This window comes from Symphodus melops (genome assembly GCF_947650265.1).
Source record: "Symphodus melops genome assembly, chromosome: 17".
Classification (NCBI taxonomy): domain Eukaryota; kingdom Metazoa; phylum Chordata; class Actinopteri; order Labriformes; family Labridae; genus Symphodus; species Symphodus melops.
Window position 1 is genome coordinate 9,755,361 of NC_136707.1, and position 144,179 is coordinate 9,899,539.

The 144,179-nt window shown below is 39.2% G+C and overlaps 1 protein-coding gene across 1 annotated transcript; it reads right to left on the reverse strand.

The window, feature by feature from the left end:
* Window positions 1–19,185: 19,185 nt before the first annotated feature.
* Window positions 19,186–97,065, reverse strand: hs3st4 (heparan sulfate (glucosamine) 3-O-sulfotransferase 4). Its single transcript, XM_079366370.1, has 2 exons — window positions 95,433–97,065; window positions 19,186–22,729 (listed from the first exon to the last, which is right to left on the reverse strand). The coding sequence occupies exons 1-2, from the start codon at window positions 96,029–96,031 to the stop codon at window positions 22,075–22,077; spliced, it is 1,254 nt and encodes a 417-aa protein (XP_079222496.1). The 5' UTR covers window positions 96,032–97,065; the 3' UTR covers window positions 19,186–22,074.
* Between the last annotated feature and the right edge of the window lie 47,114 nt (window positions 97,066–144,179).

Here is a 144,179-nt window from a genome sequence, read left to right on the forward strand (position 1 = left end):
TGTTATGTAGAAAGAAACAGCTTCACTGAGTGGTCGGGGCTCTCTCTTCCACTGTGGTGGCAGGACCAACGGTTGGACAGGAACAAGTTCAGTGGAGACTGTAAACACAAGTAATATGTTTTTGACTTTGTGATACATTGACAAGCTGAAGAAAGAGCTGTCCCTTCAATGTGAACCCAGAGCAGCGATCACTATCTCCAAAGGGAGTTTAACTTAAATCTCTTACAAAGTAATCACTCCTGATATATCAACATACAGTATTTGATTCATAATGTTGCATATTATACTTTCAACTTGCATTATTTATTTTGGGTACCATAGGGAGCAATGCAGCACACTGCAAATACAGCAGGGACATATAATAATTTTATAAATCCCGATTTACAAGCCAATACTCGCCTTTTTCATATACAGGAGACACAGCGGCACATCAGCATTCATTTGAAATCATGCTCATTCATTTACAGTCCAATTTCCATTCTCCTTTCAGACCTGGCTGGCTTTCCACTAACTCCTGAGAGAATGATGTGCCTTTGTAGCTGCTAAAAGCTCCACTGTGTTCACTAGCCAGTCCCCGACTTTGTCCGTCTGCTGTTTGCTGATGGACAGTTTTTTTTTTTTTATAAAGACAAAAAAGCATCTTCTGTCTCATTCTGAAATGATACTGATGAAAGCAATGAGACTTAACTAAAACAGTTAAGTTGCAGATTATGACACTAAAACGAGCCCAGAGACAGCTCTCAGGTGTTGGGCTTTAAGAAAACAACAAAAGCAGTCCACTGAGCAGAGAGGATCTGCCTCCTCGTGTGAGGATTACATCTGCCTTTGAAACTACACACACTTTTTTCTTTTTATTAATATTCCTTTTACACAGTATATGAAACTTGTTTTTAAAGCAGCTTTCATAACTCTAGCCAATAATGTGCCTGAAAGAACTGAGCAAATGGTTCCTAAACTTTTTTCCAAGCCCCAAACTGATTTTTCAAACCAGCTCTCTGAAGACAAACAACTCTCCTAAAATGTATAATGTCTTTTTTTTTTTTTTTTTTTTAATAGATTAATACTTTTTGCCCTGCAATAAGCTGTGTGACTAGTTCGGCTCTTTGTTGTCTCATCATGTCTTAAGATCACTAAGTCTGAGATACAGCTCTTAGTTGGTTTTGAATGTCCAGCTTTGATCTGCATTTTGTCTTGATTGAGGCAACTGCAGAAAGAAATATTGTACACAAATAGGAGGTGGCAAAAAAAAAAGGAGTGTGACTCTCAGCGCCAGCTGAAGCCAAGGGGTGAGACATGACAAGACAGATGTTCACGTCTATGTTAGTTGTAAAGTCTGGTGCAGATTCATTGTTAGCCGTTTGTTTACCTGGCAGTCTTTGTATAAGCCATTCTTTGCTGGCACTTCGGAATAGTGTGCTTTACTTTTATTTAGCCTTTTGGGCCACTCCCTGGGCCCAACTTTAGGAATCACTGTGCTGAACTTTCATTGAAGGGGCTTGGATTTTCATTAAATGGTGAACTGAACAAATACTTTTGAAAGCCATTAGCATGAATGTTAGCCTTGTTCACGAGATTTGAGACTTTCTTTATTGTCATTCCTATTTCAACTTCACAGTGCAGCTAAGAACAAAATGTTGTTGCATTGGCTCGTTGTCGTGCAGGATAAAAAAGCAGCATCAAGTATTTACATGAGGAATGTAGTATGACTACATGTGTTTTTCAAATGTGTACTAGAATGTTGTTTAGTGAATGAAAGCTCTTTTCTTAGGACAAAATGTCTTGAAAAAAAAAATGTATGCGTTAGGTTATGTTATGTTAATAACATATGAACATCAGGTTACAGGCCACAATAATTCTAGTGCGATATCCCTCTAGAGCTCTGCCTAACCTATCTGACTCTCCTTCTCAGCCGCCTTGGCAATGTGTTTAGTTTTTTTTTTTTTTTCTCGCCTTTATGTTAATGAAGCATCTGTTTTTAATGTAAATGTTGTTTTCTTGAAGCCCAACACCTGAGAGCTGTTTAACAACTGAAACCACCTCTGGGCAGGTGTGTCAAACAGCCTGCAACATGAAAAATGATTATGATGTATATTTTGTTGATCCATATTCTAATTTACAATGCACATATCTTCCATCTTTCCTGTATATAATCCATCCTTAAAGGATGTTAACCCAATGGATTTAAATATCATATAGTTAATGGTTAATGGCATTGAGCTTTTACGTCCAAGGATTTATTAAACGACAAAGGCAAAACAAACTTAATATCAAAAAGACAAAGTCCAGCAGTTTAATCGGAAGCCACAAGGAAACACGCAAAACATCGAACACTGACAATCCACAATGAACTAACACAGAGGGAGGGAAACAGGGAGTTTTTTTTTATACCGCAGGTCAAAGGTCACATACCCATTCAAACACTGAATGGGTATGGCAGAGGTTGCTATAAATTGACTCAGAGGTAATTATTCATTAATGTAATTCATACATGCATGCAGAGATGGTGATAAATGTGTTTCTCTCTTCACACACTTTACTTTAATATTGCCTCTGCTAAGGTCAGGGGTAACATCTTTCATGCTTAGGCATCTTATGCTGCAATCATTTTTGCCCAACTTTGTCTGTCTTTGGTCTGACAAAATAGATTTATTTTCCTTGTTTTAAACTTTCCGAACATCCATAGTCATGTTTCCTCTTATTATACAAGACAGGTATGAAAGAAATGAATCCTAAGTTTAGTTGCAGAAGCCTGTTTTTCATCCTCCCTGTCCCTGCCAAGAGAAGATAACTCTTCCACTGTGAATTTCATATCATACTTACATGAAGTCCTGACAGCACAATCTGAGTAAAAAAAAAATAAAAAAAGTTTCGCACAACCACCAATTAAAATCTGTCTTTGTTTATCTGTGCCCGCTGTGTCTCAGGAAGACACTGAAAATAGATTTTTGCTTCAGGTGATTCAGAACTGTCCAAACCAGTCCTCACCCGCAGATTATTTTTTTTTTCCCTTCTGCCTGAAATCCCACTCGAGGTTTGGTCCTGTGCCTCGGCCTGGCAGAGTTTCTTGCAACACAGCAACATTCATATTTTAACGGCTGAATATGAATTATGCACAATAAGCAGTGAGAAGGAATTTAATGATGCCTCCCTTGTACAGTCTGCCTCAACAAACGAAGAGTGATTCCCCCTGTCTTAGCTGCGGGGCTGCAGGTGCTGATTTGAACAAATCTTTGACCTCAGCCTGCTTTCTGCTTCAGGTTTGCAGTCAGCGCACAGGTTTCTGAGGAGGGAGAGGAGAATGAGGCTACCTCACCCTGTCAGAATATTGATCCACTCTGACATCTAATGTAATGATTCTTTGTCACTAAAGAAATGACCGGACAGTCTGAATTTGGGTCCTATCACCAGTGACTTTTAATTAAGACTCCTCTGTCGTCCCCTCCTGACCTCGTCATCTATATCACACGGCAGCCAATGAGAGACGATCTTACTGTCAGCCCGAGAGCGAACACTTCTCGCACAGAAATTGGATGAGTTATCCTCTGTCGCTCAGTATAACCTTGATTTGTGTGGCAGATAAAAACCCTCTGCCTCGAGATCAAATATTATTTTGTAACAGCAGTATAAACAGATTCTTGTATTCACAGAGCGGTTCCTTGAAAAGCAGCTCTGCAATCACGTCTCTCAGCCTCACAAACAACAGACGGACTGTTTTGGGCTTCCTTCACAAACATTTGATTTTAGCTCCTGGACAAATTTCAACATTTAAACATTCATGTTCACTCAAACATGTTTGGGGTGCTTATCAGAGACACAGGAACGGTGTGCTGGAACAGGAAAGATGCTTCATTAGACACTCTTTTGACAATTCCCTCTTCTTGTGTGACTTAAACTGTTTCTATTCCATTTACACTTATTAACATCAAACCGTTATATTTAGTAGCAGCTGAATAATTGAGAGATGTGTGTTCTCATTGTGAGACGGATGAACATTTATATTTAATGTTACATTGAACGCAACAACCACGCAGCCTTTATGCCGTCTTTCTATCCTTCTTAAAATGTTTTCCTTCTATCATGGTATGCCCCATCTTTTGCCGTTGTTAGTTTGGACGGCTGAATTGAAACAGGATCCAAGGGGAAAATAATGAGAGGTTTCCATGCACCAATAAGTCACAGGAATGAGTTGTATTGGTAACCAGTGCGATTTGGCCTCTATTGGGCGCAACTTTAATAAGTCCCACACTTCATCATTTCCACTTTAATCAGAGACAACTTTAATTATCACCAAAGAGCCAGTACATAAACAATGACTCAACCCACAAAACAACATTTTATTAGGATTTAAATAAAAAGTTAATAGGCATACGTTGGGGTAAACAATCTTCTTCTTTTCCCTGTCTCCTTCTTTTCCTTCATCTCCTCCTTCATCTTCCTGTCCTTCATCTGTCCTCCTCCTCCTTGTCCTCCCCCTCCTTCTCCACCTCCTCCTCATGTCCAAATGCATTTCTTTTTTTATTTGTTTCAACTTTAACAAGAACTGATGTGTTTCCTGCAATAGGCAATGGAGAAATAGGATTTTTTTTTTTTTTTTTTAAAGTATTCCCTCCTTTTCACCCATCAGTTTTTCATTCTGAGGTTAATATGTAATGAGAACATGTCTCTGGGACATCAACAGGTGGCACACACCTTGCCATGATGATATTTTTGCACAAGCCGTTATGAATGTAGAACAAGCATTTTGATGACTTAAACGGAAATCGCCAACAGCAAGCAGCAGGAAATGGGCGTCTGAAGGAGAAGTCATTCGTTTGATTCTTGGCCAAATTGAATTAATGTAAAATTAGAAGCTTCTGTCTTTGAGTCAGTCCTTAGAATAGAACGGTGAAACACCTGCTGACCTGTTTGTGTACCTGTGGTGACCATTAATTACTGGATCGTGACTCAGAGAGATAATATTGTGATTATTAATCATACCCAAAACTGTGAAAACGACATCAAATCCTTCATGTTGCATTTTATCTTTGAATTTTGTGGACGAAGACGTGATGTCAGGCTGAGGACACTGTTGTCCTCAGGCAGCCTTGGCCTTAATGCTTTTTTTCTTGGCCATTTAAAAAAACAAACAAACAAAAAAAACAGGTCAGAAATAAAAGACATTTTAGGTGTAATGTTGAAGTCTTCTTCATTTTTCAGTAGCTGAAATGGTTTTCAAAGTGTCTTAGGTTGTCCGTGCATGGCCCCCGGGCTTCCATTTGATTCAAGTCACAACATTGTGAATGCCTTTGGACGTTCAGTCATAGTGCTGAGCTATATTCAGTTCACTGCAGGCTGACTTTCTCTAAATGAATTTAGGTTCAATTTAGGAGCACACTGGGCTTGCTGTGCGTCTGGTTTGCATATCAGTGAAACAACAAGAAAGGTTTTTTTTTTTTTTACGCTCTGAATGAGGATTTTTTTAGCCGGCTAGCCTGCACATAACAAATCCCCTCCTTCTGCAACAGATCAATGGCTCAGACTCTGAAAGCTATGCATCTAAATTATAATTGGGAGGTACACACATACTGTAGTTTTACTGTGCAAAACAGCCCAGCCACATATTTCTGTAGCAAATGAATCTTCCTCAGTAGAGTTTCTACCAGTTATGCATCACAAAAACTCAAACTCATTCCTCCACGATGAATCCCATTTTGCTGTGTCTATTTAGACCCTTACGGGATGCAGTTATTTCACTTCTTCTGCACAGTGTTTCTCATACTACTATCTGCTGTCAATTCCCTATTCAATTATATGATAAGCCTTTTATATTACTGTTCAATTGAAAGAAAAAAAGTTATTTTTTTTGTGCAATTTTTATTTCCTCATGAAAGGTAGAATCAATATTTTTTTGGTGCAACATCTCGGTGGAAAAATGGATCCTCTTTTTCGTTTTTCATTTATAATATGAGTCTCTGAGAGCTGGCTTCTCCGATAAAATACACAAATTGGCTCTTCCAGCTAACAGGAGACGGTCTTCTTATTTGTTCGAGACATTAACATATCGCTTGTTGTTTGACAGCCTGGACAGCAGGCTGGGAATTCCTGCACACAGCGGTGTAATCCCAGGAAGGTTCATTACACTAAACCTGCTCAAACCTCACATTCTCAAGGGGATAGGTCTTAGAAATCCACATAAACGCACGCAAACACACAACAGCTCGACATTCTGTATTTCTTTTTGCATCTTTTTTTCCCTTCTTTCTCTCATTGTCATGACATTAACATCATCATGCATTTACTAATATAACCCAACATGTGACTAATGATGTTTTCATGCACAGACCCTATATTGCTCTGCAGCTTTGGTCAGCACTGTTTTGCTCAGGAGTTGGATCGCTTGAGGCCAGAACCTGACATAACTTTTGAGTCCTGCATCATTTATGCATTGTCAACATCAGGATGCATCGGTTGCAGCAGACTCAGTCCACTGAACAAACATATTGACGTTTCAACCCATTGAAAGATTCATTCTAAGCGATTGTTTGCTTCACATCGTTCCGATGAGAACAGATTTCTATTTAAAGTTCAGGTTGAAATCAACATCAGCTGACACTGAAAGCAAAGGAATTAACTCAAGAGGGTAAAGTAATGTTTGCCACAGGAAGGGAAGAAAAATATGTCCAAGAACCCAAAATAACACGGCGCATTGTGCACATAAACACATCTCTGCATGGTCAAGTAAGAACAGCATGTTGTGCTGACACAAGAAGATTTCAGCTTTTGTGCTTGTGTTTTTATGTTTTAAAGCAACACTTGTGAAAAACATTTTTTGTATAAAAGGTCATTTTTAACAGTTCTTTACTTCAACAGGCTCTTCTACTGTAGATTCAAAGTGCAGACAAGAATTTGAGTTTGTCACGCAAAGTCCTCTTACATTCCGTATTACTGAGATGCAGCTTAAACGTTGTGTACGGAATGAAATCAGGGAAAATTAACATCAACACACTGAACAGCTTGTGCACAATGTAATGTACTTGTCATTTCTCACAGGACACTGTGCACTACGTAGTTCCTTTAAAAATATCAAATGGTGAATAACATCCTATGTAGTAGTGTATTTAAGGAAAGGGGAAGAAGTTATGCAGGATAACTGACATATGTAAAGGCTGTGTCAAGTTAAACTGGCATGCAACCACTAATTAAAATGCAAGGACTGAAGGCTGGCAGTGTTAGCATTGCTAACATTAGCCTAACTCGGCAAACCCATTTGACAGCGTATACCCGCAGGCGATGTGACACAGTGCTTAGCCCTGTTAAATAAATTTAGCTAAAGTCTAAATCTAAAAGAGGTTTTATGAGTTAAATCTTGCGACTTTTGGAAATGATAGTTTGATATGCCTTCAAGAATAAAGCACTGAGGTTTTTTTGTTGTGTTATTTTTTTTCCATGTTAACCATGTTACCTTGATGTTAGTCTAGAAAGTAGATATTAGACATAGATTTTGGGGGTATGATTTGTGTTCAAATGCTACACTCAGACATGTGTGCACACACTACTTATTGGCCCCCACCCTTAAGCCAAAAAATATTGGACACACCCCTGTCTTTCATTTTTATGTCAATCATGACCAAGTTTTCTATTGTAGATTTGGAAAACGTAAGGGTCAATATAAAATAAAAAGGTGAGGAAGATAAAAAAAAAAAGACAGCAGTCCTTTTGCAGAGATGATCAGGTTTGTCATTTTGAAAGACCCAATTTAATAAGCTGGTCTTCAAATCTTTGACTTAAATGAATGCAATTATTGCACAAATTATGACGCATAACAAGTCCCAGAGTAAGGAGGAGAGATACTTTAATTGAAAGTTATTGCTGCAGCCGTCTGATCTAAAAAATGCACGTTTCAGAAAAACGCTGTCTGCATCCCTCGCAGCAAAATATCATGAATTTGCTCTTATTTGCATTCAGGCGTGTGATGCTGTTCATCTTCCTAAGATTTATGCCTGCCACATGCAGGGTCAAGCGTACTCCTTCAAACTTTATCTGCAGGCTGACAGAGGCAGTATGGTTGCAGGAGCGGATAGGAAATCATTTGCTAACATTTAGAGGGGGGGAAATTTATGTTGACAAGAAACGTAAACCTTTGTCATAACTGAGTAGACAAGTGAACAATCAAACATGATGAAAAGGTGCAGCGTCCCTGAGCATCCTCTCTTGTTAGGCTTGGAACAAGAGCTTAAATCCGGAAAAGACCAAATATATCAACAGCCATTATATGATTAAAGCATTGCATTATTACATAAAGGATAACAAATTTAAAGTTGAAACATGGTGTTAAATTCATATTGTATCATAAGTGTTTGTTAAGAAGCTGAATGCTGTATAGGTTGGGTTGCTTTCCTTAGTCTGCATCATGGGCTTCTGTACCTGCATCCTGAAGTAAAAAGTTCAGGTTTAGGGTGCATTGGGTGTGTTATGACCTTGTTAGCTAAATTCAGAGAGAGGTCTGTCATGAAAAGTTGTTTTGCTTTCTTGCTGGTTATCAAGTTTTTTCTTGTTTTGCAGGCCTAGACTAGACTCTTCTCCTCTGTTAGCCCCGGTGGTCGAACAGACTACCTAACTCAATTAGATTTGCAGAGTCCCTTTCCACCTTTAAAAAAAAAAAAAAAAAAGCTAAAGAACCAGCTCTTTAATGAAGACCCACTCACTTAAAGATAGACTGATTGACAGTGATGATTTGGATTTTGACGTCGATGGTTTTGTTGCTAAAGACAACTCTCAAGAACAGCTTGAAAGACGTTGTGCTTTGCCCCTGTGAGTGACCTGTCAGCACCTGTGTGTCCGATCAGAATTAAATCTGTTTGTTTAAACTTGTTGACATTGTTTTCTGATTTTCTTGCTTGTGTGGTAGCCTACTTACTCCCTGATGTACGACACATTGGATCAAAGCCAAATGAAGAGTTGTCCTACAGACAATGCACTCAACCCGTGAAGAACGGTTGCACAAGGTCAAACATAATCTATATGGCGTTCTTTTAAAAAGACATTTCAACAAAGAACCATCGCCATTAATGTTACTAAAGCCTAGTTCACACGGCAGGATAATTACGCCGATTTTAGCCCAGATTCTCCCCTTCCGATAATCTTAAGGACGCCCCGATCATCATAAAATAATCTTATAAGATCATCCTGCCGTGTGTGGTGTGTTCAGACTGCTCTCGTCTGGTCGGAAGAACGTCGGGACCGCTCCGATCTCAAATCGGGGATATTCAACATGTTGGATTGTTTTGGCCCGATCTCTCATCATGTGTGGTGTCCCCCGAGGGGAAAACGAGCATGAGCCTGTTGAATGTGACGCGTAGCCAATCAGAAAGCGAGGTGACGTAGTAGCGAAAATACCGGGAGCAAAACAACTACTCACCTCCATGTCAACATGTAGCAAGTACAGCTCATGCTCCCGTAGTCTCCGCTCCTTTGACCGACGCCTCTTTTTAAAACGTTTTTAACACGTTTTTTGTTTTTCAGTTAAAAACACAGTAAAACGATCCCTATTACATCCTCTTCGTCCGTTTGTTGACTCTGGAAACACGTTTAATCTCGAGAGGTTTTGCGAGATTTCCCGTCTGATCGGGGGACGTTCGCGAGTGAAATCGGTTCGTGTGTGGTGTGTTGATGTTGCCGTGTGGCCGCACACCACACACTGTACGACCGAAACTGTAAAACCTCCGATTATTTATCGCCATGTGTGTGGTCTCTACAGTTTGGGAAATCGGCCGACAATTTTAAAATCCTGCCGTGTGAACCGGCCTTAAGGGTGAATATAAATTAGAACGTATGGAACTCTGGGACTAACTTTGGCAACATTCAAACACCACCTCAATGATTCGATCCATCTCCTTTACAACACTCCAATCTAAAAACTGAATCATGCCTGAATCCTGTATCAATGACAACATTTAAATTGAAAAACGTTTTGTATTTTTGCAATACTGCAAAGACACTCGGAAAATGAATGCACACACTTGTGACACTACTCCCTTGCATGAAATAGCCTCATTAGTGGCAGACAATGGGCCACTGGGTGTTGATTCCCTGAAGTGTGAAAGTTTCTGCCTCTCTTTAGTCTCGCTGTAAAACTACATACTCACTACCTTTTCTTCTACCTACGCAGAGTTTTTCTTCCTCCACACAAACACTGTTTGAACAGTTCACTTCATTTGGATTCTAACGGAGAAATACAGTATTTTTCTTCTCAAAAAAGTACACATTTAACAGGTTTTTTGTGTGCACCATATTAGCCTCACCATTCTGAGGACTTCAATTTTATGCATCTTTTTCCCCAGTAAAACTCTGTTTGCTGCAGGATTTACTGGACTTCTGTTGTCGCTGTCTTTCAGAGCAGTCAGTAAAAAAAAAGAATGAGTGCTATATTCTGCTGTGGAAGCACATAAACTAAGCTGAGGCTCTTGTGAGGAGTACAGAGAGCAAAAAAAAAACAAAAAACTGTAAAAATAAAGAACCCCTTCACTCAACAAAGAGCCCAACGTAAATGTAGGTTTCTTTTTTTATAGTGTGTGGTGTGTTGTCAGGGACAGACACAAGCGATGGTAGTCGACAGGATAAAAGTTATACTTTAGTGACTCTTGCAACTGTAATTACAGTCACTTTAAAAATCACTCAAAAGCCATGCTGTTTTCTTCTAGAGAAGGGGTGTCAACAAATGTCAGTTATAGTTCAGTTTGACAGAACTTAAATGTCATTTTAAGACTGAACAAACCTTTATTGGATTACTACAGATATGGTCAAAAGGAGGTTTGTTGAAGAATCTTTTTAAAACAGAAATAAGGTCCATCTTAACTGGTAGAGCAGGTGCAAACTTATGAAAAAATACATTATTCTGGTCTTTTAAGAGGCTCATGGCTGAAGTCAGCTGCTCCTCCTCTTCATTCCCAGTCATCCTGACTTTCAATACCATGACAATCATACTTTACAGAGAAGCTGTAAGTTCTGCCCACGTTGGAACTATCTTAGCTGGTGCAACACCTTAAATATGAGTCTGTCAACATGGTCCTAAAATTGGAAATTACTTTAAATCTAGGCTGCGTTTGGCTAAGTGTAATCCAATTTAATGATGGTTAAAGTATCCTGGTTGTCCAAAATATTTATCAGAGATAATAATTATTGTGATTCTGGAGTACACTTTTATTGTTGTCAAGGATCTTGAAACCATTTTTTATTTTTTATTTGACAGGCTCAACTCCAGGCTGCATGGTGGTGCAGTGGTTAGTGCTGTTTCCTCACAGTGAAAAGCTTCCTAGTTTGAATCTAGTTAGATGGTTTGGACATGGCTAAGGAGCCATCCAAAGACATGCTTGCATGTAAGTGCACGTGAGTGTGTCTGATTGTCTGCCCTATGATTGACTGTCGACCAGTCCATGGCTTCTTGCACAATGACAACTGGAATCAGCTTCAACCCCCTTTGACCCTGAACAGGAAAAGTGGTATAAACAATGTATGGATGGATAGATAAAACTTCATCATATCTTAAAGGATGAAAATATTATCACAATTCTGCATTTTACAGTGCAGTGATTCAGCAGTTTATGTGCAAAATATTTTTTTAAAAATTTAATTTTTTTGGCCTACTCAGAACATTTTGGTCCTGTATTTGACCATGAATCCTGATCCAGATCCTCTGCTCAGGATATTCAAAATTGAGCGAATTATATTCCAAAGTTTTCAGCACTTTGGAGGAAGTAGTCAATCCTACCTTCTCAGCCCATCCGGTCGAGGCAGATGGCTGTTTTTCAACACGTCTGTTTCTGCCTTTTCAAAGAAACTTCTATTCTTGGCAAGTTTGTGAAGTGGTTGCTTATTGGTTGATTTTTGAAGACTGTTCCCCAAGGCCAATCGTTCTAATTGTTTTCAGTGAGGAAAGAACATTTGCTGGAGATAAAGCGCTGCTCCAGCATCTTTTTCCTCAACACTCAGTATTTTTTTGTAAGGCCACTCCGAACACTTCAAGTTTATAATCTTTCAACCTTAAAGAAAGGCTGTTCTCCAACGGTATAATACTCCCTGCTACCTATGGAGCACACAACCAGTGCTTTTAAACGCTAGCTGGACATGGGCCTTAAACCATAGTCTACCCATATCCGGTATTCAGAGCATTTAAATATAAATGAACATTTTCAAAAGAACTAAACTCAGATTTCAAAGTTTTTTCAAACCCTAACTGATCACAAGTCATGCCCGTTGTGTCGGTGCATTCAGTCTGAGGTGGACTGGAAACAGTGACCATGTGCTGTACAGTTTCCCTTGATTGCCCGATGCATAATTAAGTATTCAGAGCATGATAATTGTCCTCAAAAAACATGCATGACTACACAAAACAACACAAATAATCCCCTTGTCACTTCTGGGATGAAAACAAACTGTGCATGTGTGTGTGTGTGGTGAGAGATTAGAGCAGCTCTGGTGGTGGTTGTATTAATCGATCATTTGGGTGTAAGATGTCAGACGGACATCATGAAGGACCTCTAACGTCGGGCGCCTATTAATTGTTTTGTTTATGTGGCTCCAATCACAACATACCACACCTCTCCCCACAGAAAATTAATGATTACTGGCAAAAGGTTAATATCCACTCAGCTGAAAATGCATCAACAGTGAATTAATGAGATCATTACCTGCATGGATTGATCACAAAATTAGTCTTCTGTCAGAGCAGGACTTTCTGGGATGTGGAGGTATTGATTTGAAAAATAATGTGTTGGTGAAGTCCTTGACCAGATGGCCTGTGCGAAAGGAATACCCTCTATTTGAGGACTTTCCAATGAAAAAAAAGAGAAAAAAAACAAAATACTTATATATAATGTGAAATAGTAAGTTGGAAAACAGGAGCTTTACTTAAAAGTATTTAGATGATCCCAAAATTAGAAATGTCTCATTTTCACAAATCAGAAAAGAAACGTCTTTTATTCAACAATCTAAAAGTTGTATCATTAGCTCATGTTTTTTTTTTTTTTTTTTTTTTTTAAATTCTTGCACTGGCCTGTTTTCGCAGTCTTGAGGAGCAAAACTACCAGCAGGTCCCCACGGTAATTTCAGGAATGATTCATGCGCATGAAATATGTCTCTGCAGAAAATCGGACCGGGTTATTAATTGGCAGGGAGTCAGACGGTACTTACGGAGGACTCCAGAGATAAGCTGATTCATGTATCAATTCGTCATTTGAACAGCACTTCTAAGTTAACCAGTCAATCTGAATGTGCATCAGAAATGAAATGTGTTATTAGAGCCAGACTTTGGCTCGATTGTGCCTTAGACTTTTTCAGATTTTTTTTTTAAATGTAAAACCGAATGCATGCAAGAGCGGCAGCTGGTCAGATTCATTTTTCTATCATGAGACTAATCAGCATCCATAAAACTCTCAAACAGATCACTTGTGTCTGACTGTTCAAACCTACAAGCAGGGCTTCTTTTTCTTTCAGTTAATTTTTAATTTTTATATTTGCAACATTACAGAGTTTGTTTTTCATTTTGACAACTTTCTTTTTTCAGTGAAATATGAAGTTTTTAGTATTAGCGACAGAGGTATCAGACCAGCACATACAGAGCCTAAGTATAGGTCCAGTATTAAAGCCCCCCCCCCCAAAAAAAAAAAAAGAAAAAAGAAAATGGTTAAGCGAAAAACAGCAATGGTTACACTCAGAAATAGGGCACAGTTGTTTCTGTTCGCATAATAAATGGTTATTAATAGTGGGTCTTTGAAGGTTACTGGGTTGTTGTGTGTATTATAAGCAACACATTTGGGTTGTGTGTACAAATGGGTTGGTTGGAGTTCATTCCCAGCAGAACAACTGGTCGAGTTATTTTCACCCAAATGGTGGTTCATTCCTGTAACTTCTGTATCTGCATCCTGTATCTTTTGTTGACTAACTGGTTTCTGGAACCTTCTCTTACTGCTAGCGGATAGCACAAGACATGTGGGGCAGAATCATACAATGAGTTAATATTGATATCTTATTGTCATGCATAATCTAAAGCTCATTGCAATGGGGGGTTTTAGAGAGGCCCCGCTTTTGAGAGTATACTGTCTGTTCCCAGCAGCACAGTGAAGGCCAATTAACATTAATAGGACATTGATGTGGGGAAATTAAATTCTCAACTATAATTATTGTATTAGTATCCAACAAATATCTATGTATTTTAGTGCAGCAGTAATTTTAAATAAATCTTTAATATAGCTAAACTGTGTGAATCACAAGACAACTAGTGCATTGAATCAAATTCCAATTCAAAATCATAAATACATAATATAAATTGACAAATAAAAGTTACTTTGTAAACCCCGTTATCAACCTTTTATTAAACTGTGTTATTACTAATAGTCTGTGTGTGGTCACTGCTTCAATATTTTGTTACGTCTTTTAAATATTTAAATGTACCTTCATTGTAGTTCAAGCAGAGATCTAGAGATGTCGGTTCCCCTGCCTGCTGCAGCTCATCCTATTGTGAGTATTTATGTAAATGATGTAACAGAGCACAGACGCTCTGGCAGAGTAGCAGCTGAGCTGTGGCAGTAGCACTCTGTGATGGGGAGCAGGTCTGCTCCTCACTATCCAGAATAAAGAGCTGTTAAGAAAAGGAAGTCTGATGTGTCAAAAGGTGAATTAATTTTTTAAGGGTTTAAAATTTAAAAGCTAAAAAACCCCCAGAAAAGGTCAGACAGGTCGTGTTAAAGTTTCAGTGTGCATATCGGACTCTGTCTTTTAGTGAAATTGAGCTGGCATGTTGAAACTCGATGTTCCTTCTCACAGTCGGGAAAGGAAACTAAAGAGACACCAGTTTCTCTCCTGGTACTTTTTTTTTTAAATTCTTAAAATTGACTGGCTGCATCTCGGTGCATCTTTGAAAAAAATGAAACATGGCATTTTGTTTTTCGATGTTTATTTTGTTTGTTTCACCACTCTGGTTTTGGCCGTATGCCTGTAATACTGCATTCTGCTTCTGTCTCTTGTAGATTTCATTTCTACTTTTGTTTTTATGCTTCAAAATCTCTCATCTTTGTCTGACACCTCATTCTAATATTACATCTGGTTTATCCGAGGATTTGTTTCGTTTATCTTTACAACTATGAATGAGTCACTTATGCAAATGTTTCCCTTTTTTTCCAGTATTCACCAAATGTCTGCCGAGATCCTCATTTCTGAGATGAAATGTCATTTATTTCTTGACAGTTTTTTTTTCCCCCCCACAAACAACACAGCTCATCGTAAAACCACTGATCACAGTCCGTTTGTTTATGCACACATGCGTCACACTGTTAATGCTGCATTTGGTGTCAGTCTTAGTAGCAGCTTCAGAATGGACTATTTTGCGACATTGCTGTTTACTTGTTTGTCCTCTGGCTTGGATTTTCCAACAGCACAGCTCATAAATATAACTCACTGTCCTTCAGCCAACTCAGAAGTCTCTGACTATGTTCATTAACACCGAGGCTTGGCTTCTGGATAAGAATCCAAATGCATCCAAGTATGACGTAAGCTTCTGCTGGCCTGCTTATAAAGGCTGCAGAGGGTTCATCATTATCCGAATTAACCAAAATATGTATATGTTTCGAAAAAAGTTCCCAGTGTTTCTTTTCCTTCAGTGTCTTCACACAAGACCTTGACAAATTAGACACCACTGCCCTTGTTCTTCCACTCTGATATGACGGCTCTTGATTCAAGGTGACACAGGACCACTTCATAGAGCTTTCCAGCCAGCGGAGAGGGGAGCTGGGCGTCATGACAAACCCCTGTTCTGGCCTGCAGCCGAAAACACTCAACTCTGCTCCTCAAGGCCTGGTGTCCTTCAGGTCTCTGATCCTCCCTCTGATTCTCCTTGATAGTTAATGCGCCTCACAAGGAGCCAATGAGATGCAGAACAGGTGTTGCCGGGTAACTATTAGGGGAGGGATCAAACGTCTGCAGGACACTGGAGAACCAACCTGATATGCACAGGGGGCTGGAGAAAAAGACATGTTTAATGTTTCCCTACAAAGATCGGGGGGGGGGGGATGAAATATAACTTGTCTTTTTTCAGGTCTCCCAGTTTTTACATTCTGACATATTGATCACTATTGAGTAGTGTAGGCTGTGCTTGACATGGTGAACAAAGGTTTGGACAGCAGTTTGAAAATTCAGCTGGCTCATCTTGCTACTCAGTGTGGAGAAAGCTTTAAAGAAGGAGCAAACTAAAATCCATCAGAAGAACTAGATATCAAAGAACAAATAATGCTCCTTTCCTTTAATGTTTCTTGCTGTATGATTGTTTGTATGGTTGAAGTTTAAGGGTATTCCTTGTGTGTGTCCTCTTTTTTGAATAAATGTCCGGCCAGCTTTACTCTGCCAAGTGGGACGCTGCCTCCCAAAGAAAAGGTGATTATCACATAGCTCCTTGATGTCTTTGTCTTGATGTCAGTAAATAAGTGTAAATTAAAGGCTTCGCCGATCCCATGTGAATGTGCCGCACCAAACACTTACGTTGAGGGTTGATTCCCAAATTTCAACAGTCTCCAGTCATACTGGAACTGGGTTTATGATAGCTAAATATAAAGTATGTTGTGTGATAAGTTGGGGACAGCAGAAGCTCAATCCACAAGGACTTGATCTGGGAACCAGAGAGTTGCAGGCTTAAAGTCCTGGTTCAAAATAACACATGGAAGTAGTTCTGGGAGCTGAAGAGGTGCCAGGGCACTTTCTGGTGAGGTGCCCTTGAGCAAAGCACCAAACCCCCAGCTGCTCTGAAGCGCTTCCTGCTTAGCTTTGTTTAGCAGCCCCACTCTGACATCTCCTCACTAATGCATGTCCACAGGTCCCGTTTGTGAATGTGTGGGATTCGGGCCTATGTGTGTGAGAAGCATGTCACTAAATGTCAGAGTGTAAAACCAGAATTTCCCTCAGGGATTGATAAAGTATATGAAACAAAAAAAATCAAGTTGGACTCCTTAGAGCTGACAAAAAGTCATTAGAACAGTCATTTGACAGTCCTACTTTGTCCAACCACTATTCTGCCTAGCCACCCTCTGAGCTATCCTGGGATGCAACCTTATCTAGCACAACATACTTAGCAAAGCAGCTTAGTAAAAAAACAAAAAAACAAAACATAACTCCAAGGACACCCAGGTTGACATAACTTGTGCTGATAACTTGGCAAATTATTCATACTTTTTTCTCTGCCTTGATTCTCTTCTAAATCCATTACCATAAAAAAGTTTCATGTGCCCCTAACCAAGAACTTGAGGTTGAAGTAATCACTGTATTGGTTGAGGAGAGTAATGTTTGTAATGTAATTGACACATAGGACAGTTGTACGTGATGTAATTGTTCCTTTTTGCCAAAGTGAAAAGAAAGTAAAGGTTTCCTAAGATAATGACAACTCTATCATGCATGAACATTTTCTACAAATTCACATTTTGCGTTATTACCTCTGTTTGTTTGTGTGTGTGTGTGTGTGTGTGTGTGTGTGTGTGTGTGGTTGAACGAGTTGTTGTTGTTTTGAGCATTATAAAACATGAGGGGTAAGGGGATAGACTTCTGGGTTAATACTATTCAGCTGCGACTGGATTACTGCAAATTATCACAGCACAGTGTGAGCGGCCGATGTGATTTCCATGCTGATTTCATTAAACATACATTAATTATGAATGCCTCATTTATTGGTCTACATTATCAACAGGTTTATCTTTCACTGATTACTGTTTAATTGGTGATTAGATGATGACTTGACTGTGAGCGCAGATGCTGGCTTCTTCTTTTTCATTTTTGTTTTGAAATTATCTTTGCTCGAGCGGACCTTTAAACACAGTGAATGCAGAGCAGCTCATTAATTAACACAACACAGAAAAGTGGATTCATAATAAACAACACAAGAAAGTAAAAAAAAAAAAGGAAGTGCTAATAATAAGTGTGCTAGACTTGGTTTTGTTTCATTTGTATTAATGAGCTGACCTGTACTTTTGGCTGTCAAATTTTCATTTTAACCTTCTTTTTCAGCAGTTTCTCTTCAAGTTTTTAACTGACACTGTTTTGTGTACTCAGATTTTGGAGCTGGAGTTTTAAAAGATGATATTGCACACAAGATTTTAGTTTATGTAAAGGACTCCACTCAGGTTTGTAAACCACCCCAACACGAGAGAGATGAGAAATGGTTTGGCGGATAGATTCATGAAATTGTGCTTTTTCCTCTCCTGAGGTGGTTGGTGAGGAAGTTCCTGATTCAGGAAGCTGCAGCAGATGAAAGGATTTTGCCATGTGTCAGCCCTGGTCTTTGAGGCATTAACTGTTGATAGGAGGAAGCAGGACACGTTTTGGGTTCAAGACAACACCTGGATGTTTTTGAGATAGAGAACATTTTGCCATATATGGGAACAAAGAACGTCTTTCAGAACAAACAGAGCAGATACATGTTATTATGTTTGGGTCATGAACCTTAATATGTTCAGTCACCGATGTACAGATTTTCCATTTAGACTACTGGATGCATTGTCCTAATTTTCTGTCACTGCTTTCATCCTTTCTTAAACCTGAAAACAAAGAAATCCAGAAGCCAAATGTGAGTGTATGGAAAAAAGATGTTGGTGCATGGAGCAGCTTTTCAATAAGTGACTGAACGATTTTGAGAACATTTCCACGCAGAACAGTTTCAATACAGTAAGATGAGTGATTTATTTTGGGATTAAAAAGATTAGAGTGATGGGAGATTTGTCAGTTTCATTTTATATTCAGATTCCTTATTTTTTTTGTTTTACAGAAATTGCTGTTGAAGGAAAAAAAAACAACTGAATATCAATGACCCCTAAAAGAAGTGTACTCTATTAATTGATTACTTACTTCTTTTTATGATATAATTTTAAGACATATATATTAAGTATTGTTGAAATACATTGTTTCTTTTATACACACACACACACACACACACACACACACACACACACACACACACACACACACACACATACACATACACATACACACACACACATATATATATATATATAAGTCCCAAAAAGTAAAGTAAGATATGAAGTAAGATTTTTTTTTTACTTTGTTGGGACTTCAGGGGCTCTGTCCTGTTACTTTAAGTCAATAAGCTTGCTTTGTGCAAGCCTTCCTTTGTAAATGCTTATGGTTACTCTTAAATCTATTTGTCTTCGTCAGACGTTTTATTTATTCCCCTTTATATTGCACATCTCTGTACTATTATACTGTACAGACTCTATTCAGGCACTTCCATGACTCCATAGTCAGGAGATATAAAGAGGACATTTAGAGACTCTTTCAGAGTACATTTCTATATAAAGTTGACACCGTATGTGCACTTTTTTTGTGATCCTTCAGTGAAAAACCAGTTAACCGGTCTTAATGGAGACTTAACTCCCTCTGCAATCATTTATGTTTCTATAGTCCTAGCTTTCACTTTTCAAACTGAGTTGGATGTTTGCTGTATCTTTTGAGCGGTGTTAATTATAGATCATATAAGAGACGACTGAATGCAACACTTTGAACTCCCTCTCAAAAATCAGATTATAGTCCTTTACCAACTGCTACTCTGACTGCAGCTCACTTTGAGGTACATCCAGGAAGCTTTATTTTCACGCCGTGTATTACTGTTTCAACTCCTTGCCAAATTGTCATTAATGACTGACAAATATGGATTTATTTTTTTATTTTGAAGCGGTGGTTCTTCAGCAGTGACAGCTTGATGAGGCGGCGATGCTCGTTCATCATCTTCTTTACTTGATGCGAAAACCACACGACGAAACGTGACCCACAGTGGGAGTAACACATGAAGGACAGCTTAGCATGTCTTTCATGCATCGTAAGTCTCAGGAGAAATATCACAGACACAACCCTGCCTGTACCAAAACAAGCAAGAGAACGGTGCAGTATGTTTCTGTTAATGAGAGGTTGGATCCATGTTTTGACACCGGAGAGGAATTCCCTCACGTGTGTGATCCTGGATATGTAAATGACATCAGGTTGCATATTATAGACGGGAAACCAAGTCCTCATGTGCCTAAGAACTCTGTCGGTTGCCTTTTCAGGATTTCTTTGAGCAGCTCTACGCTGAGTAGGAGGGACTGTCTGGTTTGAAGGCCGGCTTATACGTGTTCTTATACTTGAGCCTAACAAATATGAATTAAAAAAAGATGAGAAACATCGCTTAAACTTGTGATTAGCAAGTCTTCGTGCATCTTTTGTTAAACAGCCTCTCACTGGAGAATAGCAGAGGCGCTTTCAGACAAGACAGGAAGCTGAAAGGTAAAAGTGTAGAGAGATTGTCAGGAAAACCCCAACCGATGACTGCACAGAAAACGCCTCAGCAGTGAAAGTAGTGACGGGGAGAGTGAGACTCTGAGGTAAGTGTTGAGGCTTGGCGCTACAAAGGGCAGTATAGTGCTTACTTTGATTGAATCAATGGCTCTGTGTAAGTAGCTGCTGGTGCCGGGCCTCCCCAGGGTGACAGAGAGGTCTGCAGAGAGTGGAACAATCCAGCCATCCATGGCCAGAGAACAGGGAGGATTAACAGAGCAATGCATCATAGCTGTAGCAAGCAGTGATGTGGAGCAGACTGTATTTATTGACTCATTGACTGTATTGATTGTCTCAATTGATGAAAAAGTCCAGAGACAACAGACAGACGCACAGCGAGTTATGCAGAATGAAAAATAATAGAGAAAATATGATGTTGTAAAGGAGCATTGCACAGCAAAACAAAACAACCCTGTTGTTTTCCACAAAAGCACCCACCAGTTAAACCAAAAGTGTGTGTTTGTAAACCTCTGGTTACAGAACATTTCCCTGGCAAAAAAACAAACAAAAAGTCATCTCATTCAAGTTAAGTACATACAGTAATGGCTTTGTAATTTACCTGGGCATGTATGTAGCTTTTTTTCCTTCACAGTAAATTCTCTCTGACATTGACGTTGCTTCAGCAGCAGCGGTTTATTTAACACGCCATTAATCTCCAACGACAGAAGACCGCGTGGCAGCAGATGTTGGTTAACAAACTTCTGCTCAGTCCTGCATTGTTGTTCTTCACCCTCATTGACATGTATTACTGCAAGGAGGGGGGGAGGAGGGGTTGCCAGGCAAACAGTCAAGGACTGGAAGAGCCAACAGATTTTTTTTTTTTTTTTTTTTTTCAGGAGGCCACAGGAAATTGTTTTTGTCAAGATGCAGGATTGTTTTGATCCACAACTAACCCTTGATATTTGTAGAACACGGATTCATTTGTCAAATTATGCCAAAACCACTGATACTGCAGCACATCTGAGTGCATGGTCATCAGTATGCTAATGTGCAGCTATGCAGCGAAACAATCCAATTATTGACTGATGGCCACTGTACATCAGCTCCCTTATTGAATATGTGTGCAATTAATGAGTGCAGAGCAACCAGAACACTGACACTGAGGAAATTAACACTTTGGTAAACTCAGACTGACAAAACAGAAAAGGATTGTCTCCACTCACAAACGGAAGGATGAGCACATGTCAAAGGATTACTGGACTGTGTGTCTATGATTTTCTCTCTCTTCTAAAGCAGCAGGACAGTGTGAAATGATATAATACAGAGCTCTTCATGGCCTCAGCCATTGAAATAGAATATCTTTTTTGTTCTGGGTGCTGGTAAGTGGGCGTGAGGGCAACAAACTGCAGGAAAGTAAAGGGAGAAGAAACAGGCAGAGTTTGCCCTTAGGGCTCATGAGGTAAGGACACTTAACTCATCGCATGCATTGCCATAGTCGACAGGATTTTTATATCAGCTCTATGCTTTAAAAACAAAATGAATAAATCATCTCCTTTTCACAAATATAAATATATTTTATGTTTGGTATGTACAATATGATTTGCCATCGTCAACCACATTAGTATTGAAGGGAGAGAAAAAGCATGTCAGTAAACTCTTGCTAATGGATACAGACACTGCAAAGACGGCCATGATTGATTGGCGTGCTCGAGCACTCCCTCTGTAGAAGGGGCGAGACAATAGTTTTATTTTGAAGGCTGGTGGTGTGGCTAAAGCCGTTGCCATGCCGCAGTCTGCTTAGTCCTGAGCGCTGCGAGATTCACTGTCCTCCTCCAGCTCCCATTCAAAGTTCTGGCCGGTCATTTGGTAGAACATCATGTTAAAGGGTTTGTAGAACTTGTGCAGCCGCCGAATCACGTCTGGGTCGATTTTAGGGTGAGTTCTCCCTTTTGATTTACCGAGGCACCTGGGAGTGCTGCTGTCCTCCGGCTTCTTCAAACACGGAAATCCTTTAGTCTTATTGAAGTAAAAGTGTTTGTCTGTGACAATCCTTTTAAGGCCCAAGAAGTCCTGGACTTTGGCCATCTCGCCCGCCGGGTCCACGATGAGCCTCTCGCCACTGACAAAGTGCATTTGGGAAAGAGGGAAATACTGCATCCAGCTCTCTAAGTGGAGCGCATATATTCCAATACGTAACGCGCTCCATGAGGCGTCAATAAGACCCAGCGTCCGGTTCTTGAAAGCCAGAATCTCAAAGGTGGGGATCTCGGGCTTCTTAGACAAAGTCTGTGTGTAGTCTGAAATGGCTCTGGTGACAGGATTACGCACCACAATAATAAGCTTGATGTCCCTGGCCATGGTGTGGATGCGCTTTGGGGCATGGTTAGTCACAAAGTAGCTGGGTGTCTTCTCCATGGTGATCTGCCCCTCCAGCGTTGAAGGCATCAGGTCTCTGGGAACACAAACAGGAAAAGAGGGAGAGGGGGGGAAAAAAAAATCAGCTCAGCATGGTTTTATCCTGCACACCTCTTGCAGTGCAAATGAAATACCCAAGGACACAGTGCAAGCAAATTTGGTACATTTATTAAGCAGTACATTATTTGAAATTACAAGTGAAAATAGCTGTTATTATCACCGGACATTATGTTGCAAGGAGAAACATACAGCTAATTACACCCGCGGAGTAATATTCAAGAGATAAAAGAAAGGAGATGAAACGGCAGGCAAAGCAAGTATGCTCATTGCTTAATTGACTCCATCTGTGTTACTCCAGGAGCTGTTTTGGAACTTTAATAATGAGTGCGCTGCATATCATTAATACCGGGGTGCCTGGGGTATTGTTTTGTCATACATTTATTATGCATGCATGGCTCACACTCGGTGCAGGCGGTTTTATTTCTTATGCACACACACTTCCAATGCAATGGCAGCTCTTTTCTTCTTCTTCTTGTCCCTGAACAATGTGTAAGGTTAGGGGCTGTCCATTGAAGGCAGCCATAATTCATTATAAGATTTAATGTGATAATTTGTAGTACAATAGAAATTCCCCACCCCACCCCACCTGAGAAATGTATTAGCCAGCTATTTGCCATTACCACAAATATGCTTGTGAGAATGAGTTGTCGGATGTGACAGTGCAGAGGCAACTATATCACACGCACAGAGACGGGGCTGGTTTTTACAGTTTCTATTTTCATATCAATAATAAAGCATAGCATTGCGCCTTGAGCAAATCCTTATCAAATGTTTACACTGATGCTCTTTCCAATCCATGCTGTTTTCTTTGTTTGTAGGCTATGTGATTCAGTGCTAAATTGGTACATTAAATCCTCTCTGAGACACACCGTGTATTTAACTACTTACGAATAGCTGCACAATATAATGTAAAGTGAAACGGAATCCAAGCTCACGCACTGTTTTTTTTATTTATTTATTTTTTTCCTGTTAACTCTGGAATTAACGTATAAACAGCTGGCCAAAATCCAAATTATTCCCATGTAGGGACTCCCAGATTTAGTGCACAAGCTTTCTCCATTATTCTGATTTAAAACCTATTTCCTTCCTTCCTCCCTTCCCTGCTATATTTTTTTTTCCATCAGGCTGCTCCCCAAACCTACAGTTGTAACGATATAGTCACATCAATCATTTGCATCTTGGACATATTCTAAATTAACTGTTCTCTGGCTAAGAATCCAATTTACTCTGCAAAACATAAGAGCTGTTATGCACATATCGACCACCCTCACACACAGCCATGCACCCATGGATACCAGGCCTGAAAGTCTCACAAGTGGCCTGGTAATTGCATCTCAGTAACAGTATTGCCTTCCTGATGGGTAATTTCCCTCTGGATTATGTTTTTCTCTTGACAGAATAGAACTGTGGTTACTTCTGGGCCTGTAATAGGATATTAAACATATCTACAGATAACACAGTGAGTACAAAGAGTATTAGTTTCCATTGCACATCATCTTTTTGAACTCTTCTTCTATTTGAGTAATAAACCACTAAAAAAGGTTTTCTTAAGTCAAGTCAACTCCAAAGAAAAGTTGCTGGTTTGACGGTCTGAAACAATCATGTATGTAAAAAAAACCCCCAAAAAAACCCCAACTCAAATACACCACAGCAAATCACCTTGGAACATCCTGTTTGGACATGAGCTGCAGCTTCTCTTGTAATGTGCTGTGCATCTTTGGAGCATATCCAATTGACAGGACAGATGCACGATGTTCAAGGTAACCTTAACATAAGAAGCCATTGTCCCAATTTGGCTCAATGCTAATCATCCTACACTTAATTGGAAAAACAATGGAAACTGCACAAGCCAACTGCTTTGTTATGTTTCAGAGGCTTCGCTCTCATCGGAAATCAGTCATGGATCATGTACGTCTAAAGTGTCAGCGGGACGGAAATCAAAATACTGATAAACAAGCTAATTTCACTGTCCGTGGCGAACGACTCTTCTGGCCTTGCAGTGTTGTGGAACTGGAGTAAACAAGAGCAAACTGTTAACTTAAGCTTTTTTTTTTTTTTGGTCTCTGCATCAGCTGCACAGCTCCACACAGGTCATTCAGGTGGGTAGCTAAATGAAATCCATAGTGCTAAAGAGGCCCTGCGAACCATCTGCTGTTTACTGCCTCACACTGAGGACATTCAACTTGACATTCACTTTCTTGCATTGCAACACATGTCCAAAGCTTTATTTGAGTAGAAAACATACGTAAGGAGAAAATATGCCTTGTTCAGGAGAGTTCTCTTTTCAGAAGTAGTCGACAGAATGTCTGCAAAAGTATTTCCTTTGTTGCAGTGAGAGCTAAATGCAAACAAGCAATACAAGAAAGACTTAAGCTGCAGAGTGCCAATACTTAACTTTACCTGAACCATCAAAATTCTTAAAGGTGCGCACAAAATCAGTCCATTAAATGTAGCAAAACTATTATCCGAGTCAGACAGATGAAAAGAAAAGGAGAAAATCAACCTTTAAAACGACATTCCTCCAGTTGTACTGAAGTCATGTACCTTACTTAGGAAGGAAATTTCATTTCACACCCACTCCACATAAAAATTCTCATCCACACCATGTCCAGTGCTCTCTTAAAAGGTGGATGCATCATTCAGAACGTGCAGCGCACCAAATCACGGCGAATCTTTGTGTTTGTTAAGACAGAAGCTAATCTCCGTGGATAATCACAACTCTTCATGCTTAAACGCCCACTGTTAAAGTGCTCTGGAACATGCCCAGCCTCCATGTTGCATTATGCCCCCTCAAAGCAGAAGAGAAGATATTTTGAGATATGATGAGGAGAGGGATCATCCTAATTTACATTGCAGATACTAATAGGTCCAAGTTCTCCCTAATAAAGTCTGGCAGAGAAAATAAAAGCCCCCCCAGAAGTCGCTCATTTGAATTGATCCCTGCACTGCTGCGGAGTATCAATCCGCCTGAGCTTCCTCCATGTCATGTCAAATACAATCAATTATTCTAAAAGGAGTTCACTCATAATAAGCTTCGGAATCCTTGGAGAGAGCATGTTGGAGATGGTGTCAGGGGTGCTGTGATTCTGTTAACGGTTCCTAATACAATGCGATATATTGACATATGAAGGTGTGAATAAGAAAAATATGCCTTTTTTTTTTTGTCAACATTGTCCTTGTGAGTCATTGTCTTTTGCAGAAGAAACATACATTCACTCAGGTTTCATAAAATTAGTAACAAAAGATTAACGCTGCAGTCATTCTTATATACAAGCATTCTCCCGTAAAGCTGTTAGGACATATTTCCAGCGCCTTCACTGTCACAGTGCACTGATAATGGAATGGATGACAAAAGGTAATTGTATTGAGTTGTTTCTCTGAGTGTCACTGCAAATATCAATCGAGGGTGTAAGCGGCTATTCATCAACAACAGTCAGTCAAGACCTTTGGAAGTGAGAGATACTGTGGTCAGTTTGCAATGAATAATCCTGGGATTTCACTCTGAGTGACATGTTTGTGATCACAGCAGCACAAAGAACAAAGAAGAAATGGTTTACTAAGAAATGGAGAAAGATATACAAAAAAGAATGGTCAAATGAGTCATTCTTCACTCAACAAATGGATGCGTACATGTTTGGCACACATAAACAACAAGCCCACAGGCCACAGCAAAGGGTCTTGCAGGGTCTGTTTTGGAGTGGGAGGCATTGTGTTTCCACGGTTAAGGTGCAAAACAAATACAGAGTATACTGACATTCTCAGCGATCGGATCAGGCTCCAGTAAAGGTAGAAGGTTTGTTTTTCTGTTTTCTCTCACTGAATCTGACCTTCAGACCTGAGTCCAGGGAGGGATCCTATGGGTCAGTATTCCCTGACACTAAACTGTGTCTCCATATGCGTTATGGCAACATGTCCGCATTCTAAACTTGTCCATTAAAGCACCTCTTTATGGCCTGCGCTTCATTTTATGTCTACCTGGCTACGACTGTAGCTTGGCATATGCAGAGATTGCTGTCTTCTAGCTTCAAGACATATTAAATGTCCATTAAGACAAAGTGAAATATACCATTGAGTTGTGGTTTTAAGTAGACAATAGCTGGTTACATTTTTCAAGTCAATTGTGCTGACAAACATCAACTCAACATGAATATAACATAACAGCTGTCTCAGTTTTGTTATGTTGAGCTAGGGGTTGAATAATTACTGATGCATTGAGACTGGTTACCAATAGATGTTGGGTAATTAATGCAGTGAGTATCCAATGTGGGTTTTTTTTATTCTTATTTCTATCTAATTGGGTTAGACCATGTTGATCATACAATATACAATATACATTATACAATACAATATAAAAACATTGAATAGTTAGCATCAATACTAATTCAAATCCATAGTGCCAAGAAAACAGAACATTAAAAAGTAAAACATATCAAGCTTAAGTAGAAAAGGCTTCTACTTCAGGCAACCTTTGCATTGAAAATAATGATATTTGAAGTCTAAACAACTGATCATCCTAACCTCACATTTATTTGCTCGGATCTGTTGAGTTTTCGTGATAACTTAAAATGTGATGGCAGAAAGAATAATGAGTAAAGACGGACCTTCTGCTTCACATTTGACTCAGTGGGTCTTAGACCAAGCAGCTGTTTTCAGTCACTTGGGCCTATGCTGTGTCTAAATATTCATCCACCTTCTGTGGTTTGTGATATCTTTCATGAAGATATTCTGATGTTTTTAACTTGTTTTATTTATTTTTTCATTTAGAGAATTATGAAAAACTGATGGTCTTTGACTAAATGCTTAAACACTAAAACTGTAAGAGAATGGCACTGATTAGTCTTATGAAGTGGCCTGGAGCAGAAAAAACTATTTAAATAGATATATTGGTCCATATATGGAGTTGCATTTGAGAAATGGCCACCGAGGCCAACTTGCCCTTTTTGCCAACTACTCAAACTACACTAAATATAATTGTACGCTTATTATCTCTTCTGTTTGCTACATACTGTTGTCTGCTCTCTACCAACTCCAGTTCATCAAGGTATCACAAAGTTCATCCTCACACCTACACACCTACCCTGTTCAGATTTCTCCTTAATTAAATTAACAGCAGGATTTAAGCCACATGATATATTATCATTGTTTGTCTCTCGTGGGACAAGTTCTACTGTCAAGCAAACCCTGCCAGCAGAATGGAGACAGAAAGACTAATTTGAACACAACTCAGCCTAGCCACTCTTAAAAAAAAAAACTCTTTATACTCGTATTCATGCAGGAATGTGGGTTTCAGCAGAATATTTGAGGACAGAAGTGACAGCTGGTCCTGATCAAAACCTTATTCCCCACTCTCTTCCCGAGATCCCCTAAAGACCGTCCCACTTCCAACAGTGGGCGAGCCAGGTACCTCTTCTCCCCACATCACCAGACTGCAGCGCTAAGATCTGAAGCTGTGTTCAGACGCCCTTTGGACATAAAACATCATGAAATAAAAAAGCACCGCGATGAGGGGGAAACTGTGGGGATGTTTGGAGTGCTATACCACCCGGCATCATTAGTCCATAACAGTGAATATGAGCTGGAGAGTTTGTCTATTTTTAACTGATTTAAAGTCAAGGGAGAAAATGGAAGCAATCTCATCTTAAAATCAAAGCCTCAAAGGAGGATATTGCTTCTTTTTTTTTTTTTTCAGCTTCAGATGAGTTAAGGCCTTACATTTAAACAAAATGTGGTTTTCTCTTCACAAACCTAGAAATAAATATAAAGTGTTACATTAAACCCAAAATAAAATCCTTACATAATGTCTCATCTGTTCTCTTATAAAACAACAGCAGTCAGAAACTCTTCTAAAAGAAGATTTTTGTTCTTTTCTTGTTTTGTTTTTTTCCTCCTTTGGATGAGCTGATGAGAGCACTTGAGGCTACGCTCGTTCAATTTGATCACAATTGCCCTCAATATTCCAGTATTGATGTTGCCACTGCAAACAACAAGCAGTCTAAACACACACACAGGAGAAAATGGGCCTCTGTCAGTGTCATTTATGCACAAAGTTGGAGTGCATTGAAAGAAACAGAGCAAACCGTTGTGGAGTTTAGCTAATACATCAGAGATATTGAAGACTAATAAACACACTTCTTTTTTAGCTAACTTAAATGACCTGTCTTAATTGCATAAGTGAAAACCGTAGGACTAAAAGGGTTGACTTTGACATTAATGAAACGTCACATGTTCCTTTTATCTGTGCATCTCTCATAAGTGTTCTCTTACAGCCGGCTGAATAAAAGGCTTTAGCAGAAAAAGTCCAAAAACGGCCGTCTGTAATTGGAAGTCACACCTGAGTACATCAGAGTCAAAGGCTAAAATTTACATCCTAGAAATGTTGCAGATCCAGCTCAGTTAAGCAGAACCAATTAATATGACAGTTTGAACATGATAGATTTCTGCACCTCATAAAGAAGAGGGAAAAAATCCTATCATTCCAGTGAAGTTTAAGGCAGATAAAAGTCTGCACTGTCTGACCGCTGCATGTGAAGCAAATACTGCTCATTCAAGCTTATTCACTAAACATCACATATTCACGAGATTTGATAAGGTGTACTTGTCTTAAACGGGCTTGTCTGAGGTTACTAAAAGCCTGACAGAATGTGTAGCATTATTTATTTATTTTTTTCCCAATGAGAGCAATTCAGACATTTTACATTATTTAATTTTCAATCACACATGGTGTATGGAGCCTGCAGAACTGAGAAGATGACATGATTGAGGGACATCAATTCCCATGTACATAAACACATTGCTATGGAAGATACAAACTGTATTCTTTTAGAGCAAAGCCACGTGGCAGAAGTTTATATCAGAACCAAACAGATTAAAAAGGTCATTAGTGACACCAAATTAAGAACTCTTCTGTCCTTGAGTTTATCGTTCTTGATGGAGCACACAAACCATTGTTCTTTAATACTAAATGTGATTTATTAATGCCTGATTCTTCCACTGTGTAACTCGGTGTAAAAAGGAGGCGTTGTAAGAGAGAAAGTCTGTCTTTTCTTCCCCTGTTTTATACCCAAGAGGTTATTTTTTGGCAGCACTATCAGTTAAGTACCTAAGCATGAACCTTTTGGAGGAAATTACCTATCACAGCCACTTTTTTTTTTTTTTTCTTTCATTTTTTCCCAATTCATTACGGAGCTGTAGGTCAGTGTGACACAAGAAAGAAGGGGACGTGCACAAACTCTTCCCACCCTATATGAAGCATTAGTGCACATCTCCAGCAACACCGACAGAACATGAATGAGAGAAACCAGCAGTTTTCTTCTTCGGAGGTTTAAGGTTACTAACAAAATGTCAGGTTGAACATCACAGCAAAATGACGGCAGGCCAATGTGTTACGTCTGCCATTTCTCATAGCCCATAAATTGGCGATGTGTGCCATGAAACTGCTGGAAAATGTCAGTGACAAGCTCTCCCAGAGAACTGCAGTGTATTACAGCTAAGTCTACGTATTGTATTGCACCATGTGTGAAATGCAGATATTGCTATTTGTTTCTATTGCTTTTGTAATTCGGACTGCAATCCTCAGTCATACAAGGTACTGAGCAAGTGTACCTCCAATAGAGAACATGTCTCCTCCCAGGATTATCTCCAAAAATAAAAACTAATACTGGACCATTGGAAAGACAAATACATCAGCCCAGCTGGACCACTCTCACACTAACCAGAGAGATTGTGTAGAAATCTTAAAAGCACTCAAGACACTAAACTTAACTCATCATGATGGAGAATAGGGACCAAGAAAGAAGGAACAACTTAAACAGTGAAGGCTACGAAATTCAGCTAAAGTCCCAAGTTACACTATTACTGTAACTCAGCTCATGGATATTCGTTTCCAAACGACCCCTCATTTGTTACCACCCACCATAAGGCAGATTTATATGGGGATAACAACCACACACTGACCCAATAAAAAAAGCATCATACTAAAGTCAAAACAAAGGGGTTTTGTTATCAACAGACAGACTTAAATTAAATCATTGAAGGATGAACTAAATCAGTGAAACGCAACATCACAAAACCCAACTGAGAGGTACAGCAGCCCCAACTCCAAAAGCCTTTCTCCATCTCAACACTGGGCTTTTAAACACTGAGGCCAGGTGTGCCTCGTTGTACAATCAATAGCTTCCCCTGGGCTGAAGACAACGGAAGGGGAGGAGGGACAAACAGCACAGGGAAAATACAGCCGTAATGTTTCTGAAATGTATTTGCTAAGAATCATTTCAACCTAGCTTAAGTTTGACTTACATCCATTCTTTTACACTCCAATAAGGCAGAAAATGATTACTCATCACATTTTTTGTTGTTCATGTATTAGTTACACTTGGCTGGATTCGCTTTGCAAGAAAAAAAAAAAAAAGATTTGTAGATCTCCTAATTCATCGACTTTCTTTCTGCTAAAACATTGCACATCAACCTTTTACGATGAATCTAAACTGGGTTATTCATTCACTGCGCTTTGATTTTGATGCAAAAAAAAGTCAAATTAAAGCAAGCAAGATGATATACTTTAATGGGACTTTTTTTTATCAGGCTTATTACCAAAAACTGCCCCCTTAAAAAGAATTATAGTATTATTAATAATATTGATGGAGAAGTTAATAAAAAATAACTTTGAAGCATTTTTCTTTGCAGGGTATTATCAAGCTCAGTTGGATATTCCAAGGGAGATAAACATGTGGGAGTCATACTTTAAACTGAATTAGAAGATGATGAAGATCCATTTTTTTATTTACAGCCCTTAAATATCAGCAATGTCACAATCAGCAAACAATAGTTGATAATAACTCATACTGGACTTCATTATCTTCAACCATGAATTAAAACGTATACACAACCCCGCCTGCCTTCAGCTTTATGTCAGAGTCCCTCACCGTTCAACCTCAGATTTATTAAATATCTAGTCTTAACATGGATGTGCATTAGAACTCCTTTATTCCTCTGCGAGAGAATTGTGTAAAGTTCTTCTCTGGCAGAGGAAGAAAAAAAGTCTTGCATGATCCAGTAATGATGTGTGTTAGCTCGTTGTCATGCATCCATTAAGGCTGTTAATACGAAAAGGCTGAATCTACCTGCTCAGAAATTGGCTATTTTAACGTCTTTGTGCTAAATTGAATGATTGGATTGATTAACTGATGCAGCAGTGGAGTAATAGCCGAATAAAAATCTCCTCCGCGGTAGCGCCACTGATGCTTTGTGACCCCTGTTTGACCCTTTGGTTATAACGGTCACACACGCAGCAGCACGCTGACGTGGAGTATCAGTACGGATGGGTATTGATCCTGCTATTTAAACAGTAGCACAACTTGAAGGGATTTAAAATGAGTCCTGAAAAGCAAAACGTGCTTAAAGTGTTTGGTCAGCATTTACAGCTGCGACTGGCGAGCAAATAAATGTGACAAACAGAAATGATGTTCTCTCTTTTTCTAGTGGGTTATAGTGAAAGCCTGCTGGTGTGTGTGACTTAGATCGTTTCAGACGATCCCACGTAGTATTGATGAGCCTGAGCAAACAGCGTATTTCAATTTAAACATGATGTGAATCACATAGGAGAAGCTACAGTACAGCACACTGATACTGTCAGAAAGCTGTCAGACTTTTCCTGGGCACTGAAGGCATGTATTAATCTTTTAAAATATCATAGCTCCCAGGGTTATTATATATTTATTTAAATGTATCTCCCACATACAGTATGGAGATGTGTCATACTTTGGTCTTGCATTTCGAGAGCCACATACTTGCTTCAAAAAGACAAAAACAGAAAAAAGGGCGGGGAGAAAGTGTGCCTTTGTGTGCGTGATTTACGGTTACCTTTCTCTGCCTTTGCACGGAAAAATCTTTGACACGTGTCTTCCACAAAATGCAGCGTGTTGTTTGCCGCAGAGGTAAATACCCATCAAACCCTGTAGCATGAGTAAAATCATTTTCGGCTGCTGTAGCAGGTCATCTGGGCAGTATGCACTGTAAAATATTGATGTTGACTGTAGCCATGAAAAGAGATATATAGATAGATGTGAGGTACAGGAACTCGAAAAATGGGGAAAGCAAAACATGACGGACATTCAGGGGGGGGGGGGGGGGGGGGAGCTTGGTTACCAGTGTTGATTTAGAATTAAGGAGCATCTTTAATTCAGCATCAGATAATGTTTCTGGACACCAACAGATATCTTTCTTTCTTTCTTTCTTTTTTTTTTGGCTCGTTCTGATAAATTAGCAAAGAGCAAATGACATAATGATGGGCAGTCAGCATCCTTCTGCAGAAATACCCCTTAATTTCAACATGGAGCATCCAGATGAATAATATTTATCTCCCTGCCTTTTGGATGTTGTGCATTCATAAAGCTGTGAGCTGTCCTGAAGCCATCCGATGGGAGTAAGTTGCTTCCTGCATGCGATGCTCATAAACTCTCCCTTCAATGTTTCAATTCTGCAAGCCAAAAACATCTGTTTGACACAGGAAATACACCTGAACACAAAACATGCATGGAGTTATTCGTTAAGTTCAGTACTTTAAGTACTTGTAGAAGTGTGTGCACTGGATATTTACATCAGCGGGGTGTTACCAGACTGCATTTTTTTTAAATCTCTAAACTTTCACCCACATGTTCACACAAACATCTGGAGTGTCATTTGCAGAAAAAAAGGGATTGATTTTTTTCTGGTAATCTCCTTTCCAACTAGTTTCCATCATTGACAAAAGCACTTATGAACCGTTAAAACCTTTAACCTCATCTTGGCTTGTTGGAGCTGTTCATTGATTGTGCAGAGATTGGTGCTGAAAAACACTAAGTGCTATTATCAACTACACACACTTGAACACACAAGCAAAACAGTCTGGAAATGCTAAATGTGTCTCAAAATAATCCTTCTCATGTCTGCGTTTCTCACATTTGAAATACTTAATAACAGTTAACATGTTAATGTTGTAAAAGCTGACATAAGGATGCAAACAGATGAGAGGCAAACTCACGTCCAAGATAATAACTTCATCAATTAGAGCTCTGTGTGTAGGTGTGTGTGGCAAACCCTGCGAAAAGAGAATGTCTGGCGCTGTTGTACGGCTACAAAAGAACATTTAGACTTAAATTAAGATTGAAACGTAAACATCAGTAAATAGGCTTGTTGTCAAATACATCACAAATACAGAGATGTTTCAAAAGCATGTTCCTTTACGTGCCTGTGATCTAAAAAAACGTGTTGAGATTAAAGGCAGGCAGCAATGTTTGTGCCGTAACATCTGGATGCATGGGAAAAAAATGCTGCTAAGAATGTTATAATCATGCAGACAAGGCCTAAGCTGCTCCATTACGGGCTAAGCTGACCTATCAGTGGGGATTTTTGCTTAATCCAAATTGTGCTTTAGCTGGCGGAGATTGCTCAATTCAGACAGTTGGTGTGAGAGGAAAAAGGAAGTGTTCACCTGCCATGCAAGTTGCTTTCATGTAGAAGATATTTATCTAATGTATGTGCATTACAGCTGAGCCTTTTCTGAAGTATTTCCATGCACGGTATTCCATTTGCTCAACATATAAATGCCAGCTATGACCAGTTCACTGTGCCTTAAGCGTACCTTGGCACAAGCTTAATAACCCCAGCTGCCTCACTTGCATCATACTCAAATGTGCTGAGTGACAGTTATATTTACAGCTGCAGACAGGGGAACAAACTGAAAAGGTTCTTTAATGTAAGATTGACTGAGTTCAATTGTAGATGACTGTTGTCTCTTGGCTGGCATAAGGCTCCTTTTAAGGTGATTAGGGTGTCATTTAGGGGAATGCACAAGCTGTTTTTTGGGCATCCTTAGAATCTTGTTTGTCTTCGGGGAGTTTTATTTTTTAATGTTACTTCTTCGCAAAGGGGGCAGCCACTAGGTTAGAGCTGTTTTATTTCCAAAAGCTGGTGTGACTGCAACTAATATCAGCAGCTCATACTGTGTAAGGCAGGCTGACACCACACTGGGGAAATTAATTTGCCACAGTCATATAATGGTTGGTTATTTAATCACTGTTAGATTTAATCTCACACCTTAATCTCATTGGGTTGCTTCTTCTCCTGGAGTTTCATACCTGAAAGGATTAGACACAAAGTTTGCTATGAAGAGGATGAAATCCTGTGTTATGAGTGAGCTGTTGGTTAGGAATCATAAAAATGGCGACTACAAAACCCCACCCTTAAAAGTCTCCCTTTTATCATGTATATTTCATACTAGCAGTATCAAAGCAAAGCAGGCCCTTTCCGGCTTTCACAGAGTCAAGACTTAAAGCAACCACACGTGACGAAATCATGATTTGATCTGGATCAGTCATATCGAGTTTATCATCTAATCCAGGCGCCTCATTTACCCTTATTTTTCCTTTTTTTTTTACTTTAACTCTTGTGTTTGTTAAAGAGAAATGTTTAACCTCAGACTTGTTGGCCTTGGCTTATTCTCTGTGAAGAATTTATAAAAGAACATGTTTCATTGGCAGTACACTGATCAACCCCCAACACCTTTATCTCCTAACTGTGTGAGTGTATGTGTGTTAATGTTTGTATAGTGTGCATGCGTGCGTGAATTTGTCTTTCTGCACCTGCTTTTCCCGCACAAGGTTGCATCATTGTTTCATTTCAAGCACCTATACACCTCTCTGTTCCCACATTCCCACACATTTTACACTCTGTCTTGCACGAAGCACTCTAACCCATGTGCAAATTGGAGACGGGGCATAAAAAAATAAATACTGTAGCATTGCCTGTATGATTACAATATATGAAGTTGGTGTAACGATTCGTAGCGCAGGGGGCCTGAGAAAATTATTTTTGAAGAGAGAGAAGCTTTGGAAGAACATGAAGAGGAAGAGATTTCAGAATATCACATTTCTGACAATTGGTTTTGAAGAATAGGATGAGACCGACCATCAGCGAGCGCCCAAAAATCCAGTGAGCTGCGAGCCACTGGACCAAACTGTGAGCAGCCATCTTCAGGATTTTCGCCGTAGAAGCCATCCACAGCACCATGCCGTCCACAGTCAGTCTTTTGTTTGTTTTTTTTAGTTTTTTTTACAAGCTCCAGTACCATGAATGTAGTAAAACTAGGATAAATATCGAAGATATTTGCTTCAAAAATGGAGCCAGCTTAGAACATAGGTTTTAAGGCTGATGAAGTGCTGGCCAAGTACTGAAGCTTCCTTGTCTCCCATAAGGGGACCCACAAGCGGATCGACTAGAGAGGAGGTGGTAGCGGGAGATAGCTCACTCCAATGTTTGAATTTGAACAGCTATACCAATTTTAACTATGTCAGAGAAGCATGTTTTCCCTTTAATGAAACCAATCCTTTGTCTGTTTTTGTAAACGGTTAAAGGGGACTTGAGTCTGTAATGCAGTTCATAAATTAAACTAATAGCTTACATAACTTCAATGGAGACAAGTGTAGAGGCGTCATGACCAAACAAAGTAAAATCAAGTCGGTGATTACAGGAAACATTTGGTGAGATGGGCACAGGTCTCCATTTCTCTCCTTAGTCTGACTCACAGCTAGTTATCATGGAAGATAATTAAGGTGAATGAGGCCCCACATTAGTTTGAGTATGACGGGGTAAAGTCATATATTCATTTCTTTTGAACAAATAACAAACGTGTTTGGGTCTCCGGATTAAAAACATGCATCAACGTGTAAAGGTTTAAAGCACAGAAGATTGTACAACACAACCCTGCATTTATCCACCAATAAGAAATCACTTGACAACAGTGGCAAGGAAAACAATCCTTTAAACTAGCAGAAACCTTGAGAGAGCCACTTGCTTGACAGAAAGCCGCTTGCTGTGATTGGATAGGCTGACAAAGTTGGATAGAAAGAGAGATATAAAAAAGAAAACACCCAGGAACAACAACAACTTTGAGTGAACTCTGTAGAACCTCTAACCTGCTTATTGGGGCTGTTCCGCATTATTTCTGCCGCTTACAGCCCCCGAACAAACACAATGATATTATTTATCGTGGAGAAGATGGACAGACAACACCTCGGCTGTGAAATGGCTGTTGCAAGTCATTGAACGTTTCGCTGGTTTTTAATACTCAAGATGGGAGGAGATAGGAGGATGTAATACTTGAATGGATCTGGGTATAGCCCTCAGCCTTTTGAGCAGCTTGTTTGAGCACTTCCTGTAAAGCCCCCGTACACACCCTTAATCTCCCCAGCAGAGGTAGCTTGACACAGCAAGTGAATCTGCCATAAACACACAGATCACAAATGCGGGATAATGTCTCCGAGATAACATGTATAATCCAAGCTGCCAAAGGGAGAGATTAAAGAGAAATGTGTCAAATGTTTAAAGATAGAATACAACCAAATATTAAACTGTAATCTCTAAAGCTCATTCCCCCCCCCCTTTTGTTAATTCATTTCCTGGACTATACTCGGAGCGTAGGGAAGATCAATAGAAGTCATTTGAAAAGTAAGGATGTCAGAACCGTATAGAAACGTTTTCAATAAACCACTTTTTAAAAATAATCCCCCTGAAACCTACATTTAAGAGCTACATTTCGATTTCCCATTTTAGTCTACATTGCAGAACAAACCACTTTATAAATGTGTTCGATGAAAACTATTAATCAGTTCGAAGGATACATTTCTTGTTGCATGAATGTGAAAATAAACTTTTTCATTTAAGGGGACATATTGTAAAAATTTCACTTTTACAAGGTTTTTGATGACATGTAACCTGAGTTTCTATCAACCCACACGATTTGAAATAAATCCATTGAGTCCGTTTTTTGTGGTCTGCAGAAGTCTGACCAAACAGAGAAAATTGCTCTATTTCAAATGTTCTCAGTTTGTGACACCATGAGTTGGATTCTGGGAGAAAAAAAATCCCCTCCCCTGGTATCTCCACCCTTGGACTCCACCTTGGTCTCTTTATTGCATTTAAAGAGAAACACACACCAAAATGGAGCGTTCTTGGAGAGCTGGGTCAAAACACCTGGTGCTTGATTTTGTTTGGACCAAAGCACAGCAAAAATGTTTCATTTAGGGCACAGGTTTGAAAAGGGTAATAATGTACTATCTATAAAGATTATTTACATATTTTATTCAGCTGGTTTACTGTAAACAAATACATTTGGTCAAAGCTGATTGGCCACCAATAAATCTGCTGTAGATCTAGGTTTCAAGTTTTCTGTGCCAGTGTGGTTGATGTGTGGTCCCTTTATCAATTTGTATTCTCAATTACCTGGCACACAGAAAAAAAAAAAAAAAAAAAAAATCTGTTCTTGCAATTACTTTGACATTTTCAGTATCCTCTGATGTTGTTTCTCATTCTCTGTGCTATTTTTAAGTCGGAAAACAATGCCTGCTATGTAAATATTTGTGAGTGTGTTACAGGGATTTAACATGCATAATAACATGCTTCCGTGGGTATGACTGGAAATGCTTTTGGTATTCTGAATACAAAACTATTGGAGAGCAGGGCATGTTAGGGGGGGTAAAATAAAAAAATAAAAATAAAAATAAAAAAATAAATAGCCAATCATTGGCTCCTTAGCAGGAGCAGTCACACTTGATTGCTCCCACAAAGTGCTTGGAGCATTATGATTTTATTTTATTTTTTTCTGTGACAGCGAGACAGAGAAATAAAACTAAAAAAAACAAGCACTGGGTTTCCTGTGATGCTTTGTGTGAAAACTGCACTGATAGATGACACTTTTTGTGGTCCGGAGGATAGCGTGTGCTTTGTGCCACGCAAGACAATTTACTGGCACAGTTGGCTCAGAAATGGCTTAGCACATTTGGACCTTCAGCATGTGTGTATCACCCTTACCTGCACAGTTAGAGGCAGTGGACTGTGAAAGTTTAACAGCTTATAAAAACTTGAATCAAAGGGCCAAAAAGTTTGATGCTTCTGTATCTGAAAACCATTCCCTCCTGGTAAACATGATGCTTTGACAATAACAGCAGCTGCATTAACTGCAAGTATTTGGTTTTCAATGATGTATCCCGACATGTTCCACAGAGCTATTGGATGATTTGCGTGCATCTCTTTTTTTTTTCCATTTACTTTTCAACAAAGGATAAAACATCATTTTGGAAGTTTTTCTGGTTCTACTTGGCTTCAAATGTGACATCCATCACTACTAAAGCTGTGCCACAGCTTGGGTGTTTGTTTGGCCCGCATCTTTGCCAAAGAAAACTTGCTGACTGGATAATGCAGTGAGGGACACACTGTGCACCAGTACCTCACTGGCTTATCAACTGATAGATTAATATTTGCAAAGCAATCTGTGGACTCACCATTCCTGTTGTTCTTGTACCAAGTTTATCCATTCAATTGTTTGTTAACAGTTTATTTCTCTATTGTCCTTGTATTTTAGATTAGTTACTGGATCCAAAAGGGAATAGTTTTGATTTAATTTTCAGAACATACATTATAAGGCTACTTGATTAACACCTTTTCAATTACGAAGCTGATGAAACCGCATACTTGGCAGGTGTGTGTTCATGTTCTGTGATGCAAACACTGCTGACCAAGATATTCCCTTATCAATGAGCAACACTTAAAGCAGGTACACACGCAGCGCAGAGGATAAACAAGTTACAGCAAATTATCCATATGGGCCGAGTGCCGTGTTTTAATTACTTGTGAAACCTGCTCGTGTATCTCTTGCTGTCTGCTTTTCACATCAGTATTCAATTAAGCGCTGTGATCAGATGATTTGGCAGAGTAAACTGCATTGCGGGCTTTTTCGTGCTTCTCTTGCCTGTAACACGAGGATCTTACACAGAAGCTACATTACATAGACATGCTTTTTTCCCCCCATCTTTATCTGATGAGTATGCGGCAACTTGTGCCGACATTTAAAGGAATCTCATTTTCAAAGCAGAGTCATGCTTTTGGAGACAGTCATTTTTTTTTTTTTTTTTTTTTTTTTTTAAATAAAGCGAAACTGGAATTTAAATTGCCATCTAAACGCAGAGTTCAGGGTTCCTTGTGAGGTCTGTGTCACTTTCCATCATTAACTACCGGCTTTTATCATCCAAGAGAGAGAAACTCTTTGTTGTATACACCAGAGAAGCCGACCAGCCCTTGAACTCTCCGTGTTACGCTGCAGTGGGTGTGGACGCCTCCTCTAATACTCCGGTCATTTGAAGAATGTAATTTCGCTATCAATCCGTCCTCGTAAACCCAGCAGGGTGTGCAAAGTTATACAACAAATTAATTGCCTAATGACTCTTGCACATACAAGTGATATATATTCTCATGATTGAAGTCAAAGAACAGAGGACTTCTGAAAAGGTTGTACTTCAGTGAAGAGCTGACAAATGCAGTGAACGAGACGCTTTACGAGTCCTTTAGTAGCAGCCCTATTTCAATCTCGTAATGGTTGTTCAGATACCATTCAGTACCACACGCAGTTGGATGTAGCCACCATTGTGTCTATTGGTACATCACAGAACTCTTGAGTTTCCATACATGCATCCACAACTCAAGTCTTTTCTTTGGGTTGTAGTCCCTCCCACCAGAGATGCGTGGAAGAAAATTAAGCAATGGAGAGAGAAGATAGATTCTGTGTTATAAAAAACAAACAAAACAAAAAAAACACAGAAGAACAACCAGTGCTGTTTATTGTACTGGAAATGACTGTCTTAGGTTTAAAATTTCAGAGAAGAAAATAAATCACATTAGAATAAACTATCACTAATCATCAATAATAACCAGCCTTACATGAAGACTCAAATTCTCAACAGCATGACATTTATTAGAAAAAAATCTGAGCATAAGGATACATTATTTCTCAAATAATAATGAATGGTGTTTGTGATGCTTTCATTTTAGTGAAATCAACAGATGTTATGTTTGATGGTGAATCGTGAAGTAATGCACTCCATTATATTATTATATTATTATTATATATTCCTAAATTTCCTGAGGGAGTCATCCCAAAGGATCAATAAAGTTTAGTCTAAGTCTAAGTCTATATTGATTTTCTGGAATTAGTGCTTAATATTTTGTTGTTGATTCACATGTCAAATTATTCTCAAACATCTCAAACATATTCTATAAACATCATTGATGAGACACGACACGCAGCAATCGGCAGCATCTAGTTTTTAGAGCAGGAAGTGACCAAGTTTGGATGACAGGTTTATTGTATGTGGAGATACTCCCTGCTGGGTATTAGTAAGATTGCAGATTGAGGTAACATTTGTATGGGCTTTACTTTTACATTCAAAATGGTCAAACATTCATCTCCATTATATGGTTTATGTTTACAATGGGACTCCATGTTTTCTTCAATAAGAATTACTTTTGAGAAAAAAAAAAAACACTCATAGCACCAGCAACGCCAGAAATGTCTTGAAGCCTAAAAATATTGTTATGTAAAAAAGAATACAAATCTATAATCTGCTGTCAGGAGGACAACTCATACTACATCCGTGTTTATCACTGTGAAGCTAATACATGCCTGCATATAAATGAAGTCATTAATACAAAACCAAGGAAAATATTTCAATTAAAGTTAGAAAACATAAATAAAGGAAAATTAAAAGAAAAACGCCAAGAACTGATGGTGGAATTTGCCCAAATTCATTGAAAAAAAAAGAAAAAAAACATCAAACTTCTTTTTGGTAAATGTTTTTGGTCCCCCCTAGTCCCCCCCCAAAAAAGTGAAAAGGGTATTTGCTTGAACGTCACCTCACTCGGACTTGGTGTGGAAAAAATACTATGGGGTCTAGCAGGGGTTTCTACGGGGTCTCTCTGCAAATGATTTTCAGGAGTTATTTGCAAATATAAAAGCCCTATACTATATGACAAGTTTTTCCCAATAATGAAAAGGACGTTTGCAGGCAATATTGTGCATCGGTATCCTAAAAACAAAAACTAAGTGCTACCATGCCACCATCTGATCAGCTAGACTGGAAACCACAGAATCCTTGACCTGCACTCCGTACAACATCTTTGGTTTGACATTGATCCTCTGACTGTAAGCCTGACCTTATCGCCAAACATCATCCACAGCATTTTTGTGGATGATTGGAAGAAAATCCCAGCAGCTAGGTCTCACAATATTGTACCATAAGCTTTTATATAGCAGCAAATTAACGCCTAGACATCTGGTATAAAGGACAGAAAAAGAACAATGCAACATATTTCTGTTCGATGTTCTTCACACCATTGTTTTGCAAAACAAAATTTGGTCCATTTAGGGAGAATTGGATTCACAGTGCGATCATTTTTTGTCAGTTCCTGCTGTTTTTTTCTGAGCAGATGTTGTTTTAATTAATATCATTACACACTGCAGTCATCTTTCACACAACAAGGATTAATGCTTCACGCTTTAAACAGGAAATTTCAAACAGTTGGCCTCTGCCACCACTTGTGTCTCGAAGAAATTCAAAAACCAAGAGTGTTTTTCAACAAGGATAATCTCAGATGAACTCAAAGTGGGGGTACAGAGTTATTAATGCTTTTAATGGACAGTTTTTATATCGCAGCGTAGCAGTTAAAAGCCTGTCGGAAAGAATTTTCTCCTCAATTAATCCTGTGCTTAGTCGATCACGTGATCACATTTAAAATGTACGTTGTCAAGTCAACACCACTAATCTTTACAGGCCGAGCTGAATGTCGTGAGCACAACCTTCGGCAATTTGCATGATTCATGTCAGTATTCTCACAGTGCAGACGCGTGCAGTGTGTTGCTATTTTTTCCCCCTCCCTGCTTGTAACGAGCAGCTTGCTTTTTTTTTTTGGGGGGGGGGGGGGGTGTGTGCCAGAGGAGAATTTCAGGGCACATTATGAGAAACAATATTATCACGAGGTCCACCTGATGATTGCCTCATTATAAATAGCCTTCACATTGACTTTTACCTCAGCAAGACAGAAGGCTATTAAATGATGCTTTATTCTCCTTCTGGATGTTCATTATTTCCCGCAGCTGAGGATGTTGACGTCTCAAACACAAAGCCTTGAAGTGACCAGCCTAAGGCCTGTCACAGGGAGTTAAGATAAGCCTCATATGCATTCAGCTTATTTCTGTTTAAATTTCATTTGAGGGAGAATTATGCGGTACAATCAGGATGGAATCATATCTGCAAGTAATTGTTTTACTTTTGCACATTGCATTTCTTACTGACCTTGTCTGTCACAAAAAAAGAAGGATTATACATTCATAAGTAGATGCTTCAGACATTTTTCACTCACTTATCCAGTCTGAAAGAAAGACTTTCACAATTGAAAAAAGATACGCATCAAGTCTCCTTCCAACCGCCTTGTACTCATTGATGACTTAATGTGCAGCTCAGGACAAGCAAATAACATCTCATGACCACATCTTCAGACATTTCTGATCGAGCCTGTAATTATTTACGTTCTTTAAGTGCTGCGATGCTGGAGAAAGTGTTCAGTTTGACTTACTTTACTGAGAGAGGCTGCACAAAAATGCAATTGGGTTTGTTTTCCCTTCATCACAGTCGGAATCTTTATATATTTCAAGGGGCTCACACCCAAGAAGTCTTTCTAGGGTTTTGAGCTGGGTTAAAAGCACACTGCAAATACTGCAGGTAATTTAAATGACTAATAAGTGTTTGTGTTTAACTCTAAAGGTTAATTTTGTAATCTTAGACTAGCTTTTTTTAAATGTCCCCTGCTGCCGACATGCTTTTAATCAAATCAGATACTTATTATCCTGATATAATTAGTAATTAGCATCATAGTGTAACCATGGTGTGTCCCTGTTATTCTCAAAAATGTTCAGAGCAGTGTAAGGGAGCAGCACAGGAATGTCATAGCACCTGTTAAGGTAAAGTTTTTGGTATTTATTTTAAAATGTTTGCACATGTGCACACGGTATTGAAAATATATCATGTATAGAATAAAGAATAACTAACCATGATTATTTAGTGGATTCCTGAACAAGTAAAGCTGTGTGTTTTCTGTGTTTGCTTACAGTCACTTGCCTACAAAACTTTCTGATTTAATAAAACGTCATTTATTTTTGATTTAAGCTCCTGGAGTAATCAGAAACAAGCTGCTCTGATGATTTGCTTTCATTGGCGCAAACAACGACGCGAGCCGGATTTTTGGTGTTTCTCTGGCTACTGCTAAAGCTAATTTGCCAGCTAAGTTTAAGTTTAATAAGCCAGCTGTGTGTATTTTTGCTAAGCTAGGATTGGACGATAACTATGTAGGGGTGGAGTCAATATCCGATAAAGGAAAAATTACTGCTGTCATTCAATTACCTTAAACAAACTATACTCACTTTCGTCCACCATATTAAGATGTTTCAAACTCTCCTCAAGGTACCTTTCATCTGCAGAACGAGTCTTTTGATGATATGACACTCCTTATTGCCATATTTCAAGAACGTATTTCTTGGCCCAAGACAATCCTCCACCTCCGCTGTGAGCTAGATGACAGAGTGTCCCGCCTGGCTGTCATCTGACTTGACCGTGACAGAGAAGCACATGGCTGCGGGCTGCATACATATTCCTCCGCGCCCAATCTGCCTGTGACACTGACACTCTGTCTCTGCTGGAATGAGCTGTGTTCAGCCCTGAAAGCCTGCAATAGAACCAGTTTTGATTTTGTTCTGAATACCTGTCAGGACACATCATTGTTGTTTCTTTTGGGAATTTCAACAAAAGCCGCAACACAAACGTACTGTAAACTCTCACAGCAGAGCCTCCTTGGATTAAAGACTCCTATAAAAGATTGTTTCGTCATAAAACGTTTCCTTTTTAACTAGCATCACATTTTGTTTGCCTGTATTTCAAACTGAAATTTAAAAAACTATTCAATGACACTAAGCCAGACTTTGCCAAGTGTATTGGATATCATGAATAAAGTTGTTCTAGTGACCTCCAATTTTGATTTGAATTTCATTTATCATCTGCCAAGACCATCACTATCGTTGGCAAGGAAGAAGTAGAAAGCTCGCTGTCACTGTTTTGTTTCAATTAACATAAGCTGTCCTAAATATGCTGAACACTAGTCTTCTTCAATATCCCCCGGGGGACAATGCTTTCAATAATTAACAGCTGTGCTGACACTTAAATCTGTAGCGTTGCTCTGCTTTCATTATCTGTGTCAAAATCATTTAGCTGTGTCATCACCACTGAGAACAAACAGGAAATTGTAAACGTTTAACCATATTGACGTGGCCTGTGTCATTGGAAAACAAATAATTTCAAATCTGAGGTTACCCCTGTAACTGTACAGTAACGTCACACTATGAATAAATCCTTACTCTTTTTTTGGAGATAGGTCTTCTCCGATGCCCAACTTAGCTGAAAATGATTTTATTTACCGGTACTTGAATTTTCACTCAGTGCACCAAGCCAAACTGAACAAGGTTATGGCTGCATTAAGTCTTATGATGGCATGTGAAATGCTCCACAATTGATATGGGCAACACAAACAAAAAGCAAAGAAAAACTACATTTATTTATGAAATGAAATAAGGAAATCTTTTCAATTCTAGGTATGACGTACGCTACCCCCATGTGTACGCTAAGCTGATGCACTCTAGGTGGGCTGTCAGAACAATGAGGTTGCCTGGAAACCAGAAGACTCGTCAAGGAGGTTTTGTCAAGTACTCTAAATACTCCACAAATAAACTCCTGGTCATTTTAACACTTCTTTTCTGATTTTCAGATTAAGCAGATTTCCTGAAATAACCATGGATGTTTTAAACATAAGATAGAATTGTTATCTAACATCTTATCGGGAAGAATGATGGCCCACCAAACAAAAACTGAGGGAACTTCTGGAACCAACACATGACAATATTTTATTTTCAGAGCTAATAGCCTTGGCCTTTATCTGGTGTTCTCCATGCATCTTTTGTCCACTTAAAGCACCCTCCAGACCAAGGTCACTGCTGTTGTACTTATCAAACAGCCGCATCTCGCACAGTCTAAGAGTCATATATCCTCTTTCATTAACGCCACAGCTCAAGCTCACTCTGCTCAAGCTAAGTGTTGTGCACATTTCTACCTTGTTATTTCAGCGGATTGACTGAACATGTCACAGATTCTCATATTCATTAGAACGTCAGCGCTGCCTGATCAACAGACTGAGCATTTCTATAGGGAATAGCTCTCTTCACATAAAGAGATGAAATAGCCTTCCTGTTCTGCATAACAATTACAAATCCAAGGGTATTTTTAAATCTGTCAAGGCACGGTAAGAAGATGATGGTTAGAGAGGAGGACAAATGCTTACGTTTCTTTCTCGCAGCCATGTTTTAGCAGATTGTCGCTCAGCCTCTCTGGTAAAGACCTACATCCACCGAGGAAATAAATCGGTCATTGTTTTGGAAAAGGTTATCCTACATTTCCATCCTCCCCTACTCTTGCGTGAACTACTTGTTGTACTTAAACCTTGAATACATTCTGTCTAAATGGCTGTCATTCCTTCACACTAGAGCTATTTCATAGGCTGCACAAAGGAGATGGCGAGGCTATTACCCACGTAGGCAGAAGTGTTTTGATAGCTGTCTTGATAGGGCCGTCCTGTGGAATCTTGTGAATAAAAATCTGAAGAAAAACGTCAGTCAAAGGAGTTAAATGTCATCTCAAATACAATGTGGAACAGTCCCATAAAACTTCATCCCACGCCAATTAAAGATAAATATGCCAGGAAAGTGATACAGGAGATGTTGGGTTATCAGGTTACTTCCATTTCCAAGCAATTAGTTGTTCAGTCAGTCAGAGTTCTGTGAGTGTGAGGAACTCTGCAGACCTGGCACATGACATCAGTTAGCTCAAATCAAAGCCTCTGACCTTTGTAGCCTCAAAGATTGTTGAGTCTTTTCAGTATGGGGCTCCCTATAATCATAGCATGTACACATCACACAGAGGGCACATCCTGTGACCGCTTAGCCACGATTCTGTGCCCTTCATTTTGTCCAACACGTGATCTTTATAAGGAAGACAAACAAAGAAATTGTGCAACCTTTGAAATCTTTTTCTTCTCCCATTAAAGTAGACCGCTGGTTCCAATTATGTTACTTCTCTTGTCTTCCAGCATTGAAACCAAAAAAAAAAAAAAAAAACCTTGACAGAAGCAGAGAAAAAAATGAAATTTCAAATGTACGCACTTGAACAGAGCGCTGACGTGTTATCAGGGATCGTACCATGAGCCAGGCAGCCCTGTAATCAATGAATCTGTGCTCAGGATTTCAAATTCATTGCAAATGAGGACGCAGTAAATATGACTTATACACTTTTTACAATGTAGCAGGACCAATATAACATGTGCCCTCAGTTCCTCTTATGCACACTACTGAATTAATAAATAAAACATATTTACACTTCTTTGAAATTTTGATTCTAGCTGCAGAGAATCTTTGTTCATTTTATTTAAGGAGACTGATAAAAAAAATGATAATAAATTAAAGCTTCTTTTATAAAAAATACTGATCTCATTGATTTATTAAGCACTTTCAAAGATGGAAAGTACTAAATAAAGTCAGAACAAAGAAAAAAGGTGATTGAAATAAAAATCTGTTTGTCAGTAATCCCCCGATGGTAGCGGGAAAGCTAAGCTATCGTAATGGCTTAAACTGAATATATACTGGCTCTATCAGAACTAAACAGACAATATTTGACTTTGCAAATGTTAGGGTTTATAGATTGTTTACAAAGGAAGTCATCAATATTTAAATGAGGTGTTGTTATTGATTGGTCTGATGCAGCAAGGATTCAGTTGACAGTTGTGCTGCAATGCACTAATGTACACAACTAGGATTTGTATCTATTCCGTTACCACGTTTTTTCCTCAGCTTCCATTCTGTGTGAGTACCTTAACGGAATCATCATTGCTACAAATGATTTGGCGATGCAGGTGTGAATATTTCATAAAGATTTGTCTTTGCATTGGTTCTTAAAAGAAGGACGTACTTTCAGATCTGAGATCCTCCAACGCATATTGGGTTTAAAAATCAGTGTTTCACCATGCAACACTGAGCTTATTTACTATAAAAGATACAACTCAACACACAATGCAACAGAGAGCTCCACTCTGGAGCAGTCAACACAGCAGATTTTGAATTATTGATGGCTTTTGTCAGTTCTGTAAGACAGTCATCTCACTCTGCCTGGAGCTATTGTACACAGGTTAATCATCGCCACATTAAAAGCCAGATTTGCATATAAAAATATGGATACATTTGTATTATGGGAGGCTATACATACAGCATACAAGCAAAGATTGCACTCTGGAGAAGAAGAAAAAAAAAAAAAAAAAGAGCCGGAAACAAACAATATCATTAAAAATTGATGTTTGTCTTCTCTTCCAAAACAACGCATTTGACCAAATAATGGTTTGTTCACATGAGCGATAGAGACACAAAGACCAGCGCTATTCAAGCAAAACATTGCAGCCCCTTTGAGAGAGTATGATCGCAGGGAAATATCTTAAACATTACGCTTACACCCAGCAGGGGGGCAATACGGTAGCAGGAGTGCTTGGGGAAACTTGCAGGCACACAGGATCATCTGCAGATGTATTTTGATTTTTTTTTTTTTTCTTGTGACGTATTGAGCTCTTTGATGTTTTATACTGACGTCCAAGCCTGAACTAAGAGCATCACTGAGCTGTTAGACGTGCACTTTTGTTTGATAGGCCTACTCCATTTCCTTCTGAGTCCACTAATTGGTGTAAGTGAATAAGCTGCCATAGAAGTGACACTAATAGATGTGAATGTATTGATTTTTCCATTACTGTGATGACAGTAAAAAGTGTGAATATTTGTGGGAGATCTGCTCACACACAAGCTGCAGAATAAGACTAAACTTGAGACACTTCTGCCTTTAATTTACACCATGTCTTTCTGCAGTTTAGCTAGTTAAAGTGTAATACTCCTGGGGTTAGAAGTTAGGTTTATCATTTCTGATCCTCTTTGCAACTAAGGTGATTTTGGCATTTTTTCTTTGTAAGAAGTGTAGATCACACTTTAATTTGGGAAGAGTGCCACAGGGCTTATTTACTACTCTCATCCATCACGCTGTTGTCAAAAGCACTTTTAAACTCTTATCACATCTTCTGGTAGAAATTAAAGCGCACTGCAAAATGAAAAATGTGCCTTGCAGCAATGATAGAGGGCGAGTGAATACACAACACTGACATGTCTACTGACAAGTGTGCCCATGTTTAAAAAAAGAGATGCAATATATGTCAATATCCTTTATATATATATACAAAAAATCTGCTCCAAACCTCTTATCAACCAAGACCTGGCTGAGGGATAAAGTTTGCACCTTCCGCTGTGTGGTTACCATAGTAACAATAAGAAAAGATCATACCAGGGCCATCTGTTTACTGGAAGAAAAAAAAAAAACCTGAACCAAAAGAAAGAAAGAAAAAAACATCCATATACACGCGTTGTATCTCCATGACAGATAAAGGCAGGGAAATGCTCTTTAAAAAGGTATGAATTAATGAGATGATGCATTAGTGAATTTAATTTCAAGGATCCTTAAGGTGTGTTGATATAGTACAATGTATCTAAACATATTCGACATATTAAAAATGTAAACATAAAGCATAGAATCAACTCTTGTCAAGCTTTATTCACAAATTCTTCACTTTTGATGCCACACGTTCTTCATCACTCTACCGAATGACGCTGTCAATCATATGGATGTAAATATGAAGAAAAAAAAAAAAAACATCTTCACATTGGATGACAAGAGGGTGAAAGACAGAACGTTTTCTGCATTAGTTCAGTTCTTTTTCAACAAGAGACCTCTCTCTCTTTGATGAATTTCAACTGCAGTGGGTTTGGCTGCTGTATGTTAAGTGTTGTGCTTTGCCGTTTCAACTCGAAACATAACAAAAGGATTGTATAAGACACACTATTAAAACCTACTGTATTTTTCACATTGAAAAAAGAGCGCTGTGTTTTTACCAATATAGTATTACAAAATGCTAACTTACGTAAGTAAGTGCATCCGCCACAAGCAAATGCATAGGCAGCTCGACCTGTAGTCACAGACCGTCACAACTTTCATCTTGGGCGGTATCGAAACTGCATGTTGTGGACTTCGCTAAACACAACAGAAATCGTCAAATCGGTAAAGTGTTGTAGTCAAAACCAGACAGACCAAGACAAGCTTGACACTAAAGTGCAACGAGACCAAGTTAAGATCAAGACCAAGGCAGGGCGAGACCGAGACAAGAAAATACATATCACTGAAAGTAATCATCTTGTGTGCAACAGGCATGTCACTCACTAAACCGTAACACCAGGAAGGTTAGGGCTGTAACCAGGGGATGAAAATCGAACTCTGAATACATTGAAGTTATTTGTTCTCATAGAGAGAGGCGTTTTCATTCTAATCACAGTAATGATGTGGAAAATAGCCTGTCAGTGTGGACTTGACTGGTCTTGATTTGAAATCCAGAGTCCGCCCAGTCTGAGACCGAGACATGGCTTAGTTAAATTAAAAAAAGCTTTAGATTCTGAGACAAGGCCTTCAAAAAGTATTCTTTTACTACAGCACTACGCAGGTAGACAGTTTAAACCTTTTCTCGCACTGGTAAAACCTTACAAAGCAGACTGCATCTTACCAAATTAATTCATTGAAAGAAATAAAATACACACACACATTATTATATGTGTGTGTATTTTGGCAGAAATGTGTTGATGGCAGAAATGACTAATTGCACTTCAGTAACAGTTTACACCGATAAATCTTACAACTATATTCAAAAATGCATTTAATGATTTTGGAGCAAAGCCAGCAGACATTTTGAAGTACTCTGAGAGATTTCATATGCATTAAGCAAAAGTACCCAGCTAAGTTATCCTGTCGATAACGAGTAAATCAATGTGATGGATTTCTTGTTTAATTTCTGGAACATCAACAGAGAACATTCATTTGTTAGACTTAGAGACATATCAAACCTATAGCCTCAAGCTAATTTGCTGTGCGTGTCTCTACATTTTCCTTAATTGCTAGCTGCTGCTTAAATGCTAACACTATCAACGTTTTCAGCCAACATTAATGAGCAATAGTTAGAGAGAGAGAAAGAGAGAGAAAGAGAGACAGCTTTTAATGGATCGTTGTGGAGCTGTAAACCTTCATGAGCTTATTTATGAGCATGGCTATGAAGGATAATGTACATAAAGTGATGTATTTACATTTTCTCAGGGAAAGGTTTTATTTCAAAGGCCTAAAGGGAAACGCTATCATTTCCTCCAAAGTTGTGCTATTATGGAAATAATCTTCTCTCACTATAAAAGAAATGAGTGTGTCATGCAGACAAGTCATGAATTAATGGCTTACCCTTTTGGGCCAAAATCACCGCTTATAATGTGAGTGTTTTATTAATCGTTCATATAATTTTGGTCTAGACAGATAGCAGGAGACGTATTACAAACAGACTTTCGCATTTCTAGGTTTGGTCTGACAATCTCATGTCTTATTTTCAGGGCACTGCGAAACAGTTTATAGGATTCGAGGTCTTGCCAGTGATACATAACCCTTAAAAGATTAGCGGAGACAGATTAAAACGGGGCTGTATCATTACACATTCAAAATCTGGATATATATATTTATTTTTATTTTTTTTGAGCAGCACTGAGCTGTGTGCTCCCTTATAATCCTTTTAAACCTCACAAATTCAGGGGAATTTGTGAAACTAATGCCACGCTTGACCGCTTTGATATGCCAGTGCTTCTTTCGCACTGCAGTGTAGCGAACACAGCCGGTTATGACATCTAAATCACAGTTTTGTCAGCACACATGTGGGAGACAGTCAGGTTTAGTGTTCAGCTACAACTGGAAAATAATCCGGGGGGGGGGGGGGAGGTAGTTTGCAGTTTGCAGTTTGCAGAAAGTCCACGCCTTTAACAGGAGAAAGTACATAATTGAAGAATGAAACAGAGAATGATCAGTAGTGCAAATGAATAACAGCTAAACAGACCTACTAACTTGGCTTGCAAAGTGTGCTCAAACCATATAAGGTATGACCAAATGTATCCTGGGAAAAACAAAGCGGATGTGATTTCATGCCAGATAAGTAAAATTAGCAATTAGCAGAATACAGCATGCCAAGAGACAACCTCATGATTTCTAAATGTCTTATGATGGAAATCCTAAATAAGCCATGAGCTATTTACTGTGATGTTCTGTCTGCTTGGCTTCAAACCGGCCCCTGAAGGCAGTCCGAGACAGAAAATATGCATGAATATACCATCTCTAATTTACATGGCTGATGTCAAACATCCCAGATAAGCCCGAGATACACTGTCTTTCCATACTGCAAAAATAATGGTGTCTTTATGTGTCTATTAGTTTTACTTCTAGGTGACAAAGAAAGACTGTAAAAATAGACACAGTGATCAAAGGCTCATGTGGGACTGGTTGAGAAGTAAAAGAATTCATCAGGAGCAGTCAGAGAAAAGTGGGTCTGCCGCTCACTCACGTCTGTCTAAAAGCAATGTCGGGGCAAAAAAAAAAAAAAAAGGCCAACCCGCCCCTTGCACGTCTCCTCTTAGAGCCAGGTGCACAAAATCACCTGAGGTCACCAAACCCTACTCCCACGTGGGCCATCTGTGCCCTGGGCAGACGCTATCCTCGTTTAAAAGCTTTATAAGCGGGTAGAAGAAGAAGAGGGGGTTGTCTTATAAAAAATAAAAGCAAGAGAGAGAGAAAAAAAGTATTTGAAAGTGTTTCGGGAGAAGAAGAAGAAGGTTAGGGGAATAAACTGAGTTGAGCGGAGGCATTTTTTTTCCCTAATATATACTTCTAAAAAATCCCTCTCATTTCTGAACTCTTTAATGGCTCTTTCATTTCGGACAGTTTTTGCCGCTCTGATCAAACTAAAATGAGAGCGAAACACTCAAAAAAAGCAGACTTGGAGGCATGCATATTATTTAGATGAAAAACAAAGGGTTGAAAAATAACACAAGTGTCTGCTGAATACAGGACTATAAATTTATATCAACATCAATTTAGCCAGGAGGAGCAGTGCCTCACCGTGTATAACCAACATAATTAAACACTTAGTCGCTTCATACACAGCAGGTTTAAATACTCCCCTAAGGTATGGCTGAGCAGAGCGCTGCTGCTTCTTTTTTTGTTCTTGGTGAAGTAGCACTTATGCAGACGACACTCTGGTTTTTTTTAATTGAGCACTTGCCGTCACAGAGTTAACACAGTACAGTGGTATGTGAATTTGCAATGCGAATTAAAACAACCGCAACTGTGAACCAGGAGGTGGGCAGGTGAGTAAAATATTCATGATTTTTTACGTCATTTGAGTGCATGCGTAGAATCAATTACATGTCACCTATAATATTCATCTCTAATGATAAATCAAAGTGGTCTACAGTCTGGTTTGAACTATTAGACTTATGAAAAGCAAACAGTTTGTTGCAGATATGACCCTCAAACTCTGGAAGACTAAGTCAACTATTATAACCCTTAGAAAATAAAAGTTGGGTATATTAAATGTCAGCCCATTTAGTGGCAAAAAGTATTCCCGAGGCACCAAACAGCGCAGCTCAACCGGAGAGCTCCATCAGAAATTAAAAGGGGAGACAGATTTAAATAGGCAACTTACTTAAAACATGGTGGCTGTGTTTAATGACTGCTTAGCGGAGTAAGAGTCTGTCTGTTACAGTTATAGTTAGCATGTAGCCATTACATTAGCAGGACAGTGAGTTAGAAGTGAGTTTATCATCTTTTGTTTCTTTCAACTACATATGATAACCCAATCACTGTATTTCATCCATTTTTGATGATGCTTGATTACTTTTTTGTCTTTTTGCCCAAACCTTGAGCACCATGAATGGAATTCTGTTAATGTAACATCCCTTCTATAGTGCTGTCTCTGTCTTACTGTTTGCATGGTCACATACCTCAAAAAGTAAGTAAATGTGGAATTTGTCAGACAGCGTCATCCATAAATATTCATTCCACATTTTGCATTGTTACAGTGTGGAATTATTAAAGACCTTTTCAGTCTATGCACTGTCCAATTAACAAACAAAAGAGCGCCAAAAGCAGAAATGTGTTTGTTCCACCTGATGTTTGTTTGAGCATTTCAAAAATGTTCAGATTTTCCTTTGTATTTATTTTTGTCGTGTATCATGTGGAAAATGTATTAAATGGGTCCTGTGCAACGTCACGGGTATGTCATTTCGCCTAAAGGCAGGGTTGGTTATTTTTAGAGAACTAGCATGATTTTAAAAGTAGCATTCCCTCAGTGCTCTGTCAACCAACACCCCCCTTTCCTCTGTGGTCCCTCAATTAATGCTTTTTAAAGCAAAATCTAAAGGTTATTACATAGACAACTCTTACTGAAACAGTTGCTCCTGTAGCTGTACTTGCATGTAGGCCTACTGTAAAACTTTTCATCCCCTGTTTAGCTCTATGTATATATTGTGGAATGAAGAGAGCTCATATTCACCCTAACTAATATGTCATTAAACTGTGCTCATCAGAAGTAGCCTCATTAGGCTGAAAGCTTCAGGAGCAGAGCTCAGCCATGTGACAACACTGTCAGGAATGTGAGGTAGGGGAACATTTGCATCTCAAAACGGATCTTTTTCCACCGGACAAGATGGAACGTCGGGTTTCTCGCTGTGTTTTATGTACATTTCCAGTTGTCAGTGCTAGCCATGTCACATTCCTGGGCATAACACTGTGAAAGCAACCCACTGTGCTGTAAACGAGATGAGATGAGTCCTGTTGAGAGGTGGCTGCACAATCTGTCTCGTCTTGTGAGCGTCTGACCTTCTAATGATCGAGTCATGGGCACCGGGATGGCAACCTTGTCTGAAAACTGCAACTCAAGCCCTAGTCTGAGGCGGGAGATATAAACGGTTAAGACTATTGCGCTCAGAGACTCTTTTCATAGCACCTTGCTGAGCTGATAACAAAATCCCTCTGACATTAGGGAGCGAGCTGCCCTCCCATTTTAATTACCTTGGAAACTGCAAGCCAAACAGTACAACCATAGCCTCCAGATGCTTTGTTGGCATTTGTCATTTTAAAAAGAGATAGGCAAACTGTCAAGCAGGGCTAACCCCTCTTCAAACTGGCTCCTAGATTTCCAGCTAATCCAGTTGGGACGGTGAGACTGACAGGATAAACACAGACTAGAAGTGAGCAAGTAAACAATCTTAGCTGCTGCTCAAAAGCATAAACACCTCACCTCCATTATCACAGAGTTGTTACTCCACATACTGGCAAACAGAGGATGTAGTACAGTGGTTTTACTTCGGACTGGGGGTAAACTGCAAACCAGTATGTGGTTTTATTTATTTATGATTCTGCTTTAGCTGTTACAGGACGGGGAACATTCCTAGGGAAGACTCTTCATCTGAGAATGGCTGAAAATATCCCTTGAATAAGACAGGGACGGAAAAAAAACCCTGTTCTGCCATTGTAAGCAATATGCCCGGGGTGAAAAGGCGCTAAAAGCAAAGGGCTGCTCGACACTCCTCTCTGCTTAATGGCATGGAAACACTCAGGTCAGGACTGGTGTTTCTTTATGTTTGTATTGGTAATGGCAGAGCATTTCCTCGGCCATTACCAATTAAGTTACGAGTAATTAATGAGGTCACAGGATCAAAGTGCATCTGAACATATTTCAGAATAAAAGAATGTGGAATCTGCAAAGGCTCTTCTTTATGGTCATAAAAAATGTTTTCAATAAATGTCTCATTCTTGCTCCTATATTAAATATTTACAATTTTTTCATATAACATTTTTTTAAGAGCATGACTGCACAAAAATGTCTCTGTGGGACCACATAGGTTTTGCCTTCATACACCTCAAATTCATGAGATAGGATTTTGAAATGTAAGTTTTGATGTACTTCTCCGTTTCTCTCATTTATTATTTGGCGTGTTTTGTTTGTTTTTTGTCATCGTACAAGGAGTCTGTTCTTCTTTAGATAAAGGTCAAACAGTTCAGGATATGTTAGAGATATGTTCAGAAAAAAAATCTATCCTTGCAGTTTAAAGAGCAATTGAGACCCATATGATTTTTAACCAGGCTGTTTATTTCTGCTAATAGGCTCTTTTTTTTTGAGTGGTGTGTGCAGCCAACCTTTTCCCACTGGCTTCATTTTCCAACTACGAATTGTTTTCAACACAAGGCCACCAAGAGGTCCTGCATCACAAGCAGACGACCAGACTCCAGCAGAAGGGTTTGAACACTGCTCGGGTTACTTCACTGACTCTGCAGTGATGAAGAAATTCAAGAGATTTTGCGAAAGTGAGATTGTATCATTTAATTATTCTGGTCTCAGGTTTCACATGCTCTTACTAAACAGTAATCAGTGTCGTCTAGACTCTAAGTAGCACGGCGAGGTGATGATGAACGACTCTGAAGGAGACTACTATTTTTCTCCTTGATGAATGTTATCTCTCCCTTTTCTGCCATGTTTTGGGCACTCTGTTCTTGTCCACTTTCAGTAAGTCTCACTTGAGATAGTGTCAGAAGAAGGGTATGCTGAGCACTTTAACATCGCCTCTGTTCTTGAGACACTCGTTGTCCCTTGTCAAGTATCTGACCAGACATGGACAACTCAAAGGTTATCTGTGGTTAGTCTGTGTTCTGCCGTTAAGGATAATACCCAAAGCACAGACGTCTTTCTTCTACACAATACAAAGTGAGAAAAATTTCATGTTTGTGCATATTTGTTTCCTAACAGGTTTCCTCCCAAACAGTGTTTGTGCTGCAGTAAACAAGGCTCTCAAACCCTGACTAAACTGAGTGATTTTCACAAACGTGAAACAAAATATGTCTCAGGAGAGGAGAAAAAGAGAAGTGTGCTCATTTGATTTACTGCAGAGACTGCAAAGAGGAAAACTTGAAAGACACAGGTTTACTAGAGTGAGGCAAGGCTTCCCCTGGCACTCACTAAATTATCTTTTTCACTTTGAAAGTTAGACGCAGAGTTAGAACTAGGAAAACAGCCTTTGGGGAAAAAGATGGGCATCTGTTTAGAGTGATATATTTTGGCTAAAAACGTATTTCAGTCGCTTACATTGAGGATGTTTTTCAATCAGGGTTCTAATGCATTTATATTTTAATTGAAACGCATTCAAAAGTTAAACTGAGGAGATGTTCTCTATCTAAATGTGTGACCCTGCTATTATTAATTTCTTAAACTTATACTGTCTTGTATACTGCCTTGAATTTCTCTCGGGAAGTGTCTGTCTGTCTGTCTGTCTGTCTGTCTGTCTGTTGATTTTGTCATGTTTAGCAAACTTCTGAATTTGCCAAGTTTGTTTTTAGATGCAGAACACTTTAAACACTTTAATCCTGCACTACATCGAGCTAATGAAACGAAATGTCGTTCTTATCTGTACTGCAAAGTTCAAATCTGAATGACAATAAAGGAAGTCTAAGTCTAATAAAAGCTTTGCAGCTAATGTTGCTAATGCTAACAATTACTTTATTTATTTTTTAGTTACCTATACACCTGGATGGTGAACATTATTAGATCTGAAATAAAAGTAACATTTACCATGACTGTAAAAAAAAAAAAAAAAAAAAGCCCACTTCAGTTTTCAGTCATAAAGCAGTTCTTTCTTATCCCTCCAGCGGCTGATAAAAGGGTGAAATGGACGTCTTCCTCTGTGATAAATTAAGATTCTTATCTGTGATTCTGACATGTGGTTGTCTCTGAAACGTTCTCCACGTTTAACACTTTACACGGATGGTGCTTTCCAATTGGTTTGCCAGGAGTTAGAGGCATTTTGAGAAAAGAAGGAAGAGGAAAAAGAAGGAAAACCAGTCAAGCATTTCCTATGTACAGAAAATGTCTTCATCCCTGAAGACAGCAGTGGATGTACGAGTAACAGCACAAGTGCTGTTTTGGACATTTTAAACATGTCATTTGCAGTTGTAGCAAAGTTGTAAAATGAACAAATATTTCACACACAAAAAAGATCAAGAAAAGAGTAAAAAAATGAGAACACATTTGTTTTTTCTTTCATGAACATATTATGACTCATCATATTCTGGATGATCTCAGAATATGATCCATAAGTTAGGAACAGCTAACTCTAAAGTTTAAACAGGCGTTATCTTATCTTGATGCAAGGGGATAGGGCATTTCACATTTTAGGATTTGTCAGATTAAGTTAAACATATGTAGGCCTATGTACTGTATCACTGTGTAGAAATTGTTTCTTCTTTTTTTTTTGGTAAGATTTCTTTTTGGCCTTTCGCCTTTATTATAGAGAGAGGAAGGTGGATAGAGGTGGAAATCAGGGAGATAGAGCGGGGAGAGACATGCGGGAAAGGAGCCACAGGCCGGACGCGCGAGGACCATAGCCTCGATACGTGGGACGCACGCGCTGCCGCTGCGCCACCAGCGCCCCAGAAATTGTTTCTTTTAAGATCGTTTCCAGAGGTTTTTTAGATCTGTGTGTGTTCAGTATTTCAGTCAACAGTTGAACCAGTTTATTTGATTTAATGAGCAGCATGTGCTTATAATTACTCTAATTAATCAGACATTTTGACAAGGATGCAGTTCAATATAGAAATATTCAGTCAGTATAAATGCACCCACACAAGCTAATTAATTACAGTGCAGTCGGTCCATGTAAAGAGAGTAGAAATAACACACACCCACAAAAAAACAAGAGCCCTGAATAGATAATAAATATTTCCTGTGTATTATTCCACTGAGAAAAAAAGTTATTTACCTCCGACTAGAAAATGTCACGGAGTTGATGTAGCTCTGTTTGCTGTCATTCCGCTCGGCTAAGAACAAGTGAGGCTCAAGTGATCCTGAGCAGCGGCCTACATCGCCGCCTATAGTGCTTGTTTAAGTCCCCTTGGTCATTTGGGGGGAAAAAAAAGCAGAGATAGTAAATTTTTAACTTATCTCTTCATTTATTTATTTTCTGCATGCTCGGTCCCTTTGTGTCGTCCATCCCGGCTTGAAAGCAGCTCTCTGGTGGCCTGCCGCCGGGAGCCAGTCATGCAGTGTAATGTTAGAGCAGGCTGGTGTGACACACAATAGCATGTTCAGGCAGGAGAAAGTACACGGTATCCTAGCTGAGACACAAAATCTCTGGTTTGTCATATAAAAATAAAATAATAATAATAATTTTAGTTTCCTCTATAACAGATTCACAGAACAATTAAAGAAGCTTAAGTATGCTACTAGCCCACGTTTTCCTATCTTGTCCATATTGTTCATATATGTAAGACGCCTTATAAGTCAATCAGAATCCATTTAAAAGTCTGTAAATGCATTTAGGGGAAGCCTGACAGAAAAGGGAAATTTTGGTATTGGTGATTTTGGAGCTGGTCACACCATAATGAAAAGATTACAACAATCCGCACAAGCCACCTGGATAATTGGAATGTATATAAATAGCCAGCCTCTCCTCATACTGTAATCACTACCCCCATTACTGTAATTTCTCCTGCCATTTATCACATTTATTTTTGACTTTGAACTCGAGGTGTAAAAATGTGACAGCTGCAGAAACCATGTCATCCTAAGTCACTGAGATTGCAGTTTCAGAAGTATGTCTGACACAAAAGATGAATGTTTAAGGAAGAAAGCATAAAAATGTATCACAAACGGCTCATCTTGCTGTTTGGAGGTAATGTATGAGCCTGCATGTTGTGCAGGGCTGTAATGAATTGTCACAGAATACCATCTTGTGTGCCTTGAACGCTGTCTGAGAACAAAAGACAAAGGGATAACAGAGCTAGTTGTCTCCGATATTGGATATTGCACACTACGCCCGCAGAATTGCTAATGAACATCATCCAGTTTCATGCTAATGGTTATCAGGGTGATTTTGCTCCCCTGGCTTTTGTGTGTAATTATTGATTGTCCAAAGAAAAGGTGGGGAGTACAAAGCCTGGTAAACAGCAGGTAATTAGTATTTTGGACCTTTGGCGGGATAATGTCCCATGTTGCTTTTATTTATCTGTATGCATGAAAGCAAGAATGTGATAATTCTCGTCACACAAGATAACTTGCAAAGACTCACAGGTGACAATCTTCAACATGTCAACAATTAGAATTAAGAACAGGAAAAAAACCCTATATTTTCAATTAAAGCCAGAAACATGAATAACTGGCTTAGAGTCACAGTTTTGCATCGAAGATATCTAAGCTTTATTTAGCCTGAAAGCCAGAGAAGGAATGCTTTAACATGTTATTTCAATATGCCGACAATTGTCTCATTATCATGATTTATCCGAAGCTCTTCAAGAAAATACAACGGGTAAATTCGTCTTCTCCCTGAGGATAAATGGCTCAAATTAAATATCATCTTGAAGGTAGGCTTTTATATTCATAGAGTGTCTTAGCTTGGGGACCCAATGGTAGTTACGTGGTATAATTGTGACGCAGGATATTGCCCGAGGCTCCTGTGTGTGGGGGTGGAGAAGGTGAAAATAAAAAAATAAATAAAAAATTGCTAGGTGTCTCCCTTCTCACTGCCTTTTCTCACAATCAGAACTGAGTCCAGTCTGAATGCACACGATGACACTAACGCTCCTGGAGAAAATTTGTGTGTCTAAAACCATAAGATGATGCTTTTAATGTGCCACATTGTGTGAAAACGTCCAATTATTAGTCATTTGCTGTTGCATTGGAGAAATGAACTTCAGCCAATGCCTCAAAATAACATGTCTTGTTCACTACTGAACTATCAGTCTGCAGGTCATTTTTCTCCATTAGTTAATACATTAAATGTCATAAATAGATCAAAATAGACTTCATATGTCCAGAGTCCAGATATGCCTACATAATGGACAGTGACACCAACTGTCAAAAACCCACAGCTGTACCACAATAATAACATCTAGGCCAAGCACATCTTTAGTTTAGAGACATTGCAATTATTCCAAACAGATGTACAAATAATGTTCTGTCTCGTGACTCCCAAAATTAATAAACTGAATATATTGTTTGTCATTAGCCGCACTTTAAGGTATGACAGCTGTGGTGTGTCAATGCTACAGACAAACATGTGGTAAATGTGGTTAATGTTGTAAACCCTTTACAGTTTCTTTATAGGTTTCATTTCTTTTGTGTAAATTAAGTATCCTAAATATGTCAATGTTATTTGAATTAAGTTATAATTTATATGTTGATGTTGTTTTGCGTAGATTTCTTCATTTCACCTGTTACATCACCTGTAATTTAATTAAGTTATGTTAACTATCCATGAGTTATGTTAACTTAGTAGTAAGATTCTAAACTTCATGACCTAAATACTGTACATTACACAAGTGCGGGTGTGTAAGTTGAACAGAGGTTTACTGTAAGTTGGTCACTGGGTCCTGTGTTTGACCCATCCATCCGCCTGAATTATTTTTTAATCAATAAATCTGATTGCCTGAAGAAATATCAGAAACTTGGATCATGATTTTCATAACGGTTGTGATAGGAGGTACAACCAGATCAGATAAGAACCATTGGTTTAAAGCCTAATTCACGCTAATATGGTTCTTACAAGCTGTTTGCATGGATAACCTTTAAAGCCATAATTCTTTATGAGTAGTAAATCCTCTAATTTGGTGTAGTTGATGTATTAAACAAAAAATGGTCATAGCTAACGCAGCATGACTTCCCACAATGCACATTTTATTCATTGTTAACTACTCTGGTCTAAATATGGGCAAAAAGTATATATATTTTTTCAGAACATGAATGAAGCACCACTTTAAGAACATATGTAAAAACATAACACATCTAAAAGCATCTATACAGTGTGCAATAAAAGCCATCCTGGGATTACATATATATAATGTTATCCCAGGATGGCTTTTATTACACACTGTAGAGGTGCTTTTAGATGTGTTATGTTTTTACAAAAAAGGTCATATTTACATAATCATTATTTTCATGGTTGGAGGAAGCAGGTGAACTCCTTGTTTGATATTTATTAAACTCCATTTAATAGCTCCCATTTTTCCTGTCCTAAATACTGATTACCAAACACTCTACAGGCGGGATGCAAAAGCAGAGTATTAATTTACAATGATGGCAGATGTGAGACAATACTTGTGTGACAGCCGCTCATGGAAGTGGAAGTATAACTCGTTTTTTCCATCATGGAGGCAGCCACTTATCAAACAGAAACCATTTTTTTTAAACAGCATTTTTCATGTAGACTGAAACAGAAAACTGATTTGTGCGGCCTGCTGAAGCATCACCTCTGCGAGTGCTGCTCAGCTGACCTGAGCCTGGCTGGAAGGAAACAACAGACTTTCATGAAACACAACACACCATTAACAGACATCTGTTGTGGATCACTCACTCCAAAATGTCAACAGTGTTACAGGCTGCCACTTTCTTTTCTCCTTTCTTTCCAGTCCTGAGAGCGAGGCAGCGCGGAGTCACCATTAAAAATGCCCCTGTAGCTATACATGTGCATTTATCATTTATTGGCTTTGAACAACATACAAACAAGGAAAATGATCCATGGAGAAAAAAACAGGTGGAATGTTGTGAAAAGACCACTGTATGTTTAAGAAGGAAGGATTTTATAGACCATTTTGAGAAAGTTTTCATTATCCTAATAAATTCGTCCCTCAGCCTTAAATTAGCTTTCTCTCTTCAGCCATTAAAATTTTTATTTTTTAGTATTTGGAATCGAGACATCGAGCTAGGTTAGAGAAGAAATATAAAGAAGAAAGAAGAAACACCAAAATGAGGACCAATGATTGGTAGAAATTTAAAAATACTTTGGGTATTCATGTCAGAGCTGTGTGCTTTGTTAGATATTCTGGAGTGGTCTGAATGCTCAATGAACTCTGGTGTGGACCAGAGAACTGAACTCTGGTCTGCTTGAAAACAGTGGTCTCGGTTCGCTTCCAAGTGCATCACAGTTCGGTTCACTGATCCAAACCAATCGAGAGAAGTGAACCAAAAATCAGTGCATTGTGGGTTGAATTTGATTTGGCCAGTCATTCAGAATAAACAGCAAATGTCAAGGTTTTGCTTGATACAGCTATTTAGCATTGCTAACAACACAAGCCTTCAGTCCTCCTTACAGGTTAACGTCTACATGTCAGAACATGGTTACACATTGCTTCAGACGATTATGCCAGTTTAACCTGACACAGCCGACACAAAACTATCTCCAATTTAAAGATCAAAATATGACAGGATGCCAAACTTCCTCTGTAATGCTGTTTACTTCAGGACCTATTAGCAGCACATGGCCTGATGGTGGTAGCCATTGACCATGAACCAAAGCCCGAACAGTGGCGGTTGGCTACAATACACATCTGACAGGCTTTTGGGGCACTTTACGAAGTAGAGTGTGAAAGCAAAGCTAAATGAGAAATGCAACAATGTTGCAACCTTACACCTAAATTCACCCATATGTGAAAGTGACCTGTATGACGTTATGATTTCTTACCCATTCTACATACTACAAATTCATTATCGATGTAAATCCAAAAAAACAAATGAAAAAAATGCTTCAAGCAAATACAACAATCAAACTGTTCAGCAAACAAAATAAACTTCTAGCAAAACCTCAAAACAGATATATTGACAGTGAACATGCTGCAATTCGTAAATGATATAAAGTCAGAAATCCCAAACAACCAAGAAACAAAAAAAGTTGAAAGAAAAATGTAGCACATCACAACAGTTATTACAACATACACTTCAATCGCTCTGCAATAGTTTGGCCTGTAGTCTGTTTGCTATCATAATAATTCATAAACAGTTCAATGTGAAATTAACGTAGTTTTCAGCCTTGAAACCGTGAAACTGAAATATTTAATGAATTACAGAGGACCAGTTGTCAGTGTGATATCAAACAGTAGCCCAGTATTTGGTCAAACTCTGTTTTTATTAATCATATCTTGGACATATTCCAACATGGCAAAGTTACAGAATCTAAAAAGCACTTGAAATAAACAAACTTTTTTTTATTGCCCCTGTTTATATTTTCAACTGAGATGCCTGTATGTGTGTTTATTCGATACCACGGAAATACAGAGGTAAATTTAATGGATTAAGTTTTATAGCCTTGCTGCTGGGCGGGTTCATAACAAACACCACCTGCAGAGGCATATGTTGTCTCCGTCCTCCTGCAAGGATAAATCAGTGCACTGATCGCAGCATAAATTCCCAATGGTTTTACAACTTTTACTGCATATCGTCTGCTCTGTAAATGTGTCTGTGAGTGAAGTAAGTTATGGTGATTATGAATAACTTTTAGACATTTTGTGTTAGTTTATCTTTTGATTATTCATTTACATTTTGAACTACTGTAGATCTCTCCCAACAGCCCCCCCTGGTCGAACAGAGACCCCCCTATGAACTACAAAAATTGATGGCAGCCTGAATTTCCTGTTAAGTCGGCTGAAACAGTTCTGATGTAAAAGCTTTAGAGCGTACTGTTAAATCTTTTAGAGATGTTTGCAAATCCTCTGAGTGGCAGCACCAAAACCTCCTCTTCTCTGTGTACCTGCTGCATTATTTAATCACCTTCTAATGACACTAAGCGCTCTGAAAATTGAACAGACTTCATGGAGGCAGCCCGCTAATTTAAAACGTTTCATTTATGCACGTGTGGAGGTTGTGAAGAACAATACTGTGTCCGAGGACCGCTAGCTTGTTCTTTGGTGGACATGGCCGCCTCCAGGCTCGGCTGCCTCACCATGACACAACATGACCTGATTGATCACTGCTGCTGCCAGTCCTCCCTAGAACTGCCAATATCCAGTGTCTTGCCAAAAGAAAGGCGTCAAGTGTAATGGCAAGTTAAGAACCTGTCCACCATATTCGCATGGCTGCCAGTTTCTGCTGACATCATGCTGTGGGTGGGAAGTTTAAAGTTTCTTTAATACCAATGTTTTTAATGCCAGAGATGTAGATTATGAAAATTAGGATAGGGGAACTAATGATTGTGTAGTATTTCATTACTTCTTTGATTGTCAAGACAAAGACTTCTTAACATCCATGTGGATCTATATTTTGTTGGAAAATGGCTAAACCCCATTAGCTATCATTTAACAAGTTCCTGGCGAACATCAATGATGTTCAAGCAAGATGTAATTTCACCATTTTTAGAAAAAGTTAAACCCTTCCTATAGCATTGTTAACACAATCAATTGGATGTGTGAGCAAGGAAGCTATGTATTGCTACATTTTCAACAAAAGAGTGCAAGCAGAATTGCCAAGTAAAACCAATCACCACAAACATTGCTTGCACGTCAATTTGTAAATGGAAAAAAAAAAGGTTAATGCTTACTTTTTGGAAGCAAGCTTATTCTATAAATCATTTTAATTCAGAAATAACTCTGGACAGGGGGGGATTTGAAGACCCAGCTTGCCCCTCCCTTCAGCTGCCATTGCATAGTATACTTAAAGCTGGTGCTATTCATTCAGGTTTTTACCGTCCCGTTTTCCTGGTTTAACAACCACACCATATATTCACTGTCACCATGACCCCAGGGGGTTCTTTAAAGACGCCTCACTGTTAGCGGCCTGCAATGCTATAGAAGGAGCATGAAAGCTGCAGCAGCTGATCCTTTTTTCATTTCAGTGCACTCAGCACGTTGGGTCCATAATGCCTTGAGTGCTTGCCTGAGCTACATGACATCACTCAGCTTAGCCACTCTCCAATTCAAGTTTCCCCTTCGATATCCAGGGTAACGAGAACAGAAAACTCGGAGAGGAGAAAGGTGGAATAAGGTTTTTTTTTTTTTTGGAAAGCTGGCTGGCAAAAGCCTGCCAGCGGCAAAGCACACCAGAAAGCGCTTCATGGTACACAGTAATCTGGCCACCCACTAGTTGTGACCTATGTATTCCCTGTGTGAGCGGCATACTCCAGGACAAGCCCACCCTTCCATCACTGTCACACGCTGCACTAATGAGAACCAGAGGGCGTGAGGTCAACGACTTAGCTGATTTGCCTGCTGATAAGTGATCGCCAGGAGGTAAAGCAGTGGAGAAACTGAGACGCAGACTTCTCTGTATTCACCAGACCAGGTCTCACTTTCACTTTCCTTAAAGAAAAATGGTGGGATGGAAAAAAGAAATGGTTGCTCACCTTGGCCTTGCCTATACTCTTTTAACAGTGAGAAACTATTACATTTAAATTATTAAGAGAACATGGTGTTACACCATGGTGTTGGTGTAATTACACCCCAGATGGTTTTTTTTTTTTTAACCTGAAGCAGTGTTTGGTGCATTACAAAAAACCTTCTTTGTGCATAACTACACGTTACTCCTAATGGCACAATAAGTGATTTGAGAGTTAAATGCCCCCTAAGTGATTTCAGAATGCCACTCACATACGTAGGTAAGTGATAACAGACCCCAAAACTCATTTACATGTGATTATGCAGCTGTTACTGTAGAAAAGAAAGAATGGTTGTTACTGACAAACTTTTACCTTGTAATTACAAAGCTATTTGCTTTGTGTAATCTGACATGTTGGGAGAGCAGTGCAGCAGAATTAATTAAAAAAGGTGTGTTATTAGGATGCACACCTCTCTTCTGTGATCACAGCTATCCACAACTCACATTTATCCTTTAAATGAAGGGTGTTTTTATACCTGCAACCCTCTTGAGCGGTACAGGTGGGACTTCTCACTTTCCTTTATATAACATATATTCTGTTGAAGGCAACACCACCTTGGTTAGAAGGAAGGTGATTATCCACGCACCTAGCTGAAAATGTTTCCATTTTTCTGATCATCATGTTCCAAGCTTATCACACTTTCTTTTAACTTTGGAATACACGCTGGTAATGACTATAATTTTTACTAAAATTTAACAAAAGCCTCGAAGAAAATTACATTTTATTTATGAAAAGGGAATGAGATCAAAGTGTATTTGCACTCAACATATTTACAGAGGGGTCATTTCCCTCAGATGTTATCATCACAGTGGGGATCTGTATTGACGTTACATTCTCACTGCTGTGTTCAGTGTCTGCATATTGTACAACATTGTGTTGGGAACAGTAAACAATTAGAGGATGGTTCAAATTTCATCAGGGCCATATTTTGTGGTTAAATATCTTTTTGAATATAGCTACCGATTGGAAAATGCCGAGGTTAGCTTTGAACAACTCCCTCGCTACTTTAAGAGTTTGAAAGTGTAACATAGTTAAATTGTTCATGTAGTGCTTTTATTTGAGAACATCTGTTTTACAAGATGTAAATCATCACTTTTTTTTTTTTTGCCTTTTCTGTTATCTCATTTTGATTATATTTTATTCTCCTTCCTTTGCGTCCCTGCTCTTAATGAGAAAGTGGTTTGCCAAACTAACAGTTTTGTATGAAGTTCAATATGTCACTTTTGAATGCAGTTTGTTGTGCTGTTGCATACAAACTTAATGTTATTTTGAAATACAACCATTATTTTGCACTAAAGCACCTTTTTTTTAAACAAAAAATTGTACGAGCTGCAGGGATGAAGTGAGACAGTTAATGAAGTCTTGTCACTTGCTTCAAGATCAAATTATCACTTAAGTTCTGAAACACAACTAGTGAAATGAGCATCATCTGTCACAAATGCTCTCTCCATGAAAGTCACATACAGCAGGTGAGCGCTCCACATTTGTTAACTCTGCCTTTTACTCATAAGGAGATTTATTTTCAGAAACCTCACATCCCCTCCCACTTTCTCACACCTTCACCTGAGGACTGTAGTCCCACTGCTAATACTACCTGCTGAAGGTGCAGACAGACACGGGGAGAGGATTCTTCCAGAAAGTTTAGGTGTCTATTGGCTGTCCTTCCCTAAATAACTCCAAGTGGAAGGCTGACATGTAAAGCTTTTCTATCGTCACTGTGTCAGAGAGATACGTAAAGAAACGGCATGAGAAAGAGAAGACTTTAGTGTGTGGGATGTGTGGCTAATTTCATTCTTTGGTTTAGGCGGGTGTGAACACTATGGAATAGTGTTCACCCACATACTGTATTGTCCAGATTAAGCTGGTTGGACAGCAGCTCTCCTGGTATTTAATCAGCTTCCCCAGGCTATTACCCCAGTATGGGGGAGTGCAAACACCCAGTATTGTCTTTTCTCTAATTCTATGCTATCTCTTATTAAACCAGCATGACATGTGGGGAGACATGGCTGGTGTAGTGTGTGTGTTTTAGTGTGTGTTGATGTGTGTGTGTGTGTGTCCTTCTTCAAAGCTTTATAAGGAATGACAAGGCGCACTGGAAGCCCATAGGAGGCTAAATGAAGGAATATCACACTAAAGCAAGGGTTTTTAATTAGCTATTGAACAATATAATTACAAAGACTTTAAGTAACAATTACTCTGAATATATGACCTTCAGTGCTGTGAACAGTAACCACATTGGCATTGCAGCTGCAGCAGCTGTGCTGCCCTTAGAAATAAATTATTAAATTATCAATTATCAAATTATTATAGTAGGTCTAAAAATGATCACATGCACATAGAAGGTATGGGGAAATTTTTATTTTTTATTGATTTTTTTTTTTATTGGTACTTCTCGGATTTTCCTTGAATTTCTTGGTCAAACAGCCTTCCGATTTACTCTGGTTCAACTTCTTTATGTAGCTTCATCTGTCACCGTCCTTTTCAATCGCTAGCCTCAGCCATTGCTTCAAACAGTAACGAGACATGCTAACTGGCTGGTTACATAGTGCTGAAAGAAAGCAACCAGGGTGCTTTGTGCAAACAGAATAGACATTATTACTGCTGTTGAAAGTTATTAATAAAGCTATTATTAATATATTATTTTAGTAACCATTATGTTAAGGTGGAAAAGTTACATGGTGGCTTCAACACATATTTATTAAAGTCCTGACATTTACGTACTTTTACAGTGAAAGCATTGTTTGGAAGAAGTGGACATCACTTAAGTCTTTTCACTAATAGTAGGGCTGCACGAAAAAATCTTGTTTTCATCATTATTTCAAAATAAACATCAAATCGCTTGAGTGTATGTGCAATGAACGAGTAATCAAGTAACACATAAGCAATATTTTTCGATTTGCTCCTAATACTTGCAATCACTATATTGAACAATAAAAGCACATCATATACAAAGGTGCAATCATTATTCTTATGAGCTAATAATGTTAAATGAATGTTAAATGACGTTAAGCTGAGATAAATCCCCTCGTCACAAAATGGTTTTCTCACAACGTGTTTTTACACAATTCTCAAAATCTTCTTTTGTTCGTGCCAAAACACGAATATGTGCAGTATGAGCAGCAGAGCGGCGTGAAGAGAGAACTCCGAGGCAGTGAAAACTTTCTGAAAGAACTCGCTCAACAGATGAAAAAGTGTGAATCTTTGTCAATGATGAAATGGTCTTATTGTTCGATCAGTATCAGAGGATCAAACAGAGACAGGAAGACTCGGCTCTTTGTCATGTGTTAGGTTAGTGCACTTGTGCCAGTAAACAAAGAGTGGAACAGATGGTTACATGCACAGCCGCAACGCTAAATTGTTATGACTGTTACTTTAGTCGAGCATTACACAAAGAAGCTATAGAATGTGAACAAGTTCCTGTTTCACATTCTATTTCACATTTTTCAACGCGATGAATCATTTACATCACGGTGTCTTTTTAAAAAGATGATCTCTCTCAGTGTTTACTTTATCCATCTCTATTTGTCATGTAATTCTGCTTCAGTGCAATGCTACTAAACCTTTCAGATTAATTATCCGATGCTCTTGAGTGTAAAGTCTGGACAGCACAAGCTGCTGTAACACAAAGACGCTCTGATTTACCACAGACAGCAGACTTCTGTGTTCCAGTCTGATGTGTCTTTGTTCTAAAGATGAGAAGATTTGAAAGCTATGTCACGCTTTCATCTCAGGCCGTCTGACTTCACAGGCTGGCCGCCGCGATACAGCCACAATTTAAATGAAGTGTTTTAGTCTATGGATGCAGACCCGTGTCCAAAACAAAGAACACTCTAAGATATCATTATAATACAGACAGAAGCTACAGAAAAAGAACACCATACACAAGAGCTCTTTTTATATTCCTCTTGAATCAGTTCTTCTTTTCGGTCTATTATGTTTCTGATTCAGAGTTCTTCAGAGGGAAAGACAAAGGAGATCGACTTTGTTAAATACAATGTAGGTCAGAAGCCTCAAAGCAAGGGTCAAGCCCCTTGGAGTATTATCTGACCAAGTGGAAGCAAATCAGAGACAAACGACCAAACACAGACATGTGGTGCACTTTTAACACTCGCATAAATCACCACATTCCGTGCTAAAAATAATAAAGCCAGGAGTCAACACAAATATTGCTAGAACTTAGTTTCAGTGTCTCTAGCTTCTGTCTTACTTTTTTTTTGGAAAAACATTCAAGCATTCAAGTTACCGAATAAGCTACAGGTAGAAATTGATGTAAATGCTGTGATTTTAGAAAGAAACAAGCTTAAAGAAGACTTGAAAACCTAGGTGCATTGTGGAAATGAAAAAAATTATGCGATGGAAATGTTGCAACAACACCAGGACTTGTGCAGAATTTCAGGATTCAAAAATTTTATTACATAAAAATTGAAACGATCACACAGGAGCAGCAGTTTTTGGATTTGGGATTTACTGGATTCTCTAAATTTGAAATACTTGAGCCTAAATGAATGAGTCAATTTAGAAGAGTACGTTTTGAAAAACAGAACTTTTTGTTGTTGTTTTGTTTAAAGTACTAAAACATACTGTATGTGTCATTAATTCACACAGTGAACACAAATGTGTCTAAAAAGCAGATAGCCTGCTACATTAAATCAGAGCAGCGCTGTCAAACTGATAGGAAACAATTGTCTTTGAAACTATTTTAAGCCTCCGTGTCATCAGTGGTTAGGAAACTGAATTATATGAATTATGTCAAAACATTCATCACAGAGTTGATCTGATAACATTGTGTATTCCTAAAACCGTAGTGATTCCAAAGGAACACCTACAATGTATGTTTTCTAAATAGTTGTTAATCATTGGTGCTGACATTAGCTTGTATTGCCATCTACTAGACTCAGCACTCTGAAGGCTAATTCCCCAAAAGCTGATGCATGTCATCCTCATCTTTTCCACTATTATGTGAAAATGTAGCCACAGCGGTTTAAAGTGTCAGTATCTTCTCATCACAATACAAGAGGCTCCTAGAGTTTTTTTTTTTTTTTCTTTTTTTTTGTGGGGGGGGGATAATCTGCATTCATCACCAGCCTTATTTCCCTGCCATCACAAAGTAGTAAATTACATGAAACATTCTTCTGCTGAATATTGTCACACGCAGCCATCTCATTACTTTCCTTGATTCAAGAGTAGTTCTCTGGCTTATCTGTTGTGCGGTGTCAAGGGCTGATTTTGATTAGCTGGCTAGCACAGTGAGGAACTCGCTTTGTTGTTGCTATGGAAAACTGTGTCTCTACACATTGATCAGCTCAGCATTTCAAAAGAGGATTTTTTTAATTATTTTTTCCCTCAGCGAATGTCTGAGGAAAATGAATAAAGTAATTAAATGAATAAGGACATTCATAAACAAAATGTCAGAGCAACTGGGAACTATGATTGGCTATTTTCCCTGTCAGGGTTTTTGTGTAGACATCAAACTTCGGGCCACCCCTGCAGAAGTCAGTATGCCAGTTGGGCCACCCCACAGAAAAAGCCCCAGACATCTCAGTGAGACTGACTGACTTACAGACTGTGAAGGAGAAAATTATTGCACAGTGATATGTAGGTCTCTGAAAGGGTTAAGTGCATCCACACCTCTGACAGTGTAACTGTAAATGGTGACCACTATCACAGGCTAGTATCACTACAGCTGGGATAAGCGAGGACAAGAATGGATGTTATATTAACATACCATCTCATTACCATATTAACAGAGTGCATGAAAATATTGCACAGGCACTTATCTCCATTAAACTATGGTTGAATTCCAAGGTCATGGCTACATTAATTCAGATTGTTCAAAAGTCTAAATGAATCCATTTTTCAAAGTACAACATGTAATATATATCCACTCTGAAAAAAAGAGGGTCAACAATGTACAGTTTTTTTTTTTTTTTTAATATATCAGTGAAGTGATTTTCTTTTTTTGTGCGAGGGCGCTTAATGTAATTTCAAATAATTTTCTGATATTTTTTGACTTGTGCCTAAATGAAATTCACATTGCTGATTCTAAATCTTGTGAAATATTCAAATCAGAGAAACAGAACAAATGTCCTCAACATGGTGAATATTTGACTAAATGCTACATGTTGCCAGCAGAGAGAGGCATCCATATTATTAGGGAGGTAATATTCAGAACTATAATGTGAAGAAGAACAAGTGTCAACACAGATTTGAGCACAGTTTGACAGATGGTTAGGACTGAGCCCTGCGCACGGTAACATACGCTAAAGCAGGATGTTAATTCCCATAACTGTACAGCGGCATGCTGTTTACATAATACTCTGAGGGGAACTGTGAACCTCAAACTTCCTGCTATTTTACATCATACATGCCGCAGTTTCCACATTACTGGGCACGTAAGCATCTCTCTTTAATCAATGAGTCATACGGTTTATAAATAAAACACGAGGGTAAAACGTACAAGGAGTGTTAAAAGGTTCTGTTCATGGAAACGCAAGAACATGCAGGATGTGTGATTTACAACTTTTAACGTGTCATGACTGTTGGTACGAGACTCTTGGAAACAGCTGATCTTCAGGGATTTTGGCATGCTCGAGGATCTATATTTAACCAGAAGTGGCGTGAGAAACTGAAACAAACATGTAGTCAGGGCTGAGCATGGTGACAGGAATAGTGCAGGGAACGTTCTGTTGTTATACAGGATTGGCTTACCCTCAACCAAAGAAAAACACGTTTTAATTATTTAGCTTGTGATAAAAAATTTGTACAATATTAATTACAGAAAGTCATGATAAATTAGCCATGAGCGACAACTGACAAGAGTTTCAAGGAAAAACTTCCCTTTAAAAAGGCAGAAACTTCAAACAGAACCAGACTCATTGGTGGACAGCGTCTTCCTCAATCGAATAGGCAGAAGGGGAAAAAAAAAAAAAACGTGATAGAAAGGTAAACTAATTTAACCTTTGGTGATTTCTAACTGACATAATAGACAAATGTTGAATAGCAACAGACTCATTGGTGGACAGTCATCTACCTAAACCAATGTTTAAGGTTGACAACTAACACAACCAATGGTAGTTTTTGACCGAAAACCCAGTAACTTCCTTTTTCCACTGCAGGCAAAAACCTTGAGCAAGATGAGACTAATTGGTAAACAGCCATCTATCTGGACAGGATGGGCTGAGAAAGTGGTAAAGGGCAAGGCAGAAATGAAAGAGATAACAAAACAGCAAGGTACACACTCAAACTAAAATGACAGCGCTTCATGCTCACTGTAACATTCACTCAAAATCAGAATACACATGCTAACCTTTATGCTGTGGCTATAGAAGTCCTGTCAAAGGTTAACCACCTTGTTTGATTCATGATTATTATTCCACGTGACCTTTGTGTAGAACTACTGATATAAACATTTTTTGATACTTTTTTTTTTTTTTTGAAGTCATGGAACTAATTGAAAACAGATTCTAATAGTTTTATTGAACTATAAAGCTTGAGAATAAACCCAACTTATTTGTTTCGGATATTTATTTAAATGACAGTGTTCAATGTGCTGCGAAGACAGGCTGTCGCCTTGAGGAATGGCTCATCATAGTGGCGCCCATGGGCAGTGTGAATTGAGTCGCACAGCTGGAGATATGTTAAACGTAAGGCGAAGTGACAGAAATGCTAATCAAGTATCAAAACTGACACCACGTTCCCATCGATGCACATCAGGCCTTCAATGATTTATTAGTCAAAGTGAAAGCATGTGTCACTGTGTTGAGTGCTCATGGGTAAACATAGTTCCCGACCCCCACACACACACACCACCCCCACCTCGCTTGAGCTTGAACAGCACTCTGCTGATAGCGCAGTTGAAGAGTTACTTTTAAAAATAGGTAAGCCACACGCAAGCTATCTCAGCAAGTCCCTTTAAAGGGTTATTACAAGAGCAGAAGGTAAAGGGTGCTGTGTGTCACTACTTCAAATAGGTTCTTCTGCTGAGTAAGCCCCCCCCCCCGCCTCCCTTTTCTCGACTCCCATTCCCTTCCTGTCCCCCAGATCAGAGGGAGGACGGAGAACCGCAGCAGACCCCAATTACCACACCGCTCATTCACAATTCTTCATTGAGCTCCTCAATCGGCGCTCGCTACTGCATTCGTTTAGTCAGGATATTCCTGCCAGAGCCGTGGGGAACTGGGGGTGGAGAGGTTAAAGACTCCGCCAAGTTTTGGCACAAGAAGCGAGAGGGGACGAGACATAAAAGACGGCATGCTTTTGATTTTTTTTTTATTATTTTTTCTTAATTCCCACACTGGATAATATTTGCATCATGGACAGAGGAGGGAAGAAAAAGTAGCCTGTTTGCACTGTCTTCACTTTGGTGTTGCCAATTAATTCTGAATCTCTTTGTGAGTGGATTGCTGGAACAGGGCCTGGTTTGATGGATAAACAATGCTCCAGTGCATAATTTAGCTGAGCATGGGAGTGAAAACATAAGATCCATTCACTCACATTCTCTCAGTTGTATTCTTAGCATCCACTTAAGCTGACTGCAGGGTTGTAATGAGATTACTCTGATTGAACAATAGAAAAAAAACAACTGATAATTTGATACTTTTATTGACACTTGAATGTTTGTGATGCCACATAATCACACCTGCTTTCCCCTATGCAATAAAGACCATCACATATAGCGATAAATATTGGAATAGCTGCTTTCTGCATAATTCATACGTCTTAACATTTGAGAGAATGCCCGCCCCCGCCAAGACGTTTCATTGGCTGCCTCACAAATCAAGTCGAAGCCCATGATGCCAGATTTTGCAGCTATAGTGGGTTTGTTCATTTTTAATAGCAGGGGAAGAAAAAAAAATAGAATGGCTAATGATCTTGATTATTCAGTTGGGCAGACCAACATGTTTGGTTTTCTTTGAGCAGAAGCGTGATTCATCACAGAATCATTGACTTGCCGCACAGAGCCCACTGTCCTTATGCCAGCACACACACATACACCCCCACACACTTAGGCACAATTACCTCTCAAGGATCCTATTTGCATTAAATTGTTTGTAACTTTGATTGTGTTTTTTGCCATCAACAAGAATTATTTGTTCAGGGATGTAATTAATGCACAGCTTTTGATTACTTCAAAAGTTAATACTCTTGAATTATTATTCAACTCTGGGCAAAATATATTTCCACTAAATGATAATTATGTATAATAAAATCATCCCAACCATGACCCATGGTGTCACATATATACATTTTTTTCCCCTCTGACTGACTATTTCCCTCTCAGGGAGCAGTTATGTGGATATGATTCCTGCTCCTCTGCGAACAGTGTGGACAGTAGGAGCCATTGTTGCATGACAGTAGCCTGCAGCAATTTATGCTTTCATGTGAAAAGTGAAGGGGAGAATGCAGCTGGAGATTAATGGAACATAAACAATATAAATGACTGTGTAAGCAAGGAAGCGTTGTCCTTGTATGTTCATGCATTTATTTTTATCTGTTTTATTTCTGTGTAATTCAGGGTCTCCTCTTAAAATACACATGCAGCTTTTGACGGTACATTTGCAGTTGAGTAACAGTAAAGGTGTTGCTTGGGAAGGGATTTTACACAGGAAAGGTGGCAACTGTGACTCAGTGTTAGAGTCTCTTAATCAGAGGGCTTGATCCCCTGCTCCTGGGGTCAGCTATCCAAGTGTCCTTTGTCAAAATAATGAAGCCTGCTGCTCTGTCAGAAGCATGTGCATGAATGGGATTAGCTACACTGTTTGACTTTACATGCCATCGGTGTGTGAATGCGTAAATGTGATGTAAAAATTGCTTTGACGGGATGCAGATGGGCTACAAGTTGGTTCACGTTTCATGTGCAGAGGCCCTGGTCCTCCAGGCTGGAGGCCGAAGACCTGTGACTGCTTTTTCCACATTTCATTCTCAAATCTCTCATCCTGACTCCCTGCTATATTTACTGTCCTATCCAATAAAGGAAAAATACCCATTATAAAAAATCCCTTTGAGTTGTCAAAAGACTCAAAGCTACTATATAAGCGCAAGTCCGTTGACCATGTAAGGATAAACTCTTGATGAAATAATAGTGATTCTTCTGTCTGAACACATGAACACTGTCAAATGATGAATCCAAATCTGATGTGTGCAGAAGCCAGACTGCTGCAAACACAAATCTCTGCACTGCACCGCTCATTGACAGTGACTCATTTGCCCCTTTGTTTCATTTCAAACAGGTTTCTTTCAAGCCCTGAATTGCTGCTCTCAATATAAGCAGATGACTATATAATTTCAGTTTATGTTACAAGATCTACTTTAAAACAGGTTTTACTTTTCCCTGCATTCCTAAGGAACCCCCCCCCCCCCCCCCCCCCCCAAAAGAAAAAAAAAAAAAAAAAAAATAGATATCAAAGATGTTTTTGTTTTTTTTAGGAAAGAATCGTGTTGCAGGGGTTTGCAGAGTGAGTGAACATTACAGGCTCTTATGAATCTTCCCCAAATCAATTTTGCAGCCCCCTGGGGTTTTCTAATGGAATGCAAATGTAAGTATACCGCAGGGAATAGTACCTTTAATTAATTTGGACATAGACCGCCCGCTTTGGACGTGCGATTGAGGTGTAAACAGATGCTTGGCAATATCTCCTCCATGTAATAAAGATGTCCCCGTAGCACTGCCAAATAGCTCCAATATGCAAGTGAGGAAATTCACCCTCTGCACCCTGATTTATTTGCTGTTATTAATGGGGCGGTGTTGAAGGAAGTGGTCTGTGGCTGCCAGCACAATATCTGACCTCTGAGAGAGCATTAAATCAAGGCATTAGGGAATGTGGTATTAAAGAGGCCAAATAAGGCACTGAACTTGCTCTGAAAGAAAGAAAGAAACAAACAAACAAACAAACCACAGCATCAGGAAGAGGAGGCTAAAATCATGACCAAGGGCTTCTGTCATAGAGATGAAGTAGATGACAGCCAGCTCTTACAGATAACCTCTCCCCAACTTCTGCTGGTTGAGATCAAATCAAACTCACTCAATTCCTCATGTTCACATTTGCTATCTCTCTTTGACGTCACATTGAAGATGAGAGGCTGAAATGCTGGTATAACAATGTTCAAGTGTATTCCATGTTGTATTGCAAAGTCCAGAGTATCTGCAGCTAATTCATTTGAATGCTTTTCAATTTTGTCAAGGACAAATACAATATACATCGATTAAAGGCCATTCAATGCAAGGTTCATAGTGTTTATAGCAGATGTTATGAAGACAATATTAAAACAGTTCAGTTAAAAAATGGAAAAGAAAGGATAAACTAGATAAGTTACTGTACCAGAGAGCAGTTTCCAACCACGATCTAGCTGATGATCAAATACACACCTTTCCTATCGTTTCCTGTAAAACTATTATGATTCATCATGGAGCCTGTTATACATACAGCATACAACCTTGAAAAAAGCAGGACAAACCAGCATTCAGTCTTTAAACCATGAGCAAAACATCAAAGGAAAATTACGAATGTGTAAATATGTTCCACAATACAACAACTTTTTTTATTACAACACAACCCTTTGGAGAAAGTGAAAATGAACAGACTGTTGAGAAAATCTACGAAAGTAGTCGGACAACCGACTGGATGGACTGGCAGACCCTATACAAACTAGCATGTAGCATGGCTATAAGGACCTAAATGTCATGCAAAACGTTCCCAGTAGACTGGAACTGCGTACTTAAAGACAATGCTGGACTTACAGAGGTCCAAACAGCATCCCCTTTGGTTTTCACTGCATCCTTCTGTTGTGTATCGGCTTGCACTTTTTCAAGTTTCATCGGCCATTGATTTTTTTTGTTTGTTTTGCCATAATAGCCGTTGACTCGACTCCCAACTCGACTGGGATTATAGAAAACAGTTCAAATTCCGCCTACTCTCTTTATCGAACCAACCTCTGCCGGGTGATGGACGCTGCTGGAGATTATTCCTGTTATGGCAACTTGACACCCAGTTTGTTTCTCCCAAGAAAATAGCAAATTGAAGGGCTTTTATTAGGCAGTCATCGGCCATTTGTGAAATCTTAAAATTTGTAAAAAAAAAAAAAAAAAACTACTCAGAATAATAATTTTAATAAAACTTGCATTATTAAAATTCTTTCATTCAAAGAGTTAAGGGGCTTTATATGCCACAAAATATAAGGACAGTTGATTATTTCTAAATAATTTCTTAAAATCATAATGAAGTTCAAAATGCCAGATGTAAAATCTTGTAAATCACTGTAACACAGAAGAAAATTCTGAATGTGTTAACAGTAATCTTCAAGATTAACTTCTAAACAAGCTGTCGTGATGGTGACCAAGATCTTGAGGTTATACTGTAATTTTCCCAGAGCTGCTGCTGTATGCAAACAGACTACAGATGCAGCTGCTATGTTTTCAAACAGTCTTCTGTCTCCCACTCACAACCAAGCGATCCGTTTTTTAACTCGCACTGTCACAGCCTTAACACTTATATCTACTCACACAAAGCTAGTTCCTTACAGGATTAGTATGTTTAAGTGTACCCTTCAGAGCTTTCAGAGCTATAGGACATCAAAACTGCCTATGACTGTTAACTACATTTAAAGGTATGCATGCTAACATAAATATCCTATTTATCATATTCAAATACCATACACTCGTCACTTCTTTAAGAAATATCAAACCCCTTATTCCCCGATCTTTCGAGAATAGTCTACCTTACATTTTGAAGTAGCTGGTGGTCTCAGATCGTTCAACGTCTTCAACTCTCATAGCTCAAAACCCAGACATTATTTTTTATAATTGCATCAAACAACGTGAGCTTGAAAGATTATATTAATTTTCACCACACGATTTCCAGGCAGACTTTCAGAAATTGACAGAACTTGTGAGGAACAGTGTTGTGCTTTTCAAGATTTTCAGCTTTCAGATGTCAGAAAAAATGACTGTTGAAACAAAAAGCAATGGAGTCATGGAGAAAAAAAGAGTCATGTCTGACTCTGTGGGTTAGCACTTATGCAGGGCAGGGGGCACAGCCTCGCCGATGTCAAAGTGTCGGTGCAACCCACTGTCTCATTATTACTCTGAATAATTTGCCAACACGCCTCTGCAGACACTCCTCTGTGGACTAAAGAATGCTGTAGTCTTATTTGATTTTTTTTTTTTTTACATTGATCTGACTTGAGATTGTGAAGAAATGCAATAATAAGTAATGTTTTTTAAAAGGAAACACTTGATGACTTTGCTGGAGAGCAATTAAAGAAGATTGGTTTGGAAGTAGATTAGTGTTTAAAACAGTAGTCAATCCAAACCCTCTGGACCTAAACGCCTGCTGGTTTTCACTCAGAACCTGTAATCAGGAAGTGGTGCACACCTGGGACGCCAGGTGAAAGCAATTACCTGCAATCAACTAGCTGGCAGGAACTAAGGAAGCAGTGCTCAGGAGCCCCAACACCAGAGTATCTAATGATTCCACTGTGAAAATATAGGTGCAGTAAACACCCAGTTGAGGCGCTTTAAAATGACATATTTAGTTGTTTTTTAAGATATGCTTATAAAATGTACTGCATTATGCTGATAAAAGCTACCAAGGAAATGTTTAGAGTCCATACTCCATGTGGAATTGAGGGCAATTGAGGGCTTACGTGTTCTTCTGTTGAGTTTCAGTTTGCGCCTTCATTTTGGTTCATTTCAGCAGAAAAACACTTTTTTCTTGGGATGTACTTGCAAGTAAGGGGTTGTAAGTTTTCTGAAATAACAATCATGCTGCAGATTTGTGGAAATCTTTGATTAAAAAAAAGTTTATGCAGATGTCTGCTTATAGAGACAAATCCATTATCGTCAGAATATCATTAATGGGAGTCGGTATGATAAGGCACAAACAAATGTATTTTGCTATCCACACGGACAATTTTTTTCTGCATTCGCCAAAGCTTGCTGATTCATTATGGGTCAATACGGCTCAGACAAAAAATTTACTGAAACCATAACACACCATTTGCTATAATACAGACCGCTGTTTTCAGATTAATCTGTAAATGGATTGATCTTGAAAAAACAGCTTTGGTTTAGTTAATTAATTTATTTGTCAGGGACCATGTACAAAAAAACATGAAAAGATGCTTCGTACAAGATTATAGCAGTTTGGTCATTTCCATCTGTAGTCCCCGGGTATGCAGGTCAACCCAGAATACATACACAATACAATACAATCATATAAATTCTGATCATATCACAATACACATGCTAAGACCTAAGACTCCACACAAAGGCTAATGTTTGCATCGTCAAAGTTAGAATATTGAATACTAAGAGGAAACAATCGCAGGAAAACAAAACTAATGTGAGCATGATTGGTTATTTAACAATCCATTTACTTGATATGCTGTAAAACAGATGGTCAGTATGTACTTTTAGTTCATGGGGGAAATTAAAGTGTGATACAAAACAATTAGAACATTCAACACATATACAATGTAATCTATCTGCTTTCTTTATGTTTTACACTAGTGCATGTGTATCCTAAATCTGGTTTTAATAAAAAAAAAAAAAACATTTTTAATCACTAAATTGGCTCAGGTTAGCGCAAGTTTAAACTTCCTCTGAAAACATCATAACCCTCCATTCAATGAGTAAATGCATGCTGAGTGAGAAAGCATTACTTGTTAGCATAAAGTATTTTTTGTAATTTATTGCAATAAGTTCACTCAGTGTTTAAATGTAAGTTGAGTCAAAAAACATAACTGAATAATGTCTAAGAAATTCATAAAAGCACTTCAGCTTCACAAATGAATGATGTAATGAAACATGTAGCTGCTGTTGTGACAGTGTGTGATGATCCATCTGTTCAAAATGTGACAATACAATGCCAAGACCATGAAATAACATATGCACATTACAGCCAAAACAAATTACACTTTATATTATTAAACTCAAGGTGTGAAATCCCCTCCTCTGGCATTACATAACTAATTATCATGGCACATTGATTTTCTAAACCCAGAAGCCTGTCTTGAGTTTACCCAATGTGCAGAATGTGCACGTTTATTCCTGTAAAAATGAGGTGTTTTACAAATCAAATTTAAGAGAAAGCCACTGGCTCTGAGCTGAGACGACGCAGAGCCGCCAGCTGCTGCTGGGACGGCTTCATTTGTATTCTGCAGATAGTATCAGAAATGTAGGAAATGTTAATTGGAGACAATGTGTTAAGAGGCAGATATGGTCTGACATGTAGCAAGCATAATAGCATTAAGGATTAATTCATTATTGCAACATGCTGAGGGTAAAAAACAGAATGCCATCCTCAATCCGTAGAAATACATAATAGATGGAAATGATAACAGTGAATGCTAAACATTTGCTTGGACAAATAGACTCCAAAGATACTGCTCAACTGCGTCCAACAGTGAAGATGTTGACAAAGCTTTCATTTATTACAGATCCACAGCTCGGTGAGCATAGTGATACTGATTGGAAGGCTTGTACGGAATAAGCTTCAGAGCCCCAATTTCGCCACAAACCTATATTCATTTAGTTCTGCAGATTTATACATCCAGCTATCTGGGTACGAAAATCCAGCATGACATGAGAGTGTATTCTGCCCTTTTGAAAACGAGGGCTAATCTCTCTTTCTTTCATGAAGAAACCTCAATCTCCCAGTGACCAGCATGTCTCATATGATGCAGCGGCTGAGCCATAAATTGAATTAAATAAACCCATTAGTTACAGCAGCTACCTTCTCACCTCGGCCCTGATGTACTTTCATGGTTACTCGGTTGTTTTATAAAGACCAGAGGACAGAGCGTAAGACTGGGACAACACAGTGACCTTGAGTCAAAAGACAGAGAGCGTGTCCTTGTTCATTACTCAAATCAATTAAGAAGGCCTGTTTGCAGCCCGCATAGCCCCCCCCCCCCCGACTTCTGTAGGTGTTTAAAAGTAAATGTATGCTCACTCCAAAATCAATTCATACTTAGGATTCTGCCTCCTCCTTTCTTGTAGACATGAGACAAACTAGAGGTCGATCAGAGTAGAAAGTGACTATTGGGAGATTCGCCATGGACGTACTTAAAATGCATGCAATGACTTAGCCAGTGCAGTTCACATGAACTTCTTTATGAAAAAAGCAGCAGCGAGAAGAAGTCAAGGATCTTAATCCTGCAGCAGCCTGAGAGCAGACTGCTCTGTTTTTTTACACTTTTGTCCCTGACATCCTGCTCAAATAAAAACATGCTGGATTTTTGCCCAAGTTCTCATAGCTGTGGTGATTAAGTTGTTTCTTACAGACACACTTTAAAGTCTTATAAGACATTTTCAATATTTCATTTTTCTGATTAAGTGAAGGGGAGCTCACAGGCAGAAATACTGCTACTTACAGTATATTCAATGGATTGTCATAGTTCATGACAAGTGGTATCTACAGATGTGGTGCAATGGCTTTATTATACGTGATAGAATATTAGGCCTTTTTCTGCTTATAATCAAAGTGTTTACTGCAATAAAGTTTCATCACCCGGTCCAAAGCAAAGGTTTGATATTTACAGTTTGAATGATGTTCGCTTACATTTATATAATACCAGTTATTTTATCATGTTTTATTCCAGGTTTGTGTGTGTTAATAAAATTGCCATACTTTTCAGTAAGGTGTTTGTGTGAAGAGGGCTTGCAGAAGTGAGTGCACATTCCAACATGTGTTTTTGGCCCTTTAAACTGAATCACTCACCAACTCAAACATAGGTTTAGTTTAAGGCCCTGAACAGTTAATTACTCATCCACTTTTATATAGGTTGAGTGAGTCTTGATTCTTAATTACCTAAATTGTCTTCTCCTTAAAAGGAATTGGTTACTAGACTAGATGTCTTTCTTGTGATAAGAAACAGGCCAGGCAGGATGTGTCTTCCCCTACAGATGGTGAAAGGATTCGGGAGTAGATGCACCAATGAGAGAAGGGGAACCACTCATCCGAAGACGCATAATTTGGAAGTTGCCCCAATCGGAGGAAGGAAACCGCACATTCTTGAATGCATTATTTGGTTAGATATTCTCTGTCTAGTGTAAAAAAGGGTTCAGGGAAAGATAGTCGGGGCTCAGACTTCGTGAACTGATCCAGCATCTGTCTGTTGTCAGGGACACCCAGAGACTCTGTAACTTCTATTCTTGATTCATCAGGTTAATAAACTCTGTTAACCTGAAAGAGACGCCTCCAGTCATTCCTCTCATCCCATCAAAAGAATGCGCAGAGATTTGAGGTAATTATTTAGAGGAGTCAGATTTCTATTAACAACATTTAGGAAAAGGATGAAATAGCAACTTTTATCCTTCAATACCAACTTTTATCCTTCATACGTCAGGTTATCGATGAATAATATAAATAGATTTGTAAGATGTTTTGAGCAAGTCTCTAGGACTTTCTTTCTCTCTTTCTTTCTTTGATGATACATGAATCAATAGTTGTATTCAAGTATAAGCATGGCAGCCTTCCAGATTAAAGTCTGATTTTCAAACTTGGTGAAAACTACTTCAGATGAAAGGTTTTCTCCAAAGCAATGTTTGACTTGAGGTAGACTTGCATGTGGACTAGCAAATTGCCTCAAGTCAACTGACCAAAGTCAACATTGGTACAGTTTAAAAACTGATTCCAAAGTGTGAAAATGACCAAAAAAATACCAGCTGCTTAAGGCTTTACTAGTGCTTCAGGCATATCGCATCCAAACCTCCCCGTGAACTGTTGTTAAAAAGGCCTTTTGGGTAATGTAGGCACCATTTCTTCACAATATACCCTCTGGTTCCCTTTGGTTCTGCAACACCACATTTTTAATATTAGTTTAAACTTATCTATTGTTGGTTCAAAGTTACAGCCAATACTGCAGACATGTCGAGCTAAAACCATAAAGGTTTAACATTCTCAAAGTTCTTATGATTAGATGTGAGATCATCAACATGGTTATTTTGAAGACTACTGGAATAGTTGTTGAAAGCGGCTGTTCTGTTGCTGCTGTGATAAAAACGTCAAGTCAGTACTTAGATACATCGTCCGTAAACATATTCTCTTCCTCAAGTCTGTTTCACCTGTTCCCCTTGACAATTATCTAAGCAGAGTTCATCTTCATTGGGGTTAGGGGGAGTAGCACAGCCAGCCTCAACGTCATTGTTTGTTATTGTTTTGATTGATCGCCCCCTGGCGGCAGAATTTTCATTTTCATAATAAGTACAGACACATCAAATTCCACCATAAAAGCCAGTAACTGAGGGCTTCACCTGTTTCTTTATCTTTATCAACTTAAGTCTACAATTGACCTCTGAAGCCAAGTCTGTCCATTGGGTGCCAAGGTTAAATGAGCTCCTCTGTTGGAAAAGTTAGAGGTAAAAAATTAGTGTGGCAAAATGTTTTACATATGATTTAGATTATTTTACTTTTTGTACAATACTATCCCCTGTAAGCCACGTCATAAAATACTGCAGGGTTGTAGGGTTTATCTTAAGTCACCATGCTTTGAGTACTGTTTGTCTTACAATAAAAAATGTACCACCAAAAGCCCCGCTAGCCTAACAGCAGCAGTGACACAACATCACAACAACACAATTTCAACTATAGGTGTTACCAATTTTCTTATTTATTTTTGATTGATATGTCAAACTTATTTTATTGTGTATGTGGGCGCATTGCATGCAGTATGCATAGAAGACAATGTCTCACACATCAGTGGCTCTAGTAGGGGAGAGCTGTCGACAAGGTTGAGGGCACGTAACTATCTCATTCGAAAGTCACAACACGTCAACGCTCGTCTAAATCTCTAACGCAAATAAGACAAATTATCCAGGGAAAACAATCACCTTCTGATATAACAATTAGCAATTAGCATAATCCGTTAAAAAGTGTCCTTTTGAATTTCATTAGCTTAATCCAAGTCTCATGGGAGTTTGACAAATGCCACGCCGAGTGTTAAAGACTTTTATCATGCTAAATGGAAAGACTGAAACATTTTTCAATAGAGTTACAGAATTGTGATGTCACTGATCCCCTGATTTCCTGTGCAAAGCACCAGTCTATCCACTTGGCTGAGTCTCTACAGTATGTAAGAAGTGTGTTGAGTGCGGTTTACACATCTAATACTCGGCTCATACGTTGTTTCACACTGTGCTAAAATTATTCTAACGGAATACCCCATGGTGATTCGTGGGAAAAGAAAGAGCATGAATAAGTAAACAACATAAAGCGATGAGAAACTTCAAAGGCGATGGGACAATCACAGCAAACAAGATCCTGGAAGCCAATGAATGTGTTTGTCTTTGTTTGTGACAGTGACTCAGGGGTGTAAACAGAGGAATTAGCTCGCACCTCCGGAGTCTCAGCACATCACACAGCCGTAATTGAATTAAGTCTGTCAGGTTGTTGCCGAACTGTAGATGCTGTGAGGAGCATGACGTACACCTAACTCCAAAGATCACTTTGAGCTTATAAATGGTACAAACTTTTCAATTTTAAAAAAAATAAAAATAAAAAATGGCTGAAGTGGCATTCATGTTTAGCAGCTGATGCTAATTTATTCGCGCAACACACGATCCAGGGTTGCTTGGTTGGAAAAAAAAGCCATATGCTGCATATTTCTGCATATGTCTCCAGCATAATGGTCATAAGATAAAGCTGCCTATACTATTGGGAACAGCAAACATTTTCATCCCCCCCAACCCTTAGCATAACAGTACAGAGGCACCTATCAGCTCATGGACACACATTTGAAACACACTCCCTGCAGTCCCTGTATCTTGGCTCCATGACCATTCCTGTCAGGGTTTTCCCTTTGACTGAACAAATGCATCAGCTTGTGTCATGAGACCACATTGCTCGCAGCCAATAAGGAGTACGAGCGGCACAAGTGCTCCAGGAGATGTGGAAGGAAAATTGGAATCTTGACAAGTATGATTGACATGCATGTTTGTCCCTAGGTAGTCTTATTTGCAGAGATTTAAAGACGTCTGTAAAGCAGCATTCTGCACAAACAGAATCATTGTTCCTCCAGACTAAAGGCACATCAGCGAAATTCTGTTGCATGCAAATAATCTTGGGAGAGATGAATCCCTTTGAGCATAAAATGACTTCAGCTTATACTTTATTTTAGGGGCAAAATAAATAATTTAACAGCTAAAGCTATGTCTTTCATTTTCAGACAATCTGTCTATGTCATGGAACAAAAACACAAGCCTAAGTCCTCCCTTGCTCTCCGTCAAAAATGCAGAGGAGAAGGCTGCTCTGAATTTTATCTGGCTTTTTTGATGGACACAAAAATAAAGTGGATATGAGGGTTGATGGTGAACCATAACCGGAGGCTACTTCATAGCAATGGAAGGAGGAAAAAATGGTGAATTAAATTCTAACCATAAGTAAAATAGACTTCCACTTGAAAGCATCGGAGTGTAGCTACAGCAGGGCAATAGAAAGAGATAGATGTGTGTGTAAGGGAGAGGAGGAATGCACATGAATTCAGAACAGGACCGACGGCAGGATGAAATTGGCTATACCCATTAACTGCTCAAGAGGGTTTTTTTTTTTCTTTTTTCTCTCTCCATATGCTAAAAGGATGGAGCGGCATTACTACTTCCATAATTCTCATGTTACAATAGAAGTCGCTAGAAAAAGATCAAACCAATCTGTAATCCTGGAATGGAATGAAAAGGGCAGCCTCTGTTCAGCCAAAACAAAACTCCCCTGAAAGGAAAGAAATACTCCTGAAAGGTAATTCAGCACTCTGCTCTGTCCTGTATAGTGTTGATGCGCCATATTAGCAGAGAATATGAAACAGGAGAACAGCGCGTTAACGGCTGTACTAATTAGCCGAGCTGATATGGTTTATGGCACTTCTATGGCGACTATAATGGAATTTACAAAAAAGACATTTTCACCTAAGATTCCTCAATATGACACCAGATGAGTCTTTGATGGTCTAGCAAAAAGTGGTATCCAACTGGGAAAGTGCAAGCCTGTTTACAACACCTTGCAGCCAAGCAGCTTTAGGTCCAAATCAACGAGTTGTTTTCAATTATTAATCAAAGGCTACAAAATGTTCATTCTTTACTAGACCTGTCTACAATGTCAGGATTACCAATGCAAGTCATCTGTTTTCCTCTGATATTCAATCTTTGAAACAATAAAACAACAACTATGTAGACTTAAAATAATACAGCATAGGGCAGCACTGAATTATAAATCACAACAGGAGATTGCTTTGCTCTTGCAATGCATAGGCAAATCCATAATTAGATCCCTTCCCTTAATGGAATACAAAGACATCTTCATTAATGATGCTGGTTAGATGAGAAGATCAATACCACTCTTGCTATCATACTAGATATTTTGCTTAATATATTTAGCCTAACTTGACTCAAAAGGTAAACGTCTGAGGGGAATCCTTCTCTATCTAAAGTTCACAAATTAGAACGGCTTTGGATGTATGCAGACTTTGTACAAATATGGACAGCACATCTCCATTTCTTTCTGTGGCACAAAACTGAAGCGAAAACGCATTACCCTCTGTAAGGGGGAACTGTCGCACTGGTGACGTCATGATGTCATGTGATCCCTTCTGCTAATCAAAGCACAAATTATAGAGATACCGACATAGACATTATTAAATGTTAAATCTGTACTTTTTTCGCTTTAAAAAAAAAAAACTCATTTAAAGATCATTTCTCCGAAAGGGGAAAACACATGGACAGAGCATGATAGCCACTAACTTTAAACAAAGAAACGACGTTTGAGAAAGTGTATTTGGATTTCCATCACTGCTTCGAATAAATACAAACATATCATATACTGGATTGCCGATTCTTGTAACTTCATTCATTCAATCATTTTGGGAAACCATTGACGATCAACTGCGCCTATGCTTGCTGCTACACCACTGTCTCACTCAAATATCAGCTGCTTGTTTGACAAATCTTGGGGTGCACTTTTACAAGAAGAGCTCACCTCCTGAAGAAGACGACTTCAGTGTATCGGTGATATAACATGTATGTACAGCAGGCCTTCTCTTCAACACAATGATTTGTGTGGCTCTCTGTGTAAGAGTGTGAGAAATAGGCTGCCCCTGTGTATCTGAAAGATATAACGAGTTATTTCCCTGTGCTGTGCAGCATCTAAAGAGATGCTCAAACAAGAAACAAACATGATTGCTCCTGTGGTAGCTGGAACCTCGGAGCTCTGTGATGCTTGGGATTTTAATCAAGTGGAAAGAGGGTGTGGAATGAGAGACTGTATTGAAGCGGTCCACTCTCTCGACTGCACAGGGGTATGCTGCTAATTAAAAAGTTTAATTCCACAACTGCAGCACTGGCATCGGAGCACTCGGAGGTGCGTCCTTGTGAGTCTTGGCGCTGTCTTATCAGGCGTCGGCAGATTTCTGCCACGTCGAGAAGGAGCAGGACAGGGAGCCGCTGCAGCAGCACACAGGCCCCAGCTGGAAGGGATGGCATCCGGCCTACTCCTGGATCTGGCCCACCTTGCTCTTTTTTCCCAATCTCCCCACTGAGAGGAGTCACAGGCTCCCAGTCAGGTGGCGTGAGTCAGGGGCTAAGCTGCCCGTGGAGCAGCTGAGAGAGGGGAAGCAGGGCTAAACAAGGGATAAACGCTGGATTTAGTCTTTCTGCTGCTGGGCTCGGCAGTGGATCCGTGTCTACATTACACGCCTCCTCGCGGCCCTGTCTAACGACCGGAGGTTGAAGGTACACAAAAGCCTGTGCTGTGAGTACACGCTGTTCCTCCGAAGTCCCCTTGCAGCTGAATCAGATGAAACACTGACACTGCTTCCATGAATAGATTTTAATATTTCACAAAAAATAAGGTGTGAACTCTTCAAAATACAGCGCAAAAGAAAGGATCTGTTTCTTTAATAATGTGTGGAGCGAATGCAGTGGCCTTGAGATAAAAGTTTTGTAGGTGTGTAACATCTATTGATTCAAACATATTACAACCCACACAAAGAGAGACATCTTGGGTAGTAGCAAGACTAATTATCTGAATTCTTTTCAAAAGGCCAAGTATTACGATCAAAAAAAAAAAAAAAGACAACTTAAAAAATTCTTCAACAACACTGACAAAGTTTCAGAGTAAGCATGGATCAAAATGATGTCTTCTGGGACTAATCAGCGCAGAGCTGGAAGCTATTGCCAATTCATTTCTTGGCACAGGGACATCCTAAAAAGATAAGATCACCACTCCAAAGATTTATAGGAACATCCCCTCAGCTTTTATTGCAAAGGGGGTTAAAATGACATTTTAATAACGCAGAGATATTAGAGCTTGCAAACCTTGGCAGAATTTTGGTTCCTGTTTGCAGTTTGCTGATTTATCTTCAAAATTAAACCAAAGAAGACAAAGGATGCATAGGAAGCTTCATGCTGACCTTTAAAAGATTTTCTACCATTTTGACTTCAGATATCCAAATTTCAATTCACAATCCCATTTTCTTAATTAGTTTTGTTCCAACACTTAAACGATGTCTATGAATGAAAGTCAAAAAACTACCTTCAAGTTTGTTGAGACTCCGACCTGCCGTTGCTCCGTCTTTTTCTCCTTAAAATATCCTTTTAATTTAGTGCTGCCAAGTACCGACTGTGGAGCTATGAGTTTGACAAACGATGTGTTCACCTCATAAACAGGTGAGCTTGGCAATAAATCCTTTAACACCAGGTCATAGCCACAGACTCTGCGGTGCGACTCAGTGTTCCTGAAGGTGGCAGATGTGATGTGTTCACTGACAGAGCAAAGACGTTATTCAGAATAGCGGCTTGTGCTTTCAAACCAAGGACCTGAACATGGTGTGAATATGTCTTTGAACATGACTGCATTTTTTAGATTGGACCTGACTGCTGTTATGTTTTCGTGCATATGCTGTTATAGAGGCAGATATTTCATGGACAGTGTTATGTTATTTCCTTTAATGTCTTACACAGACACATTTTATGAGATATGTGTGGTTGTTGGCCAATGCTCATTCACTCAGGTAAACTGACGGGCATTTTACTGCATTATATATTGTATAAGTAAGGACGGTAGATTGACATATTGTTTTTATGTCCATGTATCCAGCTTCTGTTGTGACAAATTTAGCACCATTTTTTCTGTATCAGACTTCCTTCTTTAACACAGTGAATTATTACTGAATATGTTGGGGGGGGGGGGGGGGGGGGGGGGGGGGGGGGGAGAGAGCTTCTACCAGTGCGCTTCATGAAGGAGACTTTTCTTCAATCTCGGATTGTTTTTAAGACGTGGATTTCACAAAGTCGGTACTGCTTGTAATAGTACACACACACTAAAAGACTAGGACTCAAAGACAGAGTTTCTGCAAATTTAAAGATCAGTGTTCCACAGCCACATTGATTTTTGATGAATTTCACATGGAATTTGCTTCAGATCGTTGCCTCTGTGTTGATGTAGCTATATCTCTTGACTCTTGTATGGATTTTTCCATAAGCATCAGTTCAACTTTGCACCCCTATCACACACACACAACCGGATACACAGAAGGCCAAAGGTCAGAATAGAAATACATATAGTAGAACATACATTTTTCATTGTTTGGAATCCTTGTTCCGAGGCCAGAGAGGTGTGTGATGACATGTTCAAGCCTCGACATTGGATGACTTAGTTGCATATTTGTGACATCATTCCTTCATTATCACACGACACATTTCTCAGACGATAAGCTCCTCATCAGGTTCTGTCAGTGTGGAAAAAGCCTGTCCTCCTCCCTGTACAGAGACTGATAGTGCTGCTCCCACTCTGCTGACTGTCCGGTTCACACATCAATGCAGAGCAGGGATCCATTGAGTTTCACTAGATGAGAAAGCTTACGCCTCCCGCTGTATTATTTGATCGAGTCACATGTGCTTTTCAAGTGGAATTAATCTAAAAACGGCCTTTCTGACACTATTCACAATGATGTTTTAGCAGTGTGGTGGGCTGATACTGCCACTTTTAATCTGCAAAAATGACTCAAATGTTAAAGTGTTTGAAAAAATCCTTATTTTCACATCTTTTCATGTATAAATTGCCCATCTTTAAAAAAGAAAAAAACTACAGATCTGTCAACAGGAACTCAATATATTGTTTTTCTATGTAATGAAAGCACAATTTTGAAGTTTTCTATTAATAATTAAATCATGATAGTGAGTCAAACAGCAGTAGATGATTAATTTTTCATGTTTCTTAGCAGTTTCTGTTTTCAAACGCCATTTTTAAACACTGATCTTACAAACTATCCGTTTGCTATTTGAGAATATTGGAATAACCAAGCAAAAGGTCCCCTCAAATCTTGTACGATAGATGATCAACAAAATCTTTTAGCTCAATATATGAGGCACATTATGTGCCCCCAAGCGCTGGCACAGAGCTGGAGTAACATTTATTGTTTTGGTCATAATGCATCGAACGTTTCCAGTCCCTGGACTCGCATTTGCACCAGGTTGAGGCATGCTCAGGAGAACACATGAGTTAAATCCGTGCGGCAGTGGCTCATTCTCTTTACTCAGAAAATAGAGACGACATCAGAAGCGCCAATTGGCTGTTGGAAGTCCTCTGTGTATGCTAATGATGGCACTACATTACTAATTGCTTGTTCAAGGAAGCCCAAAACACACAGCGGGAACAGTCCAACAGCGCTAAAAAATAGCACCAATCACCAATCTGAGCCCATCGACGGAGGCTCAGAGCAGACGCTCAATAAACTTTGGATCCTGATGTGAATTTTAGATGTGTGCAGAACTTTTCATGGAAATCGAACTCAGCTTCTATAAGAGATTAAGGGATTTCATTTTTTTGTTTTTTTTCTCGGGTTGCACGTCTCTCCGGTGCGCTCGTCTTCCGAACACGCTCGTCTCCTCTCTCTACAGCCTCGTGCTGCTACGCTGTAGGACGCTTGGATTGGGAGACATCACCACTGCTTTGTACCCTCGTCTTCGAGACCGCTTTGCATTTATGTCCGATCAGACACAGTGCTGACCAGCTTCTGGTGCGCAACAATGGTCCGAGTGGCACGCCTGAGTGCCCGTGCAACAGAGATAGATTCAGATTCCTCTGCTATAACTCAAAAACACAGTTTGTTCATTTGCCTTTCCCACTAATACCTATTTTGCGCTTGCAGTCGTCCTGCTTTCCGTCCAAACTCTCTGTGACGTAAACCAGTAGAACACGCAAAAGCCTGACTTAAATACTACCGCCTCCACAAGGTTTTCACCTGTTGTCATTCACCCAAATATTCTGAGTAGATCACCCGCAAAACGCCCACAAATCAATCGCGCAATCTTTTGGAGTGAACGCACAATTTAGTACTTTTTAATTAAGATCTTGGTAAATCAGGCTCTACTAGTTTTTTTTTTACATCCAAAAGAGAAAAGTGTCTCAGTACTGTATGTCTTTGAGATGGTTTTTTTTAAATGTTTTCAAAGCTTTTTTAAACAGGCAGTTATATCTCAGATAAGATAGTACAACAAAACAATAAAGTCAACATTTGACTGATGTCCAAGCAAGATTTAAACCTGACAAAGTCATGAGAAGGTAATATTTAAGTTTGTGATTAAGAAGAAATAAGTTAAATGTTGTCCAAAAGATGCGAGAGGTTATCAATATCGAGCTTGCAATGTTAAAATGTTATACTATTTCCTTTATACTCAATATCATGTTATTTTATTTGTTGCAGATTGTTGATTTAATCACTTTTTTTTTCATTTCTCCAAGAAATCTTTCAGCTAAAGAAGTTTTGAAATGTTTCACTCAAATTCCGTGACGCTCAAGACTTGAGTAAAAAGCATTCCTTAGGATACGTTCTCTAATTTTGAACCCTTAAACACTCGGAAACTTGCAACTCTCTGCCTTTATTGACTTCAGCAGGAGCCTGTCAGTAGTTTTACCTCCAAACACGCAGTCTGTGTGAGAGAGGAGTGGGTGTTTGCTTCTGCCTACAAAAAAAGGAACACGTATATAACCTGTTTTCTAGCGCTGTCACTGGCGTTTGACCATGTCAGACAGGGTAATGATAACATCCTTGGAGGGAGTGGATTCTTTATGAGACTTTGGCTCAGCTTTACAAAAGTGAAAGCAAAGAAAGGAATTTACGGTTTTGCTCCTGGATAGAGAGGAGCAGTCTTTTACAGCAAAAGGAATAATCAGCTGAAAGTGGTAGACAAACGTTGCAGGACTAGTTCTGTGTTTCAAGATTTAACTGTGGACTAACCCTGCTTCCCACGACCTTCAGTTACCCATAGAGCACTGCAGAGGTAAAGGCTCCAGGCTCGCCTGAGTGAATCCATAGTGTTCACTTCATGGTAAGATTTCTAATTCACAGCACAAAACTCGAAGATGTCACTTCATCTTTGTTTCTTTCCTCCAGAGTATCACACACACGAGCAGAAAATATTCCTTAAAAAAAACAAACATTCTATGTGTTTCTAAAGGTAACTAATGTGTCGGACAAACTGTAGAGGACTAATTAAATTGGCAGAAGCACAGACATCATTTGATTCACACATGTGAATGCAGCATTTTCATAAGATGCATAAGAACTTATGCAATGCCTTTGGGATATGTTCCCCGTACTTTGTCTGTCACATCCATCACATCGTGGAGCAGGTGTTTACCAAGACAGGCCCCAAATTTATGAATCATATTTTTATGAGACGACCGCTCTCATCAACTCCACCAATGTCAAATTGTTGCAAACATCTGTAACTGATCATAATTTCACTTCCATTAAGTGCACATTAGCCAGAGCGGGAGACAGAGGCGAGGTATAATGCATCATTTAAAACCAAACAAACAAACAAACGTGGCATGAATGACTTTTCATATCAGTGTCTGCTCTCGACTCGTGATTATGTTTTAACCGTTTCACAATTACCTTTAGAGGGGTTGCAAAATGTGGCCTACGTGTTCCTTTCTGTCCTGAACGCAGTCCTCCACACAGGACAAGAGCAGATTTTAAATGAAGGCCCCATCAGGGTTTTGCTCAGCTAAGGGGCCCACAAGCACACTTATTATTATTTATGTAAGCATGTCATCCTCCTGTCTAATGAGCCTTTCACCGACGTCGTAATGAAACAGCTTGCATTAACACAAGCTAAATGAGCAGCCGAGAGCTCCCATGTCTATGCAGCAAAGATGAAAGCAGATGCTCCGAAAACCCAAACACAGGGCATGACAAACCCGGTTCTACGGAGGAAACATAAGGGACTTTGAGTCAGCGGCGTTCTCATCAGCTCATTGACTCCATTAGAAAAATCTTGAATTGCTCAAGTCAAATATCATCATGTGAGAACAACGCCGAACACGGCCGTGACCAACTGACCATGAGTGAACCCTCAGATTGATTATTTGTTTCTACCGTCAACACTGTCATGATAAACAGGGACGACTTTGGCTGATGAACTCAAAGTGAAAGTCAACCATCACACACATGGAAGGCGGTGTAAACTATTCACACATTGCTGGGAGTGCAAACAGAGGAGTACAAAAAATACAGGTCTGACTGCACTACATGTATTTACAGTCAGATTGCATACCATTCAAGTAAAAAAGGGCTTCTGGTAATTGCTGGATTGAATGTTGAATACTGAGACAAGACTGTACCCTTTGAATAAAATCAGAGTAAACACAAGGAGAGAAAGAGGTCAACAACTTGATGCATTTACGATGCACTCAAACAGGATCAAGCTTTAAATGTAAATTATGGAATATGAAAGTAAAAAACAAGCCATGTTCTTCTTCAGAGTCATAAATATCATCTAGAAAGTGTCAACATTATATCAATTATTTATTCTAAGTATCATATGGTTATTGTCTCATTCTGTGGTGTGAGACTCATGTATGCATGCACACACTACCAAAGGACTAAATCGAACACCTTTTTTTTTTTGGAAAAAGGACAATTTGAATTTGATAAAAACTTAAAATTAAATCTAACATATTGCTTCTCTCAGTGTTACCTGGGCAAACATTGCTTTACTGTTTAAAAGCTCTTAATAACTGCTACTTTGGTGACAGAACAAAAAAAATGGCCTGTTTTAGTATAGTGAAATGTCTTTGATCACAGAGGGTTTTTAAATAGATATAGTGTTGTGTGTTGATCGATGGTCTTTGCGCAGTTTTCATTTAAAATGCCCGTTTTGTGTATCATAAAGTTTCCGTATGTGGCACTTCACCACAATTAGGACCAACAGAGTGATACGTATAGAGAAACAATGAATGCACAACACTTTTATGTTAGATCATTATTTTCGGCTGTGGTTTTCTTTCCATATCTGGTGAAAATTCACCAAAGGAACTCAGAAGAAACTTTTTTAGTTTAGTTTAGGGCATTTTTGCAGTTTAGTCAATTTTCAACATATTACATTCAGATTAATTTATAATTTTTAAAAGCGTTTTCATTTCAAGTCGTTTTCTGAATATCTGTTTTAATCTGATGGATTGTTAATCCAGCAATAGGCTTTCAAGATTATGTGTCGAGCAAACTGATTTCCAAACTAAACTAAATGGAACTGTTGAATTCATGGAAAAGTACTCGTAACGTGAAGTTAATCGCGCTTAAATCTGCACAGTGATAAGAAAGTGTAACTCACCGGTACCAGTCCAGTCCCTTCTCGTAGTTCCTGTCAAAGAAATGGGGCTCGTTTCCCACGGCTCTGACGTCGGGGTGCACCCTCAGAGCCTCTAGTAGGGCTCGGGTCCCCCCTTTTTTCACCCCAATGATGATGGCTTGGGGAAGTTTCTTCTCTCCGTAATCCATGGTGCAGTTCACCCTGAGTTCGCTGTCCGTGGTGCTGAATTCCTGGTGCTCCCTCTCCTGCGCGCTGGTATGATAAACTGCCGCCGCAGATTTCGTCGGAGACGCCTGAGTCCTAATCCACTCCACGGTCCTCTGCTCGGCCTCAGCATGCTCCCTCGTGCCGGTCACCGCGGTGGTGCCCTCGGCCCCTGTGAATTCAGTTAAGCCCTGGGAAGCGGAGTAAAGTTTCTCCCTCAATGTCACAAAAGTTGTCTCCTCCGTCACCAGCCTCCCCTGATAAGCGTAGTTCTCTTGCAGGGGAAACTGCAGCGAGTTGTAGCAGCTCATCAAGCTGTAGAACAAATAGGTGACAGAGAGGGAGAGGGTGAACATGAATAAGATTTTCCGGGGCACTTTAGACGTGAAAACCGAAGTGCTGGACCAAAATGCCATCTCTGATAGCAGTGATCCCCTCAAAGAAGTGGCCAGACATGTTTCCACCCCGAGTCTTGCATGGACAAAAATCAACAGCAATAATCAGTCACTATCAGTGCTGCTCCAGCTTTAAAAAAAAAAAAGCCTGGAGCTGGACCGAACCAAGCTATTCCAAGCTAAATCGCATATTTATAAGGAAAGCCGAGGTGGTAGATATCGTTAAAATTCCGGGAGAATATCGCGTCCCCTTCTCTTCAGTATCGATTTCTTATTCCAAAGGCTGACAGACAATGTCACAATTTATTGGACTGAACTTGCAGATTTGAGAGGCTGGAGGTCTGGCGCCCTTCCAAATGAGCAGTGTGATGATGAAGGAAATCCTTGCATTTTAAGAAAGAAAGAGCGAGGAGGAGAGAAAAAAAGAAGAACAAAATTAATGACAGAGTGTTTAAAGTGGGCTTCTTCTCATCCGGTCCAGTCTGCGATCGAAATCCATCAAGGCAACCTACAAATCCATTGAGTCTTCCAAACAATCCCTTGCGCGCGCTCTCTCTCTCTCTCTCTCTCTCTCTCTCTCTCTCTCTCTCTCTCTCTGTACTTTGTGTAGAAAGTCGGCAACCTTTTGCTTAAAAACATCCACTCTCCCCTCGGTGTATACGGCTGCAGCTCGCCGTCCTACCGCGCTTCTCACATTGCTCGACTCCTACGATGTGCGCACCGGCTGTGTGAGCTCATCTGAACTGAAGCACTGTGGATCCACACAGCACAACTTGTGTACACCCACTTTTTTCTCTCTCTTCCATCCGTGCACAAGTACGGTTATAAACGTCCGATTTCCTTACTTGAAAATCCTCCATGGAAAACTGCTCTTCCTCATTCAACTCAGCAGCAGAGATTAGGAATCACAACGTTGGGATACGAGACACCTTATTTTGTTCAGATTTCTCTTGTGTAGAAAGTTTTCTATAAAAGTCCATTTCAGAAAGCTGATTTTAAGCGAGATTACATTTTACAGAAAGCTCATGCCTGCACCCTGCTGGTTTTATGCGGAGCACCGCATACATTCATTTACAAAAAAAAGAAGAGGAAAATAATTTATTTCTGATAAATGTTGCGGGTTATAATGAATCAACTTGGATAATGAGCAACATCGTGTGTGGAATTACGACGGTGACTCAGGAGTGATGTAAATCCCCTCTAGATGTTTCTAAATGTAAGACAGCACGTGCAGAAAACAAGCCTGAATTCTGCATTATGCTCAGAAGGGGGGTACTGCTTACACATATTATACACTGGATTTATTATACATGGCTGCAGACTATAATTAGTGATGTGCATATTCACCAGACCTTAACTTGTACACTTTGTTGCTGCAATATGAGGATTTAAATTTGCACACTACTTAAACGTCTCCCTGTGTTGGAGAATCTCATTCATCACACACCTCCAACACACCAGGAGAGCTAGCGACACACTAAGCACTGGGTCCTGAATAATTTGCAACGCAAGGCTTGGCTCATCCCTAATCCACAATTAAACATATAAAGTCTTGTGTTTAAAGTGTAGATAAATGTGCATGTTGCTTGACCAAATGTGTCTCCCTGCGACTGTCTGTTACCGGCTCAGCGTGTCAACCAGAGCTGACACAAAGCCATTCTTTGACAGTGCTGTAGTGTTACTAAAGCACAACAATGAAGCAAGAGCTCTTTTGCATTCAGGCTGTATCAACCAAACCATAAAATCTGAGTCACCCAGAAGAAAAGATACCATGAGGTTCAAAGCAAATGTGTCTTCTGCATTTTTAAACAAAAAAAAAAATGTTCTTGAATCAAATAGAAGTGTTGCTGTTGTTGGTGCTTCTTCTGTTATTTAAAGTACTTAATATGATTTTCCAATAACAAAGCACTAATTTTCTAAAGTATAGTAAGTAAGAGCAATAGTAAGCTCTGACAAAGTCATTTGATTGGATAAGGGGTTCATATGTGGTGATATGGAGCACTACACAGAGAGTTTAAATTGTATTCACCACTATGCTTCAGGTCTTCTCACATGAGTTAAAGGGATACTTCACCCATTTGCATCAAGCTGTGTATCATTAGAAACATGGTAGTAGTGTTGAATGGTCGTGAATCCAGCCCTCATTTTGCCCTGAGACGAGAAAAATGTGTTTTTCTTTGCTTGAAAGTTTTCCTCACGTGATGCAAAAAGCGTCATATTGGTGAAGTATCCCTTTAAGCTCAATACAGTGACAGGTCTTTGTGCAGATTGATCAAACTGATCACCGCTTGCCAAAAGATCCCTCTTTCACTGTTTAACAAACGATCAAAGAATCGTTAAGATGAATGTTCATAATACAAAGCAACATGTGGGCATCTACAAAGTAGCAAAACAATAATTCGTAAGCTGTTTACTTTGTTTGTACTGTTTACTACTATTATGCTGCTTGTAGAACTGCTGAATGAAAGAAATCCCACAGAAAAAAAAGAGTTCTGTTGTAGTGACAATTGGCATTCAGCCTCTTACTTCTGATGACTTACAGCGATCTGCATCCATGGAGATATTCAGTACAAGAGAACTATCAATACGATGTATTATAGCCTCTAGGTTGTAAGCCTACATCTGTTTATCAGGAAAACTTGATGAACTTGACAATGTCTTGACTGAAGTGCTCATATTTATTATCAAATAGTTCAGCTCTACCTCCAGTTTTATGTCACAGTCTGTCTGAAATATCAAGTCATTTGCAAACTGGACCTGCATTCAAGCGATGCAGGTGATTGGTTGTGGGGGAAGACAAGTGTTTGGAGCACAATTGTGACTGGGTGTTTGGCAGTCAAGAGAGCGTAGGAGAGCTCAATGGGTTCTGCAGAAATTGTTGCATTCGTAAATTGCCACTCGTAGAATCAGAGGGCTCTCTAACAGGAACTGCCCTGTTTGTCAATCTGCACTGTTATCAGACTCCCTACCTGTCTCTCTGTCTGAGAGTCACCCTGACAGAGATTTCTGAGCATGCTCAGACACTCGGCCTGTGAAGTGTTTGCAGCAGAAAGCTTCAGTGTTAACAACACGAGTGAAGTGGTATTAAGATGGCCGCCGCCACTCAACGCTGATGATGAATTATTATCAGAGCACGGAGGAAAATATATTGACCCGATTTATCTTCCCTTTTGTTGCGTGCGTTATCTGAGTCATTCATAAATCGCTCAGACGTTGTCGGTCCCTGCGGGAGCTTTGAGATCAGATTGTGTCTATTTGCATTAACAAATAAGCAGTCACTCAGGGAAAAAGAGAGTTTATTGAAGTTTAGTTTGTGTCTGGACTGCGGCTTTATTGAGAACATAATTTACTGCTTTTCTCATAAAGCCATTGTCGAATGAGCATATTCTACTTAGCTTACACAAAACAAGTCTTGAGAAGATTAAAGCATTGCTGATGGTTTAAAACGTCACATTTTGTACACTTAAAATCAAAGTGCTTTTCTTAGTACGAGAGGTTAAAATTTCCGTCCCATCTCCTTGCTCCACATAAATTAGTCACAAACAAACCCTTGTGCCAGCACACGCTCAGCCTTCATCTCTCTGAGACTGAGTCTCACAAAGCCTCTGTGCAGCCTCGCATTAACATTCACCTCATGTCTAGATTGTATTCAGATATGAATTATCCATATTACATTTACACCTGGAATTAAAAATGTGTCTAAGCCATCCAATGTGTCTGCAGCTCCACTGCAATTACAATCCCCAATCCTGACAATATCCACTCACTGTTAATGCAAAATTACTCATCTCATTTGGAAGAAATATCCCTTCACAGTCTTTCAGAGGAGGCTGCAGTGATGAGTCGACTTTATACTCCTGCAGCGAATGATTGTGTCCTTTTTCTCTCTCATTTTAAAGTGCATTTTCCCCTTTTTGAATATTTACTGTATTCAATACAAGTAAACCTTTAAAGACGATATTAAAACAACTTATTCTTCATATCAAAACTATGTATCTTCCAGTATTTGTGCTGTTTGTCATCAGGGGCAGATTACAGGAGTTCTTCAGGGCTTTAGCTTTAAATCGTAAACCAGACAGCATTACACAATAATTGGTGGTCAGTGCATTGTTCTCTGTGGCCCCGTGCTTGGGGATACAGCCAGGCTAGACTTTAGGCTTTTATCACAGATGAGTCCAAAGACTAAAATACACTTTACAAAACACCAACAGGTGCATCTATGGTGAACTAACGCCACAACAGAGACAGAGCTCCTTAAGTGTCTGCTTCATCATCAGAAGAAAAAAATAGACTGCAACATTATCCTCGTCAAAGTTTTTTTTTTTTTTAGCGGCACGACACATGAATTGACCGTGCTGCGTATGCAAAATGTATCAGGCCCCTGGCACATTTTCAATAAAGTTACAGTACAGCTCTGAAGCTGCTGCACCGCCTTGAGATTTGGGTCTTCTAATATAAAGTGACCTGTTTTTGAACACTGCCACAGACTTAGCCGGTCTGCAAGAGCTGAGATGAACGGCCATTGTTAGGAGGTTGTGGCAGGTCTACATTGTGACACTGTTCAGTGTGATTTAAGTCACAGTACAGAGGCCACCACCAAACACTTTCATTTGAGTGAGGCTGACAGCAGAGATGGACTTATAGGCAGGGGTACAAATCGGTGTTACCATCAATTTATTGGAAAATTCTTATGAGAGATTTTGGACACTTTATTAAAAACATTATTAAAAAACAGAGTTCTGGTAGGACCCAAATGCAATTCAATTAAACTCAAAATTGTCTATTGTCTACAAAAAGGCTATTACACAAATTGGCATTGTAAGTGCTTAATGAACAAAGGACCACAGAGTCACAAAGAACTTAAGACATATTTGTGAAAGGGAATATTTAAAGATATCTAACAGTTACACAATAGTGTGTAAGTGAAAGGGAAACATTTTTGGTAGAACCCAGATGGAGACAAACTACACAATATCAATCAATCTTATTTTGTAAAGCGCCAACCCACTATGAGCACTTAGCAACAGTTATCAAAGTTACAGTGGTTTAGTTCCAAAAGATGTGAACACTGTTGTGACTACCTGGATGCAGTTCTACCAATTTGTTGGATGTTTGTGATGCAGCCATTGATTTGTAATGTGACTATCTCTGAATCATTAATGGGCCACAGAGTCACAATAAAGTAGGTTATGCAGGAAAGTTAAAAATCAAGGAGCTCAAGAAAAAAAACAATATACAGTATTTGCTATTTAATTCAGGAATTTTTAACATTGCAGCCTATGAATGAGTAATTTTAAACCAAGTCCCAACAAAGTAAAGTAGTTGCATTCTTATTAATGATGAAGCTGGGTAGAGCTCCACACTGCACAGTGTCAGCTCAGGCTCAGGAGAGTCTGCACTGTTTTTGTCTGTGTTTAATGGGGATAACAACATTCATGAGCAAAATGCCTTCAAGTGATACTTGAAGGCATATTCCTTGTGAAATTCTTTGAAGAATTTCTCGAAAAAATGATTTGAAAAACAAATATTTCTTACATAGTTTGTCTTCATTAGTGGAAAGAATTGTTCAAATGATTTGCATTTCATTCCAAAATGATGTTCTAAAAAAAAAACCCTCTAGAAATACCTACATGTATTGCAACAAAATGTGTTTACATCTAGCCAACCAATGAGGGCTGTTAGATATTTGTGGGCCTGGAAAATGTATTTGGATCAGTTACACAGACCTCAGAGGAAAGCCTTTCGTTTTTTCGTTAGCGTACCAAATATAATCAAAAATCTGGTTAATGCTTATGGGCCAAGCAAAGACATGAATTCTTCGTATCCAGAGACCTGAAGCCTGGGGCCGTGCATATAAACAAAACCTGGGATGTATAAACACAAACACAATGTGCAAATATGTGTCCCACTCTGCAGCAGTGCATCCTGGGTAATTCACTGTACATTTAGATGGGAATGGGCGTGTACTGGATGGCAGCAGAAAGAGAAATGGTTTGCGACAGCTTTGGACGTGATGCAAGAGGCATGCTAACATGCTGACGTTGATTTTTTGTTATGATTACATTTCTTATAAAATAAAACCATGGTTTGGTTAGAGAATAAAAATAAAATGATGTTATGTCAGCTAATAGGTGACTTTTGTGTTGAGGTGTGTTTTATTGTTTCTTTTATTTCAGTAGATTTCTGGAAGTTATGCTATGATGTATAACAATCTTACAGGGATGTTGAACCTTGTAAAGCAGTGTTATAAGCGATTAATGGCCTGGGAATTGGTGGAAAGGTTTTGAGGCCATAACTCCTCGCCACCCACCACCCTGGATTTGAACAATGCTTGGAGGTCATCAACACGGATGCTATTGAGAGGGTAGGATGCAAGAAGCTCATAAATTGATTTTGCATCCATCACCAAGTTAGAGGGATGATAAGACCTCCACTGCATTTGATCTTGCACTGATGTCAATTTTACTTCCGACAAAAAGCGAAATTGCTGTTCTGACACGTTTAAATATTAAACAAGTTAAGTTTGAGACTAAGTGTATTCAATCATAATGGTAATGTTTTTCTTCCTTACTTTAATACATTTATTATCGCAGCATTTGGACAAATAATTAGCGAACATCAATGAAAGACATGAGAGAAAAAAAAAACAAAGAATAATGTTCTCTTTAGTGAGGAGCTAAATGTCAATCATATTTCTATTTCAGTCAGGATGTTTAAGGGTTGCTGATCAGTTGCTAAATGAATTTTGAGGAGTGAGGTGAGAAAGAAACAAAAGGCCAAATATGGAGAAACATCACGAGTTATAACAAATGATAGCTAATTGTCGCAGCTGACAGATATTGATCTGTTGGCTATTAAGCTTGTTCTTGGCAATGTACAATTTCCCATGATTGTGATTTATGACCACAATAATTTGCATTGATGGGAGCTTTCTGTAAAAGTGTGTTGTTGTTTGTCTGTACAGGTTCATGTTTGTTATTCTCTACAAATCATATCCAGAAAAAGCCTCTGATCGTCTATTAAACGCATACAAAACAGTCTTGAAGCTCCTTTTTACAGATCTTACACATTCAGCTCTCCCTCAAAACAGCAACACAGCCCTTCTATCCAATTTTTGCAAAGCTATGGAAACTTTTGAGTGGAATGTTTAAACCTGAATAACCTATTGGTCACTTTAGCTGTTTTTAAACTGCTAAACTTGCCAGCATACTTCAGCAGGGTCACTGCAACAACAACTGCCACAATTTTATGGGATCCACACTTAGCCAGCTTTTACAGGTACATGTACTGTAAGTAAGGGCACATTCCATGTTTAGGAGATATTTTGTAGATTTTTGTTGACATGTGAACCACAAAATAACCCATTACTTTTGTCGGCTTTGATTTTGAACAATCTTAATTTAATAAAGAAGTAGGTTAACCTACTTATGTCATTTGTTGGCCTCCAAAAAGAATGGAACGTGACTTTCTATCATGTCATATTGTCTTAAAAAATTAAGCAGCATTTACATTTTTAATGAATTCACAAACTTAAAGTCTTAGCATGGACTTGAGGAGTATATAGTTTTCTTGATAAAATGATTTTTCTTTTACTTCTAAAGATGACTCCAGATGGTAAAAAAAAAATCCAAGCATAACAGCAATTGTTAAACTAATGTTTGTTTTTTCTTTACTAAGCATCATGACATCAAATTGACCACACAAATCAGCTAATAAAGTATCTTGCAGTTGTTATAATAAATATCTAGTTGTGTCCGTGCTGATATTTATAAGTACATTTTGGAAGCAGAAATACTTTTAAACAGTCACTCATGAATCTGATTGGCCAGTAAAAGCATCAATAAAGTGATAGTGTTTCTGGCAGTTATACAGTTGTGTCATCATCATCTTTATACAAGTGCTGCTTTTTTTCCCAGCAGTTGCAACACTGCAGAGTAAGAGCAAGTCTATTAGTCGACAGCCCCCTTTAGAGAAGAACTAACAAACAGCTCTTGTTTATGGTGGTATTCCTGATTCGTATACTTTTACTGCGCTCATATTGTCTTCTCTGTTTTTCAAATGGCCGCAGTGTCAATGCTGAGGTGCAATGATAGATACCATCCTTTACCTGATCAATAATTCTGCTTCCCTCCAATGTTGTCCGGGCTGCCACACCGCCGACTAATTAGATGATAAAAAGTGATGGATGTGTATTAGACCTCGACTGGCCCTTAAGAGAAGTCCTCTGGGCATTGTCCCATTTCCAGCTGACCTTTTGAATCCCAACTTTATTGTACGTGGATGCAGTTCCACCAATTTGTTGGATGTTTGTGATGCAGCCATTGATTTGTAATGCATTGAGATAGATAGATAGATAGATAGATAGATAGATAGATAGATAGATAGATAGATAGATAGATAGATAGATAGATAGATAGATAGATAGTATTTTTTTATCCTTATGTTAATCACGCAGAAAGATTCTCTCAAATTTGCTCCCAGATAAGTCACAGCGGCTTTCCTGGAAGAAAGAGGAGACAAATTATTCCTCCTGGAGTTTGCTGTGCCGGAAATTCCAATAACCTCTATGAAAGGTCATATGTTCAATATCATCCTATGGGGACGTGGGAGCCAGTCGACCCTTACTAGAGGGAAAATGAAGAAGGTGTATATCAAGGCGACTCCGGGTTAACTTGGATCGAGTATTTCCCAGCAGGATCAGAGAGAGACCACTATATGCCCTCCTACAAGCAGCTACAAAGTATTTGTCATTTGACCCATTTACCATCAAAGCATTGTACTTTTAAAAAAATAAAATAAAAACATCTTAAGGATTTAAACTTAACTTCAAAATTGTTTGTATCTCACGAGGGCAAAAAGTAAGACTGTTTTTCCCCAACTGCAGAGAATGACCAATACTCTGTTTTGAAGCAAAAACTCATTTCAAGACTCTCCTAATCTCCACCTCTCATCTACTGCTCCACTCACACTCTCCGCTGCTCAGACACAACAGCCTGAACGCCTTGTGCTCAAGCCAAAATGGTTAACCCAAAACACATCTCATAACTCTTCAGCATTTTGCATAATAAATATCTGAAAGGTAATCAGGTCTTTCATGTTTTTTGCCTCTGAAAAATGAAGAGAATGTTTGTTTTTTTTGATGCGCCCTATAAAACAAATGCAATCAATGTTTGGGTAATGTGCATGTCACTGTCTTGCTTTCTTATGCTTAATCAAACACTTTACAGAGGAGCTGGTGTATTCCTCCTCTTTACTCATATTGTTTACTCATGCGTTTTGAACATGTTTTCTTTTTTTACTCATCCTCCCATTGTGCCAGCATGCTATCTTTAGGGTGTTGATGTTATACTGATGCAACGCTTGGCCCTACTGAGCCTTTTTTTTTTTTTATTCCTTTAAACATGTCAAAGCACAGGAGCCAAATAAAGGGGACTACAATTAGAGTAGCGGGGAAATGTTCAGTTGCAGGCGTCAGTGCAGAAAAGCAACATCTTGAATTAGTTTTTTTTTAGGAGTTTGCTTCAAAAAGCACTTCACTCTAATGACCTATCAGTGGACAGTGTCTTGAATTTATGACATCCATTGCCCTTTCCACAATTTGTGATTTGGAAGTCAGTCCCAGCAATAATGTTCTCAGTGGAGTTGTTGTAAAGCCTTACTTTTCCCGAGGCGTTGCAGTCTGGAGCTGGGTGGAGTGATCTGCCTGTGACGCCCCAGGCCTTCTCCGGAGTCGCTGCTCCTGAGTTAGCAAGACGTCCCCCGGTGCCTCCCAGGTGTGGCTCCCTCAGCATAATTAAGGTGGGATCTGCCAGGGCTTCTGCGCCACGGTCATTCATCAACTGGATCACCCGCAAGATTAATGTGCACTTGCTGCAGTGCTCCAATGGATTGCTGCCACTTGCTGAGATCATTAGCGTTGGCCCCTGTATGACTGCAGCGGGCTCCGCTCAGTGGATCGGGAGATTTGCAGCTTTGCATACTAACTGAACGGTCCATCATTGCCTAATTAAGGGATTATTGGAGACACTTGTGTCCAGTACCCTGGACAGTAAACCATAACTGAAGGGCAAACTAGATAGATTAGCTCCACCTGCTTAGTGGCAAAGTGCAAAGTAATGAAACTGCTGACAAAAGTAAGCTCAAAGGAGAATGAGAAGGGAGTGTGTGATTACACGCCATGTAAATCACAAAGGAGCTCAGATTTAATAACTCAGATTTTACAGCATAAGGAGTCCAGATTGCAACATTCCACCATTCAAACACTGTTAAGCTTACTTCATTCTGCTGACATTCTCATCTACAGTACTTCATTAAAGACTTGCAGAGTTTGAAAGGAGAGAGTCATAATCTGCTTGATTGGCCAGGTATGTTTGGACCAAAGAACTTGACTGTGGTTGAATCAATAAAAACTCTGAAAAGTGAAATATTCTCAAATGGTTGAACTTTTTTCATTGATTCTGTACACATCAAGATATTGCCAATTTTCTCAGCAGTTAAAAAAAACCGTATACACTTAAAACACTTTCAATTAATTTACTGTACTAATAACAACAATAAAAAGAGATTTGAAATTAATAAACATTTAAAAGGCAGGAAATAAAAAACAAACCTCTTTCAATATGAACTCTCCACTAACTTACAAAACAATATTTCATCAACAGTTTTGTTTTAGCCACAAAAATTTCTCAATAACATGAAATTGTTTTTTTTTTCTGTTTTTTTGTTGTTGAAACCTTTAAATTGAAATTAAAGTTGTGCTTGTGTCCACCTGGTGAATATACCTTCTCTGTTAACTCCCTTCACTCGCTTTTTTCTCTAGTCAGTCTGTATGAATTCCTCTGGGATATATCTGGCTGTTTAGCTGCTAAAAGCTCTGCTATGTTCACCATTCAACTCGTCATTAACTTTGTATGTCTGCCATTTGGTGCGGAGCAGGTGGTGTACAGAGAGTTTTAGGAGCCTCGCTGAAATTAGCTGCCTGCTGTGGCAGATAAGACTCTAAAGGAGTGGTGAGGTAACACTGTGGGACAGACAGCAAGTGAGCTGAACTTTGCAATAAGCTATTTATAGACTATCCACATGTCTTTTTCTGACGATCAAATAACTGTTTTCCTTCTCTTTGTTATTTCTACAATTACACCAAAGAGGTACGCGTGTTATATCATTGACAAATGCTGAGTTATTATCTATCAATGGAATCAATACATTTTTTTTTTATAGACAAGGTGCCAAAAAGCTGTTGTTGAATGGAGCTGTGCATAGTTTCCATACAAGAACAATCTATGTGTGAGCAAAACTCCAAACCAGTCAATTATTGATTATTAGTGAAATTTTATGTGTGAGAAGATATATAATCTAGTTTCAATTCACCACCTCACCATCTGTGTCGCAAAATTCATCTGCCTCCAAACTGTTCAAATGCAGAAATGACAGTTAGATTACTCGATGCCCATTTTCCATCACAACTGTTGCGTGGGAAGTGACTTAGCCTACACTAGTTTCAGGCCTTGATTTGAGTGTACGCAACAACTTTAAATGAGACCTCAGGTATAGACTGCATTTTGTTGTATCATTTATTGAACTAACTTAATCTAAAGATGAGTTTGCACTTAGTAACAATGGCATGGGGACACCTCCCATAAAGGATGAATGTGCAACTTTGTATTCCACAGTCCCTTAAGCACCAGCATGAATCCAAACTGCTGTTTGTCACACCTCCGCCATGCTAAAAGCCTCTGATCTCCTCCAGCCAGACACATCCAGCCCCCCTACACTTGAGTTCACGGCGTGGAGTTTATGGCAAGCTGACACACTTGTCCTTGTCTTGAGTTGCAGTGGCCTGTGGCCTCTATTGTTGTGTTGGCAGGCTAATGCTAGCAGACTTAAGTTAGCTCGTAGCCAGCCTAGCGTTGGATAGAAACACGGAGTGATCTAAAAAGCTTACATGACATTAAAATAAGCTGCGAGTAGGCTATGCCATGTATTTTTTCTCTCTCTCGTCCCTAACTAAAACTAGTTTTATATACAAGGAGAGGAGACAGCCGCCCCCTCCATGAAAACATGAAAGACAACTCCGACAACAGGAGGCTAGCTGACGAGACTTACGCGTCTTACTCATTCATGACTCAAAGACTAATTTACAAAGGATATACTTGATTTCTGTTATATTTATGTGTAAAATGTTACGCATTATAAACCTTGAACAGAAATAGACATGTCATCTGCTACAACTGAATGGACCGAGAGTATCAGTTAAAAAGGCAGAGAGACTGATGAATAGAAGCAAACAGAAGACAGGACATATATGCACAACAACTAAAACAACTGATTATATAGACTGGCATAAGCAATCAAAATGATAATAGTAGTTATTTGAATAATTGCTGCAGGTATGCTTTTATATTTGGGTATAAAGTCTCAGTCTAACTGCTATCATAAAAACAGCTAAAACCTTCAAAGTGCTTCACGGTTGGGTGTGTAATACTTCATAGTATTTAAATTACCTGAACTTAATGTTTAAATGGAAGCCATTAAATCAGAGAGAAGAGCAGATTAAACTTTAACAGGAAACTCTGTCATTTACGGTGGAGGATGATGATTATGTTCTGCCATGTTGCCCTATACCCGACATAAAATGTGTAATATGTAAAAGTGAATGAAAGCATGAGGAGCCAACACTTGTTGTGTGTACACCATTCGACAGTTTCACATTGAGAGGCGAGGGGAGGGCTGAGCTCCTCTGGCTGTAAGCCTCCCTGTATATGAGGCTTGTTTTTCATTGACTGTGTCAGGAATCAAGAGGGCTAATCCCTCAGAGACTTCAGATGAAAGTTTCAAAAGAAATAATGAAAGGCGTACTGCCTGAGGGTGCATATCGGGGTGAACGTACAGCAAGCTGGAGAGAGAACAGCAGCGGCGCACAACAAGCAGCAAAGGAAGAACATAACAGCTTCCCTTGCTGCCACCCCCACCAGTCTAACTATAAATCACATATTCTGTCTCCAAGACATAAACAAATACGCAGCAGAGCACATCAGAAACTTGGCACAACATGAATACTTATAACGTTTTGCAGCTTGTACTTTTAAAATATCTGAATGATCCATAAAAATGACGAGAGACTTTATAAAAGGGAACAAGAGAACACTGTTTTTCCCCCCTATTGGCTGAGTATCAAGATGTCTTTTTCTAGAATGAACAAATCTTCCAACATGAAGCATTTGCATATTTTGTGACTAAGATATATGTAATTACGGGGATGTGCTGTGTATGATGCAAAGCTATTGAATCAGAATTGGCAGTAATTTTTGGAAATGGCTCTCTCTGTGTGGTTTGAGTGTGTGTTTGTGTTTATTTCTCTGTGCCTGTGTGGGTGCATGGGTAAGTGCCATGTGAAATCTGGCCACATTGTAAGGTAGGTAGATATGAAATTTTGAGACCATTAGTTTCGCATTTTGAGAGAAAAAACAATATAAATTTGCTTTTTTTATTCAATAACTATGTTTAATTTTGGTTTGCACTGCAGCAGCTGCATATGACATAAGATTGTTCCTGCTGTTTAAAGATAAATTGGCATGCCGAGACATAAGTCAGTGTCAGACATTCTTTTTTACTTCCATTGGGCTTGCATAAACAAATCCTTCTCGTTCTCCAGTAGACTCTGACCCAAGGGCCTGAGCTGCTCAGAGTGTGCACCAATACGTCTGAAGTGACCACATTTGAATGCCATACACCTCACGGGCCATGTGCGGTGAATGGAGAACACCCCTAATGGTGCTGCCAGAGAAATACATCTGCATTCTGCTGGTCATGCAAATGTAAATGTCTTTTTTTTTTTCTTTATTCCTCCCACCACATGGCAATGATTTGTATGTAGGGCCAGGCTACTTGGCCAATAAAGCTCACAATTATTTATGTGCAAATAAGATTTTTGAAAGACGGTGTTAAGTCAAATTTCTTTACACAGGGAGATCCATATAACAGTTCATAATGGGTGGTGTAAGTGCTGGCAGCCACAGACAAAGCAGACAAGCCATATTTTCACAGAGGCTTAGAGCATTGCTCGTAAAAAAATTGCTATTTTACAAAACCTCCACTCCTCTTGCTTTGCCCTAGATAGCTAAACTATAATTAAATGAGTGCTAAAACCTCCGCCTATAGTTACACAGACTTACATCTCTGGTTTTATGGCAACAGAAACGCTCTCTGTGTATTCAGCTCACTCAATGTAATTTACCTTCCAGCCCAGTGTTGAGCACACAGCCAGCTTGTAAAGCACACTGGTAATATGCTTTCTGCTGGGAACAGGTGCAGAGTGACTGGTCAAATCAGCATCAAATGCTTATGTAATAGCAGACTGTGTAGTTCCGTGAATACTCACTTCCTACAATGGCTAGGTCCAAGAGACTCATAATCACATTATTATCATGCTCTTGTAAACCTTGACCCCCCCCCCCCCCCCCCCCCCCCCCACACACACACACACATCAATCAATCTCCCTATCTGTAAGGTCAATTTCACCCACCTTCAAAAAAATGCATATATGCAAAGCTTAGAATTAAGATAGGCAATGTCTACCGCTGTTAATTAGCATGCTTACTCATTATGTAAAAAAAAAAAACATTAAGTAAAGTGCAGCTGCGGATGACACACACCCGTTATAGCTTTTAACAGCACCGCTGTGTGTAAGTGCATCCTTGCAGATGATCATAAACTCTAAAGCTTTGTTTACACAGCAGGTGTAGCGTGAGCAGCTTTATTCCCTCACATGTTTACACAGGATGTTTTTTCGGATGTGCTTTATAACAGAAGAAGTGAGACCTGAGGATTTTGATCCACTTTCACGTGTTTGTATTTGTTAATTTTAGGTTTACACTGCTTGAAAGAACACTGGTGGTGCAACAACCATATCTACTGTATTCCATCTGTCCTCCTGATTGAAACTGTCTAGCTGTCGGCCTGGCGGTGCTTCCTGAGTCCCAGACGAGCTGTGAGGAGCGCTGCACATTTTCATGCACAGAAAGAATAGCGGAGGGAGGCAGCTGTCTCTGATTCTCCACCTGATTTACCAATAACTGACATGCAGAGCGGGTTTTCACAATAGTTCTGCTCTGCTGAGCTGGGATTTAGTTTCACACGTTGCATCAGATGTCAGAAAAACAAGAGGGTCAGAGTTTATTGCAGGCATCAGAAAAAATAAATCAGATTCAAGTCCCCCCTTGGGGACTTTGATAGCAAACCTGAATCACATCTTTCTGTTGCACACCTCCTCCTTTTCCTCCTCTTCCTCAGCTATTCCTCTTGTCGAGTGTTGTCACAGTCTCAGTGTAAACATCAGTTCTGAACATTTTCTCTTAATGCACAGGTTACAACTGATGGCTGATGAAGCTTTAACTGTGGCAGCCTTGAGACTGTGTAATAGAAAAGCCGTCCCAGAAGTATCAGTGCAACCAATGGTTAAACTGTTGCTAAACCCTGTTCTAATTCATTAGCTGTTCACTGTGTGAGATGTTTTTTTCCCCCCCTGACGGACCATTTAAGCTTTTAACCCACATGAGTTTTAACTCTGATGCGTCAATTATGCGCTTGGCACTCAGTAGCAGCTTTAAAGAAGACATTTTTATTGAATCAAATGCTCCATTAGAAAACGTACATTTCATTTTATTAAGTTGATTTCAAACGTTTTGATGAATTGTTTTTGGAGGCATGTTTGCATCACTGTTCATTTCGTATGTGTTGGATGAGCTGCAAGAAAAAAAAGAAGAATTTTATGTTCCTTCCTCTGAACAAGCATGGAGTAATTTAAAGGATTTATTATAGCACAGACCTCCTGGGTGCAAAGGGAACATTTGTCCAGACGTGAGATTCAGGATATACAGTACCTCTCCATTCAGAGAGGACCAGAGGGTAAATGTTCGCATGGACAAGAAATATGTTCCTGCTCACTGGAGTTTGATAACAGCCAGACAGAGGTTAAGTTTATCCACTATGTCCAGAGATAAAGATTCCAGTTTATTTATTTATTTTTTTCTCCATTTCTTCCCAGATACGCTGAGTTCTTATCAGTTAAGTGTGACATGCTGGAAACACAGAAAGCCCAAAGTTGTTAAAACATCTATCTTAAGGCAGAACAATTGTGATAAGAAATGATTTTGGTTTTTGTCTCGTGATTAATAATGCGTCATCATTTTTTGATCTTTTTTGAGCGAAAAACCTCATTTAGTTTAGCCATATGAAATGATTCAGAACTTTTTGCTGCGATGCAATATGTTGCTTTACATTACTGTACTTATGGAACATTATATCATATTTTATAATGTATTTTTTTGTTACCAGAATCTCACAGTGGCGCAAATTTGTAATGGGATACTTTTTTTTTCTGTCGTAAGACTTATGCAGACCAAAAACAAAGGGCTGAAGGGGATTATTTCACATTTTGTGGGTCGGTGGAAAGGTAAAAGGTAAAGATTTTTTACAATAGGTCCCCTTTAGTGGTAGTGTTGATGTGTGTCTCTTTTTCATTTGATCAGCACTATCATTGTTGCAGATACAGTTAGTACAACTACTGGCTAAATTCTCCACACTCTACTCTTATTTTGACAAATGCATCATCTTCCAGATATCAAATCAGGGATCAAACGGTCCAGAGACTGAAAAAAGTAATGGTTTTCAATTTCTGCTTACAACATATGAATATAGAAACCTGAGTGGGTGTATGAAGCCTGCAGAGTATATAAACGTATAGAATCTCTTGGTATATGATGTACTGTAGTCAGAAAAGGAAATATTCAAACAGCAGCTCCATGTTTTCACCTTGCGTGTGCTGAACACCATGTGAATAGCCCACAAATTAAAGAAAGACCTAAAAGAAGCCAAACAAAAACATTCATCCACCGCACAGTGAAGGTCACAGGGAACTCATAACAGGCTGCACAGGGACCTTTACAGATGCACACCACGTTGTGAATAGAAGCAACCCGAGCTGTACCATCAATTGATGAGACTCTGCACTGTCTAATTAGTCTTATCTGTGCTTCACAAGAACAAAAATATGTCATTAAATAGAAAAATGAGATAGAAATGTTTGAATGTGACTGTCCAAAGCATCATGAATGGAATATATCACCAGTTTAATTCCTAATTATCTAATCATTTTGAAGCTCTGCCGGTGTCAGTGCCGGTTTTATGGTGGTGCCACGGGTGATTGTGCCCAAAATGACAAACGAAGATTTCAATTAAAGATGGCTTTCAAGGAGGAAAATTATACTGGTCTGTCTTACTAAATCCTTGATGGAGCATCAAAAAGCAGGAGGAAGTGAAATTAGTGATGATCTGTGATGAATCAACTCCTAATGGGCAGCACAACTTAGAAAGAAGGATGTGTACCCTTTTTGCATTCAACTGGTTTTCTTTCACCAAACCAAACAAATACAACTTTATTACCACTCAATCTCCATGTGTCAAAACTGTATCGAGGTCCATCTGAACCACTTGAAGTGTTCATTTTTTTTCTGTGATGTAAAGCTAAATGTTTCCAGCGGAACGATGACATTGTAACTGTAATGAAAAGTGACCGGAGTGCACAATGTTGTTGAATGAATGTTCACAAATAAGACAGCTTCTTTATCAGATGATAGACATGTCTGCAACGAATTCCCCGGCAAATGTTTGCACAGTATACGCAGTATGCAGTTGAATTTTTAGACATCAAACAGTGTCATTACGTCTGCCTGCATCAAGGACACCTCTCGCTTGAAACAATTCTGCACTCCACCGCGGGCGAGTTGTTACTTCTCGGCAGGTGCCTGTTGCAATTGGAAGTACATAAATCATAGAGTGGGAAGACTGTCAGCTGTGATGACACTCCTCATAAACACTGCTGACCGCTGGCCATGGCATTGTACTTCTTCATCAGCCTTCTCCCATCAGAGAAGAGTGCTGAGGGCACTGTCCACATCCTGACTCGAGGGGAGCACCAAACTCTCTGTCTGACGGTAAAAAAACAAAAAAAACGTCTGGAGTGCAAAGCTTTGAATTATACTGATGTTTCCCTGGCAAAAAATTGAGGGCCAAGCGCCCTAGGCATTGATGAAGCAAAACAAATTTTGATTGCAGCAAGTTTACATCACATTGTGATACCAAACAGGCTTTTATCAACCTTGGCAAGCTGGGCCACCATGATTGGATGTTTGCTTCATATAAATATTTCTCGAAAGGCGATTATTATAATGAATACAGATGGAAAACAGAGACTTGAAGTACAGTAGTTCTACAAAACTAATGAAGTCTGATGATAATTCAGTGAGGCAGCGTTTGATTTAGTGGTTGAAGAATTATTATATAAGAAATATATATACAGTGAGCTAATACAAAAATACTTTATGATATGTCTTCATAATAAACTTAAGTGCTTTTCCAGACAATGTGCTGTATTAGCAGAATCAGCAAAATAAGAGCACAAAAGAAACTTTCTGAGTACCTGTTACATCCGACGTAACTACTGAAATATCTCTGATGGAGATGGAGGTCTATGGTACAAGGCCCCCAGTGTCCTTGTTATTCCATTCCTTGCAAACTTCCCAGCTACATGCATGATCTTCACAAGAATTTTGTATCCCTACATTTCAAGACCACTCAGAAAAACAATGCTTACAAAGTGTCTTCTAATGCAATAAAACCCAACCAGAAATGTACAATTATAACAATTCCAAACCAAACATACAGGTAAATGCCATCATGGATATTATTAAAAATAGTAGTAATACCGGATTTCCTCAGAAATGTCTTCAGAAATCTTCAAAATTCAGAATTGGTGTTTTCAAAGGAAAGGCACGTCTCTCAAAAGTTCAGGTCTCTCAATAAAGAAAATGCCTTCACTTCAGTTCTTGAGCATGTGAAAAAACCCAAAAGTATCGTGGTTAAATGTGTTCCAGCTTATCAAGTGTTTAAGCTATAGAGACTGAAGATCATTTCTACATAGTGGCAGCCATTGCAGGTCTGCTTTGATTACTGTAATATGGTACACATTTAAAATTCCTGCTGCAACTTTAAACAAGCTGGAGGCTGGCAATTGATTTTTTTTTTTTTGGTACAGCAGGCAAAGAGAGTTGCTGTATTAGTCCAGTTGAGATCCAAGAACAGCATGGTTAAGCTTCTCGAAAGCAGCACGATAGAAAAACGACGCCTCAGAAGTCTCATAACTGTCAAATAATCTCCAGATCTCTTCCGATGTATGAAGTCATTGCTTTTGTTGGGCAACCTTAATAAGACTATCTTAGATAGGTTTGATTTACCTGAAAGATGTTCTATGACTTCAAACATGTTGTTTCTTTGAGACAGATTTAGTAATATTATGACAGTTTAGGAAATTATTCAGTAAGATTAGAAATAAATGTCTATTAGCATCATTGTGAAGCATGAAGCATTCTTACACAATATTTTGCCAAATTGCCTAAAGAAACTGAGCCCTGTGGTACCCCAAAATAAAAAAGTAAAAAAAGTTTGCTGGTTAACTGTAAAAAAAAATCAAATTGAAGATTACATTTTTGCCGAAACCGAGTCAAAATTTGGGGAGATAGTGAGACAGAGAGAGAGAGAGAGAGAGAGGGAAATGACATGCTGGAAATGATCCACAGGTCCTGATTTGAACCCACGCCACCCGCTTAGATCTTAACAGCCTCTGTTCATAGGGGCATGAACACTAACCACTATACTACCAGTGCCCATAAACTGTATATTTTATGGTAAAAAAAAAAACCTGGCAGCCATGGATGCCAGAGCCTTGCCGTAAAAAATGGCAGTAAAACGGTTCATTTTACTGTTTAGGTCTGACTTTCATTAGCAATTCTAGTTATAAATATACACTTTTTTACCATTGGGCAAAAAAAAATATTAGAGTGTACTTTAAGTCATGTGCAACTTGGAAAGAGCAATTCATTCACGCCACATTCTGATTTTTTTCTATGTAAGTGTGATGATGTAATGAACGTAGACATTATGAAGTTTACTTTGCAGACATGTCTGGAGGGCGTCATTTTCCGAACATGCTGCCTGTTGAAGTTAATTGGTCTTGGAACAACACACCACCCGAAAAAGGGAAATCTTCCTGACAGTCATTTACCACTAACCTGTCAAACTGGGCATGGCGTGTGATAAAGAGTACACATATCATGATATCAGAATATTTAGGCCTAGTCTCTTGTTTCTAGGAAAAGTAATCAATACAAGGAAGCTTCTTTTTACAATTACACACTCACTTTAATTTTTGTTTCAGTTTCATCAAGTTAGAAAAAATAAAAAATGACATTCAATATTCAATTTAAAGGGATACTTCACCCATTTGCATGAAGCTGTGTATCATTAGAAACATGGTAGTAGTGTTGAATGGTCGTTTTTCTCGTCTCAGGGCAAAATGAGGGCTGGACTCACGAACATTCAACACTACGACCATGTTTCTAATGATACAAAGCTTCATGTATATGGGTGAAGTATCCCTTTAAATAGTATCTGATGGAATAAAATCGTATTCAATTGAATTGCACTGAATAGTTCTACACTCTAATGAATTGGATCATAGCTCTATAGAGCATTAAATCAGTTTGAACAGTAAAGGAGAGATGGACAACCCTCATCACGTTCATGAATAAAGACGTGAGTGTAATGTTTTCCTCTGGTACATGTAGTTTATTTTCAGAGTGGATCAAAAGTCCTTGTATGAACCTTGTGTAGGGAGGAAACAGTTTTCTGCACTGAGTTCTAGGTATAATAGGTGAACAAATCCTATTTTTTTTTATTTTTGGCCGTAGGTTAGCAGTAAATCTCTTTTTCTCCTGATTGAATGCCTTATTCTCTGAAACTGGGGCTATGACTTTCATTATTTCCATGTTTCCCGCCTTGCACCAACAGTTTGATTTCAAATATATACTTTAATAACTCTCCATAAAATAAATGAGATGTGAATTTTGTTAGCAGCAGCTGCTTTTTTTCCTCAGGGTACCAGGAACAAAAAGGCTCCTGATTAATAATTCATGTGATCTGTTTGATCCCCATCATCATAGAAATGGTTTCCTCCAGCTTAATGTCCATCAGTCCAAAATTAAATAATTTTATGAATCAAATAACTGATGTCTCTGGAGGACAGTACACTTTGCTTCTTCCCTAATGTCTCTATTGCTCTAACTACTTTGATATCTGCTGTATTTCTACAACCAAGCGTTGTTAGGAGAAGGACGGAATATCATTTCAGTGAAGATTTCAGGCTGGATTAGATTTAAGCTTGCAAGGTTGTGAACAGAAGTACCCTCTTGACGCACAGGAAGGAACTTACTACACCATTTCAGTTAAATCTAACCAGGTTTCTGCATGACACATCCATTCTAGGGTAACATTTCAGTGTCTGCACCTTAAGGACCCGGTGCATTGTTGAAGGGTGACAATGAAATGGGCTGTAGAATGAAAAGTAAACTTTCATTATGACATGTTGCAGTCTGCCTTGCTACCAAACACTGTGATGCTTTTAGAATATATTAGATCCCATTTCTTTTCCTACCTTTGCGTAGAGAGATTAATTATAATTATTTGACATCAGTGCCGTTTGTTTAAGGCATTAAAAGCATGGCATGTATGTCCTTGCTTTTGAAATGCATAAAGCTTCAAGTCCATGTTACTCAGGCTTAATGGAAAGGCATTACGAAAAGGCAAAAGCAGTGACAGAGAATTAAAACAAATAGCTGAATTAATAAAACAGTCCAAGGGCTGAAGCAAGTTGGTCATCTGGCAATATTTCCACGCTGAGGTCTATAAACAACAGAGTAAATCATGTGTTAGATGAGTAGATCTCAATTCTTTAAACAGCAAAGTGTATCTGCATTGATCTGTTTTTCAATGTGCTTAATCAATACACAAAGAAATGTAAATGTCGTGTGTAAGAGAAGAATGCGCTTTTAACAGGTCTGATAAGTAGGCAGCTGTGTGCATCCATTGTTATAAATTCCTTGTGGCTGGATATTGTAAACATGTTTTCCTATAAAATCATACATTTTGGATTAAGTGAAGCTTTAAACACACATTTGCTTATAATTGTCTGTCACAAATCTTAGTTAGTGTAAAAGATGTCTTCTTTGTCTGTCTACAACACATCACATGGATGATAATGAACAGTCAAAGCAAAACCACGAGACAAAAAACAACAACTAAAACAATAACAGAATGGCTAACAAAGACAACATTTTACATCAGCCGTATAATGACTCAGATGAATCCTCTCCACACTCATCCTCATAAATCCAAATCTATCATCTAAGTCAAAATAAAAGAGGCACTAAAAGCAGAGAGTGAGATCATTACCATATTTTTAAAAGCTTTTGGGCATGCGTTAACACAATTAAGAGTAAGTTAATTTCAATTCAGGTTCTTTATGTGTCCTGCACAAAACATAAATAATCTGTTTTGCACATAGGTTTTACAAGGCTCAAAACAATGATGTGTAGGAATTTGGTTTACTGTTCGTTGGCGCCCACCGAAGGTCCTTTAATGCAACTGCACTTTTGTGAGACACCTATTAACCGGGAGTGACTGATTAGCTAAAAAAAAACAAAAGAAAAAAAAACAAACATACTGTGCATTCTAAATAAAATATAAGATTGGTCTTATAAGGCCAATATCAGGTTATAAAATTGAGTTACACAGCAATTGAAGTTTTAATAAATACTAAAGCAAACCTAAATGCTACAGATTGCATGCATTGACAGACCTCTTGCATGATCAATAAAGTAAAATCTTTAATTTTAGAGTAAAAAAGTTCAAGGCATCAGTGTGCACATTGACCATGGTCAATTTAACACGAGTAGAATGTGAAAATGAATCACATATTTTGACAGTATAATAAAAAGTATTGACAGTTTTCAATATCATCAAAGAAACGGTTCCATATAAAGGTTCAGCATACTAATCAAGGTTGTCATGTTTTCACAGTATGATCACGCACTGGTTGACATTCAAAACACAGAATTACCTAGAAATGAGGATGACTTTTACAAGAACGTGTGGAAGCCTAAAACAGTTTCATGTATTGCACATGCAGGATTTAAATAATAGGTAGTACTTCAGTTTTAATACCCAGAAATATTTGCCTGAGCACATAAGATACACCTGAGCTGAACACATGAATGGTTATTTTTGTTTGGGAGCAGAAAGGTTTCTTAAAACTTTTCCAAAAGATGAACTGAACTTTAAATGATACTCTGAAAATAAATAATGTAGATGTTGCATCAGATTATAAAATTATAAAAACTGTATTAACCTTGGGCTTGCAAAATGTGCTTCTTTATTTCATTATTATGCATTTATCTGCTTTTACAAGATTTCCCACCTGGTTGTAATTAATGATGACCAGCTAACATTTACGGTTCAAGTGGCCTTGATTGCCTGGTCATGTCGATTTGCCCTCTACAACATCAGACCTTACCTGTCAGAACATGCTACACAGCTCCTGGTACAGGGCCTACTGGCAGGTCTTCCTACATGCACTATCAAACCCCTGCATATAATATAAAATGCAGCAGCATGACTGGTCTTCAACCTACCCAAGAGCACACGTCACTCTGCTGTTCAACTTCCTACACTGGCTCCCAAATACTGCTCACATCAAATATGAAGCTCTGCTGCTCGCTTACAAAACAGCTTCAAAAACGGCTCCTCCTTACCTAAACTTGATAATCCAGGTCTACACTCCCTCCCACCCTCGCTCCCCCTAACTAACGTCCAATCTGCGGAGTCCCTTTGCGCCTTTAAAGAAAAAGCTAAAGACCCTGGTCTTTCAAGAATACCAACCACCTAAATGTTGATAATGATGATGGTTTTCATTTTATTGTTGATGATGGGAATGACGATGGTTGCTACTTATATGTATGATCAGACTTAAAACTGTTCATTTGCACTTACTGGCAATGTTTCCTCCTTGCTTGTGTTGTACTCTGATGTGCGTCGCTTAGGATAAAAGTGAATTGTAGAATTACACATCCTTGGTTTGCATTGTCAGTGCGCTAATGAATGTGTGATTCTTTTTCACCTAATATGTTGTAAACTCTTCTACAGAAGCACAGTGGTATTGAATGGCTTATCCTTCATAAAATGACTCAACCAACTGCCACCTACACACCCAATCGACAGCAAACATAAGCCTGTGTCACTAATGGGGGGAAAAATATCCCTTGATGGTGTAATCTAGGTCAAACAGAAACCCCTTCCTAGCAGTTGTTAGCCTGAATGAAGTTATCATTCTGCTTTTAATGCTATAAGAGCACCACTAAGTAAGACAGTGTGTATCTATTTCAGGGAAAGATTAATGGAAGAGTCCCCCTGAGCAGTCAAGCTGATCGGGGATTTTCTATACTTCAAACTCAGGCATGTAATCTGCTATAGTAAGATAGAGATTGCAGAGTTACACAGTTGGTACTGTATAAATAAGTATGCAGATTTGCAGGAACACTAAGGCTTTTAAATAAGTAAATGACTTTGTATAGTTAAAACCCCATGCTTGCCCTTTTAATACACTCTATCACATTATCAGGCAGGAAGCGATAGTTGGTATTGCTATGCTACCGTGACTGTGAAGGCACCTGATACTTTGTGTACCGATTCAGCAGGCACTGGATGCAGTTGAGCAGCAGAGAGCTGACATGCACCTTCATCACATGGCTTAAGGAGACTGAGGCTGAGGAGGAGACAGGGCCTAGTGATGAATGGGCTGCAGGCCTTGCTTCCCTTCTTCCTTTGACAGAGCTGCTGTAATCTGTTACAGAGCCTCCGTTGCCTCTATTAACTTCTGACACATGCACACCTGCACACTCACTACCACTGACCTTCCATTGCTTTGCATTCAATCCCATTCTTTCTGACTCCAAGGTAGGAGAACAAGACAGAGGGGTGCTAAATATTTGAGTGTGTTTTCTGTAGGTTCTCTTGCAGTGCCACTGAGCAGAACTCATTTATTTCTTCTGTTGATTTTACCAGAATTGATCGATGTGCACCCACCCTGTGAGTCCTTGTAAATCTGAGAAACTTAAATCACAACTTTTCAGTTAATATGATGATTAAATGTTTTATTTATCTGTTCACTGAAGCGTAGGGGAGTCTAACATTTGTTATTTTATTTGTTTATTTTTTACATAGGTTCGGTGTCTAGGAAACTGTAAGAATCTCTAAATGAAATTATGGAGTTAGACTAAAGAATTGATGTTATGGCATTGGAAACAACACAACATGCATTCTCCCCAATAGACTGTATAAAAATGGAACCCCACCCCACTGTGTACCAATAAAGACATGAGCTATTGAGAGTAAATTTGTATTTAGAACCAATAAATGTGTAATTTGTGCTGTCAAAAAGGGATTTTTAAACATGGGTGTAAATGGGACTTTCAGGGCTTCTGGTGGCTAAACTTAAATCCACCTACAGATTCTTGTTAACATAATTTCATGTAAGGTCAACAAAAAGCTGCATTTATATTTGCCCTTCTTTACTTAATAACTATTCTCTTACTTCAGAGCATCTCTTATTGAACCTCTGACACTGAAGCCCACGCATCAACTCAAAGAAATACTAAACATCTGCACCGCTTTATGAAATATATATTTTTTTTAAAAACATGCCCGAAACATTTGAACAACGAAACTGAACACACCTTTGTTCATACTTAACGGTTTTCAGGTAGAAATCTACAGGAGGAACTTCCTCAGATATTGAAAGTGGAAGTACTTATTGTCTTTTTGACTCTTTTAATCTCTCCTGGCGTGTAGCTACCTCTCAATATGAGGAGCAGAAGAGGATTAAAATCTGATAGCAGTCGACACTCGGTGGCCTTTAAGTGCCTTATCTGCCGTCTTAATGGGATCGAGAGCATATCCATTACTCAAATAGAGAGGAGAAAGGGTCAAGGAGAAAAGTATCAGAGAGATCTATGTAATGAATCTACAGAAACCGCAAATTTATTTTGCTGTGGTGGTGTGACTTTTACTTTGAAAATCACCTTCAATATATCCACTTTGTGACACTAAGAAATTCAGATTTATCGTACAGCATGTTAAGGTTTTATCCTCACTGTCTTTGTCTGCTTTATCTTCAAACCAAGGAGTGTAACTTCCTTTAATGGTTATGCTGTACACTTTAAATGTGATGTATGAAGAAGATTATATAACAGGGGCTAGAAATACAAATATAATGATCTGCATATAGTATGATTTCCACATGTGCTTTGATGGCTTGTATGAAGATGAACTGTACCACACAAAGAGATTATAACATGTGGGTATAAACCAGGATGTAAGGCTTCTGCAAAGAACAGAAGTCATGCCATTTAATCACTGCATTAAATTATGACAGAGTTGGGGTATTCAATAAATCGAGCCGTGATGTTCCCCCCGTAATTACAACTGTGGAGTACACAGTAAGAGCACGTCGGCAGGGTCAACCTAATCCCCAAAGCCTACAGAGGAAGTCAATCACGGTGAGCCGCTGCAGCCGCTGCAGGTTACAGAGGCTACTACCTGCATTTATTTACCCACGCAGATATAATTAACCCGACGATGAACTGGGGTTATTGAACTCATTCAGTTTCAGTCGTTAATGAGACAGGCCGAAGCTTCTCAATGAACTGAGCTGCTGATAGAAATCTGTCACACATTTTTAATCTCTACTCAATAAATGGAACATTACACCAAACCATAGAATGTTGAGCATATAAAATGTCACACATTATAACTTCTAGCTTAACAAACACATACTGTAGATACAATTGAATATAATATTCATGTGTGACCTTCATTTTAAGTTTCTAATACCTTTTGTTTTTATATCTGTGTAAATGTGGACATATATTTCCTTCTGTTTTTTTGGGGGGGTTTTTTTGTGGTAGGTCTGTTTAACCCTTCAGTCTGCAATTCCATTATTGCACCGTAACACATCTCCACCATCATCTATAAATTCACGATGCATTGTGGTGTTGTTGAGTCATGGCACGGGGGGGGGGGGGGGGGGCTCTGCATACACCAACAGTCGCACTAACACACAGAACTGCGCTCCCCTGCTTGCTTTGTGGAATCTGTATCGCCCCTGAAACGAAAATACTATGCAGCTGTGGTCACGAAAATGCAGCTAAGAATCGGCTCAAGATGTCCCCTCTCAACTGTAACGGGTGTCTTGCTTCTCGACTTGTTAATTGGACTTTAAAGGGTAGCAGTAAGTCTTGGCTAGAAATACTTACTCACTAACTTTTGGCTCAACGGAAAGTTTGCTGTCAGTCCCAGAGGCTATATTATCACCAGACCATAGGTGATAAGTTCTGAAATTGTCTGTATGTGTCTCTTAAATCATAAAATGTATATGTCTCTGCAAGAACAGATATGGGCGTAAAACTCAGTCAACTTCTAAGGGGATTTATGTCCACCTTTCCGTTCATCGATCTCCTCCTCAGTGACTACCACTGCTGCTGGTGAGAGACTCACGTCTAACTTCACATGGGTGGAAATATCACGTAATGAGACTCGGAAAGTTGACAAAGCATACATCTACACTCCTCCTCCTGTCCAGCTTCAATACATCCCACGATGGCAGTGTCATCAGTGTTGTCAAAGCAGAAAGTCACATTGAATCACACAGATGTTGAATTTTAACTGAACATCCTACTGAAGGCCGTGCACTCGGGTATTCACAGTCCAAAACTGATTTAAAGTGAGCAATGTATTGTTTATGAATTTATTGACACATTCTCATGGTGCACATTTCATTACTCTCTCTCTCTTTTTTTCATTAAATACCATACTTAAGACTCACCATTGTGAGCTGGACAAAGACTGCGCAGGTTTCATTTCAACAATAATTTAATGAAAACTAAGGCAACATATCCCAATGAAAGACTACTACTGATGGTGAATGTGTTTGTGTGGTGTCAAAACAAAGACAAGAAAGTTGACAATGACAAGAGAGAATGAGAGCAAGAGAGAGACTGGAAAGCCAGCCGAAAGGCCGAGACTACCTAGGTGCATGGCAACTGAAGGAGCACTGACACGTAACACCCTTGTAAACTGTTTAAAGTTGATGATAACGTAACGACTATTTCAAAATAGAGCTACATTTTTTTTCAAAAACTAGTAATGCTTTCGAAAGGAGCGTTCCTTCCATGCTCCGTCTTCATCCACCTCCTCCCCTCTGTGCTCCCTCAAAAGCCACGCCACTCACTTAAATGCTCTACAGCCATTGGTCCAGAAGCAGATATCAGTTCATGATTTGAGTGTAGGCGCGTGTATGCATCCGGTAGAGAACGAGCAGGGAGACAGGGAGGCGTGATTGGTTCATAAAACTCGCACCGAGTGCAGACTCTAGTGGACACTGGAGGCCACAAGCTCTGGCGCATGCTCTGCTGCGACAACACCAATGCATCACGCCAGCCCCCCACCCTCATCAACAACGACACAGTTGAAACTGTTGACAGCTTCAGATAACTCGGACTCACACGAGACAATAAACTCACCTTCGACCAGCACACAACGGACATTCAAAAAAGGAGCCACCAAAGACTGCACGCCATCCGGAAACTCAAAGGACTATATGTTGCCCCCCATCTCCTCCTCCTGTTGTATCAAAGCATCGTCCAGCCCATCCTGCTCTACTGTTCCTCCTGCTTCTTCAACCTACTCACTGTCAAAAACCGAACCAAACTCACCCGTGTCACAAACATTGCAGCCAAACTAATCGGTCTCCCCACTCCCACCCTGTCAGAACTCAATTCAAAGGCCATCACACGCATCGCACACACAATAGCACTGGACATCACCCACCCTCTCAACTGCCACCTCACCATTATGCCCTCCGGACGCAGGGACAGGTCCCTGTTGTGCAGGAGGGCGCGATACGGCAGAAGCCAGTCATTACAGCCCTCAATAAAAATCCACCTCAGTCCCAATCCCCGGTCCCCCCATAACCATATGCACTGTATGTCCTGTCACTGTATGTCCTGTTGTCCCACATGTATCTCCCTGTGTTCACCCTCTGTTGGCGCGCTGCCCTTAAAACTGTATACTGGTGAAAAAGAATTTCCCCTCGGGGACAATAAAATAAAATTTCTAAAGTCTGAAGTCTAAAGACATTGGTCGAAGCTTTCACGAGTTTACAACTGCTACACGTGACATTTTTTTCTTTATTTCTTTTTCAGACCACATCAATTATTAATTTCTGTCAGGATCTAAAGAGAATTTCAACCAAAATCTTAAAAAGTATATCTGGAGAAAATGACCAGCCCTGCATTCAATATATGATGTATAACCTGGAGGAAATGTGCAATGGCTCCTATGATAACGTGTGCCAGTAACACTTCAAAACAAGAGGGGAAAAAAAGAGTATAATAACAGTAATCTGACTCCCATTGAAATTACATAGAATTATTCTTCAACCTTTTCATAAGCTTGATTTACACGTACAATAAGCTTGAGATAGTTTTCGCGATGATAAACCGCAGTATGACTTCCACTTCATTGAAAAGCTGACAACCTATAACGGAAATAAAATATTTGTTTCCACAGTTGACAGGAATAGAAAAATGAAGTTGTAACACTCGTTGCTTCTCTTGGGCGCCGTAAACGCACACATAAAGATGACAGACATGTCTTTCCCACAGTGTTTCGGCCAACGGCCACATGGAAACACTGATAAAGACTGTGAAATCAATAGGCCACCCAGTGCTTTATGATCTTTGTGCAGCAGGAGTGCTTATGCAGCATCTGGCCTCTGACCCTCGAGTGAATTCCAACACTTGCTTTCTGTTACTGTCTTTTATGTCTCGCACAAACCCTGAAGGTCTAACATCCCCGGACATCAGAGGTCACAAAGTATCATTCACTTTTATTTTATTAGTTTCACCTCATCCAATTTTAGTGGAATCCAATCACAAGCGTAAAAAGTCCAGACCTGCCGCAAAGGGAACAGTGCACAAGAACCCATAACAGCCTCGGCATCCTTACAATGAATAGTCGCCTCTAACAAAGCTTCCTGGGCTGTAGCAACAAAGGTGAGAGTTCATTTGTTTTCATGAGGTGTGTCCAGGGCAAGAGGAAGACAAATTGCAAAGTGTGTGCGCGTGCATGTGTGTGTGTGTGTGTGTCTGTGAGGAGGGTGTTTGCTATTTGGCTGAGTGCCTCGTCCCTGCCAAAGCCTCCCCAGAGCGTCCCGCTGCTGGCGTCAGGTTCCTCGAGGGGAGGGCGAGGGTGGGCGCAGAGGGGGATATCATCTCCTGCCCACACAATCAAAATATAACATGCAGAAAGCCTTCCAGTGGCTGACTCAAGTAACGTAGTAATCCAACACCCGATGTTGCACAGATCATTAAGGTCATGCTCTGATCTTCGAGATGCAACAAACAATTGGTCCTGGCCATGTTTCACTGCGATGGATTCAGCTGTGAAGCATTTGACAGGATGGACAAACTTTGTAAATCTTCCGCCCCGTACCTCGTCTAAATCTTGCATGCTCTGGCTCCTCTATTACATTTAAAAATGTGGTTTTATATTCGTGTTGACCCCTCATTTGCAGCCAATGTTAGCTTGGCTGATTGGCTCTGCAATTTTCCCTTCAAAATTCGCACTTAATTGGCTTTCCCTGCACTGCAGACGTTCTGTGATTCGTCGTGTGTGTGTGTGTGTGTGTGTGTGTGTATGTGTGTGTGTGCTAAGATGCTTTATAGAACTGCCTGTATTCAGCGCATTAATGTGTGAATGGATGTGTCATGTGTAACCACATAGGAGTGTCTTGCAAGATAAGGGCATGATGCAACATTCTTCATGCTTTGTGTTCTCTTGAAGCAGCAGCATTTTTTATATATATATATATATTTTTTTTTTACACTTCAGCTTGTCAGATGAAGGCCTAGACTTTTATGGAAATGAGGGAACCCAGCCACAGGGTGTACATGTTGAATGAGGAACTAGAAAGAGTCAATCTATATTGGCTGTTCATCATCTTTTTTTTCCTTCTTGTCCTGCCCTGTTTTAAGTTCCAGTTTGAACTTTCTCCAGCTCAGCCTTTCATCTCTCCCAGAGCTGCCGCAATTTACACTTTGTCTTTAAATTCCTTCCTGTCTGATGTACAGTAGCGCATGGTTATCAGTTCACCTCGTGCTTCTCCCTCGGTCAGACCTTTTAAAAAGGTTGCTGGATAAATCACACAGGGCATTATACATGTCACTAAACCATGAGCCAAACGCTTTCTTTCTTTCTTTCTTTTTTTTGTCCAACCACCTACCAAAAACGCCCTCCTCTTTATTTAACGTCTGCGAACATATTCCATTTCATCTCAGTCTGAAAGCGAGGGAGAATTTCCCCTCATGTTGACATCATAAATCTGAACTAGATTAAAAGTACTACTACACTGTTGGGGAAGCTCTATGTTCTCATCTGTCACCTGTAGAGGAGTTCACACGGGAGACTGAAAAAAAAAAAAGAAAAAGCAGAATGGATGGCTGTACAACTACTGCCATCTGCAGTATGTTCCAGTCATAGCCACTTCTCTGCTGCTACTCCTTTCACTATTCAATTACAGCTGGAGGAAATGTGCAATGGCTCAGTGATTAGTGTCTATTGTATGCAGAACCAACAAGCATGAAATATAGAACAGAGTAATTACAGCCTAAACCAAGCAGACCTCAGGCACAGTCTGCAGAGAAATACCTTATAGGTACAACAAACATTTAGCAGCCGTGACTTTGCCTAGAAGAGGACGCTGAAAAACAAACAGCCCTTTATTATGTCTATTTACTGTGTCGGGCCAGTGCAATTTGTTAGTGTGAACAGAATGAGAAGAGACTCAGCCTGCAATGGTTGAAGAAAGGCAAATCATTGGGTGATGACTTTGCTGCCTTAAACCTGCAGATATCCCAGAACAAAATGCAAAAAAAAAAAACAACAAAAAAAAAACAGGAGGGACTAAAGGTGTTTATTCAAGGGGAACTCGTAGCAAATGACACCAGCACATCCTCTCAAGGAGCGTCTCTCTTCACAAATCAAGATCTAAAGGAGAAGACAATATAAATTTTCAATTTATATTCTGTCTATCACTGAAATGGGACCTGTGGCAATGCTGGGAGGACACATGAATCAGAATATCTGGCTGTTCAAACCCAAAAGCGTCTAAAAATATTCATCGTATTTCTCTCAGCATATGTGTGTGTGTGTGTGTGTGTGTGTGTGTGCTTGCTAAATGATCAGCAAATTCCCGCTTATTGCCAGATCTCCCACTTAAAATGCCGCCGATTTAGTGACCTTGATGCAGCAGCCTCGCGTTGTTAATACAATAGTAAAAGCACTTAACCTTGCTGCTTGGATTATGAATGTGTTCACAAAACAAACAGCACGGTCGCTTTCTGTGGAAGGATTAAGAGTCATTAAAATATTTCAAATAGATTTGTGCTTATCACTTAAAAACAGTGGAATGACCCTGCTGATGTACAGTGTGTAAGCCTGTGTGGATTTAATCTTTGTATGTGCACACGTTCGGGTCAAAAGAGCAGGTCAGCACAACCACAATCCCATCTAATCTGTACAGCTCGCTGTCTGGTTCCAATGCTCCATTTCTGGCACCTCTCTTTGTTTGGATTTAAACCTTCGAGCTTGGATGTGCTCCCTTATCCCCCAATCCCTCTCTGCACACATCCAAACACACTGCTTACAGACCTTTGACCTGCCACGTACGCTGTACATGTGCTTTCTGAGGGAGTCACATTTTACACCTGTGTAAATCTGAAAAATGAAAAATCCACTTGTATCCGCAAGGCGAGCGGTCACACATGACTGGTGGATTGCAGAGACGAGGTCTCGTACAGTGCTGTACAGGATACATACAACAGTGTGAATATTTATTGTGTATTATATTTCTTTCTATATTTTCTCATTAATAAAAACATTCATCACATGTTGAAACTCTTGACCATTATTAAAACAATTTCTACATCTACAGTGTATTACACAGAGTGCATCCTAACACTGATTTCACCGTCCTTGTGTAGATGGGCATCTGCATGAACTTTGCTCTTTGCCAAGATTTTCCAGGCCTCCAGATATGATCAAATTACCTGAGTCACGCCAGCTTCTACAGATTGAATGAACAAGCACCTGCTGTGCCAGTCTGGGAAGGGGACAGAGCTGGCAGCTTGTAGATTAAATAAAGCTGTCTAGTCCGTGCCAAGGTAATGGCTTCTCAAAGCAGAGTTAAATGTAATACTGATTCTGTGTCAGAGCTGCTTTGTTGGATAACTCTGTTCGGGGCATTGCGCAGAGAGCCTCGTTGCACATGTTGCCTTCAGGGCTCCAGCTGAGATGGGCTCATTTCTGGGTCCACTGGGACCCAAAAATAATCACTTGGTTTCAGTTTTAAATCCTGTCAGCAACAGGAAGTTGTTATAAGGAGGAAACATAAAGATACTTGTGCAGGAAAACATATTTTAACAGCAAGCAGAAAGTAATATATTTTATCTTTATATACTGTGCTGGGTACTAATACGGTATATGTGATCCATATAAACAGTAATTACTGGCACATGTACACTGATATCTATTCCTCTTACCCATCAATATCAATATAGCTGCTACTAGGCTCCTACATTTTCTCATTTTCAGAAAGATTTCTAATGTGTTTTGAATTAAAACCCAAATCATATGCCATGATAAAGGTTGAAATATTAAACATGCAGAGTGGAAATGGGGATATTTTCAAAGAACATTTCATAGACTCGAATTCTCCACAGTTCAACAACTGGTGAATAGATAAATAACACGTGTAATAAGCATGTAAAGAAATAAATAAACCAAAAATAAACAAAATAACAAAATGCATACATGAAGCTGACAGTTAATGTGCAGTTTATAAGTATAAAATACAACCTTAAATAACAAAACAGCAAAAATGTGTTAATGATTTTTTTTTCCCATATAAAATGAGTTATGGTTAAGGGAATTGCCATGAAAACCAAATGTATTAAACATCTTAAAACAGGTCGTTTTTGATCTGTGAGGTTAGAAAGGTCTCCCGGGTGAAAATCTGTCTAAAGCAAGATGTTTATATTTAGACCTGAGTCTAGCAGGATTAGGTTGTGCATAATAGAGATAGTAACACCTCTGCAGCAACATCTCATCCTGGTGGGTTGTACAAGTTTGGTTTTTGGAAATGCTTAGGAAACACCCACCTCTCGCTTTAAAAAAAAGCAATCAACCTTATTCATAAACTGTATCATGAGCCAAGCTCATACGCTTGTGTGCACTCTTTTATTTTTCTTCTTCTTCTTTTTTTTTTAATTCAGCCATTGTGCTGGAAATATCTGAGTTATGTCACAGCTTTGATGTTTGCTTCCATGCAAACATCAAACACCGAGCATTGTTGTCTGTTTTCAGCTTCAGTGGGTTCTATTAATGCATTCATTTATGAGTATTGGAACAGTTTCTTACTGACACCAAGGTCTATGTCATATTGATGGAATGTGCTCATTTCCTGTAAGTCAGCTGAACATTCTTATATGCACTCTAGAAAAGGAGACCACATTGTTCATGACATATAAACAAATACATAACCTATATCTGCATTAAGAAAGTTTTCAAATTATTGAAATGATTAAATCATAAGTCAAAATGTTCTCCATTATGTGATTGGATTGCTTCTCATCTGTTGCCTTCATACTACTAGAGGAACTAATGTACCCTAATAAACACCTCATGATTATTAGGGTACATTCCTTCCTGTTTCCAAAGTGAAAAACCTGAATCTGTACAGAGAAATGAGAGGCATCCGGAAATGTGTTTGGAGTACAACAAAATAAAACTACAGTATGGACAATAAGGATGAACAGAATATCATTAGTAATCATCCTTTCATTTAATCTGCCTGTCTCTGGCCACGTTTCACTAGGTTATTGGGACCCTTTATTCAGACATGTATTTGTTACTAACATGTATCTCCTCAATCAGTCAATCGAAAAACAGACAGAGATTTTTGTAACAGAGGATGTCTTTATATACAACACCATCTTTATTTGCATTGGTAGCTCTAATTGTTGGTGCTTGGGTTGTGTCCCAGTTCGGGTTGCGACCTGAGCACAGAGGGCGACTCAGGATTGAGCATGTTCTACAACGAAGACAGATTTCATGATGCTCAATTAGTGTGAAATAGCTTCGAAAAGTGCAGGAGGACGCTTCATGCTTGACCGATAAAATAATCAAAGAAGTTGCTTAACTAGTGCTGAAGTTTTATATCATAAGGAGCAACATTGTGTTGATTGTTGTCAGTGTTATTTGTTCTTTTGCTGGGTTTCTCTTCGGGGGTATGACAAGTGATTTGTGAAAAAAAAAAAGAAAAAAAGAAATGGAATCAGAGATGATTTTCAGATATTGAAAGGCAGACAATTTCACGTATTCTCAGTGATATAATCATTAAGCCGTTCACTAAGCATTACATTTTTCCTTAAATCAATTTCAGCTGAGAAAAATACTATTTCTTTATTCCATGGCTGCACACGGGTGGTTGCCATGACAAAGAATCAATCCTAAACTGTAACAAATGGCTTCAATTCATAGAGGGAAATGGTTCCCATTTGTCCCCAGCTGGTCAATACACTTTTGAGGTCCAGTCGAGAGCTCTTTAATGAATGTCTGCTAGCTTGTTTACCCTTGGAGACAGAGACGTAATTTCTGACTGCATGTCTCTGGCCACATTCGGCTGGGATACATGCCATGATTGCTGCAAAGCTGGATTGCTATGAAATAAAATGGACTGGGTTGATCAGCCCTTACACTTTGGCGTGCGGCGTTAAATTCAGCTCCGGTAAAGGATGGTGAAAATCACCCCAGCTTTGTATGCCATACTAGTCTCCCTGTTTTTAAAGGGCAGTGCTTAAAAATGCTTCACTGAGAAGATATGCACCCAATCACCAATAACCAAAATACAGGGAAAGGCTTTGAAGGCTGACCTATACTGTACGTGTCTGTTGTTGTGATGAAAGGAAATAAAGCTCTCTTTGCATTTTAACAAGTGAAGCACTGCGGGGGAGTTCAAGGACAGGGGCAAATTTGTAATCAATACCAGCTAAAGATCCTAATTTAGCACATTATTCATGTTGACAATGCTCCATGGTTATCGATGGATGGACAACATCACAGAGATGACAAAGACAAATAGGTCAAATAAGACTATTTATTAAAAAGGTGACGGACCACTACTGGTCAATGAAGTCTGATCAGGAAACTTGATGAAATGAGCTCAAATTAAAAATAACAATTGTGATTTTGTTCATTTTTCTTTAAATAATGCATTTGTTTGGATGTCATAGTGACAATCTGTTAAATTAAGGGGTCCACTGTATTATGCTTGTAAAAAATCACTACATATTGGGAATTTGTATCCGCCCCCAAAAAATCCTGTCGTCTTCGGATGCTTGCACGTGTTGAGATACTGAGTCTATAAACGCACACAGTAAGAAGAAAGATGATTCATACTGTTTCAGGAGAGACAAGGAGATATAAGGCAGATCAGTCTGTCTCTCATGCTCATAGAGGATGCCATCAATCTGGTGTCTCTGTGCACAATCCAGTATTATCCATAAACTACCATCTCAGCATGCCATGACTGATGGGATGAGAGACGATCAAATGTGTTTTGTTGTTTCCGTCCCTCCGGTTCTGTGCATACTGGCACGCTCCCTTACTGTATACGTACTATAGTTCCTCCCTCTCTTTGAGAAGTAGTTTTCAAGTAATCAACTAAAATTTAGAAATAGAATATGAAATAGAAAAACTGTAAACATCTCGTTATGCTACTGATCAAACATCTTGGATTACTTTTATTATGTTGAGCTCTCAAGTTACAAAGATTGAAAACCAATAACTGACAACAGACACAATTCTAAAATAACATGGGTTTTTTTTGGCTTATTTTCCTTTTTTTCAACAGGACAGCTGATAAATAAACAACATATTTTACATGCTATTTACCCCTTACAATTATTCAATAGTAATATCAATTCAAATAAAAAACCTCTCAAAGTAACGCTCGCTAGGTGCGCCGGTGGCGCAGCGGCAGCGCGCGCGCCCCATATAGCGAGGCTTTGCTCCTGTGGCCCATTTCCCGCATGTCTCTCCCTGTTTCCGACTCTATCCACTTTCCTCCCACTATCAATAAAGGCATATAAAGGCCAAAAATAAATCTTTAAAAAAAAATAAAAAAGTAACGCTCGCTGCTTAGTGGTTAATCAGCACCTGCTCCATGCGTCATTTTTTTTTTTTTTTTAAGAGAACCCTACTCTGAAAAATGGATTTAAGACAGATTTTACAGAAGGTTAATTTGTGAAACTAAAAACCAGACACTTTTAAACCACAGCTTTGCTAAATGTAGATTTCTTACTTAAAAACTATACATTATTATACTTGTCATATACATGAATATATAAAAAACACCCTCAAACCTTGAATGACATATTACAGTACCATTACAGTACCAGTAAGGGAACTTTGAGTAAAGAGAGAGGGCTGGCATTAGCAGCTCTGCAGCATCGTTCCAGTCTGTGAACACAGCGACAGTGTGAGCTGCAGCAGTTCATGCATGCTGCAGTCTGTCGGAGGTGATAGGGAGCCTCCGAGGTGTCACTGTATTGAAGGAGAAATGTTTCAGTGACACAAAGAAAGATGAACAGTCAATGAAAAATTTCACAAGTTTAGAATAGACCTGGGGTGAAGTTGTTGAAATGCTAGTTAATAATTTGCACATACTCATGTGGTATAATATGGTTTATTTAGTGCTTATAGAATATACAGAGAGGAACTATAAGCATCTTACAAAGTATGTAGAGATGTACAACATCTTGTACAAAATGTTCCTCTGAAGGCCCTGAGTAATATTTGTATGGCCTCATATATTCTTTTCTATGTTTCATATAAACTGCTTTGGAAGAAATGTAGCTTTTAATGTTAAAATAACTCTTCATTTAATCAACACATCTTGAAACAGTTGAGGATGAGGCAGTAGGCTAAAGGTCATTTTGATGCTTAGAATGAGAGAGAGGAAAAGAGGTTTGTGATGACAGCTGATGATCCAGCAACCGGAGGTTTTACAGTGTTGTCTCCCCGCAGCAGGTTTGTATAAGCTCAAAAAATTGTTTATTAGTTTGTAGTCAAGAAAGTAACAGTTCTAAAAAGATTAGCTCTTCTTTTATGTTCATCCCAAATCATCAAATGCATCGAAGAAAACTTTGCGTCTCTGATTTAGCAAGATGAAGTAAAAAACGTGTACTTCATATAACTCTTCTAATAACAAATGCAGACAAGAGGTCTTTTATCAGTTACATCAAATACTGTGCAATTCCTTCAGTTTGAATGAATCGGAATTATTGTTTTGTATCTGCTGATCCCCCTGTGAACAGGTCAACCATGAAACTTGAATGGCGTGATTTAAGAAATGTATGGCTGAACAGTTTTTTTTTAATTATTATTATTTTTTTTATTTATGGGCTTTATCAGCCTTTGTTGGATGGGACAGTGAATAGGGTTGGGGCGGGGGGCATGCTGCGAGGTTGCCACAGGCTGGGGGCGAGCCCAGGTCACCCACACGAGGCCTGTAGCCTCGATGCATGGTAGCGCGCACAGTGCCACTGCGCCAGCGCCCCCCCCTGGCTGAACAGCTTAGTTTATACATTCAGAACTAAGCTTGATTTGAAAATACAAAACAAAGACATAAAATATCAAATGATGACATGATAATAAACTCATTGAGAGCTGAAAAAGTCACATGCTTGCTCAATCCTCTTTAGCATTTTTTCTGACAGATAGCTGGACTGTGGCGGCTAACATCCATGTGTTAAGACACTTTTTTTTCTCGTCTTTTTTTATTGCATTACTAGCACTCTCAAAATAATTGACTTCTGAATATCAGTTCCATGTCATGTCTTCATCTGTTCAAAAAAGCCTTCTCTTCCTAATTCAAAATCTTTTTCAATTCTCCCTAATAACAGCAATTTAACATTTGACTGACGATCTTCTCCATGTTATGCTCCGCTTTGAATAGTTTCAGTTTGTTGATTTTGTAATTGTATGCCTTATCATCATTAGTTTTGAACTCTTTTGTTGTGTTTTTCACTCTCTCTTTGTGTTCATTTCTTGTCTTGTTAAACGTCTTATGTATTTTTGTCTGTGCATATTTCTGTGTTCAAAGATCACCTCAGAAACGAGACGACATGAAGAAATCGTTTAGTAAATGAGTCATTTTAGAGAAATCCATCTGTTTGTTCTTTTCAAACCTGCATTACAACATCAACCTTCAATTCAAGTGTTATCTTCTTCTGTTCTGGGAAAGCTTCAACTCTCTTAGTTAGGATAAATCACTGACTTATTCAGCAGTCATTAGGCCACATAAAAGTTGGTCCTGCACGTTTTCCCTCCAGATGAGCAGCTTCTCTCTTTGCCAGATGTCTAAGGTCGATAAATAGTCTGTTGAAGGCAATCTCCTGACCTGTACGCTTTTTTTTAATATATCTAAACGTTTTAAAGAAGTGTTGAAAAAGGTTATCTTAAGCGCTTTCCAAAAACTATAGCTTCATAGGATTTGCAGGTCAACTCCTTGAAAGTTCTAGAGCAAAAGAGGAACAATGAGAAGGTTCCACAGCCTTAAATAACCTTGGTTTGGGGAATCTTTCATGACAATTAGTGATGCGTGTGGGTGCAGACACAGAGAAACATTTCTGATTTCCCACGTATTATTTCAGACATCAAGGATGTTTTGAATTCTTCGACTTTTTGTACCTGTTGATCGCTGGGTTCAATGGAGCTCTCAAAGTGATAAACCCCAGACATGTTTCATATATCTTTAGAATCAGAATCAGAATTCTTTTATGGTCATTGTTCCTCTCTCAGAGCACAACAAAATTAAAAAATGGCAGCTCTCGTAAAAAAAGAAAAAAAATGCAATTATATGTTCATAAGAGAAATATGTGTGCAAATAACATGATATAATATATATGTGCAAATAACAACAGATCAGATAAACAGTAAAAAATAAACTTTTTAAAAAAAAACTAAAAATGTTTTTTTTTTTTTTTTTTTTCTCTAAAGACTGTACAGTCCCCAGTGGTAGTAGATAATTTAAGCAGCAGATTCAGGGCTTGTTGGGGTTGGGATTGGGGGCGTTCAGGGCAACAACAGATCTTGTTTTTGTCTTCATTGCCCTGAAACGCCTCCCTGAGGGCAGAAGTTCAAAGAGGTGGTGACCGGGGTGCGAGGAGTCCCTAAGGATGTTGTGGGCTTTCCTAAGGCAGCGGGTGTTGTCAATGACTTCCAGGGATGGAAGAGGGCAGCCAATCAGTCTCTGGGCAGTGTTAATGACCCTCTGTAGCTTCTTCCTGTCCGCTGCGGTGCAGCTGTTGAACCACAGCAAGGTGCCGCAGCTCGACTCCACCGAGCAGCGGTAAAAACACAACAAGAGCTCTGGTTTTCAGTTGTTCTTCTTGAGGAAGTAGAGTCTCTGCTGTGCCTTCGTCAGGATTGCTGTGGAGTTTCCAGTCCAGGTTAGGCCCCAACTGATGTGTATGCCCAGGAACCTGAGGTCTGACACCATCTCTACCCTATCCCCATTTATGGTGATTGGCTGAAAGTCCGGTTTACTCCACATGAAGTCAACTATCAGCTCCTTTGACTTGGAGGTGTTCAGGGTGAGGTTGTTGGTGGTGCACCCACCTGACAGACACCCCAGCTCCGCCCTGGTTAAGGATGGTGTTGTACGGGTGGGTGGGGGTTGCAGTCGTGAGTGAACAGGGTGTAGAATAAGGGGCTTAGCACAAAGCCCTGTGGGGAACCGGTTCTTCTTATCCAGTTAAATCTTAAACTGATGCTATGGCCTATGTCACCAGAGGTTCATTTTATTTTCCCACATCTCCAGTCTGCCCCCGAGAGAGGTGCCCCCCCCCCCCCCCCCCCGCCTGGAAATACAGATTATTTTGATTAAAGGATTTGTTTTGTCTTTATTTAGAGATAGGACAGTGGATCTAGTCAGAAATAGGGAGCGAGAGACAGAAAATAATAGTAGAAAGTGAATGTCACAGATAAATACAAATAAATTGAAGGTTTTTATATTCATGATTTACTCATTTAACAAAAGGAGGTATAATAATAATTAGGTGTCTTTCGACAATAAAAATACATGTTTGTTGTTTTGCAGCATAAAAATCTCTCAATAATTCCATTGTTCCCCTGGATTGATATTGTGCCATCAATTGCATTGATCCGTGCAGGTTTGTAAATTCTAACAGACAGTCTAAAGATTAACTATGACTATGAGGAGTGCTGCACATTTCTCCTGCTGTTTTTTTTATTTGGCACATCCAGTCGGAGGGAAATTCAGAGTTTGCCCACCAAGTGGCTCCCTTCTCAAGCACTGACATGACTATGCAAAGCAGACAGTCCTCTGGAGCTATCTGTTACCATCTTCGTGTTTGTGTGATGAGTCTGTCCAAAGATGAAAACTTAAACTTTAAACAATAAAACAAGCAGAAGACAGGTTAACTGATTTTAAAATAAACACAAGTGCAGTAAATAAGTGTTAGTTCAATTTGTTTCTGCTAATTATGTCTATTAGAGCTGCATTATCAGGACTTTTTTAGACCACATTGGGTGTTACTTACAATAAAGCAGTGGTTCCCAAACTTGTTTAAAGCCCCCCCTAACATAGAAATGACTTGGGCCCCCCAACATGTTGCATTGTTGTGTGTGTATACAAATTACTGACAAAAACATCCTTTGCAGTCAAATATCTGTTTTTTTAGAATTTTTCTGAGATTTGCCCAAAAAAAATGGCCGCATCAAAGTGTGAAGATTGAACTTCAACAAAAATATCAAGCCCATTCTAAAGAAACAAGATTACAATTGCAACATTCAACTGAACACATTTCTAAGTTCCCACATTAGGCCCTGTGTACACCTAGTGTTTCTACTCACTGGCACCTTTTTTTTTAGTTGTTTTCAATGGGTAGAGCTCTTTTACAGCAGAAAGCAGCCATCTGGATGAAAAGTGCAGCGCCCAGTTTCTTTCCAACAAGCTTTCTGCCTTTTCATGAGGCCTCTCTGAGTGCTCAAGTTAAAAACCGTTCAACTTTTCAGAAAAGCCTTGTTGACGCTACCAGCGCTCTTTTCAAAATGTATCATACCACTTTGAGGAACCACTCCAATAAAGGATGTTAAGTCAATAATTCTAAACATTTATTTAAGACCAAGGCGACCGAAATGAACTTCTACTCCGAGGTGATTATGTAGTTTTTATAATGAACCATGTCGAGCTTCATTTCACAAGTAATAATAGATTGACATTGTATAGCACTTTCAAGAGACCTGCTGATGCTTTAGCTCAGGAGAGACCAAACAAAGAACAAACAACAAAACTGAGACAAGTAGCAAACGGACGGGAAACGTCAGGGGGTGGTAAGCTGTGGAGAACAGATGTTGTTTGAGAAGTCTTTGGATCATATCCAAAGATGGGGCACTGCAGATGTCTGAAGGCGAAGGTGTTATCAGAGGTGTGTGGATTGTGACACTGAAGGAGCTTTCTCCATAGGTGCAGAGTCTGGTCTGTGGTAGGAACAGCAGGTCAGTGACAGAGGCCCGGAGCTTTCGGGACGGGGTGTGTAGGTGTAGGAGGTCGGCGAGGTATTGAGGGGCTTTAGGGCGTCGAGGGGATGATAAGTGCAGGAAGAGTATTTTGTATTCGACAGAAGATGGTAAAAAATATTGTCACTTTTGAAAAACTCCAACATGCCACAAACCAAACTTTGTTTTGTTGTTCTGAGGGACATTAATATACATAATGTGATCACAAGTTGCATGTAGGAGATTTTAGAAGTTTTTTTCTGTAATTTGACAAAATCCAGTTTTACAAACAGTAAACACAAGATAAAAAAACAACAAAAAAAAACAAACTGGTTTTGTATGGGGCCCACGTAAACTGTTGACCTTTCTTGATTGAGTGTAATAGCATACAGAGCAAATGCATAAAGGTCACTGGTGGAGACAGCTTTAATATTATATCTGCATTTTTTTTTCCAGGGAGACAACTCTGTTGCAAAAAAACCTGCATACGGCCTCTGGAGAAAAAAAAAAAAAAAATCTATTACATATTCAGAACATATTGTGTGCAGGCCTGCCTCGTTTCGACTACCTGGTTAATCACACACACGCACAATGCTGTAATGTGACAGAAGAAAGTGCCGAAGACAAACAGTCCTATTGTAAATGTAAAGCAAAAAATGTTTTCGCTGGACTATAAATCACGAGAAGTAACCCTTGAGAACAGAAAAGTATTCTTCTGAGCTTTAGATTAACAGACTCGGTACACTTCTTACACAGGCCGTGGTCATTTTCAGGTATGATCACCACTGTTCTTTTTTTTTTGCTAATCAGCAGAGAAAAATATTGTGTTCTTCGCCTGTTAAGCACCTTCAAGTATTCACTGCCTGCCCTCTCATTGTGCCATAATGATGAGCAAGCTGTCTGCCCAAGTTAATAACTGTTATTCAGGCAGGTTAGCCTGGTACGTGGGCGACATCGTTAAAGGCCAAATTTGAAAATACAGAGTGAAACACACAACGGGAACATCTTTGTTCACCCTACGCTGCTTTTGTTTTGCATTGTTATTGACGGGATCAAAGACTCTATCACATTGGCTTGTCTGACTTTTTTTTGTTGTGAAGGACAGTTTTGTATTAATGTTGCTGCTGTAGAGATGTCAGTGATGTCTATAAGACCAGTGAAAGAGTTGTGATGGAATAAATCAGGGCTGAAGGACATACGGTGTGGTGTTAAAGATACGTTTGATCTGTGAAAATATTTCAATCAGGAGAGACTTAATTAAGAATGAATAATTATTCATTTAAAAATGTAGGAAGTCGCCTCAAGTCAGCTGATCGGCAGGGAGACGGTGGAAGTGGTAAAAAGGGAGTGGCTAAGTTAAATGAAAAAATGTAATCAATGTGTGAGAGAATATAACCGGTCTTTCTGCATGAACTTATGCTGAGCACTATATCGTAACCAATGTTGAAAAATAACCAGTTCTATTTCCTGCAGTAACTCAAAGTGATTTAAAGGTACTTTTTTGTTGCCATCTTTTACTTTTATCAACCACTTTAAACAACACCACATTATGTTGTTTTTAATGCTATTACTTTACTTCTTATTTTTGTTACTTGTTTTCATTTTAGAAATGTATGAATCTAGAAATCTTCCAGAATTGCGTAAGATTTTATTTGAGTTCTATCAAAATCAAATAATAGGGAGTTTATTTTCTATAGTAAGCAGGCTTCTCTGTAAGAGTATTTTAATTTTTTTTTTGCCTAAATATAGTCTTTGTGACAATGAGTAGGTAGAGTAATTATTTTCCTCAATGCTTAATAACAGGTTGAGCTCGATGGCTTATTTGTTTTGGGCTATGTAAATACAGTGCATTGTAATTAATGTAAACAGGCAGAGATGATTGGGAAACATAACACAGTGCTGTTGTGTGCCTTGCCTAATAAAAAGGTGACAGTCGTAGAATGCAAAATTCAATGCAGCCTTCCTATAAACAAGGTTGATCAAGTTTCATATTGTACAACCAAATATGATGGTCATTGCAGATGCTGTTCACATTTTGTAGAAACCATTGCACTTGGGATTCAGGTCACTTTGTCATGCAGCAGGTTTTGGACAAATGACCTCATGGCAGCATTAGATAGAGAAGATTCAGTCTGGAGAGGATTTGTCCATGACCGATGGTGTGTCAGAGAACTCTGCAGTGACTTCCCATCAGAAGTTTTTGTTGAGCAGAGGTCGACCACATAGTGAGAGATTGGACGTTGAACATACGACCATGGGACCTGTACATGGGAGACCTGCAGAAGTGACCGGTCAAACTAGAATGTTGCTGTGCAATGTTGTAACTTGCAGAGGATGAATGGTAGATTTCTCTGAGTGCTACGTCCATCTTTGAGACGTTTCCCCCCCTGCAAAAGTATCTTAAGATCAAGTGCCCAATATTCTTAGTCCATGGTTTTTAAAAGATAATCTCCACAGACTTTGGGGATTCCTGCGTAAATACATTCTGAGAATCTTATCAGAGAGCTCTTAACTTAAAATATCCTACCAAGGATTTTTAGCTTAAAGGTGATTTAGGAAAAATCTCAGGGCAACTCTGAGCAGAAAAGAGACAGAAACGTATTATGCTAGTGAAGGGGTGTGTGAAGAAAAACATAACACGCATGTCTCAGTTTGACTGAAAAAAGTCATTGATGGATAGACATGTCTGCATAAAACCTTTTTGTCTGTTCATCTCAATTATGAATCAATAATATTATTCATGTAGTGTTTGAAGAACATTCCTCTATTTTCTCCTCAGCTTGAGAATCTATTAAGCCTGTTAGTAGTCCTTCTCACAAACAGTTCACTCACTAACCTCCTGACAGTTTTACACTATAAGAGCTTTTTTTTAAGGGCGAAGACAAATTGTGAATAACTTTCTTCTTTACAGAGGAGCTAGTTTGAACTTTAAGGAGAAATACTGAGAAAACATCCTGATTATAAGAATTTTCTTTGAGCTATGTCACTGGGAGCAACTTTAAATAAATAGGAGGACATATTGAGAATCGTCTCAGAGAGCTCCTAACTTATGGCGGGGATATACTTTTTCCTGTTTTGGGTCGATTTCTGAGCATTGTTGGAGTCGGGCCGTATTTTAGCTTCAGTGTGTGATGTGAACTAAGGACATGAAGGCCAGACTTGTTGAGCAATGCTTAATTTGTGCCGGATCCGGCACCTACCAGATTGGGACTGGCACCTTCAGGGGTTTCAGGGGTTCAGCCCCTTTGCTATTCAAATCTCTCATTACATTTGACATCTGTTCTGACATTCTTTTGTGTATTTAAATGACTTAGAATCTATTGTTTTTCTGTACGTACCTGTATGCATTTTTAAATCTATAATATTGAAAGAAAAAAAAAGATGGACAGAGCGAGAGGTCAGATTGCTGTTAAGTCACATAGGGATGCATGAAGCGGAAGTTTTGTGCACAACAAGAGCTCAGCGATTTTTGCCAGGTTTTTAATGTTTTTTTTCTCTGCCATGCTGCTGTCTGTTAATAATTGTTTAGAATAGTGGCGAGTGTGGTTATGAAATTGTTGTTGTTTGTGCAGGGACACTGGAAATAGGCAGCACCCCCCCAAATCAGGCACACTGAAACCATCAGGTTATTAAAAAATGCAAACTTACTAACCAATAGTTTCTGTGGAGTGATCGGCCTACAACTTCCAGTTGAGCTTTGATGTCATTGCGCACACCTTGAAGTGTCACAGAGAAGTTTTCAACATGATCAAAGAAAAAAAAAAGGCGTTATATCATCCTATCAGACAGAGCTGCAGTTACGTGTTGTCCTAGATTCTAGCATTTTAGTCGACAGATAAGTGTGATTGTGCCATCACGGAGAGAGGTGGAGAAGAAACTTCGATCATCATTTCTAATATAAATCAGTTTAGCAGAGAATAGTGGGATCGACACTGTAGACTGGGAACAGACACTGTCCAAACAGCTCAAACAAATAAGTGCGCACTGATGTCCGTGTGTCTGCTCGTCTTCCTGTTGGCTGGTACAGCACTGTCTGTGCTCAAGGACATCAGGGTTTACAAATTAAGCACTGTGGTTGAGATGTGGCAGGCACACTCATGCCTTTACTGATGTTTCAGCGCATAGAATGACACAAATGGCCAAGACAGCAAGTTTCTACTTTGTGAGCATCTCTTCAGTCCTCTTCATCATCCTCCTCATTTTCTCCTCAGCTACCTGTGTTAGAAGTCCTCCTCACTACTCCTAACAGTTTTTAGAAACTATTTTAAGGACACTTTGAGAATAACTTTCATCTTTACAAAAAGCTAATCCGAACTGAGAAGGAATTCTCAATGGCCTGTGTTTTCTCAGTCGTAGCAACTTTTAGTACTGAGGAGCCTTTGTGGCCTTTCATCTACTAGCATACGGCTAAAAGTGAAAACTCCAAGCAGATAACCAGTTTCATGTCATCTCTCTGATTCGCGTCAGAGTCAAATATCTTCTCAAGTGCTATTGCTAAATGTCTGTGCCCTTACAGTACATGGCCAGCCACACCTACATTGAGAGAGCAGTCCAGAAGGGTGGACTTGCAGGGATGCCATGTTGCACACGTTTGCGGTGTGCAGCTCATATGGGAGGCAGGAGAGAACCGGAGCAACCTGTTTGTGTCGTGACTCAACTTGGCCAATGCATACAAGTTCAAATCCTTCAAGCATGTGCAGCTCACACTCATCAAACATCATGTAACAAGCAGAATAAGAGACCGCATCACTGATTGCTACAGCACATTCAGGAGCAGTTGCAGTACATCAGGGTACACCTAACCCTAACGTACTGTAGCCTATATGAGCATGTTAGAATGCTGACAATAGCAGAAATGCTGGATAGATTTGAGGTCTAAGTCAGAGGTTGTGCATCTAGATTTGAGAATGGTTAAAGTTGAATGAAATAAATGCAAACATGCCCAAACTGGAGACTGTGAGTGTGATGATCAGTTTGTGGAAATGCTAGATGCTGAATCATGTCCATAGGCTGACCTATTCCTTCTGAGGCAGTCAGGGTCAGCACTGTTTGTGACAAACAAGTGTCTGCATTCACCTGTGAGCCCCCCTCATGCTATCATGATGATAGCATTTAATGGCTCCCTCTCAGTAACACATTGACATTGTCCACCCGAGATCCTTTCTGAGATGGCTTGATTTACCAAACCCCTCGAAAGAGGGAAAAAAAAAAATCTCATTGAGGAGACGGATTGCTGAACGGGCTCTCCAGCAGGCCTATAAATCATTCTTTAATCAGAGCGCACTGAGAGTGAGGTTACACACTCAGACCCCACATTAGCACCACCGACTCTCAGCTGTCTATGGTGCTGCTGCTGCACTCTGCTTTCCAAACTCCTTCTCTGCTCCTTTGCCCTCCATCTTCTCTTGTCCTCTGCAGCCTGCATTGCAAAGCAGAATACCACTCAACTGAACAATGATGGGAAGTTTGATATTTTGAACGGCAAAACAATGTTGTGTAATTGTCTAAATATGAGAAGCC

Excerpts from the sequence above, each read along its gene's own strand:
- hs3st4 (XM_079366370.1), bottom strand. The coding sequence starts at position 96,031 with ATGGCATTTTGGTCCAGCACTTCGGTTTTCACGTCTAAAGTGCCCCGG. Across the intron at positions 22,730-95,432 it reads AAGGGACTGGACTGGTACCG|AGACCTGATGCCTTCAACGC; the intron begins GTGAGTTACACT and ends TTGTGTTCCCAG.